At 35.9% G+C, this 144,179-nt stretch overlaps 1 pseudogene; it reads right to left on the reverse strand.

The window, feature by feature from the left end:
• Positions 1-18,323: 18,323 nt before the first annotated feature.
• Positions 18,324-22,476, reverse strand: LOC101555321 (heat shock protein HSP 90-beta-like; annotated as a pseudogene).
• Between the last annotated feature and the right edge of the window lie 121,703 nt (positions 22,477-144,179).

The raw sequence follows: 144,179 nt of genomic DNA on the forward strand, positions 1-144,179 counted from the left end.
CCAAAAACAGTAACAACAACTCTCACAATGGAAACGTTACTGGTGCCCGCTCGAGCAAATTGATGAGCAATGGGATGACAGTGACAGTGACAGATATATACGTTCCTTTCTGGTTTCAGTGGAGTAGCTGGGAAGTTTTATTTGTCCTTGTTCCATTTTATACATTACTTCCTTATATTTTACAGTGAGAACATTAATTCCCAATAGTATCAAAATATTAAAGCACCCCTGAATATATAAATGAAACAATTTTCAACTTGCTGAATTATTGTCACTAACAATACACTTAAGCATCATAGGAGATTTCTTTGGCTTGAAATTGCTTTCTATGGGTCGGAACTATGACCAAATTATTCACAATTCTTTCCAATTAAACTTATTTATAGATGACTTTATCAAAATAATTTCTTTGAAAAAATAGTTGATCACTATCACTGTATCACCCATAATGTCTCTATTCCTCCCAGCCCTGAGATTTTCACAGCCTCTCTTTACTCATCTTTCCCAACAATGGGAGGCTCTTTCAGGGTCAGGGGAATGAGACCTATCTTTACTGTTTTTGGCATATCAAATACGCCATGAGCAGCTTGCCAGGCTCTGTCCTTGCGGCGGGATATTCTCGGTAGCTTGCCAGGCTCTCTGAGAGGGACAGATAATCACAAGTTTAATTATAATAAGATATAAGTGAGGAAGAAATCAATATAAATTTAAATCAATATTGTAAGGCACCTTTCCTTACTATTGTGAATTATCACAATGAAAAACAATTTGATTGAAAGAATTTCTCCTTTTTTGTTATTTGTTTATTTTTTTTTTTTTGGATTTGAGCTATATCTAACGGTGCCACATCCAATGGTGTCCCTAGTTCTGTGATAAATAAACACTCATGGCAGTATTCACTGTCCCTGTGTGTTGCCAGGGAGATAACCAGGATCAACTGTGCAAGGCAAGTGCCTTAACCCCTGTACTATCTCTGGCCCTTTGAAAGAATTTCTTTGAAGTTAAATACTACTGGCAGTTTGCAAAGTAATAAAGTACTGGCAGTTCACAGTGTGAAAAAAAAAATTCCCTCCCAAGTTTATTAAAATGTCACCCTAGTATTAGGTCTTATATGTAGGTAGAAAAAGGATGGCTAGGGCTCATTAAAAATAATAATGTTCACTTTGAATGGTTTTGAGAGATATATTTTTAGGGAAAAAGCCACCTGTGTTCTCAAAGGTCTGGATAAAAAGGGATGAGCCCATTTAACAGGCTTCGTGTCACATTCTGTTTCTTTATTATTTCAAAATGACATCTTTGCAGTTTAGCAGGACCAGTAGGTACTGTTATAACTAAACCTGAATAAAATTCCAAGCTATGTCAAAGACATTGTTTGAATTCACTTAAAAGTGTTTTATGTCACTGTTCACCAACTCCCCTTCTCTAGTCCTGATCTGCCTGTGGCAAACTGTTTCTCTCTGGGACTGAAAAGATTACTCCCACTGATACTCCTCTGACAGTGTGAATATTGACTTGCACTTATAAAGGTCAGACAGTTCCACTAGTTAATAGGAGTGAGAAGAGCAGTTCCAACAACTCTTCTTTGAAAGGAATTTAACCTTCAAATTGCAAAGCGTGCTGTGGAGCCAATTTTGGCACTAACAAAATACATGCTTCTCTGTCTTCCAAAAATACCAATAAGAGCCTGAAAGTTAACATTCTGAAAGGCAAATAGGCTGGAATGTAGCAGACAAACTTCCATGGAAACATCTTCCAGAGTATGTTTTTTTATTTTTATTTGATTTTTTAAAAAGACTTGGATACTGTGGAGTAATTCTTTGCACCTTTAACTTTACTCAATGCCTTTTCAACTTTTTAAAAGCCATGTGCTGTAAGATGATAAGACACCACATGTATTTTTCTCAGCATCGTTCTGACAGAAGATCAAGAAAAAGGATTATTCCCAGTGGAGCATGCCGTCTCCTCACCTATCCTTTGAAAAGTCCATTGCCTTTTGTTATTGTCTCATGACTGAGAGTTCCAATAAGAATGACATAATTTAAGGTCTCTTGGACGGTGGCCTATCTGTTAACAACAGTGACTTGAAGTATAATACAAGAAGGATGGGAATGGAAAACAGGACTGCAAATGAGAATGAGATTTCACATTTCCCCCTGATGGAAAGTAAAACCAATATCTTTAATTTTTAATAAAACACATTTATATTGTGGCAATAACAGTAAAAAAAAACGTGCTGCATATAAATGAAGATGATTTCCTAGTTTGTCTTCAGCGGCGGATGGCAGGAGACATAATGATGAAGAGAGCCTTCCCTAAGTAATCAGTTGGAACAAGAATAAGTCCTGGGTATCTCAGAAAACAGAGATTTCGTGACATGAGTGCGTATTTTAGAACTGGCATGTGGCTTTCACTGCTTTGAGTTTGGCATTGGCAAGATTTTAGATTGTGCAAAATTCATGCTTAATGTCCTTTCTGCCTCATCAGTGGGCACCATTCAGGTAACAAAGTACCAATCAGGGACTCATGTTCCTCTTTAGCTTAGAGATATTACTGTAGAGATTTCTGTGGAAGCATGAGCTCTCTGCTTGAGATGCCCTTTATTATGACTGTAGTTAAAGGTCTGCTGACTTAGCCATTATAAACTCCTAATGTTCTCCGCTACAAAGTTTGTTCTAAAATAAAGCTTAGCATATTAAGTTGGAGCCTGGGAGTGGGGGTTGGGGGCACGGAGAAAGGAAGGATTGATTTTGATGAATTTGAAGGGAACAAAATAATCATTTGAGTTTAGAAAAAAAGGTAACAAGTATATAAATATCAAAGCTGTGTGAGTTATGTGTGTCCCTGCTCTGGTTTCTCAAAAAATAGCATCATTAATTAAAATGAAGTTGGAAAGTAATTAGTTCATAATGTGCACTAATAATCATTTTTGTAAGTTTGAAATACAGAAATGTAATTAAGAAGAAGAAAAATGGTCTACAGTCAGAATTGTCTTCTTGAAAACTTCGTGAATTTTTAATTCAAATATTTTCTGAAAATATGGGACCGATGTTGCTCTCCTAGTCTTTGCAGTTTTCCAGTCAATGACAGTCACACCCTCCTAGTGCTTAATCCACTCCATGTAAATCCCTTCACCAACTTTAAGAGCTTGATCAATTGAAATGAGGCAGAAATATAAGCTGCATAAAATGTAACTGTAGCCTAAGGTAGCACTATAGAGAAAGTAAGGGAAATTTGATCAATATTTTTATTATGAAGACTATTACTATTTTTAATGCCTTGTTTTTATTTTTTTCTAAGAAAGCACCTATAATATGGCACAATTTTCTTGATATTTTTTAAAAATTTAAAAGTCAAACATTTAAAAGTTAAATTATGTTAATAACACACATTCAGGATACTAGAACTTCTGCATAGTTTTGTCAACTTTCGACAGAGTTAAACAAAAAAAAGCAAATAAAATCTGCCTTTAGGCTCTGGAGAGTGAAAAATGTGTGCCCTCAACAGAATGAGTTTGCCTTAATGCAGGAATTATTCAGGAATAAACAAGGTGTAAATGTTAAAGAATAGTGTCTCCTTAAAATAGTTTGTCCAGGAAAGGCTATTCTGATATTAATATTGGAGCTAAGAAGTAATGGATAGGAACCAGACAACAAATAGAATATCTGGCAGTAAATATTAAGGTGGAAAACAATTGCAAAGGTATTTGGACAAGGCTTTGTATAGAAATAGGAAGCTTCAGTTTTCCCTTGCCAGCTGCTCCAAGCAGATCCATTTTGGCTGTCCCCATAATTTTAAACATTCTTTTAAAAAAAAAATATTGAATCACCGTTACAAGCGTTCATGTTTTGGTTACAATCACATAATGATCAAACACCCATCCCTCCATCAGTACACATTCCCCACCACCAATATCTCGGTATACCACCCCCCCCTTTTTCCTACCCGTCCCCTGCCTCCATGGCAGACAATATTCTCCATACTCTCTCTCTACTTTTGGGCATTATGGCTTGCAACAAGACACTGAGAGGTCATCATGTTTGGTCCATTATCTACTTTGGGCATGCATCTCCCATCCCAACTGGTTCCTGCAGCCATCATTTTCTTAGTGATCCCTTCTCTGTCCCATCTGCCTTCTCCCCTCCGCTCATGAAGCAGTCTTCCAGCTATGGGGCAATACTCCTGGCCCTTGTATCTTACAAATTTCTGGATTCTCTGACTGAGAAATTTAGTTTCCCAAGGCTATTCAATTCTTCTCCATACCTTGGGCTCACAGGAAACTGAGATGGTGGGAGATACCTGAGGAAATGGTCAAATATATAAATTAAAATAAATAAAGCAGATAGTCTCCACCAGTTTAAGTGGGAATGCAAATGTCACTCTTATCTTAGAGATATGAATGGGCTGTAAATAAACAAGACATCTTTTAAAAAAAAGAAGTAGGAATGCTATTTTTGGGTAGTTTGAATTAAAAGAATCACAAAGACCCAATTTTCCTATTTAAGAAAACCACAAAATGAGCCCTGCATAACTTAATCCTTTACTCGTTTTTCCCAAGCTGGGCAGTTCCTTTCTTTTACATTTTCCAATAACCTTTTTAATCTTTCTAATTCTGAACATGGACCAACATAGAGACCTGCCATTACTGCTCCTGCGTCAATGTTTCAGAATTTGACCTATTATATTTAAATATATATGTGTGTAGACATTAATACATACATATTTATGCATTATACATGTAAAAATGCAACATTATATACGCATACATTGCATTTATACCTTTTTGAACAAAATTGATTTTAACCTTTTTGAGTAAAATTGAGTAGTCTCAGCAACAATTATTAGTAATAGGAGTAGGAATTGTCCATATTGTTTTCCAAAAGGGCTGAACCAGTCAGCATTCCCACCAGCAGTGAAGGAGAGTCTCTTTCTCCCCACATCCATGCCAACACCGGTTGCTTTTGTGGACAATTCACAAAAAATTATAAATTGAGCTCCCATTTGACCCACCAATACCACTCCTAGGAATATATCCTGGAGAGCCAAAAAGGTATAGTAGAAATGATATCTGCATTTCTATGTTCATTGCAGCGCTGTTTACAATATCTAAAATCTGGAATAAACCGTAGTGCCCAAAAACAGATGACTGGTTAAAGAAACTTTGGTACATCTATACAATGGAATACTATGCAGCTGTTAGAAAAGTTGAAGTCATAAAATTTGTGTTAAGTGGATCAACATGGAAAGTATCATGTTAAATGAAATGAGTCAGAAAGAGAGAGAGACAGACATAGGAAGATTGCACTCATCTGTGGAATATAAAATAACAGAGTGGGAGACTAACACCCAAGAGTTGTAGAGATAAGGACCAGGAGGTCTTCCCCACAGCTTGGATACTGGCCTCACATGCTGGGGGAAAAGGCAGCTCAGATAGAGAAGGGAACACCAAGTAGAGGATGTTAGGAGGACCCATTTCGGGTTAGAAGATGCGAACTGAAAGTAGACTATAGACCGAACATGAAGGCCACTCAATACCTCTATTGCAAACTACAACACCCAAAAGGAGAGAGAACAAAAGGGAATGCCCTGCCACAGAGGCAGGGTGGGGTTGTGGGGGATGGGGTGGGGGTGATGAGAGGGATACTGGGATCATTGGTGGAGGTGAATGGGCACTGGTGGAGGGATGGGTAAAAGATCACTTTATGAGTGAAATGCAAGCACACAAGTTCATAAATTTGTAACTGTACATCACAGTGATTCTCTAATAAAAAATTAAAAGAAATAAACTTGGTCACAGAGATTAAGGTGACAATAAGAGATTAAGAAAAATTAAGTTTTAGGGAAGAAGATAAACTACCACCATTAAGGTTCATGCTTGGTTCTAAAGCAATTTTTCTTGGACTGCTAGTTCATAAACTTTTTACCCTTTGTTGTTTTGATCATTCTCTCTTTTCCACAACTGTATGAAAAGCTTTCTTAACTTTATTACATTTTATAAAAATTATTCTTCCTTTATTCCAGCATCTCTAGCTACCTACTACATTGCTTCCTTCCTTTCTTTCATAGTCAGTTCTTAGGAAGTAATAAGCTCTCCTCCCAAGACACTAATCCACTTTCATTCATCTTTCAGCAATTGAGATTTGCTGTCCATTCCTATCACTTCATTATTTTTCCTGGGAATCTTTTCCTCTAAGTGTGTCAATGACACACTATTACTAAAATATCTATCTTTTTTGTCCTCATTGTACTTGTCAGGCATGGGTGCGGGCGCATTGGGTCCCACTGCGGGAGCCTCTTACAGTCTATTTCTCAATATTGGAGAACCTGGCAAGCTACTGAGGGTAGCATGGCAGAGCCTGGCAAGCTCCCCATGGCATATTTGATATCCCAAAAACAGTAACAATGATGGGTCTCATTCCCTTGACCCTAAATGAGCCCCCAATGAGGCACTGTTGAGAAGGACGAGCAAAGAGAGGCTGCTAAAATCTCAGGGCTAGGACAGATGAAGACATTACTGGTGCCTGCTCGAGCAAATCGATGAACAATGGGATGACAATGACAGTGATGTACTTGTGATTTGTAACTTTTGCCTCTACTAGCCACAGTATTTGCTCGAGTGGACACCAGTAACGTCTCCATTGTGAGACTTGTTGTTACTGTTTTGGGCATATTGAATATGCCATGGGTAGCTTGTCAGACTCTGCAGAAAGGCAGAGGGCAGGAAAGTCTTGGTAGCTTGCTGGGCTCTCTGAGAGGAACGGAAGAATCGAACCTGGATCGGCCACATGCAATGCAAATGACCTACCTGCTCTGCTACAGGATATAATTTAAAATTAGCCACAGTATATAATTTAAAATTAGTTTGTAATTTCTTATCATGAAAGTTTCTCCTCATTCTCTTCTTAATCTTTTTCTTTCCAGTGTCAGTGATCAAACTCAAACCACATTCATTCAGGGAATGTTGTCCTGCTGAACTACATATCCAGCTCTCTTCTTAGTTTTTTTTTATGATCATTAATTAAATAATGTTTCCATTGATGAGTTTATAGGCATTGTATCAATTCATCTCATCTTTGCTCTATTTAAATGTTTGGCAATATTACAAACTTTGAAAATGTTTAACTACTACGTATCTTTTGAGAAGTCATTAAAATACAGGAGAGAAAGAAAGCAAGAGAGAGCACCTGTCAATATTCCTGAAGCTAAGAAGTATATAATATGGTTTTGAAAGGAGTTTGTTGTTTGGGGGCCATATCTGGCAGTACTCAGGGTCTACTCTTTGCCCATTGCTTGGAAGTCAATCTGGTTGGTGCTTGGGGAATAATGTGGTTCTGGACAAACTGCCAGTTTTAATCTGCTGCTAACAAAATTGAAGTGAAGCTTACAGGGCTAAATAATTTAAGAAAGTATAAGGTGCTGGTGATAACTATATACACAAATGTTGTGGATATAATAGCTGTTACCCCAATAACATACTGGATATTAAGTATATAATTTTTGTGTGTGATTTATTTTATTTATTTATTATTGGATCACCTTGAGATACAATTACAAAGCTTTTATGATTGAGTTTCAGTCATACAATGATCAAATGTCCATCCCTCCACCATGTCCATTTCCAACCAATAATGTCCCCAGTATCTCTCCTGATATCTCCACCCCACTTCACCCCACCCCTTGCTTCTGTGGCAGAGAGTTTAATCCTTTCTCTCTTTGGGGAATTTGCAATACTGATACTGCGGGACTATCATGTTTGGTTCTTTATCTATTTTCATCACACATCTCCCATCACGAGAATTTCCTTCAACCATCATTGATTTAGTGATTGCTTCTCTATCCCAGCTGCCATCTCCCCCAGCTCAGGAGGCAGGCTTCCAACTGTGGAGCAATCTTCCTGACCCTTGTCTCTAAGTATGTAATTTTTTAAAGAGTTCTCCGGTATCAAAAAAATAAATTTTACTTCTCTGGCAGAGGGAGCATAACATGATGCTCGCCATAAACATGCTGCTAGACCCCACACTAGGCTGTTTCACGCGGGGCGCCCCAGAGGGGGGCAGGTGAGAGCCCTCTCTGCCCTAGGGACCCAGCCTCAGCAGCTGAAAACCTCTAGAACTCAAAAGCTGCCATGCTCGTGGCTGCTCTCCACAGGCTCAGGCTGAGCCTCACCTATGAATGAACCTATTTCTGGACCACACAACACTTCATGGGACATACCCTACCCATACTCCAAGAGTACTGCACCACATTTGGTGGAGTTCAAAGTAGTAGACGACCACTCTTAGGGGAAAATATACATATATGTATATATATATTTACAGGTATATATACATATGTATACACATATATAAATAAAGGCGCACAAGGCTCAACCTTTACCAACATGTTAGTGATCTCTTACAGAAGAGATGGCTCCTGTTGAAATAGAACAATCTTCACATTCTTTCATCTAAAGGATATTTTTTTGTAGCAGTTTCAGCTATTTTTTCATAACAAACAATACAAAATATACTATTTCAGTCCTGCTTTGGGACAGGGGTTGGGGTTGGGGATGGAAACATCAGAAATATGGAGGTGGGAAGGTGTAATGGTGATGGAATTGGTGTTTGAATATTAAATGCAATCAAATATTGTGAACTACCTTATAAAATAAAAAAATCAATAAAAATAGATTTATAGATTTTGGTGGTCATTAATTTATTAATGTTTGTGGCGGTCATTAATACCCAAGAACAAGTACTAATTATTATACTCTTGTATCTGCCAAGGTTCTTGTCCCAATATATATACATCCGCTGTATTCTGAAAAACTGAACTAAAATACACACCAACCAACTATAAAGAAAGCATTTTCAGCCTATTTAGGTTGAAAATATTAAGGTTTTCAAGTTGATAATCTATAATTTAGGATTTGTTTGTCTCTGACAGTTTTTTCCCTTTGATCCTGTAACTTTGAAATTTAATGATCACAAATAACTCTAGTTGAATAATTATATTTGAAATAAATTTGATTTGAAAAAAATAACATTGGTTAAGCTCTATTTTTTACTAGTGAAATATGTATTTAGACTGTCAGAGCAAACTAATAATTTTCCTTCAAATTCCTATTAATTTCTCACAGCAGAACAAGAGCAGTAATCTTTGTTTATAGAAGTTCTTTTGTGTTGGTGGGATGATTCATATAAAATTCAGTTGCTGTCAGTTGTGTCACTATAATGGAGGACTTCATAGTTCTTTTTGTTAAATTATAACATTATTATGAGTGGTGATGTTTTAAGTTTTCTTAATGACAATATAACTTTGTGAAACATTATTTCTATTAAGAGAATAGATCTATGCATTAGCAAGTTCATGACACATTTTGAAAACATAGATGTTATTATGACACATATACTCTAGTTTAATCTCCAGTTTGGAGTTGCTGTTAAATGTATTCAAAAAATATATGAAATTCTGATCCCACAGTCTAAAGTTGGAAGGATAATATGGAGCGGCAAAGGCAGCTCATATCTCATTATCACATTGAGATGATAATAGAAATTTCATTTTAAAGGAAATTTTTTTATAATTTTATAAATGAAGAAACTGTCGCTTAAATGATCTGTCCAGAGTGATATTATTAATGATGCAAGAAAATGTTAAGAAAGCATTAAAGTGTAACCTAGACATGGAATTTTCACCACCAACTATGATTGATAACTATTATATGTCTTCTTACTTTAAAAAATCAGAAAAATTGGGGGAAAAATCATGAGTCACTTGATTTTAGGCATCAAATAGCATCAGTACTACTAATAGGGATGTGGGTTCTCAGAGCTTGCATTTATCTTATTGCTTCTCAGCCTTTTGTGGGGTGGGGGAATGAGACTTACATCCAGTGCAGACTTTATTTAAAAAAAATAACTAGGTATAACACTGGAGCCATAAAAATCCATATGCAGAGGTCTGCAATCCATATGCACCTGGGAGTTCTCAGTTGTGGGCTGGGCTGGAACACACAGTAAAAGCTCAGTATAATGCATCTGCTGCACTCAACAGAGTTAAGACCAGAAACAGTTACAAAATAGTAAGCTTTGTTAGGGCACTTTAAACTTCTGATTCAGAATAAGTAGAGAGACTTCGATAATCACTTGCTTGGGCATAAGGGTATGCTTATATTTAGTTTTAAATATTGAGATTTTTTGTGTTAAAAATAACATGAAGTTCTGTAAACCCTTCATTAATCTCAGCGTAAGTTGAACTAGTACAATATGATAATCAAAGAATTGATATGGTTATGATCAACATGTATTATTTATAGACTTGTGTGTGTGTGCACGTGTGTGTGCTTAGCAGTATGCAATTTTGTCACCTGTGACAGGTGACAAAATTGTTTTTTTTTCCCCACCATTCACTTTGAAAATCAGTCCTCTGCCACTTGTCATGTGTGCACAATGGATAGCCAAGCAGTCCTCTGCCAGGCTTATTTAGTCCCATTGCTGTCACATGTCTAGAAGTTTAGGTCATTGTAGGACCCTGTTAATAATACTTTGATACATAAATTGGAAAGCAAGATGTTTCCTCAGAACTTAGCTCTCTGCTGAGACCTAAAAACACTATACTAGCAAAAAAAAATTAGAAATAATTTCCTCTTTCCTCTTCTAGGTGTGACTGGAAAACAGTCTCCATGCTTGTTCTCAAAACAATATGCTACCTGAGTTCTGGTCTTTTGTGCACCACAACTGGTGGTCTGAGTTGTTATGAAGAATTACTGGGCTTCTGGTTGCCCAACAAAGAGTAACCCCATTTCTTCAATATTTCCTTCTTAAGACTATAAAGCCAAAAATACACTGACATAAAAGAGCAAGTAAACACAAGAATACTTAGATGAAAGAACAAAACATACTTCATGTGATATAGTGGTGAAAATTTCTCTGAGTTTTCTTGGTATTGCTCATACATTATGGGAACAGGCTCAGGACATGGACCTGAAACTTCCTATAGGATAAAACAAAACAGTCCAAGGAGAGACTCTTTCCCTAGCCAAAGGGACAAAGGTATCCTAAAAACAAACCACCTTTTGGCAATACCTATTGTATTCCAGTCAAATATCAAATAATATGTAAAAAGCCTTCACAAAATTGTGCTAAATTAAATGAAGACTATATTATTTTCTTTTATTTAGGCAAGTTGCTAATTTTGTGAATGCTGAATGGATTTCTATAGCCAGGAATATGAGTTCTATCTTAAGTGAGCAGCATTATCTTTGAATGCTACACACTCTCTGACACAGCATCCTCTGCCAAAGTTGAGGCAGGCTATGAAATAGTTTAAGTTTCAATGCCTAATACTCAGATAAGTTTAGATTCTTAGTTTTCTTACTGTGCACAAGAAGCATACAGATCCAAAGATACAAAAATAAGGTCAAAATGTCTGAGTGGTTTGAGAAGATTATGTATATGTACTTTCTATAGAGATGTCACTTCATTCACAGACTACTTGAAATAACTATCTTATCCTTATGAAGAGCTCTTGCTTTTTTAATAACTTTGGTGTTATTTTCTATTTTTGACATAATATTAGGCTTTAAACTCACCAGTAATGTGTTTAATAATGGCAATATATAATTTTAGTTTTTTTATGGATTAAAAATAATTTACAGGTCTATCTCTTGTAATCCAAACTTTTTGAGATCCATTGTCTCATTCATTTACTAATTCTAATTAAAATTTTTTATTCGATAGTCATTCTTATGTCTTGATCTGAAGAGTAAGAAATTCTATATTTATGTTCTTTTATCCATTATAATATTTTCTTTCCCATTCATGTGGAAAAGCTTTTACTAATTTTGTTATTGTGCCCATATTACCAAATATGTTTTATATTCAAAAATTAATGCTTGATTTTTAGCACAATTGTCTGAATTTATCATTAAACATTTTGAAACTTTATCTTCCTATGAATGTTACCTGAAAACACTATTGAAAATACTTACTTTTTAAAATTTAAAAATGTATGTATTATTTGAAGCATTGTGGTTTAGAAAGGGTTTCATGCACATATTGTTCCAACACCATACCCATCACCAGAGGCCCCAAAGTACTATTTCAAAAAGTCATTTTTGCTCCTTTATTCACTATGGCACTATTCACTATTTCCATGATCAGAAAAAAAAAAGAAATGAAAAGAAAGAAAGACCTTGAGTGTTCAAAAACAGAAGACTGGATAAAGAAACTTTGGTATATGAACGCAACACTGTCTCTTTTATTGGATCCACATCCTAGGCAATATTTTAATATTCTCTGATATTTATCTCTCCATACTCCCTGGATAATTTCATAAGATTGTTTCTACAGGAGTGAGCAGCTATTCCAACCAGCGGAACAATTACCTTGCATGAAGCTGAGCTGGTTTTGATCCCCCACACGACATATGGTCCCTCAGCAGTTCTAGGAATGATCCCAAGAGGAGAGCCAAGAGTAAGTCCTTAAGCTCATTCTCATCATATAAACTCAGTTCTGTGGCTCAAATCTCAAATTCTGTTGTCTCTAGTCATTTGCTGTTCCCTTACTATTCATCTTTATTCTCACATATAATAGGTATCATTTTGTATCTGTCCCTTTCCTTCTGACATCACTCAACATAATAACCCTCTTGTTCCATCCACTTAGTGGCAGATTATATGATTTCATCTTTTCTTATAACTGTACAGTATTACATTATGTTGAGCATGTGGGATGTTTATAATTTGGTTAATTATCTCTACTACTTCTTTTGTGGTACCAATGATGCTCAGGACCACACCTGCCTCTGAGCTCTGGTACCACACCTGACAGTGCTAGGACTCAAACCATTATTTCTGCCACAGCCACATGCAAGGCCAGTGCCTTAACATCTATTCTATATCCACAGCTCCTTTATACCACTGTTTATACCACAAGATTTCTAAGAGCAGGTCTCCTTACCTTTAAAATGCAGATGCCTGCCCTAATTAATCTTTATTACAAATTAATTCTATAGACAGACATAGCACAGTTTTAGATAACCCACACAATTTTCTGCCCCTTGTCTTTCCCCATAGAACTATGTTTGCTTCCATACATAAAATTTTAACTTAAGTGATTCTAAATATGTTTATGCATTTTTCACAGAAGAAACACATTTAAGAAGAAAATCATTTAAATTATGGTCATTTTCATCTGCATAGTTCTGATAGTCAAATATATATTTCACATTCTCAGTAAATTTAAATATTTCATTGTTACAATATTTTAAAGCTAAAAGAAACAAAATACAAACAAAAATATGAAAATTATTTTTGTCTTCACTGAAATGAGTTAAAGTCATTGCTTTGTATGCACAGTAATTCTAGTTTATAAATTCTAAATCTGTGTTTGGAAAGATATCAACAAAATATTAAATTTTATGTTATATTCTATGCCACTCCTTCAGATTAATTTCTTTAGACCTTCATTAGCTACTTAAATTAACTAGCTCACAGAAGACATTGCTTGTGTTTCAAAATTGTGAAGTGTATATATATTTAGGCAGCGAATTGTTGCCATCCAGATAAGCAAGCAAGGAATTCAAAGTTTTCGATTTCCTCTTTATCACTATCATGTTCTACTTTGGAATGAGTTCCTCATCAATGGTACCTCTATTTCTTCATGAGGTAATGAGTTTCAAAAACTATGTTTTTTGTTTTCTACAAAGGTTGCTGTTACATAAAAACATATTAAATATGGAAGTAAGAAATTTCTTCAATAAAAAATTACCATTTTTAAAATATTATTTTTCATTTTGATATAAGATTTATTTTTGCATTTTCCGCTTTTTATAGATATCCTATATATTAAAAGACAGAACTGGAGAAAATTATTCATATTTTCCTCTGCTTTCAAAAATTTGAACTATTCTTTACAGTTCTTTTAATGCCATTTTTTTAAGGAGGGGAGAAGGAAGTAGCATAGGCAGATGAAGGCTTACCATAGGTTTTTGTTTTTTCAAAATCCATTTAATTGATTACCACTTTTATTGTATTCCAACTCATACTCAAGAGAACAGTAAAAGTGAAGAATAATCTTATTCTGAAATCCTGTTTTTTTCAAAGGGAAAAATACATGCACAGAGCAATAAACAAACCCTAAAACAAAGTTGTAAAATAGGGAATTAACTTTTTTGTTTGTTTGTTTGTTTTTTGGGTCACATTCGTCAATGCATAGGGGTTACTCCTGACTCTGCACTCAGAAACTACCCCTGGCGGTGCTCAGGAGCCATATAGGATTCTGGGAATTGAAGCTGGGTCAGCCGCATACAAGGCAAATGCCCTACCCGTTGTGCTATCACTCCAGCCCCGATAGGAAATTATCTTGAGATAATTCTCATAACTATCAAATATACAAGCTCTTATCTCATCTCTTGCCAATTATTAAAACAGATATTAAAGAAGAAGAAAAGTATTATCTGGGCCAAACTAAAAAAGATATAAAATAATTTCACATGAGCAATAAGTATTAAGACACATTTGCTTCTCTTTGCCTTAAGTTGAATTATGGACATAGTGGTTGATCTTGATAAACATGTTTTGTCCTGTGGAGAAATCGATTGGGATGGGAGATGTAGGCTGAAAATAGAACAAGGACTAAATATGATGGCCTCTCAGTGTCTGTATTTCAAACCATAATGCCCAAAAGTAGAGAGAGTAAGAAGGAAAGTATCTGCCATAGAGGCAGGGTGTGGCGTAGGGTGTGGGTTGTGGGAGGGATACTGGGGTCATTGGTTGTGGAAAATGTACACTGGTGGAGGGATGGGTGTTTAATCATTCTGTGACTGAAACTCAATCACAAAATTTTTGTAACTGTATCTTACGGTGATTCAATAAACAAAAATTTAAAAAACTTAAAAATAAAAAATAACATGCTTTTCATAATTATTGTGCTAGTGCAAAAGGTTCAAAATAAAAACATAATAATTTATCTCTTTAAAGTGTTCATATTTCTGTTAGATAGCAGTTGAAATATTTAAACATATAAATCCTATTCATTGAATATCTTGGTAAACATTGCACGGAATCAACAAATACCTAAGTCAAAGAAAAAAAAGAAGACCTTCACCTTTTTATCTTTCATTTCCTTCCTCAATTGAGGAGATAGTGGTGACATACATAAATGAAGATGGCAGGGAAGTAAATTTTTTAAACTATATTTTAAATATCCAAATATTGGAGTCAATGCAATAGTACAGCAGGGGGTGTGCTTCCCTTGCATGTGCCAGCAAAGATTCTATCTCCTCCACCCCATGTAGTGCCCAGATCCCTGCCAAGGGTGATCACTGAGCACAAAGTTAGGTGTAAATCTGAGCACCACCAGGTGTGACTGAAAAAAAAATCTAACTTATTTGTACCCAAAGAGGAACCTGTGAAACAGTGTCTCCTACCATAAAATTATTATGATGTTCATTGGGACACATATATGCATGAACTTTAGCAATGAACCCAAAGGAAGAACATTTATAGAAATCTCCATGAATCCCTGGAAGCTTATGACACTGTTAATATCCTTATCTGACCTACTCCATCGTTGTGGCTAATCCATCTATGGATATGAGTTACAGAACTTTGTATACAAGAATTGTTATTTACTGCAGCACATTTACCACTGTATAGATTAGCTTGGAAGTGTATTTTTTTATTTTAATTTTTAAAAAGTTGTTCACAATAGTTCATTACAGATAATATTCAAACAAAAATCCTGCCACTGCACTTTTCCACCACCATAAGAGAAAAGTGTGTGAAGATCATCATATTTCATCCTGGAGTCATTTAAACCCTTATATGAGAGATTATAAGCATGTATGTTAATCCCAAACAAATGTGTGCTTCTTTCGGTACATTAGTGGCCTAGAGTGGTCATGAGAGTCGCATGCTCCAGGACGTTCTTTGTTGCTGTTGATGAGGTTATATGACACTAGGAGCAGTTGGTGGGTGTGACTGCCAAACTAACTGAAAACTAGGAAGCTGAGGGTAGGAAGCCCAATCCCATTCCCAGAGTTTGGAGATCTCAGTCATGAGTCCCGTATACCTGGGTTTTTCTGCAGGTTCTCTCATAGGTGAGGTTCACTGGAGCCTGTGGAGAGTGGCCTTGAGCATGGATGTGGAGTTGGGTTCTGGAGGTTTTTGGACTGTTGGAGTTCTGCTAGGGTGAGGAGAGTAATTCAACCCATGCCTCTCGAGTTGCCCCAGTGAAGACAGCCTGAAACACGGCCAGAACGTTCTGTGTGGCTCTTTTCTGAGAGCTTTGTTCCATATTCTCTCAACTTGGAAGTATTGTTGCTGCATGTGAACTGCATGTATTCTCTGGAGTGCTATGTCATTTCTCATTATAATAATATCTTGCATTATCTCAGTTTGTTTCTTTGACAATACCTCTTAAAATTGCCATAATATTATATATTTCTTCTAACATTTTATATTAAAATTACATTATTTTTATAATATTTTGTTTATATATTTTATTATTTAGTTGCTATCTTCTTCAAAGTTAGTAATGTAGCTTACCTTACATATTTTAAAATAAAACTCAAAACATATAATAGTTTTGATAGATAAATTTTTAGAACCCTTTCTTTTGGTGCTTTGAATATATGAATGTGTTGTATTTAGATGCTTTCACACATATAATTATAGTACTTTTATTACAAGTACATTCAAATGTGTCAAAAAATATGATAACTGGGACATTTTCATGAGGTTAGATATTCTAATTATGGTCCTACTCTTGTATTCTTGCACTCATAAACAAGGTCCCAAAGAGTCAGGGTATGTGAGAAGGGTTTGAGGTGTCAAATGAAGAAGCTACAAATTTAATTTCCAATGTTTGAGTGATAGCAATCTTATAAATAAATTTTTTCTCCTGAGTTATATTTCAATTCAAAATAATAATGCAGAACATTCTTGATGCTAGCTACAAATCATAAAACTAGACCCTAAATTTAGCTGCATTTTCCCAGAGCAAAGAAACATTTTTTTTCAGTCTACTAGTAAACTCTTTTATCAATATCAGGATAGATCTGAACATGTAACTGGAAGATTTCTTTCCCTAAATTTTGGTTTGCACAAACAGATCAGTGTGTGCATGTGTATGTGTGTGTGTGTATATGTTAACCCCAAATAAATGTGTTTGTATGCAAATACTCAAAAAAGTTAGCCATACTGAAATAGATCGTAGTTCTATTTTTCAATCACTTAATCTTCTGACAATTTAAAGAACTGTAGACATAGTTGTCTGGGCAACCTTGACAAAGTCCCAAAAGTTTCCTGAATCCACTTCCTCACCTTTTAAATAGAAATTTTAAAGTCTTACCAATTACTGCTCATTTTTAAAATGAAGTGCCAAGGTAGATCACACTCTATAAGCCAGTAATAGGACACCATTTTAAACTCATCATTAACATTTGTCTTTAGGGTGAGCATCTTAGGAACTAGCAGCCCTTAATTAGACTGTATTAGACTGAGGCAATCCAGGACTTCCTCACAGTGAGAAGAAATTTATTTTTCATGGAATTAAAACCATGGAAAAGGTCAGAGGGCAAAGTAACATTTTATGGCTCATGGAATAGAAGTGATTCTTTTTCTTGTTATGATATCATCAACATGTTTTCACAATTTACTGATTAGAATCACATAATCAGCAACTAGTTGGGTGGCCTACAAGAACTCTTGATACTTATTGAATATGTGTAAAGTATACAAACACACACACACACACCAAAACCCATAAATATGAGCCTTCAAAGTAAGATATTTATGCATTTGTATGGATAACCAAATGTGTGTAGTGCTTCTCTGACCAATAATTAAAACCATAAAGTTAATTATAAATGTTAAAAATGCATTCAAATTTTATTTATGCATTCTGAAAGAATATAGGAGTATAGGAAAAAATGTTGCTTGAAATTTTGTGGCATCTAATTTAGTGTATGAGACTGAAATTAATAAGCAGTCAACTTGAAAAATATTTAACTTTATGTTAGTGAATAAATATCATCGTAAGATAAGAACACAAAGGCAAATATACATTAAAAGATGTGATTCAACTTGTTTCATACACCTTTTGTTTGTAGAAAACACATCATCTTTATTTTGCATACTTTAATTTCAGGTCAAAATAGACAAACAAAATACACAATATCCAAACACCCAGTCAAATTTGAAGGGGGTGGCTTGAGACCCTACCCCTATCCTGCCTTAAGATAGAAAACATAGGAATAGAAAAAAATAAAAGAACACTAGACCCAGGTAGATAAGACCACTCAGGACACTAGACTGAGAGCAAATCTGCAGGTAGAAACTTCTAGTTTACTTCTTCCATGCAAGATGCATCCTCATCACCCTCGAGCGGGTATCTCATCAGAAACAGCAGCACTGAGCTCCTCAGAGGTCACTTCATCTTCAGCAACGCCCAGACCTAGCTTGATCATGCAGTAGGTATGGCTGGAGTGGGTCTGGGCATCCTCAAGTGAGAAGTTGGAGGAGAGCAGGGCAGTTTCAAGCAACAGGACCACGAGGTCCATGACAACCTTGTTATTTTTGTCTGCCTCTGCCTTCTGTCACAGCATTGTGCAAACACACAATGGGGTGGTGAGGGTTGATCTCCAGGTGCTTCTTGATCATCATGTAGCCCATTGTAGAGGCATCCCAAAAGACCTGGGCTTTTATGATCCGCTCTATGTTGGCTGTCCAGCCATAGTTGCTGGTCACAATGCAGCAGGGTGAAGACACAAGCCTATTGGGTATTGTGACCTTCTCAAACTTTTTATCCAAGATTTCCTTCCTAAGTTTGCACAAGTTCTCAAACTTGGCCTTGCTCTCCTCCATTTTCTTTTTCTCCTCTTCATCCTCAGGCAGCTCCAAGCCTTCCTTTGTAACTGAGACCAGGGTCTTCCTATTGAACTCCTGAAGTTGCTGCATGCAGTATTCAAGAATGGACTCGGTCGGGTACACTACCTCAAAGCCCTGCTTTCGCACTTGCTCCACAAAAGCAGAGTTAGCAACCTGTTCTTTGCTCTCACCAGTGATATGATAAATGGATTTCTGAGTTTCCTTCATGCAAGAGACATACTCTGAGAGAGAAGTCATCTCATCCCCAGACAGAGAATTGTGATAGTGCAGCAACTCTGAAAGGCATTACCAACTAGTGGAGTCCTTATGGTTTCCAAGCTTTAGGTTTTTAGAGAATTTCTTGTAGTTCTCCTTGTCTTCTGGAAGTTCAGAGAAGAGCTTAAGACACTTCTTAGCAATGTTTTTGCGAATGATCTTCAAGATTTTGCTCTGCTGGTGCATTTCTCAAGAAATATTCAGGGACAAATCTTCAGAGTCAACCATACCATGAGTAAAGTTCAGATATTCTGGTATCAGTTCATTCATGATGAACACACAGTGGACATAGAGTTTGATGTTCCTCTTCTTGTTCTCTAAGAGGTCAAATGGAGCTCGGCAGGGGATGACCTTCTACAGAGAAGTGTTTGACTACCGAGTGGTCTTCCCAGTCATTGGTTAGACTCATAAAACTCACCATATTCCTCCTGGGTGATGTCATCAGGAACTCTGGTCCAAATGGGCTTTGCCTTATTTAGTTCATCCTGATCAATGTATTTCTCCTTAATCTTCTTGGTTTTCTTTTTCCTTACCACTATCATCCTCCTCATCTGAGCCAACATCTTCAATCCTGGGCTTCTCCTCATCATGTTTATCCTCTCTTTTCCTCTTTTCTCTTCTGCCTCATCATCACTGATTACTTTCTCTCTCTATTTCTCCAAATATGATAGGATACCAAATAAACTGTGAATGTTTATTTACTACTTCTTTCTCTTTCCTTTCTTCTTAAGTACTCTGTCTATTCTTCTTTAAGATGGAGGATCACTTTGGTACCCCAGCCAATAGATTCACCATGATCAACACGGAAGTGAAGAAGCCCCCACCAGAAGACTCCCAGGCATACTTCGCAACATCATCATTGTGCTTTATAATCACAACCACTTTCTCTCCTACCAGGTAAGCAGAATAAAAGCCAACACCAAACTGCCCAGTCATGGAGATGTCTACAGCAGCCTGAAGAGCTTCCATAAATGCTTTAGAGTCAGACTTGGTAATGCTTCCCAAATTATCTATAAGATCAGCTTTGATCATGCCAATGCCTATGTCCTCCAGAGGCAGGGTGGGGTGCGTTCCTGGGGATTTGAGATGATGTTAATTTTCAACTCTTTACCACTGTCCAGCTTGGAAGGGTCTTTCAGGCTCTCACAGAGACTCTTGTCCAAGGCATCAATAGTATTACTGATCAATTCCCGAAGAAATATTTCCTTGTTGGAATAAAAGGTATTGATGATGAGAGGCATCAATTGGGCAATTTCTGCCTGGATGGCAAAAGTCTCCACCTCCTCCTCTCCATGGTGAACTTCCTCAGGTATCTTGAAGGAGAAAAGCCGTGAACACTAAGGAGTAGGGCGGGTTCAGACCGCAAGGGGGTGGCTCAAGAGTGTACCTTCACTTTTATCTGGAACATGTTCACTAGTTCATAGGAATGTCATAGATAAAGATATTTTTAAATATAATTAAAAACAATGACTAAATGTTTTAATGTTGCCAATTTTCCCCATCCATAAATTGTAAACTTCTATCATAATGTCTATTTTGACTTATTTTTATTTATTTATTTATTTATTTATTTATTTATTTGTTTATTTATTTATTTATTTAATTGAATCACCGGGAGAACAGTTACAAAGCTTTCAGGTTTAAGTCTCAGTCATACAATGATCAAACACCCATCCCTTCACCAGTGCACATGTTCCACCACCTGTTTTAATGTTGCCTATTTACCCCAGTCATAAATTGTAAACTTCTATCATAATGTCTATAACTTCTATTTTTAAACCTTTCTATTTGCTGTCTCTGAGAGCTCCTGTTCACATCTGTACCTGATTGTCCACGGTGATCAAAATTACACTGTTGCAAGTCAGATGGGGGCCTGGCCTCAAACTCTCATGTTACTTCTTGTCCATTTATTTTTCACAATCCCCTCGTGGTATTCAGGGGCTTGAAGGCCGATCCAGGAGCTCTCAGCTAACTATGCGATAGGTCTAATCAAGGGCTCTTGGAACACAGTACTGCTTAGGCCAGACAGTGAGTGCTGGCCTAGTTTGTTAAGTATAACTGGAGAGCTCTGATTCTTCTGAGCACTGGTTGATATACACCACTACAACCAAAAGAAAAGACAAAAAGAAATATTTCAGAGCACAGATCTTAATTTTACCTGGCCATATTACTATATATAACTCACTATCTAGAATTATTGAATACTTTATAAACAATCTTATCTTTGATCAGTTGTGTTTGAAAGTATTTTTACTATTTTAAGTGTCACATTTTACCATAAGCATCAAGTAAATAAGAGGACATCTTTAGCACTTGATCTTAAAAGCTCCATAGTCAAAGCTCCATTTTATTATTTGTGACTTCCCAGATTTTTATAAGAATTGGTCTTTCTTAACCTGTCTCTTCATATACTTCTTTTTCTCTAGGTTCTAATGAGGTATCAATAAATTTTACTCGCAGCCTCACAGACAGCATTATAAATTGTTACCAGTATTCTACACAAAGTTTCAAAACTCTTTTCTACTATTTTTTAAAAGCCTACAGTTTCTTCTATTTCCTATTTCTAAAAATTTTACATCCTTTTCATGGAAACATAGTGAATCACTTCCAGGTGGTAAAATTTATATTAATTTTTACCTGGCCTTGTAAGTTATATTCTGTAATTGCCACTATATTCCATTTTTGAAAAGAGACTCATAAAGTATAACCCATACTCAAGGAGAGGGCATCGATACTCACTCTGGAGGGCAGGGTGTCAAAGCATTTGATTTGTGGCAACATTATAAAACATAACTGGAAAATATGAATAAGACATTTCCTTTTACTTCAAGGCTTTCATTACTAGTAAAAGAAGTAAAGACATAAATAAGGATGATACAATATAAAATATACTCTAAAGATTTATGAGAAATATGTTTTATGTACAGAGGAAGGAATCATATATTAATGTGGTTTGAGTTTGTAAACTTTAAAGATGAGTAACAATTCACAATTCAAAGAAGTTGCAGAGAGGATAGGATAAAGAATTCAGAGATGCATGAAGAATGTGAGCAGTTTGAGGAATAGTTCTTGAGAGAAATATTCATAAGAATGTAAGCGCAGAAGAGTTCCAAGATTTGCTGCTAGCATGTGTCTGATTATTTAGATATTTATATATTTACTATGATGAGTTTGAAAATCCAAAGATTAATTCTAAGAACATGACTTTTTTTAGGTATCATATCATTAAGATTTATATGACATTTTATGCTTATCCATCAGTATTTCTGTTTAAAAAAGTTTACCCCACCTTTCAGTGCAATTGTTTTTCCCAAGTGGAGTTCAACTTTCTGTTCACACACCATTTGCATGGGGTAGAGTAGTCTTTGGTCAATATACTCAAATAATGTTTCTTGAGGAGTAGTTAGCAATGAGGAAACTCAATAAGACGTTTCTAAGAGGGCATCACTCATAATAAATCTGTGATTGAGAAAGTTAACTCTAGAAATAATGAAGACTAGAGTCTATGTTTGGGGAGATTTGATGGAACATATTGAATATTATTGCAAAAGATGGCTGATGTTTAAACTAAAGGTCCATGTAATTTGAGAGAAAGAACAACTTTGAGAGAGTTTATAGGATTATAAACTACATCCTAGAATAAAGAGAATTATTTATATTCCAAACATATGCTTGTTCTGAGCTGGTTCACATATTAAATGTGTTTCCCTCAGGGAGTCACATTAACTTCTTATTGTATCTAGTAACAATTGCCATTGGAGAGGACTGTTGGAAATAATGCAGTTAGAGAGTTTTCTCAGAGTCTGACTTCATTTTTCAGTAATTACTAGCTCTTTCCATAGTGAATCTGAAAGAAGTCTAATTGAATGATCTAATCTTTGTTTTAAATATTTATTTCCTAAACTAAGGAAACTAATTTCTATTCTTAAAATTGTGTATAAGAGGCTACAAACTAGAAAATATTCCTAAGCTGCAAAACTCTTAATAGTCTAGAAAATTTTCATAGAAATGGAATAAAAAGGCTTTGCTACTAGTTTGTTTTAAAATGTATATATAACATTTTACATATAAAATCAAAATATGTTACATTAAAAAATTGTCCCAGACCAGAGCAATAGTATAGCAGACAGGGTACTTGGCCTTGCTTACAGCCAACTTAGGGTAGATGCCTGGCCCCAGATATAGTCCAGAGAGCACCACCAAGAATGAGCCCTGAGTGCAGAGGCAGGAGTAAGCCCTGAGCACAGGCAGGTGTGGCTCTAAACCAAAACAGAAAAAGTGTACATACATCTATACCTATATTTTCAATGTTAGCAATTGACAACTGGCCTGAAAGAATTGAAAGATGGAAACTCTGTGTCTCTAATACTCCACCGAGCCTTTTCTGACATGACAAGGAAAACAAGGCAACTGGTGCTTGGATACTGTTTTACAAGAGAGTAACATAAATCATGTATGCAAGATGTGGATGTTTAAATGCTTTCCTTATCTCCCATTAGCATTCAATTAGCCTAAGGAGGAAACTTTTAATAGTAGGTGTGGAAGGATTAGTCACATTCACCACTAAAATAGTCCATGTTAAGATGCATAAGAGACCTCTTGAAACTGAGTAATAACTGAGTTAATCAGGTGCAATTCTATATGTTGAAAATAGAGAGAAGGAGAAAAAAAAGGTTATCAGTCCCCAAAGAATTTATTAAGGAGGAAGAAATAAACATCTTAAAACATAAAGTGAAACCATGCAGAGGATGGTTTTCTATAATAGTCATCACTTAAAATCATAATAAGAAAAAACTTTTAATGTTCATAGGATAATATATTGTATCCTTGAATGAACAGGATTATTTATACTTTTGTTTTCCAAAGGTATTTTTTTGGAAAAAAATGTGGACATTTTCTTACAGGACCCTGTATTTCCACTGCCTGGTATCTTCTTCAAGGTTCCCAAAACTCTATTTAGAGAGTACATTTGTACTCTTATGTTCATTATTGCTCACAATAGTCAAAATCTGGAAACCCATGTCCAAGAACAGATGACTGAAAAAGGAAACTATTGTAATTGTGCACAATGGAATACTAAGCTATAATACTCTTGTGTTTTTTGCTGCACCAATCACAACAGACAAATCTGAGAACACCCCAAGTGTCTTAGAATGATAGAATGGTAAATGGATTTAAAATGACCTATAATATATATATGTTTATATATATACATATATATATATATATATATATATATAGAGAGAGAGAGAGAGAGCACTGTAGCACTGTCATCCTGTTGTTTATCGATTTGCTCGAGAGGGCACCAGTAACATTTCCATTGTGAGACTTGTTGTTACTGTTTTTGGCATATTGTATGTGCCCTGGGTAGCTTGCCAGGCTCTGCTGTGAGGGCACGATACTCTCAGTAGCTTGCTGGGCTCTCCCAGAGGGATGGAGGAATGAAACCCAGTTGGCCACATGCAAGGCAAATGCCCTACTTGCTGTGTTATTGCTCCAGCCCATATACATATATATATATATATACATATATATATGTAAGTTTTAAATCCATTTTTATATATTTATAGATATATATATAAAATCTATTTATATGTGTATATAACATATATCTAGTATATGTGCAATTGTATGCAGCAAGGACTGAAGCGATAGCATAGTGGATAGGGCGTTTGCCTTGCATGCAGCCAACCCGGGTTTGACTAAACCAATGATGGTTGGAGGGATTGTTCTGGATGGGAGATGTGTGCTGAAAGATAAAACAACAAATGTGATAACCTCTCAATATTTTTGTTGCAAACCATAACGTTGTCCCAAAGTAGAGAGAGAGTATGGGAGAAATTTTCTGCCATAGAGGCAGGGGGAGGATTGGGTTGGGGTTGGGTGGGGTACTGGGGACATAGGTGGTTTAAAATGTGCACCAATGGAGGGATGGTTGTTTGCTCATTGTATGACTGAAACTCAAACATAAAAGTTTGGTAACTGTATCTCATGGTGATTCAATTAAAAAATGATCTCTCATGTGGAATATAAAGAGACATAGTAAGAAAATAAAATTGTCAAAGGAAACAGTGTCTTAGGATTGTATACAGAACTCAAGTTGTCATGGAGCAGGATGTATGGTTGAGGAGAGAAGACATTCTGGTAAAAGGTGTACTGCTGAATTTTGTATGCATAAAACCTCTCAATGATAGCATTGAGGATGTGTTCTTAAAAAAATTTTGTAAAACTCAAATAATGATTAGAGAAAGGAAGCATTTTTAGAAGCATTATAGAAACATAGAGTTTTATTCATTTTAAGGAAGATATATAAGTAAACACATTGGAAATTTCCCTGATAATTTAATTTTGACACAATTTATATGCACCATTTAAATCAGGAGAGGAAAAAGAATTAGTGTTTTACTGAGATTATTAATTGAACTTTTCACAAATGACAGGCTTCCCCAAATACAACAGACCTGAGGTTCTAGAATTGATATATTTTATATTATTTTTGTAAACTGACATTATCCTCTAGCTCCTAAAGAGCTAGAACATCAACAGCACATCCTTCAGGATACATAGTATCTGAAACACATTACTGATAATTAAAAATATTATCATTGCAAAATTTTATGTGCTAACATAATTTATATTATTTAAATATTTATATTTTCACTTTTCTGTGATACATACCCATGACAATAATTGATGAGTTTAGGTGCAGCCAATTTTCTACTTTAAAAGAAACTACAAAACTATTTTTCAGAATAACTATACCGTTTTATAATTCCAAGAGCAGTGTTTGAATGACCCAGTTTGTCCACATCCTTACTTGCCTTGATGTTATGTCCTTATTTAAATTTTAGTTTCTGGACAGGTGCATTTTTCCAACTTAGTAAAGCTTTATTCCTTTTTTTTAAAACTTAGTGATACTGAGAAATATTTTCTTGGGCTTATTTGTTATTTCTCTAACCTTTTGGTGAAATGCTAATGCTTTTGGCTATGTTCTAATTGGGTTATTAGATTTCTTATAATTATTAACTTTTGATAGTTATTTATATATTCTGATGGATGTCTGTTGGGTATGTAACTTATTAATATTTTTATATAATTTGCATTTCATTCCCTTAACAGAATCATTAGTAGAGCAAATATTTCTATATTTTATGAGGCAAAAAATCATTGCCTTTAATGATATGTTTTTGATCATGTTTGATAAGTATCCAATCTTAGTGCGTGTGAATTCCCCTTTTTATATAAAATATTATCTTTCTATTTTGAATTTAATGCTGTTTATCTTTTTGTGTCAAAATTTTGGTCAAGTTGTAACACTTTGAGGTGGTTTCATAATGCCTTTTTATATAAAACAACTCAAATAGTTTCTCTATTCATTGGATTCTTTTTTTTTTAATTTTATTGAATCACTTTGAGATAGTTACAAGCGTTCATGTTTGGGTTACAATCACAAAATGATCAAACACCCATCCCTCCACCAGTGCACATTCCCCACCAACAATATCCCCAGTATATCCCCCCCTTTCCACCCTCCCCCTTCCTCCATGGCAGACAATATTCCCCATACTCTCTCTCTACTTTTGGGCATTGCAACACAGACACTGAAAGGACATCATGATAATGGTCATCATCCATTATCTACTTTTGGCACACATCTCCCATCCCGACTGATTCCTCCAGCCATCATTTTCTTAATGATCCCTTCTCTATTTCATCTGACTTCTCACCTCCGCTCAAGAGGCAGTCTTCCAGATATGGGGAAATCCTTCTGGCCCTTGTATCTACTGTCCTTGGGTGTCAGCCTCATGTGATGCTACCCTACACTCCACAAATGAGTGCAGTCCCTGTATGTCTGTCCCTCTCTTTCTGACTCATTTCACTTAGCATGATACTCTCCATGTCTATCCATTTATAAGCAGATTTCATTACTTCATCTCTCCTAAGAGCTGTGTAGCATTCCATTGTGTAGACGTACCAAAGTTTCTTTAACCAGTCATCTCTTCTAGGGCACTTGGGTTGTTTCCAGATTTGGCTATTGTGAACAGTGCTGCAATGAACATATAGATGTCACTTCCACTGTGCTTTTTTGCATCCTCGGGATATATTCCCAGAAGTGGTATTGTGGGGTCATATGGAAGCTCAATTTCTAGTTTTTGAAGCACTGTCCTTATTATTTTCCAGAAAGCCTAGACAAGTTGGCATTCCCACCAACAGTGAAAGAGCGTCCCTTTTTGTCCACATCCATGCCAGCACTGGTTGCTTTTGTTCTTTTGAATATGTGCCAGTCTCTGTGGTGTGAGATGATATCTCATTGTTGTTTTGATTTGCACCTCCCTGAAGACTATTGATGTGGAGCATTTGTTCATGTGCCTTTTGGCCATTTGTATTTCTTTTTTGAGGAAACTTCTGTTCATTTCCTCTCCCCAATTTTTGATGGAGTTGGAGGTTATTTTCTTATACAATTCTACTAGTGTCTTGTATAACCTGGATATTAATCCCTTATCAGATGGGTCACTGTCACTGTCATGCCATTGCTCATCGATTTGTTCGAGTGGACACCAGTAACATCTCTCATTGAGAGACTGATTGTTACTGTTTTTGGCATTGGGTAAATATTCTTTCCCATTCTGTGGGCTCTTTCTGTATTTTGGTCATTGTTTCTTTTGAAGTGCAGAAGCTTCTTAGTTTGATGTAGTCCCATTTGTTTATGTTTGCTTCCACTAGCATGGTCAGTGCTGTTTCATCCTTCAAGATGCTTTTAGCTTCAATGTCATGGAGAGTTCTGCCTACATTTTCCTCTATCTTCATTGAAATCTCTCTGTAAATTTGTCAAAGTTAACTGGGTGCCTCTACTTCTGGTTACCTCTCAACTATATTAATTTATTTAACTTTCTTTTTAGGTATGACAATGCATAATTTTTAACTACGTGAAATTCTTAACTCTAGAAACAGTGATTTAATCCAATTTATTCTTTTTCTTAATTGCTTTGAGTATTCTCTTGCACACACAGCTGGCTGTCTTTCCTGGGGCTCTTCAGAGGGGATGGGCTCCAGCTTCCCTCCCTGCCCCTAGCAGAGCTCCCAGTGGCCGAAGAGACCTCCGGAGCCTAGCCACAGCCATGCTCAAGGCCCCTCTCCACACCTTCAGATGAGCCTCACGCATGAAGGTACCGGCAGAGGAACCCAAGTGTGTGGGACCCGGGGCTGAGACCTCCAAGCCTGCTCGGATTGGGACTGGGCCTCTTCCGCCCAGATTTCCCATTTTCTAGTATGTAGGCCGTCATACCCAGGGACTGCCCCAGCACGTGTAATCCCACCAACGGCCCACATTCAAAAAACAGAAAGAAAGAAATCTTAAGCTTAGAAGCATCTCTCTTTAGCACCCTTATCTAGAGCTTTCTCGAACTTTGTGCTGTATTCAATCACCAACATTTTGTATCAATTTTCACACCTCGCAATGAAGATTTAAAAAAAATTAAAGAGTAGATCTTTTTTACAAAATGTCAAATATCTACAATGTATGAACACTAAGATAAATTTACTTATCTTTAAGAAGACTGTGAGAACAAGTCATACAATGACATCAAGATGACATCAAGAAAACAATAATAGAATTAAAATTATAGACGCAGTTTACTGAAACTAAATTTGAATCTTTAGCAGAATTTCCAGGTGATTTCTGTGCACATTAACAAATAGGATAGAAGTCTAACTTGGGTCAAAGAAGTAATAAATGAATATATACATGTATAAATGTATATATATAAATGTATGTGTATGCAAATGAATATATATATATATTTATACATATTTAAAGACAACTACTCTATTCCTTTCTGCTTAAGTTTTGGAAACAGTGGCTCTATCTGTTAGAAAAAAACTATCTGCTTAGTTGCAAATAGAAAGAAAATGAAAAACTAAGCTGATAAACTTACTGCTTAGCTTTTCAAAGTTTTTTTAAAAAATATTTATGATATTCATTATTGTCAAAATAAAGAGTATGCATGCCTTAAAAGTTAAGCACACTGATAGCTTCTCAATTTCAATCTTAAAAGGTTATTGAATTACTTGGCAAAAATAATTCTTATCTTTAAATATGTGAACAAAAGGAATTTAGTTAAGTCATTATGAGCTTATGGGAAATATATATCATTGAAGGACATGGACATTTAACAATTTTTAATATGTGCCCCATTTAGGATCACTATTATTTTAATGAATGAAGCCTAACAAGGAGAGCTAAAAAAGTATTTGTTGTTGGAAAGCTGTAAAGAGAAGTATAACAGTGAAAATATTGGCATATTAAGTCAAAGCATTCAAAAATAATAATCCAAAACTTTTTCCCTTTAAATATATAGAATTAAGTTAATTCAGTAATTCTGGCATGCTTGATAAAGAAATTGAAATTCAAATGTATAAACTTAAAAAGTGACATTCTTAGAGTGAATTTCATTGTTTCTTTAGATTTTCTCTTTCAAATATAAACTTGTCTAGTTAAAGTGGTAGTATTGTTCAGATATTTTCCAAACTTTCATTTATTTTCACCTAATCTTATGTGGTCACTCTTAGAAATAAGAATTAAGATAATAAAAATTTTTGTAACCTTTTAAGGCAGAATCTCTATCGAATAAATTGACTAAATTTTTGGAGGGCTAAACAGCTGACATAATTCACGTCTTTGTGGGAAAGATATTTAGTTAGTGTCTGTTCTTTAACAGTAACCTTGAAATAGAACTAGACCTCTTCAAACTTAACTATTTTGCAAATTCATTTTTAATTCGGCAAGTCAAGTGTGTAGTTCTGACTCTCCCCTCTTCTGTAAATGACCCTGAACATATTTGTATGTCACTATCACTTAGCATTTTCAACCACATCTTCAGTACCATGCTGGGTGTTGATGGATTTTTTAATACTAATGATACCAACCTTTCCATACTGTAGGGAATCAAAATTATACTTCTAACATCCTTTCTCTTGGCAGATTTTTCTTTTAACTAAAACAAGTAATGTGTTCATGTCCCAAAAGATTTCCACTTAGAAAACTGTATTCTTATAAGAAAATCTAAGAATTGAAAATCCTAGCTTAGCCTAATTTATGTGAATTTCTTAAAATTCATAACTTGCAGTAACATCAAAATATGACAGCAACATATCATTGTTAGATAAATGCAGAAAAAATATATATCCATGTATATCCTGCCTGCACGGCAAGCTACCCATGATGTATTTGATATGCCAAAAACAGTAACAATAGGTCTCATTCCCCTGACCCTGAAAGAGCCTGCAATCATTGGGAAAGATGAGTAAGGAGAGGCTGCTAAAATCTCAGGGCTAAGTGTAATGGAGACGTTACTGTGTTCGCTCGAGTAAATCAATGAATAACAGGATGACAGTGATATATATGCCGGGTGTGGTGTAGGGTTTGGGCAACACCCAGCAGTGCTCAGGGCTTACTCGTGGCCTTGAGTCCAGATCACTCCTTGTGAAGTCAGGAGACCACATAGAATGCGAGGGATTGAACCCAGGTTGACCACTTGTGAGGCAAATGCCCTACCTGCTGTACTATTGTTTTGGCCCCTAGAATAATATTTAAATTTTAGTGTGCTATTTTTTCCCCTTTATCTTATTTATTCCCTTCACTGCTGTTGCAACAACTAAGGCTCACACCCAGGCCTGGTTGTGCTACTTACATATTATTTTTTGAGTTGTTGTGCTCACTGAGGGCATATATTGTGGTGCTTACACATAGTCCCAGGGTGCTTGCTCTCACTTGCAATGCTTGCACACGTACTCACTGTGGGTCACTGTGGTAGTCACATACACATTGACCAAGGATCTTATCTCTTGACCAAGGTTCTTGCACATCTCTTAATTGCAGTGTTTGCTGGGGGTCATACTTCTTTATTCCTGGTGCTCACAACGCTGGCAATAAGGTGGTTAAAAATCACCTGTGGCTTGTGGAATCACAGGACAAGTTGGTCAACGGTCCTACAGTGCACTCAGTGCATGCGGCAGCCCTAGGGATTGATGTTTACAACACAAGTGTTTTTAGTCACTGCATCATCCCCCAAGAAGTTTGTACGGCTTGCGATTTCTTATGACTTATTTGTATTTGAAACTAATATACTTACATTTACTATATTCCCCATTACCCCATTTTGTCATTATTTTTTTTTAGCTAGACATGAATTAACATTCTTAAAACAATTAAAGTATCTTTGTGATCTCTTATTTCATATTTTATCCAAACTAAGAATAATATAATTATATAGGCTTGGAAATGATAATGATGTCATATTTTAGGAAGCTCAGCTAGCATCTTCCACACCAATTAATAACCAAACCTGTTTGGTAAAAAATAGGTGATATTCAAGTCTCTCGAGCATCCCAGCATATTTAGCATCTCCAGTAACTAGAAAGCATTTTCTTTATATAAGCCTTCTTGTTCCTTTGGCTACTAGATGCTCAACTTTTAAGCCAAAGAGAAAAGTGCAATGCTGCTTCTGGACTACAAATCCTAAAGTATTTAAAACTTTTCTAAATGCCTACTTCTGAATTATAATAACTTATTATCCAGTTTATCATCAGTGGAGAAAGTTTTTGGCACGTAATAAAAACTATCAAATATTTCTTAGACAAATGACAATTTCATCTGATGTGACCTGGATCAAGAAGAGTAGACATAAAATGATTTTCCTGTGCTTTATATGCTTATATTTTGTTAATGTGAGTTTGGGTCATCTGATTGATGTGGAATTTTTTTTGGTTGAACTGTACTCCAGTTAATATAAATTTATTCAAATAAAAATCAATTTTTGGTATATTAACATGTTTCCTGCACTGTGTCATAGTTACATTTTATAGCCACGTTTTCTATTGCTTCATTGAAATCCTGATTAATATTTAAAATACCCAATTTAGAACAATAAGACAACATATCTAATAGTTTCTCAATAGTACTTTTCAAAAGGGTCACAATCTGAATAAACTTTTCTGTTTCCTTTATCAATTATTTTTAAGTTTTGTCCCCTTATATATTATGAAGAAATCGTTTTTCTTCTTAAAAGTCAGAAATGCAGTCCATGTAAATATGGCATTAGTTCTGCAAGGTTAAAGATCTATGAATTAGTGATGATTTCTAGTTTCCTTGTATTTAAGATAACTCTAGCTAATGTTTAAGAGTCTACTTTATAATTTTTCTAGGTTGTAATTAGTTTATAATTACTATAATCCAAATATTGAGTCAGTGAGATCTTAGCCTATCTTAATTTTTGTTTTATACTCTCCATGATTATTTAGTTTTTCCATTGTATGAGAGATGTGCTGAGCTGATAGAATAACTATTTCTTACACTATCAGTTCATTTCTACAGACCTGACTTTCTTGATGACTTTCAATGTTTAAAGTAATTTTAAGTGGTCTTTTTTCTACTGTTTTATATATTTATTCATTTTTCCCATTAATGGAAGGTACTACTGATTTTCAATTTCAAGAAATTCTTCTTTGATACAGCAAAATTAAACTGAATTCTATTTAACTGTTTTCTGTTAATGCTTACTTAATTGTGAATCACTTCTCTTATGATAAAAACTAAATTTTAAAATGTTATGTTTCTGTTAGATTTGGCTCACTTCTCAATAGAGTCTTGTCAGTATTCTCATATTCTTCACTTTTCACATGCTCAATGCCTTCATTTTCACTGAAATTTTATTATGTTAGAGTCTTATATGTGAAAAACAATAACAATTGTTTTTCACAAAAATTTTATAAATATTGGAAAGCTACAAGTATAAAAGACAATGAACAAATCAAATTTAAAAATAAAAACATTCAGGGAAAATTACTACATATGAAAAAAGTAAGCATAAAAATAAAATAAACCAGTAAGGTAGGATATAGGAATTACAAAAAAAGAGAGTAAATCCTTGGGGAAGAAATACTTTATGAATTTAAGAAAATTCTGAGTATTGATATTTTAGTACTGATACCAAAAAAATATGGCATATTCATATCCCAAATACATACTTCTCAGTGAGCCCGGCAAGCTACTGAGAGTATCCTGCCCGCACAGCAGAACCTAGAAAACTACCCATGGGATATTCAATATGCCAAAAATAGTAATGATAGGTCTCATTCCCCTGATTCTGAAAGAGCCTCCAATTGTTGGGAAACATGGATAAGGAGAGGCTACTAAAATCTCAGGGCTGAATGTAATAGAGACATTACTGGTGCCTGCACGAGTGAATCAACGAACAACAGTATGACAGTGATACCTACAGTGATACCAAAAAAAAATAAAGAGAAAGAAAGAGAGAAAGAAAGAGAGAAAGAAAGAAAGAAAGAAAGAAAGAAAGAAAGAAGGAAGGAAGGAAGGAAGGAAGGAAGGAAGGAAGGAAGGAAGGAAGGAAGGAAGGAAGGAAGGAAGGAAGGAAGGAAGGAAGGAAGGAAGGAAGGTAGGAAGGAGAGAGAAAGAGAGAAAGAAAGAAAGAGGAAGAAAGAGAAAAAGAAAGAAAGAAAGAAAGAAAGAAAGAAAGAAAGAAAGAAAGAAAGAAAGAAAGAAAGAAAGAAAGAAAGAGAGAAAGAGAGAAAGAGAAAGAGCGAGAAAGAGAGAAAGAGAGTAAGAGAAAGAGAGAGAGAAAGAAAGAAAGAAAGAAAGAAAGAAAGAAAGAAAGAAAGAAAGAAAGAAAGAAAGAAAGAAAGAAAGAAAGAAGGAAGGAAGGAAGGAAGGAAGGAAGGAAGGAAGGAAGGAAGGAAGGAAGGAAGGAAGGAAGGAAAGAGAGAGAGAGAAAGAAAGAAAGAAAGAAAGAAAGAAAGAAAGAAAGAAAGAAAGAAAGAAAGAAAGAAAGAAAGAAAGAAAGAAAGAAAGAAAGAAAAAAGAAAGAAAGAAAGAAAGAAAGAAAGAAAGAAAGAAAGAAAGAAAGAAAGAAAGAAAGAAAGAAAGAAAGAAAGAAAGAAAGAAAGAAAGAAAGAAAGAAAGAAAGAAAGAAAAGCACAGCAGAGATGAGCAAGCTACCCATGACGTCTTTGATATGCCAAAAACAATAACAACAATGTGTTCTTCATGTTCCTGGAGCGAGCAGACACCATTGGGCTACACTAGCACTCAACAGGGATGAATGGAGATGTTACTGGCACCCACTCAAGCAATCGATGACAGTGATACAGTGATACCCCCCAAAAAAAGGTTCAAACTTCAATATTAAGTATAGAAAGAAAAAGCTACAGGTTATCTGTAAATATTACTGCAAATAAACAAGAATATGAATAATAAAACACCATGGAGAAAAATATGAGTCTTTTTCTAAAGTACCCAAGTAACATCCAGTAATTAAAAATAATTGTACTATAGAAAGAAAAGCAAAAATATTAAAGAATTCACTACTACTATGCATTATAAAATTTTTCCCGGGTGAGTGATATAATACAGATTTTAAGGCATTTGTCTTGCATGTGGTCAACCCCGACTCAATCCCCAACACCCCATTTGTGCCGGAGCATAACAAGAAATGAGCCCTGAGCGCAGAGACAGGAGTAAACCCCGACCATAACAGGTTTGGCCCCCAAACCAAACATATTCTCAGTCTGACTAACACTTAAGGTCCAGATTGAAAGTTTTTACCAATATTTGTTCTCAAGAAAACAGATCCTTAGCAAAGTGCATCATGATGCAATTTCTGAAAAATTGGGATAAACAGAAGCTTCTAAATGAATCCAGAGAGGATAATGGGTCTATTAATATGATTCAAGGATACAATGCCTGCCTTGCTTGCGTAAAGCCATGCATTCAATGCCTGTCACCGACCCACCTCAACTAGTGCTATCTTCTGTGCTTTTATTATGTTCCCAGGCCCACAAGAGGTGTGTGACCACCAGTGAAAATCAAAGCCAAGCGTGCTGTGCAACCACATGGGCAATCCCACAGGCACCAATAACCAGCAGAGAGACAAAGTACGCAAGCAATGCAACCAAGTGCACAAACAACCCCAAAAACCACCATAATTAAGTGTAACCTACAAATGTGAGAATCAAGAAAGGGAAGAGGGGAAAACGTTTTAAAAGATTCCAGTGAAAGAAAGTCATACGGAAAAGACTAAAAATGAAAGTCGCAGTGCCCTTCTACAGCACCAAAAATGATCCTAAAAGAAAGTATTTCTAACCTAGAATTCTATTATTAGAATTAAATTGTTTCAACTGAGCAATTAAAACTGCCTGTAGAATAAAGAGATTTTAATATGCAAAATTTTAAGTTATCTCTAAGTACTCATGTTCAGAAAGAGTCCGAAAACTACACAGGAAATTCATCAATTGCTAAAACAATTTATCAGAATTGTTACTTAGGAAAACAGGAAATTGTTAAGACATTCATCTGCAATACATGTTTACATCTATATTTTGGTATCTTGCTTTATATTTCTAAGGCTTTGAATATAAGGAGAATTAATATTACCTTTTTGTATGGTGTTTCTTTTCCTATTTATTTTACTGGCAATTCTCTTTACTTCAGTAAATATATTTAAATTAAACTATCTTATAAAATCAATGTTATCTTCAAATCTCAAAATTTAAATTAAAACTTAGGAACATTCACCATGCTTTTTTGTCATGAATCATACTTAATGGACCTCAAAACTTCTGAAAGTTTCACTTCAGTGTCTCCCAAATACTATCTAGCCAGAGAAGAAATCAGTTACAATAGAAAGTAAAGAAATTCTTTTAGAGTTTTTAAATTGTTTTTAGAAGGTTCTCAATACAATAAAATGTCTTATTCTCCACCAAATGACATAACTTTTCTCTCACTAAAAATACTATCTTGTAAAAATGACACTGAGGCCCATGAGAACAATCATTTTTGTTTCCATTTCTTCCCACTTTTTAGCATATTACTAGAACATTGAACAACGCTTGACAGATTGATGTTCAATTAACACTTAAATATGTATGGATGAAACATCAGGAAAAAATGGGAGACGAGACTCAGGAGAGTGGGCTAATATGGAGGAGATTCCTGAATGACAGTTGCACTTATGCAGGGTCAGTCGGCCCAAATTTTAATAGGTGACATGATTCTAAAAGACATTTTGTATGTATTCTCATAAATATTAAGTCTATAGAGATTAAACATAAACCTAGTTTCTTGAGAGTTGACAAAGACAATGGGCAATAGGATAAAGTTGGGATAGAAAAAAGATGTAAGTTTTATTTCCTATAGTTGGAAGTCAAAATGCAATGCTTCCAAACTAAATATAAACAATGAGTTTTAGTTAAAGATGCAAGTAAAAAAACCAAGTTGATTTTCTAAATAATCATCTGGAAGAAGGAAACAGAAATAATTGCTGCTGAAAAAGAACTGTAGCAGATAGCTGGTTTCAAAAATAAACCTGTACAATTGACTTTTATTTCACATGTGAGAATATAATTGATAAAAGTAAAAACTGATGAATGAATTTAAAAAGATTGCTATCTAGAGTGTCCCTATTTCCTAAAAAATTGACTCCTTTCTTTTCTCTATATCCACTCCTTACCATTTTATAGCAGACGCTTTGAAATCTGGTCTTGAGAGAAACTTTGGTATTCAAGGTATCAATTAGGGGGAGCAATTTATCTGATTTTTAAAAAAATTTTAAAAAATCTGTGGTAAATATGGCCACACAATGCTCAGTGGACAAAAAGATAAGTCCCAGTGACAGCTGTAGAGCCAATGATTTACCTCAGTGCTGCTTGATCCTTTGTGCTTAGTGATTGAAGACCATGGGGTGCTCAAAGAACCACGCAATGCCTGAGATCACACTCCAAGCCTTTTTATAACAAGCAGGTGCTCCCATTTTTGAGTCATCTTTTGATTGCTACATTTATTCTTTAGGAAATAGAACAGTAATAATTTTCATGATATAACAAGAGCAAAACGAAGTAAAACAGAAAAAGTGTGAGATATAAATTTAACGGTATACTCTAGCTTTGTAGGATATTTGTATTATGTTCCTTTATCAAGCTTTGGTGAATGTGACTAAGATTTTATTCACCTTAACTATGACATGACATCAATTTTTACATTATATACATATTTTTATTGTCTTCACTTTAAGAAAACTTTTCTGAAATTGCACTGAGTCAGGAGACTCCAGATTGTTGTTCAGCAGGTATTGTGGCTGCTTGTCCAATCATGGTAGCTGTTCAGTGTAAGGCCCTGAGGATCTAGTGTTGCTAAGGCCCTGGGTGCCATGGATGATTTGGAACACCTGGTGGTACTCTGTCTTCAAGGCCACACCAGGAACTGAACCAAGATTGGGAGCACACCGGCATACATGTAACCCCCATACTGTCTTTCCAGACCCACACAAATGACATTTATTTTAATAGTAAATTACCTTCATAGATATTTTCAAATATCCTTACACTAATTTTAAAAACAGTTGCATTTCTGTAGATTAGGCTTTAAAATGAATTCTGTCAAACAAATTAGATCTCTACATTGAATCCTAATTTAATTCCTGGATGTGCTCTACCTTGCTGTTGATAACGTTCAATGGAAGGCACAAAAACTGTCACTTTAGCTATCATCAGCACAAATCAGGAAGAGTCAGTGAAGCAAACGTACTCTTCACATAAGATTTCCTTTTTTCTTTCTAAGAAGCAACAGATGTGAACAGCAGGAAACAACTTTTGTGTTTCTAGCAGGATTTCTTTAATTTGCATCTTCAGCGACTACATTCCAAGTTTGTCATTGATTTTCAAATTCTATTTTAGCAAGTACTGAAAGTGTGTAGTGCCAAAAAATAGGGGTACAGAGGTGTATGTTACACTAAAATTTTATATAGCGTGGAAAGTTTTATCTTTCGATTCCTCCATAGTAAGGAATCAATTGTGACACAGGCAAATGAACATTTATGAAATATGATATCATACTACATATTAGTTTTATTTTAATTTCAGTTGTAGCTAGGAAGAAAACTTGTCTTAACTCAGTCTAGCAGTGCATTTTCATTTTAATTATCACTTGAAAGCAAAGAATGCAAGAAAGCACATACTCTAAACCTGTTCATGTAAATGTCAATTTAGCTTAACTTTTCTCTTAGTTCGGGATTTTTAATTGAACTTGGTTCATCCTTCCAAAAATATTAATGGAAAAGGCTACAATTGGAATAACAAAATGGTGTTTGATGGATCTGTAACCTTTAGAAGTCCCTAAAATATTTTAAGCTACATAAAGCAGAAATACTAAATATTCTGTCAGCACACAAGCATATGAACCTCCACAGTACCTCAAATCATAGAAAATATTTCAGTTTAGCCCCCACAATTTCAGTTAATGCATGTAATAGAAATGGATATTAGAAATCTATTCTCATTTATTGCCATATGAATGCAAGTGAAGAAAACAGTAAAAATCTGCAGTGTCTGCACATTTACTAGCACTGGTTCATGTGAGAGTAGAAATTATTTATGGGCATTCTGACACTGCTCTAATATTTAAAGGGCTACAAACCTCTCTCCCTCAAGAACTGCAAGTCTTAACATGTCTTATAGAAATTTCCATGTGGTAACCTTCTTAAAAATAAAGGGAGAAGTCTTTTTTTATACAGATTAAAATGAATTTAGATGTATGATGTTGGCATGCCTTTTGCTATGCATTTGTTCATAATAATTTATCATATGATATTACTAAAAAGAAAGAGATAGTTATCTTTAGTAGGAAATATTAGAGATGAAAATGCTATATTTTTTCAGAATCTCTGAGACCTTGTGTTTCTGCCACTAATTGTATGTTGTTTGCAATCCACATACAAAGGAAAGTATTTCAAGGTTTTTAAAAAGCTATCTTAACTTTAAAAAAACATTCTGTAAATGGAAGCATTTATATGCTTCTAATTAAGAAATATTTTTCTGATCTAACAGAATAAAAGGTAGTTAAGTATATATTCTCTTTTTTCTCTGATTATTAACTAGGTCTATTTCCATATTTTAATTCCAATTACTAGTAGTGACTTTTCTTTTTTTCATATTGAACTCAAGATTGTATAATACTATGTAAAATGAATCTGTACAATCACCTGGGCTCGGGAACAGAGTCATATGTCTTTATTAAAGAAAAATGAAAAAGACCTGAGCAAACTGGTCAGCCTTTCCACTTCAATTCATATAGTTGGTTATTTGCATCCCTATAATTTTCATGGAGAAATATCAAGAAAGTTCTGTATAAAGGAATATGGTACTCAAAAGTATGCAGCTGAATAGAATCAACAACTTTGATAAAGAATATTCTCTATGTTTTTCTTCACATTTTGTTTTATTTTTTATTGAAGTGGACATTAATTTACAACACTGTATATTTTATTGCTGGTTCACACCTCTTTAAATGTGTATTATTACACTACATCAACTAACAAGGTAGTAAAATAGTCTCCATAGCCCATTGATCTCTGCCCATCTTAGCTGCTGCTCTCTCCTCCTTTGTAGTAATTTCGATACTGCACTCAGAATCCAGGGTTTGTTTGGTTTTGGTTTTCTCTATTCTTTTGCTCTGCTTTTCAATTGTCTACATATAGATAAATTATCAGGTGAATGTACAATTCCTTCTCACTTATTTGATTTAACTCAATCCCTTTCAGTTCCTTCTATGTTGCAAATGTCAAGACTTAATTTTTTTAAAGATTAGTAATATTCCATTGCATGTATATTCAAATAATCCATTATTGGGCATATTCCTCACTTTGACTGTTATAAACTGCATTGTAATGTACACATAAGTGCATGTAGGTCTATTAATATTAATCAGATATAGCTAGGAATAGAAATACTGCATCATGTAGTATATACATTATAAATACTTTGAAATACCTTCACACATTTTCCATAGTAGTTATGAAAGTTTATTTTTCTACCAACATGGTACAAACATAACTTTTTCTCCACTTCACAAACTTTTATACTTTAGTTATAGTATATAAAAATATACTATATAGTATATTTATATAATATATAAATATACTATAAACCCATTCTCACAGCTGAGACATATGTAGTTTTGATTTACCTTTTCCAATAAGTGGTGATGAGCACCACTGCTTGTCCTCTGTATGTTTTCTTGGAGAAGGACTGATCCTGTTGTGCTAATTTTGTATTCATTTATTCATTTTTAATTGTTTTTGTTTTACTTTTTGAGCCACATCTGGTGATTCTCAGGGGGTACTCTAAATCTGCACTGAGGGATCACTCCTGGCAGTGCTCTGGGGACCATATGGAGTGCCAGAGACTGAACCAGACCAGCTAATGCTGTAGAATATATTGCCATGTTGCCTATTGTTTATAGTTTGCTACTAGAATTTACGTTTGTATTTTTTATGTTTTATTTTTATTTTTTGGGGTCACAAAAAATTTTATTTTGGGAGGGGTCATATTTTTGGATATGCACAGGGGTTACTCCTGGCTCTGCACTCAGGAATCATCCTTGGCAGTACTCAGGGGACCATATGGGATGCTGGGAATCAAACCCGGGTCAGCCACATGCAAGGCAAATGCCCTACCCGCTGTGTTACTGCTCCAGCCCCACATTTGTATTTTTAAATCATTTATTTTTTCAGGTGATAGCTCTCCTACACTATTTAAAAAAATATTTTCTGTAGCAGTCATCACATTGTTCATCAATTTGCTCAAGTAGGCACCAGTAACATCTCCATTGTGAAACTTGTTACTGTTTTTGGTATATTGAATATGCCATGGGTAGATTTCCAGACTCTGCCCTCTGGGCGGGATACTCTCAGTAGCTTGCTGGGCTCTCCAAGAGGGACGGAGGAATCAAACCCAGGTCAGCAGCGTGTAAGGAAAATGCCCTATCTGCTGTGCTATCACTTCAGGTCCAAAGTTAGATGTGTGTCCCTGGTTGGGTTCGAACCACCAACTTTTCGGTTAACAGCCGAACGCTCTAACCGATTGCACCACAGAGACAATGCTTTTTAATAAATTAAATGGGCAAATATATGTGGTATTATTTCTGAGATTTCCATTATGTTATAGCAACCTATGGGTCTGTTTTTATTTCAATACCATAGTATTTTGCTATTAGAATATCTAGAAGTAAAGGGGTATACTTCCATCCTTCTTTTCTTTTCTTCTAGCTTTAGCTGCTCACTGTCTTTTGTTTTCAAAAAACACAAAAGTGTCTTTCCATTCATCTGTGCTTTCTATTTTGTTAAGCATCATATATAGATTTTTGTGTATGTCTTTAATAGGAAACGCTTATCTAGATGATAAAAATCCCCTACTGTGTGCCAGTACCTGTACTAGTTCTCTAAATGGGAAATTAGGAGATTTTCATGTTTCCATAACATTAACATGTTTTCCATGGAACTTTATATTGATAATTATATGCTCTGTAACAATAGAACTTTAGGAGAAAGAAGTTTTATGATATGGTATTAGAATTAAAGTGAGAATTTTTATTTATATCATTTTACTTGCATGCATTTAGTAGTATATAGCATATGTTTTTTGTTTGGTATATAATATAGTCATAAAACAAATAATCAATGCATAAGTTATATTAATCACTGTCATTGTATCACTGTCATCCCATTGCTCATCGATTTGTTCGAGCGGGCACCAGTAATATCTCTCATTGAGAGACTTATTGTTACTGTTTTTTGGCATATCCAATATGCACGAGTAGCTTGCCAGGCTCTGCCGCTCGGGCTCGATAGTCTCGGTAGCTTGCCGGGCTCTCCGAGAGGGGTGGAGGAATCAAACTCGGATCGGCTGCGTGAAAGGCGAATGCCCGACCACTGTGCTATCGCTTCAGAGCAAATTATATTAATATATGTATTAATTAATTCATAATTCTTTCAAGCTACAGTCTGAGGAGTGAAGAGTGATATTTGAAAAACTAGCAAAGCTACAATCCAAAGTACTTTGGTACTTTTACTTACTAATTTATTTTATCCCTTTTCATAACTTAACCCAGTAAGTAAATACTGTGTGAAAATGTACGATAGTCGTTCCAAATCTTACTTCTTCCATATAGTCAGTTAATCAGCTATCTCTGCTTTAAAGAGAAAAGTTATGTCTACTGTCTGTCATTCCCCACATATATGCTCATGTGCATATTTAACATGGACAATGGAAATATAAAGAGATTTGCTTTAATGTAGATAAATAAATACATTATAAAGATATGTGTGATATGATTTTGAAACAAAATAATAATGACATTTTCAAGACATATTTGTATTTTAACTTATAAAATTGATCACAAATAGATAAGCTATTTATTTCTAAAATGAAAACTGTGGATTTGATAGTCTATAGTAAAATTTTTATATATATTTACTTTTTATAATGCTCCTATTAAATTTTATTTTTTTTATATTTTGCCTCTTTTCTCTCATTTTATTAGACAACATTGAATCTTTTTATAAATCAAATATAAAAGTTAAGCTATTAAAAATGGGATCACAAGATGGGATCCATAGGAAAATAAGACAACCACAGAGAAATCAAAGACAAGAGAATACTGTGGAAAATAAAGCCTATTCACAAACAAGAGACTATTTTCTGAAATCTTTCATCATAGTATTGCAATCAATAATTAATACTCTATATAAAGGATAGAATTGGACCCATAAATGTTTGAAATATACCTTATTCATTTACGATCCACAATAACACACATGCATTCAGATAACAAATACATTATTGTTCATGAAAAAAACCCAAATTAAAGGGTGAATCCCAGTCCAAGTAAATGCAGAAAAGCTGCCAAAACTGTCTGATTCTCAATGATCTCACTTGTTTTCATCAAATAATATTGAGTTTTTTCAAATTAGATTAATCTTCTGTCCAACTGCTGGCTAGATTAGTTAAAATGTATACCCATTCTTAGCATAAAACATTCTTTATTTTTTTAATTAATTTAGTTATTTTTAATTCGTGAATCACCCTGAGGGCACATTTACAGATTTATACACTTTTGTGCTTATGCTTCCCTCATACAAAGTTCGGGAACCCATCCCTTCACCAGTGCCCATTCTCCACCACCAGTAAACCCAGCATCCCTCCCACCCTCCCCGATCCCATCTCCCCCCACCCCACCCTGCCACTGTGGCAGGGCATTCCCTTCTGTTCTCTCTCTCTAATTAGCTGTTGTGGTTTGCAATAAAGGTGTTGAGTGGCCACTGTGCTCAGTCTCTAGCCCTCATTCAGCCCGCAACTCCCTTCCCCCATATGGCCTTCGACTACATTATAGTTGGTGATCCCTTCTCTGAGTTGCCCTTTCCCGAGAATGTGAGGCCAGCCTCCAAGCCATGGAGTCAACCTCCTAGTACTTATTTCTACAATTTTTGGGTGTTAGTCTCCCACTCTGTTATTCTATATACCCTAGATGAGTGCAATCTTTCTATGTCTGTCTCTCTCTTTCTGACTCATTTCACTCAGCATGAACATTGGTTGAACTCTACAAGAAGAAAACATCCAACCCCATCCAAAAATGGGGCAAAGAAATGAACAGAAACTTTACCAAGGAAGAGATACGAATGGCCAAAAGGCACATGAAAAAGTGCTCTACATCACTAATCATCAGAGAGATGCAGATCAAAACAACCACGAGATACCACCTCACACCACAGAGACTAGCACACATCCAAAAGAACAAAAGCAACCGCTGTTGGAGAGGATGTGGGGAGAAAGGGACCCTTCTACACTGCTGGTGGGAATGCCGACTGGTTCAGCCCTTCTGGAAAACAATATGGACGACTCTCAAAAAATTAGAGGTTGAGCTCCCATTTGACCCAGCAATACCACTGCTGGGAATATATCCCAGAGAGGCAAAAAAGTATAATCGAAACAACATCTGCACATGTATGTTCATCGCAGCACTATTTACAATAGCCAGAATCTGGAAAAAACCCGAATGCCCTAGAACGGATGACTGGCTGAGGAAACTTTGGTACATCTATACAATGGAATACTATGCAGCTGTCAGAAAAAAGGAGGTCACGAATTTTGTATTTAAGTGGATGGGCATGAAAAGCTCCTATTAAATTTTAAAAATAAATCTATAGCTTCGCCCCTCTCGGAGAGCCTGTCAAGCTACTGAGAGTATCTTGCCTGCCCGGTAGAGCCTGGCAAGATACCCGTGGCATGTTCAATATGCCAAAAACAGTAACAAGTCTCACAATGGAGATGTTACTGGTGCCCGCTCGAGCAAATCGATGAGCAACAGGACGATAGTGACAGTGACAAAAATCTATAAGTTTTGCAACTGTGTATCTCACAGTGATTCAGTTTTTTAAAAAATTTAAAAATTAAAATAAATCTGTAAGTGAAGAATATCACCATAACATACTGTGAATTCAAACGTTAAAATATATATTTCACAGTTGGCTATCTTAGGTGCTTACTCAATATATACTATTATTTTTAGTCATTTCTAGGCCCCAAGGACTGGAGTGATAGCACAGCTGGTAGTGTGTTCGCCTTGCAGGCAGCCAACCCGAGTTTTATTCCTTCTTTCCTCTCAGGGAGCCCGGCAAGCTACCGAGAGTATCCCGCCCACACGGCAGAGCCTACAAGCTACACGTGGCATATTCAAAATGTCAAAAACAGTAAGAAGTCTCACAATGGAGATGTTACTGGTGCCCACTTGAGCAAGTCGATGAACAATGGGAAGACAGTGCTAATAGTGCTAACAGTGCTAGTCCCAAAATTGATCTGTACTAAGCAACAGTTCTTTTCTCAACTGCCCACCAGAGCCTCAAACTTTTGCCCCATGAAAATGTGAAAACCCAAGAAAGCTTTTGCTATAGTAAGGGTAAATTACCTCATTAGTTATCTACTCCATCTTCAACTATTCTAATAGCTCTCTTTGCAGGAATTAGCTGAAGTACAAACCCAAGGCCATTGTCTTCTCCTGACATACAAAATAGCTGTGGGCTGGAGCGATAGCACAGCAGGTAGGGCATTTGCCTTGTGTGCGGCCAACCTGGGTTCGATTCCCAGCATTCCATACGGTCCCCTGAGTGATGCCAGGAGTAATTCCTGAGTGCAGAGCCAGGAGTAACCTCTGTGCATTGCCGACCGTGACTGTGACCCAAAAACAAAAACAAACAAAAAAAAGCTGCGTGTGTGACTATGTGTGTATGTGTGTGTGTGTGGATATATATTCTAAACAAACAAACAAAAATCTCAAAAAAATAAAATAAACACAATTTTCTGGCCCAATCTCTGTTTCAAAATAAGTTTCTTCTGGGGCTGGATTGATGGTACAGCGGCTGACCCAGGTTCGATTCCCAGCATCCCATATAGTCCCTTGAGCACTGCCAGGAGTAATTACTAAGTGCAGAGCCAGGAATAACCCCTGTGCATAGCCAGATCTGACCCAAAAATAAAAATATATAAATAGATAAGATTCTCCAGATAAATCTATAATCCAAATCCTCTGTGAAAGTACCTTTTTTGATTATGTTACCACAAAATTAGTCATTTGTACTACATAATATTTCTTCCAGTTTTACCACTTTCCAAAGAGTTGTAACAATTTCTTAAGATCTCTGACAAACATTTCTAATAGACTAATATCTGCCATGCTTCTAAATATTTGCTAAAACTAGTGACATTACCTGAAAATGTGTTCATTCTGAGAAGAAGGATAGAAATATCTCTGAGATGTGACATTACCAAATAGAACAATCCGAGAAATCTAAATGTCATCTTATTAACTTATTCTCGTTCTCTTTCTACCACTCCTTCCTTTATGGTAAATAAAATAAAAGCTTTCTACATATAGTCCTAATAGAGCAACTATCCTCAAATAGTACACATCTCCATTGTTGTCCTATAAAGCATACTTCTTCAAATTTCCATCCCGCCTGTATACAAGCAGTTACATTTGATAGACTCCTCTAAAATATTGTACCATGCTAAATTTTGGAGACAAATAAATCAACAAGAATAGTTTGAAGTCAAAGAGTTTGCAGGAGGAATCTAATATGCCCCAAGTGAAACTAGAATGCATATATATGAGATAGTCATCAGTCTTTCTTTTTAGCTCAGTCCCTGACAAATGCAGATAGTATAGTATGAACACATTTATTTTCCATGTGACCTGGTCAGATACTTGGTAATGGCAGTGGCTGACATTTCTTAGGGAAAAATCTAACAACTTAACTTTAATTGAGTGCACTGCAAGATAGCTACCAACATGATTTTATTTTTCAAAGATTTCCCAGGATGGGAGAAATGTTCATAGACCTGACAAGCATAGTGATTGCTTTTCCTCTGGGTAATAAAACCAGCTACATTTCTCTCGCTTTTGCCTGTAGTTTCTAAATGCAAAAGAAAAGCAATTATCACATGAAATATATGCCTAAGGTATTCTTCCTGCATTAGTCAGTAGGCATCTATTTCCCTTTCAATTCAGGATATTTTAAAAGGAATGAAAAATTCTGGGTTGTTATAAGATATGTTCCCCAAATAAAATATTTGAGTTAGAGGGTTTCTTTTTAATCTGTTTTATTGACTCTAATGTAAACAGAAGTCTATTATTTTTCCTTTAAGTATAGCAAGAGAGTCCCTAGGCATATTATTTTAAAGAGAAAATGTTTAGAAAAAAGAGAACACCTCATACTTAGTCACCTGATAGTCTTTTTTATTAAAATTATATATAACAAGCATATGAGACAAATAACTTATTTGAATTTTATACACAAATCTTTATTACATGTAAAAGTTGCATTGTTTACAGATTTTTTCATAGATGTTTGATCTTTTTTTCAAGCACAGTTTACCTTAATATACCTCTGTTTCTTTAAGAAATATCCATATGTGATAAAAAGAAAGTGAAAAGAAACTTACTAACCAAATTTTATTTATTTTTTTGTTTTAGGACCACACCTGGTAGTGCTCAGGGCATTCTCCTGGCTCTTTGCTTAGAGATTACTCCTGGTAGGTTTCAGGGGACCATATGAGGTGCCAAGGATCAAACCTAGGCAGGCCACTTGCAGGGTAAACACCCTACCCACTGTACTGTAACTCTAAATCAACTAATGAGATTTTGGTATTATATACTAAATTCCAGATTGACATTTTAAAACCAAATAATTTTAGTGAGAGTAATATATTTTATCATATACTATAATATGCAGTTTTAACTTGGTAATAAATTATTAATAACTATTTCTCACTCATTTGTGTAGCCTCCTGTTTGGAATATTTTTTCATATATCCTTGCATTCTTAAATCCACATTGGTTCACATTTCAGGAACTAAGCTAAATTTAGAGAACCCAAATGGAGTGCATAGATATCTTAGCTATTAGAATTTCATATTTGAAGAGTAAATATTTTTGAAAAATAATAACAACTTTAGGTAGCCTATCAGTAATAAATGGGGGTAAGGACATGATTGCAGTTAGAGAAAGTATCAGAAATATCAGAACAAAAAATATAGCAAGCCATTATATGAACTAACAGGAAGAAATATCAGGACAAAAAAAATAGCAAACCATTATATGAACTAGCAGGAAGAAGAGATGTAAAAAAGTAATAAAGATAAGAAATATTTTCTAGTACTGAAACATTCTTTTTCTGGAGTTATTATTACTCAGTAATATTTTTATTATAAAAAAGTAATGAGGAGACAATGAAAAACTCAGAGGAGGAAAAGAGGAAAATATTCTGGCCTTCACAATTAAAATATATTAAATTCTGAAAATTAAGATGAATAGATTTTACATGGATCGTCCAATATATACAACACATTTCCAGATATATTGGATTTCACTTACAGGGGAAAACAAATCTATTACTAGTAATTAGCTTCATTAATAACAAATGTAGTTAGAATTAGCCAATTTTCTACATTGGCTCTGTCACAAAATTTGAAAATTTCTTTCACAGAATCTTCAAGATCTTGAAATACCATTATGTACAATGGAGGAAATGTGTTAGTGAGTAAAAAAGCTATGGAACTCTATAACTGATGATTGATACTGAGGCCAAAGAAATTGTTTTTTAGTAAAATGTGGTACAAATGTACATAGCTGACCCAGGTTCTATCCCTGGCACAACATGATTCCCTCCAACTCAGGAGTGAGCCCTGAACAAGAAGCCAGGAGTAAGCCCTAGACACCTACAGGTGTTAACCCAAAGCAAACAAAAAATGCACTAAAACTTCCATTATTGGTTGAAGCGATTGCTTGGGATTGGAGATGTGTGTTGAAAGTACATACAAGACCAAACACGATGGCTCTCAGTATCTGTATTACAAACCATAATGCCCTGAAGTAGAGGGAGAGTAAGAAGGAAATTATCTGCCACAGAGGTAGGGGGTGCGAAATGGTGGGGGTGGCGGGAGGGATACTGGGGACATTGATGGTGGAAAATGTACAGTGATGGAGGTATTGGCATTCAACCATTGTATGACTGAAATTCAATCACCTAAAACTTTGCAACTGTATCTGACAGTGATTCGTTAATTTTATTTTTTTAAATAATGTAGTATATAAGAAATTCAGATAGCAACATAGACATTATTGATCTTGTATTTGTTATCTTTGAAAGGAAATAGAACACACTAAATTTGGATGATTTTCTTATTAAGAGGTAAGGAAATAATTTCCTTACTAATATCCTTCCTGTAATTTTTGTTTTTCCTCACTTCCCTTCGATATTTTCTATGAGCAGGTTTGCGCACAGGCTACTGGGTTCACTGGCGGTCTCACATATGATATATGCCTGAGCTTATGTGCCATGTTGTGATCTACAGTGTCTTGGGCAGGAGAGATAGTACAGAGGTTAAGGAGATTTCCTTACCTTCAGTTGACCCAGGTTTGAATCCCTCCTAGCCCTGAGATTTTAGCAGGCTCTCTTTACTCATCCTTCCCAACAATGCCACACTGGAGGCTCTTTCAAGATCAGGGGAATGAGATCCATCATTGTTATTGTTTTGGGCATATCGAATATGCCACGGGAAGCAGACTCTGCCAGACTCAACTTTGCCAGACTCTTCTATGTAGGCAGGATACTCTTGGTAGCTTCCCGGGTTCTCCAAATGAGAGAACTAGACAATAATAGGAGCTTCCGGGAGTTTTGCTTTATAGTCTCTCTATGTTGGTTGTTGATGGGATTACATGGCGTCGGGAGCAGTTTTTGGGTGTGACTGCCTAGCTACTGGAAAAAGGGGGATCTGGGTGGAGGAGGCCCAGTCCCAATCTGAGCAGGCTTGGAGATCCCAGCCCCGGGTCCCGCGCACCTGGGTTCCTCTGCCCGTTTCTTCATGCATGAGGCTTGTCTGAGTGTGTGGAGAGTGGCCTTGAGCATGGCTGTGGCTAGGTTCCAGAGGTCTTCGGCTGCCAAGGTTCTGCTTGGGGTGGGGAGGGTAACTCAACCCGTCCCTCTCAGAGGGGCCCTGGTGAAGACAGCCAGGCACAGGGGCAGGAGACTCTGCCACAACATATATCACTGTATCACTGTCATCCCGTTGTTCGTCGATTTACTCGAGTGGGCACCAGTAATATCTCTATTACGCTCAGCCCTGAGATTTTAGCAGCCTCTCCTTACTCATCTTTCCCAACAATTGGAGGCTCATTTAGGGTCAGGGGAATGAGACTTATAGTTACTGTTTCTGGCATATCTAATATGCCATGGGTAACTTGCCAGGCTCTGCCATGCAGGCATGATACTCTCGGTAGCTTGCCAGGCTTTCCGAGAGGTATGCATATATTATACATACATACATATAATATATATCGATCTATCTCTCTATAGAGAAATATATATAGAGAGAGAGATGTCACAAGCATTTAGTTAGAATAAGATAAAGAGAAGAATCAAATAAATTCAGAAACAACAGAAGAAAATGAGGGGACATTAAGTATGGTGAGATAGTACAGTGAACAGAGCTTTTGCCTTGCATGCAGTTTACCCGCCGTTAGAATTCCCAGCATAGTGTATGGTTGTCCAAGAATGGCCAGGAGTGAGCCCTGGGCATAAAGCCAGGAATAAGCCCTGAATATCACTGGATATAGCCCCCAAAAGTAAAGAAACAAAAACAATGTGCAGTGCCACTTGCGTCACTCAAATAATGTCAGAAATGAGGGACACCCAGGATGAAGTCAGGGTTTAGCTAGGAACAAGATCCTTAGCCTTATGAATCAGTTGCAAGCCAGGTGATCTATTATTGAGCTAATCCCAGACCCCTGCTTATGATTCCAGTTTTATTATTGTGTGTCATGTCGAATACTATAATTTTTTTCTTACATGTAACATTCTTTTGAACACTTGAAGAAAACTATATTTACATTCTGCATTCTCCCAGGTTAATCAATCCTTATCTTTTAATTTTTATTCTTATTCCTGGCTATCATGGTTAAGATTTTCTACACTCATTCCAATTGTTTACATTCAACTCATGTCAAAGTTGCTACAGGTTACCTATGGAGATGCATAGCCCTGTGTGAAGTAGATGGTACTAGAACTATATGATGACTTGAATCTCAATGAAAAGAAGAATCTCATTCATTGACTCTGTGATGAAGGCCTTAATTATGTCAAACATAATGCTTCAAAAATGTTTAAATGAACATAAAGATAATATAATTATATTATGTAGGGGCTATTTAATGTTTTATCAATAACTATAAATATATGCCATTCTGAATCCACAAAAGTAGAAAATACTAGTAGAAGAAAATCAGATTAAACAAATGCATAAAATTCAACTTAGTCTGATATAGTATTACTTTTCTCACTGAGGTTCTTTTAATGTTGTTCTGTAAAGCACTTACCTTTGTAGTAGAGCTATGGCTTGAGTTAATATTTATTAAGATATGTACATTGATTTAATAACCAGAGTAAGTGCACCAGGTTTATGGATATGGCAGGACAATTTCAAAAGTAAAAACTGTCCAGTTATTTCTAGGTAAGAAGAAATAACAGCTTTAGTGGGGCATTATAAAAATTGCAAATGTGACAACTTTAACATATTCAAAATTATGTTAAAACAGAATATATAAATTATATATAGGAACAGTATTTAATGAGTTGGGTCTCATTTGCTTTTTGCCTTGATTTTCTCATCTTTATATTTTGACTCCATTGTCATCTTCAAGTATAATTTTACAATTATAACTTTTCATTCATTGGTGAAAGAATACAGTATGAATAACAAAAAGAATATATAAATAAATAAGTGCCTGAATGAAAGCTATATTTATGAGCTATATTAGGTTCTGTGAGCAATGAAGTTTAAAAAACACTGAGACCTAGAATTTTATCAACCAATTCTGACAAATTAGATATAGGTAAAATCAATTCATGTATTTGTCAAAAAAACACTCTTAGAATCGCAAATTAAGATATTAGTACAAGAGGAAGTAAAAAATTAGAATGCAGGGCAGATTGTTCCTCAGCACAGATTGATACATATTTTTAGAATTAAAGATTTTAAGATTTAAGAAATCATAACAAAAATAAGGGCATATTAGAATAATCATATTAAGCTGTACAAAAGGACTTTGTACTGTGGGTATCTCAGAAGTATTTTGCGTTATTTTAAAAGCAAGCTGATTAAAATATTGTCCTCATCATAACAATAATTTGTTAAAAGCTTGATTTAAAGCACTGTGAATTTGAAAGTCAAATATATTATTATTTTTACATAAATAATTGATTTTACTCATACAAGCACTATAAGCTAGAAACCTTTATATTTTTTTTTAGGAATAAATGTTGCTAACTTGTTATCAAAGAGAATTAACTGCATATCATTGTTTCTATTTTGTTTTCAGAGATATTTTATTGTTGTTTAAAAAGCTGTCTCAGACCAAAGATCCATGTTCTGATCTGAACTATAGAAAATTAGACAATTAGATTTATCTAGACAAGATAAATTTCACTTAAATTTCAATAGACACTGATTATCAAACAACAAAATTACCACAGATTATGTGATTTTTGATATCTCAGATTCTTTTAGTGTATCCCATCCATTTATTTTCATTTGTGAGATTAGCTCTAAATCTTCGAACATCAAGGTTTGTGGATATAATCTTACCCCATCACAGATCAAACACATTAATGTGCATTCTTGAGATGTTTAAATTTAATAAGCATGATATCAAAAAAAGGGTTAAAAATGTAAATGAATATAAATGGCTTTCTTCAGACTCTAGGGATCTGGAATAAGTAAAACAGAACATTTGGTGAGTTGAACACTACTAAATAAATATGGCAGCTGAGGGTTTTTCTGTTTTTAAATTTCAGAAAGCTACATGATCTTCTTGTTTATCCCTGTTATCAAAGATAGCACTATAGGAAGTAAGAAAATTGTATAATTATCAAAAAGCAAGGTGAAGTCATTGTGGCTAGTAAATTAAGAAAGATAAGAAAGCAAAGTTAGCACACAAATAGAAACTGATAAAAGAAAGCAATCACCTTCCCTAAAGATTGGTCACTAACAAAGAGAGTAAAAGAAAAGCATTAAAGATCAGTGTAGATTTCAGATTTCAGTTGTACTTACCAGGCACTCTATCTCTGTTGCTGTTAAGCTCTTAGAGTTTGACCTTAAGAACTACCTTTTTGATGTAATAACAATACTTTAAATGCACTTAAAAACAGGGGAAAAAAATTCCTGAGAGTTTCACACAAGTTGTTTGCATTCATAGAAAATTAAAGCTCATTCCAAATATAATTCTATCAGGAAAAGTTCACAAATTGTATAGACGTTGATAAAGTAGACCTCTACAGAGGTACTCAGAATCTGAACATGCACAGTATTTCCCCACATGAACACTAATACACACATATAGACACCTAGTTTAGTCATTAAATTTCCCATGTGATTCTAAATATATAGTCACAAGTTAGCATGCTTATACAATTTATATACATATGCATACATATGTATCAATTTAATTTAGCTATATTTTAAAAACTGAAGTGTGCTTGCTATTAAGCTATTCCTAACTATGCTCTGAGCACACAATAAAATAAAATAATAACCTGTTGCCCACTTGGCAGTGCCTGGCAAGCTACCCGTGGCGTATTCAATCTGCCAAAAACAGTAACAAGTCTGACAATTACTGGTGCCCACTCAAGCAAATCGATGAACAATGGGAACAACAGTGCTACAGTGCAACAGTGCCATAACCTGTTGAAGTCTCAAATTCTGAAGTCTGGGTATCTGATTTTATAAATTATCAAATTCAATTCTCATGGAGATGAAGTAAACTCAACAGTCAAAAATAATTTTTTCACCACGCTATCTTTTCTTTATTGTTGCCCAGCTATAAGTAATAATGCCACAAATATTCTTAATTCTCTAAGACTCTGAGTGTCACTTGCTGTGGTACTATTGATGACATTCTTTTTACTTCATAACTAATGGCCTAAAGAATAATTTATTTCCTAACCTCATGCTTTTACAATACCAAAACAAGATTTTCTTCTCAAATTTTATGAAAACTATGTTGTTTTAAAAGAGGCCACAATGGGGCTGGAGCAATAGCACAGCGGGTAGGGTGTTTGCCTTGCACGCGGCCGACCCGGGTTCGATTCCCAGCATCACGTATGGTCCCCTGAGTACCACTAGGAGTGATTCCTGAGTGCAGAGCCAGGACTAACCCCTGTGCAGAGCCAGGTGTGACCCAAAAAGCAAAAAAAAAAAAAAAAAATTACAAAAAAATTAATAAAAAAATTAAAAGAGGCCACAACTTGGGGCCAGAACAATAATGCAACGGGTAGGGCATTTTCCTCAAATGCAGCCCAGTCAGGTTTGATCCCTGGAACCATATATGCTCCCCCAAATCCCTCCAGGAGTGATCCTTGAGTGCAAAGCTAGGAATAAGCCTGGAGGTGTGACCCAAAACAGACAAACAAAGAAGATGACACAATTAAAATTTTGATGTATATAAATGATGAGCTTCCATATTCTAAAACATACATATTAACTAATAAGCATTATTGTTATTTTTAACAATAATTTTCATAATAATTATAATAAGAATCTTTAACCAATTAGGCCTGCTACAGAAACTGATAAAATCTCTCTAGCAGTTGTGTTAGAAAAGATAAAGTCATAAAATTTGCATATAGGTGGATCAACATGGAAAGTATGATGTTAAGTGAAATGAGTCAGAAAGAGAGGGACAGACATAGAAAGATTTGTGGCACTCATTTGTGGGATATAAATTAACAGAATGGGAGACTAACACTCAAGAACAGTAGAGATAAGTACCAGGAGGATTACTCCACAGCTTAGAAGCTGACCTTGCATGCTGGGGGAAGAAAGTAGCTCAGATAGAGAAGGGACCACCAAGTAAAGGGTGCTAGGAGGGCCCATTCAAGATGGGAGATGCGGGCTGAAAGTAGACTATAGACCAAAAATGATGGCCACTTAATACCTCTACAGCAAACCACAACATCCAAAAGGAGTGAGAGAGAGCACAAGGGAATGCCCTGCCACAGAGGCAGGGTGGGGTGGAAGAGGACAGGGTGATGGTGGTGGGAGGGATGCTGGGACCATTGGTGGTGGAAAATAGGCACTGGTGGAGGGAAGGGCACTCGACCACTGTATAATTGAAATGCAAGCATGAAAGTTTGTAAGTCTGTAACTGTACCTCACGGTGATTCACTAATAAAAAAAATTTTAAAGAAAAAAGAAACCTCTCTAGCAGTTGTGCCTCCTCATATCCCAGTGACCATGGAAGTATCAGATTGCCATCTCTATAAAGGATGAACACTATCTCCAGGATTGCTACCATCTCCCCTAGTATACTGTACCAGGAACTTTTCACCCAGTAGAGCCAGACAGATGTTTTTCCTCGGATCCAAGTTCAAATATCATACTAAGTATGTGACATTATATGTAATCTTTTAAGAGTCATCCTAAATCCAGTACAAACATGAAAATTGAAGTGGAAAGAATGTGAGAGCAAGGAAAAGATATTCAGGGCCACGTGATGCAGAGCAGGTTTATGCTAGCACTGCCTTCGACTCCAGCTCGTTCCAATTCAATAAGAGCAGAAACATGCATCAAAAAATTAAGAGGACTGAATGGAAAAAACATATACTAAACTTACATAATACAAAGCCCATAAAGCTGTAAGTGCCTATAAATGCTTCCTTTAGAATGGAAGTAATTCCACTTTCTCCAAAGTACTTCTTTTCAAATGGCTAGTGTAGCCCATTTGTTATTTTCGATACTACTTCATTTCTCATATGCAGTCTAACAGCTGTCAGATACTTTAGAAATAGTGGTAATATGGGCAAACACTAGAAAATCTTTAAAGCTTAACAAGAGGAAAACTTTATAGAGTGTGAAAAAATCCTATTGCATTCATATCTTCATTTTTCCCTTGGTAATTTTTATGTTAGAACAACTGCTGTGAACTTAATACTAACACAATCCATTCATCCAAACCTAGGAGATAAAGTGATAGATAAAATGATTAGAATTTTAAAGTAGTTTATAAGATTCTCTATTGAAATATTTTTGATTAATATTTAGGTTCATCTAGTGTACTTTCCAAAGAAAGGTTTTTATACTCTTAATTATTCCATTGTTCTTTAAGGGCAGAATTATAAACAAATATTTTCATATTTTTGAACTATTCTTTCATCCAATTTTTGGCCGCTAGGGTTGATTTCTTTTATTATTATTATTATTTACTTTCTAAAGATTTGGGGACACCCCCGACTCAGGGGGTACTCATAGCTCTGCACTCAGGAACCACTCCTGGCAGTTCTGAGGGAAACATATCCGATACTGGGGATAAAACCCAGATTGAGTGGATGCAGGGCTATCACCCTACCCACTGTACTATATCTCTGGCTCTGGTTAATTTCTTTTAAATATCAAAATTACTACCTCACAAAATTCTTGTTCCTTGCGCTAAATTGGAGAGAGAATATTATGAGGCATACATGTTGTTTATTCAATTCTCTTCTGAATACTTCAGAGTAACATCTCCAATTAAGAAGTATGCTTAAGGACAAGTTTTAAAGATGTAAATTTAGAAAATAATATTTTAATCATTGACCACTGAGCAAATAAAAATGAAATTGATGTATCTCCTGGACGCTAAGTTGTTTTCATGCTTTGGCTATTCTGGATAGTGCTGAATAAAGAAGCCCTAGTACAATAACACAGTGGAATATGACTCAGCCATAAAGAACATAAAGTCATGAAACTTCTGCCACATGAAAGGATCTGGAAGGTATCATGCTGAGTGAAGTTAGTCAGAGGGAGAAGACCAACACAGAGAAGTCGCTCTCATATGTGAGATACAAAGAAACATGGTGGAATAACAAATACTAAATACAATGGAAACAAAGAACATGAAAACTGAAAACTGGTATTCAATAGAAAACACGCCACTTGAGAGAGCCCAAGGATAGGACAGGGGAGTGGCAACATCTGTCCTGGAGGGAAGCATTCAACCAGGCAGAGGAGGTTGTGCCTAATGTAGTAGCATTCTATGTGAAGCCCTAGCAGCAATAGTACTGTAAACCACAGTGCAAAAATTTATGTATAACTTATATAGTTTATATGAAACTTATATAAATGTGTATATATGGGTGTATATATATATATGGATACACACACATATATATATCACACAGATATATACATAAATATACAATACCTCTCTTAGAAGCAGACTGGTGGGTTGGTGAGTGAGAAATAAATGGGAGTAAGGGGGGGCATCTGTGGAAAGAAGTGGACACTGGAAAAAGGGTCGGTGTTGAAAAATTGTATGTATGTATATGACTAAAATCCAATCGTGAATAACTTTATAAACAAAAAAGAATGTCTGTGTCACTGTATCACTGTCATCCCGTTGTTCATTGATTTGCTCGAGAAGGCGCCAGTAATTTCTCCATTCGTCCCTGTTGCAGTTCTGGCAGTTCTGTAGCCCAATGACATATTGGGGGCTCTTTCAGGATCAGGGGAATAAGGACCATTGTTGTTACTGGTTTTGGCATATCCAGTATGCCACAGGTAGCTTGTCAGGCTCTGCCGTGAGGGCGGGATACTCTTGGTAGCTTGTCAGGCCCTCTGAAAGTGACGGAGGCTTTTGGGACAGCCTCTAATCGCCTTTATAGGTAGTAAACAAAAAATGCATACGAACAAATTAAAAGAAATAGAACGCGCAAAAATTTGATGTGTCTCTGTATTGAGATGTATGAAAAAAAAGTACATTTTTGAGTACCACTGTGGTATTCAGTGGTGTTTAAAGAAAGAATATTGGTGAATATTGAAACTTGCCTCTGACTTACAGGAATGCATAAAAATTTAGCATAATTTCAGCTACTAATGAGTATTTTCTATTTATAACCTATATAATTTCAAATATATGTAACTAAAGATATTCTAACAATCTTAAATATTTATAATAACATTTAACACAACTGAACAAAATTCCATAGAAATAAAAAGTTTATTGAAGAAGAAAGAAAATTTTTTACAGAAATTCAATAGCCTCCCCTCCTTAGAAATGGAGAGAAATGCTTAACATACGAAAAGGACAATATTAACAACAAAAAAAATACTTTATTCAGAGAGAATAGTAAACGTATGCACTGTAGCACTGTCATCCCGTTGTTCATCCATTTGTTCGAGCGGGCACCAGTAATGTCTCCAGTGTGAGACTTGTTGTTACTGTTTGGGGAATATTGAATACGCCGCAGTAGCTTGCTAGGCTCTACCGTGTAGGCAGAATACACTCTGTAGCTTGCCGGGCTCCCGGAGAGGGACAGAGGATTTGTACCCGGGTCCACCACGTGCAAGGAAAACGCCATACCCACTGTGCTATTGTTCCAGACCAAACTCAAAAAAGAAATAGGAGAAATTCCAAAGTGCATAGACACAATATAAGTCATTGGAATTAGTAGGGGGGAAAGGATGAATAATACATTTATCAGTTTATTGTTATTTGCAGTTACCTACAGTAGAATTAACTTCAGTGACTTAAGTGAACATTTCATTTTTCCAGGAAAACAAAGAAACTGGAGATCAAATGTTCAGAGATGGTAGCTCTCAGATACCACACTAGATTCTGGACCTCTTCTATTTCAGTTCTAGATTTTGATTTCTGGTTCTAACGTAGTTCCTTCTTTGAAAGCAAAGTTAACTCTTTTCTAAGAGGCTAGAGGACAAAAAGAGAACAACATCACTCCTGAAAGTTGACACCAAATGGACTCTTCTAGGTAGAAAAGAACTAACTGGAAAAAGAATGCTTCCTTTTTTTCTTTTTAAATACTTATATTAGCATATGTATTCATCAAAGAAGATGAAATAAAAGGAAAATTTACACTCAGGAAACAACTTGCAGGATCAGCTTAATGTATTTTTGATTTTTGTATATGAATATATAGTTTTTTTGTTTGTTTTTAAGAGACAATGTGATAGGTAGTATGAATCAATGCAATTTCTTCAAAAATTTTATTTGTCAGAGAAGGAAGCTGAAGAAATTGAGTTTGATAGCAGTAAAAAAAAAAATTTTTAAGGCTATCATTGTACGAGGAAAAAAATCTGTAGTAATAAAGTAGGCTAATATAAAATGAAACGAGGCCTATATTCCTGTACTGGTAGCAGAAATGGATATTTCCTTATCTGAGATAATTCCATGTCTCACAGTATAGCACTTTAAAGAGGAAATAAAGAGATGAAAATTTAAAGATTATGCATTTTCCAGTCTATGAGAGTTTTAGAAATATCGGTATGTGATACCAGTTTCCTGATTTGAAAGCTACCACACACAAAGGTCAACGATGTGGTCAAGGTCACAGAGCATTGGAGATACAGCTCTGCTAAATTCACTTTATAATATTTAATTCACTACCATATCTTTTTTGTATATCATTCCCAAAATATTTTATTGTACTACAGATGCATATCTATAAAGTTACTTTTGTAGTAATTTATATTTTATGACACAATAAATTCTATAGCATTGCATAAAGATTAGGAACCTAGAATCTAGAAAATTTTAGATGAGTTCATTATAACAAAACTAGCAAATTTCCTATATTACAAAATAAAGTGTACTGCTGCTACCACATTATAGTAATATTGCTGGAGATTATATTTCTAGCCTATAGTAAGATAGTTAGGCTATTTTACAAGATATGTTTCTTATAAAAGATTACAAACAAAATTATTCTATACTGATACTGATTAAGAATATCTATTTGCATATTTTTCACAGAAAAGTTGTTAACGATATGAGATTATTTTATTGGTCCTTTGTTAAGAACAAATTACTGTTGTGTTTTGACTTAAAATTTATTTTAATTAAAATTTGTTGATTTACTATTGGTTTAAAAATGAGTTCTATAATTTTTTGTTTGGAGGACACATTTGGCAATGCTCAGCGGTTACTTCTGACTCTGCATTCTGGGCTCTGGGAACCTGTGGGATGCTAGGATTAGAATTCAGGTTGGTCTCATGCAAGATAAGCACCTTATCCACTGTACTATAATTTTAATTTTAGCATAGACTTGTAACTTTTATGTATATAGGGCTCATTCTATCAATCATCAAAATTTTCATGATATTCCTACTGTCACATTGGTCTTCTCAGATCTCTCCTCTAATCCCCTAGCCCTCAACTTCTTGCATAAATGTGATTCAAAGTCTAAGTACTGTTGTTATGACTTTTTGTTCATGTGATTTGACGATATATGTTTAACATGAAAAGCATACATATGGCAGTTGTCTTTAACTTTATATTGCTTAACACAATGACTTCAAAATTCCATGTTTCTGTAAACAGTTAAATTCCATATTTCTAAATAACTGTGTAGTATTCCATTTAATATAAATAATGCAAATTTTTTACCTACCCATCCATGGATGAACACAGAAGTTAGTTTCATGGCTTGGTTACTATGAATAATGCTGCTCTGAACCTGGAATTCAAATGTCTTTTTGAATTAATGTTTTCATAGTCTTCCAAAAAGTTCCAAGAATGGTATTGCTGGGTCATGTAATTTTTCTTTTCTCTCTTTCTCTCTTTCTTTCTTGTTAAGTAAAAGAACATTTTATTTGAGGGTTTTTAAGAAGAGGAAGGAGAGAGATAGGGTGAGAGATAGAGCAATGCGCACTCAAGAGAAAATGCAGGCATCTCCAACGAGAGAGCTTCTCCACACACCACAGCATTAGATATGGAAGCATGAAAGTACACATCTCCAGAGGGGAGATGCAGGTAATACGTGTACTCGGGCACCACATGTGCTCAACCATGTGCTATTTCTAGTTTTAGTTGTTTTATTTTAAGGAACTCTCATACTCTCATACCCCTCTCCAGAGACTGTGCCAACTTACTTAGAAACACTGCATGATTTTCTTTCTTTCTTTCTTTCTTTCTTTCTTTCTTTCTTTCTTTCTTTCTTTCTTTCTTTCTTTCTTTCTTTCTTTCTTTCTTTCTTTCTTTCTTTCTTTCTTTCTTTCTTTCTTTCTTTCTTTCTTTCTTTCTTTCTTTCTTTCTTTCTTTCTTTCTTTCTTTCCTTTCTTTCTTTCCTTCCTTCCTTCCTTTCTTTCTTTCTTTCTTTCTTTCTTTCTTTCTTTCTTTCTTTCTTTCTTTCTTTCTTTCTTTCTTTCTTTCTTTCTTTCTTTCTTTCTTCCTTCCTTCCTTTCTTTGTGGCTCACACCTGATGATGCACAGGGGTTACTCCTGGCAGTGCTTGGAGGACCATATGGGATGCTGGGAACCGAACCCAGGTTGACCGCATGCAAGGCAAATGCCCTACCCATTGTGCTTTTGCTCCAGCCCCCGATTGTTTCTATTTCTATACACTTCAAAGGTACATGCTACTTCTAGTAATTGTGGTACATGCTATTCTCTCAGGTACAAGGCAATATTTATGGTGATTTTTATTTGTATTTTCTTAATATCAAGAAAAAATGAGCTAATTATATGCATTCTTCACAAATGTGTCTACTTGAATCTTCTGTTCATCTATATCCTATTTATTTTGCTGCATAAGTAATTATATATTTTGTATATTTACTACTTTTCTGATATGATATGCATGTGTTTTCTTGTGGTAAGTTTCCTTTATGTCCCTGTTGTGGTTTCTTTCACTGTATAGAAATGAGTTCTGTTTAAGGTCTCATTTTCTTCTTTTTAGCTTTTGTTTTCTTTGCTGTTGGAGTCAAGACTTTCAAAGATATCTTTGTAGTTACACTCTATGAATGTATCATCTATTATCTTTTCTATATATTATGATTTCTTCTCTTGTATTAAAGTTCTCAGTCCATCTTAATTTTTGCTCTTCAATGTTAAAAAAATATATAGAGTCTAACACCACTTAGCAGGCTTTATTTTCTCAATTGTAAATCTTGTTCTTTTTTCTTATTTACTCTGTGTTTGTGTGTGTGTGTGTGTGTGTGTGTGTGTGTGTGTGTGTGTGTGTGTGTGTGTGATTAGTCTGTGTATCTGTATTCAATCCAATACTGGTTTGTTTGTTTGGGAGCCATAAGTGGTGTTGAGGGTTAACTTCTGGCTCAGAAATCTCTCATGGCAATGCTCAAAGGACTACTTGAAATGTTAAAGATTGAATCGGAGTCAGCTGGATGCAAAACAAACTCATGACCTCCTGTACTATCTCTCGGCCCACCTACTGATTAAATTGTTATTGGTTAATATATAGCTGAAAGTACAGGGACAAAATACCACCACTTCTCTGCTAGTTTTGGACAGAATTGTGTTGAATTTAAATATTGCCTGAGAAATTAGTTCATTTAAATTGCTTGTTTTGCCAATTCTGAACACAAGATAACTTACCATTTCTTTGTGTCTTCTATTTCTTTTGTATCTTCTATTTCTTTTGCATAAACTATTTTTAAATTATATTTTGTCATTTCAATGTATGTATATCACCTCCCATCAGTTTGCTCACAGATATTTTATCCTTCTTGATGGAACTACAAATGGAATTACAAGATTCATTGTGTATAGAAAATCAACATATTTTAATTTATTGCTGATTTTTTGTCCTACCTCTTTACAAAATTAATGTTATTCCTAGTACTTTTCAGTGGAAATTGAAGTTTCATATGTATGTTTTTTATGACATAAGCAAATAACAATAGATTTTTTTCTTATTATTTAATTTGGGTGACTTTTATATCTTTTTGTTGACAATTTGCTTTAGCTAGGACAGCCAAAACTTATATTCAATTGGGTATTCTTGTATTCTTGTTTTATAAATTGTGTCAAAGGGAAAGTTTCAAATATTTTATCATGGAGTATACTGTGACTGGTCAGACATGGTCCTTATTGTGTTCATATGTGATCTTTCAATTTCCATTTTCTTAACTTATCATAAGTGGGTATTGAATCTTGTCAAGTGTTTTCTTAACACCTATTTCTATCATTGTGTATTTATATCATGATGATGTATTATCTGATTTGCATAATTTAACCACACATAGTTTAACATACTTACATTTCTAAAATAAATGAATGACAATGAATAGTAATGACCATCATGCTTCAAATATATTATTGGATTCAGTTTGCCGAGATTTTGTAGAGGATTTTTGCATCTGTACTAATCAGTAATATCAATCTATAGTTTTATTTTTTGTGCTTTCATTTCTATCTGATTTTGAGATCAGGGTAATGTTGGCCCCATAAGAAGTGTTTAAGAGTCTACCCCAACTTTGGATTTTTAGAAGTATTTGGAGGCATATATTAAGTCTTTTTGAAAACTTTGTTAGAATTTATTAGTGAACCATCTTAGTTTGTGTTCTGTTTTGACTTTTTATTGCAGTTTCAATTTATGTACTTGGATTTGTTCTGTTCAAACTTTCTATTTTTTCCTGATTCAGTCTTGGAATGTTGTCTATAAAATTTATTGATTTCTTCTATTCATCCATTTGTTTGCATATAATTTTTTTAGAATTCTTTATATGTTGATTTCAAGAAAATAGACAAATACACTGTCTTCAGGGAGCTTAAAGTGTTCTACAAGAATACATGTCAACAATATAATGAAATATAATATTTCACATGATGGCATATTCTATAAATATAAAGCAGTCTGCTATGTTAATAATTGTGGAGACATTGGGAAAGTAGAATACAGAGAAAGATTTACTCATAAATGTTTTTGACTTTAACATAAGTATGCAATTTTTGATAACTTCTACCTATGTACAAAACTGGTCTTTTATACTTTATACCATGGGATTAAATATAAAGTTATTCAGTGATGTGAAAATCTTATATTTTAAGCTAAATATCACAACCTCTAACTTTATTCTAAATTCTGTATGAATTAAAATTTGTGGAATTGTTTAAGAGGAAAAAATAGAAGTAGGAAGTTTTCTTTAAATCCATGCTTTAAAAATGTATTCTAGAATTGATAAAGCATATTTTAAGTCACAATTTAGAATACATCTGAAGAATAAACTCTGGAAAGCACAATTTCTCCCCTTAGTCCTCAGTGATTTTTTTCTATTACTTTTATAAGCCTATGTCTTATTAAAGTTCCCAACTTTAAGTGAGGTTGAAGAAGTAACTAGGGGCTGTTCACAAACCACACAAATGCTTAAGCAGTTGACAAATAAGTCTTTTGTGGAATGTAAGATTGAAGGAACCGAAATAACTTAGCTCGCAGAGAGGGAAGTTAGTGATAATATATTAGTAGTCTTCAAATCTATAAAGAAATAGTAAGGAGGACATGGTAACTAGATGCTCTTGATATTTATAGTGGAAAGAACCAGATTCAATCAGTTTAAAGTGAACCCAAAGAGATCAAGGGTAGACATAACTTTCAGAAGATAAAGGAAAACAATGTAGCAGCAGATCACTGAAAAAAAATCAGGCATCTGACATCTACCCAGTACAGTTCAGATACTGATCTCTTTGAATATCCCTTCTGCTTTATATCTCTCTGATTATTTGCATACAACATTGAAGACTAGATTGTTTGGGAGGAGTTAAACTGAAAACCAGACTAGAAGTAGTACTTAAGCAGTCAAAAGAGGGGAAAAAAACAGATTTCAAAAAAAAATTATTCAATATGGTTTTTTATTATTATTATAACCATGTGGTGTATCAAGTTGTTCACAATACAGTAGTTTTGCTAAATGTCCCAACATTAATCCTGCCACCAGTGTGACCTTCCCTCCTCTAATGTTCCCAGTTTCATATCCACCACCCCAGCCTGCCCCCTTGGAACCAGAGGTTTATTTCATATTGTTTGTTACAACACAAAGGCAAAGATCAATTAAGATCAATTATCAGAGATCAATTAAGAGTCAATTTGCAGTAATTATTCCATCTCACAATGCTGTTACTGAACTCATTGTCTGAGGATCTACTTGTGCTGGTTTGTGCTAGATGAGCCTGTTGTGTTTAGGCTCATTGAGGTTGCTGGGCTTCTGTGCAACTTTCCAGTCAGATTTGCCGTAATATTACTGGGCTGACAGTTGTATGAAATTTTGAGATGTGGCAGCTGCATTGTCCAGGAGCTACAGAACTAAACAATGTGGTGGCTGGCCATTTGATAAGGTTCATTTGTGGAGATGGACCTTCTTTTTTTATGCCTGAGGGTATAGAGCACACCAGCAGCTAGCTGTCCCTCCAGGCAGAAAGAGAAATCTGCCCACTCCCATTCCAAGGCCCAGAGTTCTCAGCCCTGACCAGTGGACCTGGGAAGATTCAGCCATTCCATGTATTTGGAGATGTGAAAATGGGACATTTTTCTGCGGACAAGGTGGTGGATGTGGTGAGTGCTCGAGAATAGATAACTGTGTAAAGAAACTTTGATACATCTACACAATGGAATGCTATGCAGCTGGTGATGAAGTCATGAAATTTGCTTATAAGTGGATGGACATAGAGAGTATCATGCTAAGTGAAATAAGTCAGAAAGAGAGGAACAGGCATGCATATGCTGCCTGATCCCATGTGCTGCTTGCACCACGTGGCCGAGCACATGCGGTGCCTGAGCACATGTGTCGCCTGCATCTCCCTTCTTGAGATGTGTACTCTCATGCTTTTGTGTCTAGTGCTAGGATGTGTGTAGAGCTCTCTCCACCCTTGGAGAAGCCCATGTTCTCTCTTCCGCGCGTTAGTCTTACTGTTCTCTTTTCCACTAATCCCTTCCTCCTTCCCTCAAAAACCTCTAAATAAAATCTGTTAAATTGAAAAAAAAAAGAGGTACAGACACAGAATAACTGCACTCATTTGTGGAATATAAAATATCAATAATAAGAGACTGACACCCAAGGACAGTAGAGACAAGGGCTAGGAAGATTGCTCCACAGTTGGAAGCCCACCTGATGAGCTGGGAGAGAAGGCAGCTGGGATAGAGAAGGGATCACTAAGTCAATGATAGTTGGAGGAATCACTGGGAAGGAGCAATGTGTGTTGAAAGTAGATGAAAGACCAAACATTATGGCCTCTCATTATCTCCTATAGTCCAAAAGGAGAGAAAGAGTAAGAGGGAAATCGTGTGCCATAGAGGCAGGGGGAGTGGTAGGACAGGGTGGGGAGGGGGACACGGAGGGATACTGGGGACACGGTGGTGGAAAATATACACTGGAGGAGGGATGAGTGTTCAATCATTGTATGACTGAAACTCAAACATGAAAGCTTTGTAACCGTAGTTCAAGGTGATTCAATTACTGTCACTGTCACTGTCATCCCGTTGTTTATCGATTTGCTCAAGTGGGCACCAGTAATGTCTCCATTGTGAGACTTGTTACTGTTCTTGGCATATCAAATACACCACGGGTAGCTTGCCAGGTTCTGCTGTGTGGGAGAGATACTCTCCGTAGCTTGCCGGGCTCTCCGAGAGGGGCAGAGGAATCGAACATTGGTCGGCCTTGTGAAAGGCAAACGCCCTACCACTGTGCTATTGCTCCAGCCCTAAGTGATTCAATTAAAAAAAAAAAGATGGGTGTGGGCAGGGATTACTGGGTTTTCCAGTGATGGGGGTCTGTTTGGGGGGGAAGCGGGGGATGAGTATGGGGCTGGGTGACATACTCCCATTCAGAGAATACCCTAGAGCTTTCAGCATTCAATGTTTGTTTGGTGGTCACACCCAGTGATGCTCAGGGCTTACTTCTGGCTTTGAACACAGGAATTAATCTCGGTATTGCTTTGGGGACCTTATGAGATGATGAGGATGAAAGTTAGGTTAGCCAAGTACAAGAGAAATGCCCTATTGGTTGTACTATCACTCCAGCACCAGAATTCAATATTTTCTCCTTATTAAATATAATATGACATCAATCCAAAATGAAATGATGTCATGTCTTAAATCTCAACTTCTTTACCATGGTATCTAAGGTTACTTGGAGGTTAAATAATTCTTCCCTGGATACCTATATGGAAAAATTTAACTCATAAACTCTAGATATCTAAATAATTATTCAACAGATTTGAATCCTGGCAACACTTAATATGCACTTTAAGTTAAGACAATCAGAGCTAGCATTACAACACAAAACTATTTTATTTCTTTGTGCTTTATAGATTGTTGGCTAAGAATTGAAGTAAATGGAGCAAGATAGAAGTATGAACATTTCAGGCAAAACAAATGAATTTTCGTTGGGTGTTAGTAATTCCTGACCTTAAGATAAAGAAACTAAATTTGACCAGGGTCACAAATCACTAAATGACAGCAATTTAAGTTGAACACATGTTCTTTTCTTTCCCAAGTACAAATTCTCAACTACTTGGACTGGAAATACAATGTGGAGGTAATGAACTTGTCTTGCATAGAGCTGACCTTGGTACACGGCATTGCATTTGTGGGCTCTGCATACAGTCCCCCAAGCACTGGCAGTACTGATCCCGAGGGACAGAGTCTGGGATAATCCCTGAGTATAGTTGGGTCTGGAAGAAAAAAAAAAAAAGCAAGCATATGAAATTCTCGACCACTGTGAAACACGTTTCCTGACACCCAAGTAGAAAAACTTTCCAGAAAAAAATAGTTCCTGCAGTTATTTTCATCCAGGAACTAGAAATAAAGTAATTGGAAGAGCGTAAAGTTTCCATAGTTCAAGTATAATTTCTTTGATGAACATGTGTTCTAAATTGTGAGAAACCTTACTATTCAATCAATAAGGGTATTGTTTGCAACTTATCTTTAAAACTCTTATGGAATTTGAGGGGAGAATTTAAATTTTTTAATAAACAACAGGAGAGAGATATGGTGAGAGTATAGGAAAGATTAAAAAAAACTTCTTAAAACATTTTGTTTTACTATACTATACTTTAGGCAATGGGATTACAATAGTGCCAAGTTTATATGCTACGTGCAAAGTTACTGCACATGATCACCACAGAAGTGAACCCCGGACTCTGTCCCTTTGTCACCTTTCAGACATACATTCCCTAGTTTTCCACTTATCCTCCGTGATATTTGTTGATAGACAATTGAGGTTTGGGGTATATTGTGAGCAACTAGCTTTTGAATTATAAGCTTTAGTACAAGAAATTTAATTTGTAAAACAATTTTTACCACAGTTACAGTACTCAGGAATTACTCCTGTCAAGGCTCCGAGTACATTATGTGGTGCTAGAGTTCAAGCCCGGCTCTAGTGCACACAACACATGTGTCTTACCTGAGGCAAGAAATTTTAAATTTTTTAATGAAATAAAGACTAATTTGACATAAAAAACCTTCATTTTTTGTAAAATAAAAACTATTTTATAACTTTAAAATATATTTATAATATAGCTCATAACTTCATTGTAATCATTATCTTTAAAGGAATTTTTGCCTTATTTTGTTAGGTTTTCGCATGTGTGATACAGGGAATTAAAAACATGATCTTACATGAACCACAAATACTCTATTGTTTACCTACATCCCATCTCTTTATTTTACCTAAACATATATATGTTGATAAAATGGAGTATATATTTGTTTCCATAGCTGCATTGTTTAGTCTTATTCGTATGCATATTTTAATGCAATTTTCTTTAAACCAGTTCAAAACTTAGAGCATTGCTTAAAATGACCTGATTATTCCCTATTACTGCTCTAAAACATTATTTTAATTGCCCAACTTAATGACATCAGTTTTATTTTCTTTATTTGAGCACATTTTCTATTCTAGGGACCACAGTAAGCACATTTTATATTTCATCTCCCTATTTTCAGAAGTATTTTGGACTATATATTATCATAATGTTATAAGTAAAATATGAAGACCTAGCAATGTTTCTGTAGATTACTCAAACCATTCATTTGATGGAGTAGATTGATAGTACAGTGGGTAGGAAGCTTATCTTGAATGTAACTGGCCCAGGTTCAATCCCTGACATCCCATACGACCCCTCAAGTATTACCAGGAGTGATCCCTTAGTACATTACCAGGAGTAAATCCTGAACACAGATGGGTGCAGTCCAAAAGCAAAACAAACATGATAAATAAATAAGTAAATAAATAAATAAATAAATAAAAATCAGAGCTTGTATTCACAAGACCACTTTGCTCTACTCATACCAGAATAAACTTCAGTCTTTTTCTTCTGGCATTGTTAGATATGGCATCTTCTCAAAACTTAAGCCATATACCGTATCCCTGTTTCCTATACACCCTTCAAACTGCATGTCTTCAGTGCACTGCTTCTCAAGTGTAACCTTGTTTGTTACTCCAACAAGGTAATGAACGTTTATCTGGACAATCATAGTGCTGTTGCATATTTAGGGGGAACACACCAGCAACACTTGGGAACCCTACAGTCGCACCCAGAGGCATTGCCAAGCAACGTTAGGACTGATGGTTAGGGGCTTTAGCCTGATAAACTCTGATGGTTAGGAATTTTGGCCTGAGCCTGGCAGTTAGTAGCAGACACTAGGGCCATACCTGGTAACGCTCAGGGGTCCATATAGTTCTGAGGCCCCATTCAGTCAATACTTTGAGCAAGCACCTGACCTCTGTGAACTTTTAAAATAATTTTTATGGTCCCTAGGTAATTACTAATATTGTTTGTTTACTAAATTTATTTTAGAAAGCAAAAGTATTTTATAACTAGAATATAAACATATAACTCAAGTATTCATGTTTTGTAGATTTTAGCTCTGTGGCTTGTTTAAAATATTTTATTTGCTCTGAATGAATGAATAAAATGGACTATGTCTTATCAGTTCTTTGAAAATACTGACAAAAAGATGTGAGAGTTATTGAATCTTTACTTAACAAATGAAGGAAATTTCTTTGAGGATCAAAATAAAAATAATTTTTTGTTTGTTTTACACCACATTGGTCAGTGCTCAGGGGTCACAGATGGTGGAATTTGAGGACCACTGGGATGCTGAGGATAGAATCCTGGTCACCAGCATGCAAGGGAAGTTTACTGGCTGTTTCATCTCCCTAGTTCCAAACAGCTAAACATTTATTATCATCTGGAAATTTAGAAATTATTCTAAGGAATGAGATAGAAGTTGAAACTATGCAAAGCTGCTTTCCAATGAAAGCATTAACACATAAACAAATGAAGTAATTTAGGTGATTGGAATTAATGGAGAAGAAAATTTAGAAGACGTGAAACTGCTTAGAACATAATCTCAGTATTTTGTGCAGGGGGAGTGTTGGTGATGAGTAATATAAGAGGTTCAGTGGATTTAAAGAAGTTTCAAAAGTCTGGTTATGGGTTATTCACTCATTTAAATCTTCAGGCATAAATTTGATGTTCCATAAAAATTTTATATTCATATTTGAGTTTGGAAAGAAAAGATGGGTAGAAAACTTCTCATGTCATCTTATCATTTCCTCTTTGTATTCAAGGCAGAAATATAATGGTATGAAATATAGGACATACGAAATAGAGTAACTATGTTAATATCAGTTGTAAAAATCTAAAATCATTGAAATGCAAGCGGAAACTATGAGAAAGGCAAGACTTATTTCACTGAAACTGTTTAACCTATAGACTGCTTGCCTCTTTCTTCACAGAGATATATTGCTGAGAGTGCAGTGCTGAATGATGATGAAGTAATACTAAATGCAAACCTCTGCTGGGTTCCCGATAGGAAAACATGCCGCAGTCCCAAGTAATAAAGTAAATACAGAAGCTACAACAATCCATCACCAGAGGAAAACAATAATTTAAATGAGTGATAAAAAAGGCATTTCATCTATGCATGATAAGAAACCACTGAACAAAGCAAATTATAAACCACATTGAAATGGCTCAATGCCCAACGAGGTTCAAACAACTTACAGTGAGAGAGAACAGAAAGCTACAGAGAGTTAGAAATGAAGAAATAATGTCCCTTATATAAAGAATGCAAATGTTCTACTCTTGATATTCTACTCATTTTGCAGCATGTACACAAGGTGCATTTGGTCATTAGAGACGAATATTTCAGATAATATTTTGCAAGTTGATTTTAGCATAGAGGATGCATAATTTTCCATATCTAGATGCAGATTTGCAAAGTATCACTGACACTAACTATATTCATATTTTCAAGTTACTATTTCTGAATTCATATAACCATACAAGTCTTTATTATTTTGAACAATATTTTTACTATCATCATGGACTTTTGCAGCTATTTTATGCCTGTCATATTATAAGAGGAGAAGAAAATTGTGACTTTTTATGCTATGCCATAAGTTAATGCTTCTTCAAGTCCTTTTCAGCATTTTTTATGTTTTCAGTATTAATTCTCTATACATATGAAGTAATGTCTTTTCATTTTGGTGTTGATCAATTATTACTGGTGCCAAGGATTTTTTCAGACATGTGTTGACCACTTATATATCTTTATTAGAGAAATAGCTAGACTCTTGATCTAGTATCAAATTATTTAGTTTATTTTTTGCTATTAAATTTTATGAGCTCCTTAATATTTTTGATATTAACTCCTTGTCAGATATACAATTTGCAATATTTCCTCTAGTTCTATACACTGTCTATTTTTATTGTTGATTGCTTACTATGAAGAAGTTTTTCAATTTAGTATAATCCCATTTCCTTATTTTAGATTTTGTTGCCTTTGCTTTGGGGACATAGCTAAATATTCATTGCCAAATGTAATATTGAGGACATTTTTCCTATATTTCCTTCTATGAGCTCATAATTTCAGATTTTACATTTAAGTCTGAATACATTTAGAGTTACTTTCTATGAAGATATATAACTCTAGCCCAATTTCATTCTTTTGTAAATTGATGTCTTTTCCCAATAAGTATTAAAGCAACTATCCTCACACATAACACTCTTGGTTTGTAGAAATTGCTGATATTGTTGACATTATACATCTGAATTTATTCCTGTGCTATGGGTTTTATTCTATTGATATTTGTGTCCATTTTATGAAAGTAACATACTTTTACCATTATCATTATTATATAGTATTATATAATTTCTGAATATTAGTATTCCAATCTTGGGGGAATTTTTTTTTTTTCCTTTTTTTGGGTCATACCCGGCAATGCACACTCCTCCCTCTCAGAGAGCCCAACAAGCTACGGAGAGTATCTTGCCCGCACTGCAGAGCCTGGCAAGCTACCCAAATATCGAATTTGGCATATTCGATATGCCAAAAACCGTAACAACAAGTCTCACAATGGAGATGTTATCGGTGCCCGCTTGAGCAAATCGATGAACAATGGGATGACAATGATGACAGTGACAGTGACAGTGAATATTAGTATCAATTTAGAATATAATTTAAAGTCAATGTTTGATGCTTTCTTGCTGTTCAAGATTTCTTTGTGTATACAGATTCTTTCGAATTCACATAATTTTAAGATCTTTCTCAACTGTGAATAAAGATAACAGAGTTCTATAGAGATTACATAGAATTTGCAATCACTTTTAGTATTATGGACATTAAATCAGTACTAATAATTTGTATTTTGAACATGAATATCTTTCTACATATTTATGTGTTTATATATTTTTTATTTTTAAAAAGAAAATCTTTTATTTCCTTGGATAATTTATTTCATGTATATTTTTCTTTATGATGCTATATTAAATAGATTGTTTTCTAGATATATTTTTGGCTAGTTCATTCTAAGTATATAGAAATACAATAACTTTTGATTTGTTGATTATATCCTGCCCCTTCATTTAGTTACTCGAAATTCAGCATTTTAGTGTATTATTTAGGATTTTATGACCATATAAACTGCAAAAAAGGGAAATTTTTAATAAATTACAAAAAATTCTTTTTTACAAATAACAAAAGATCTATTTAATAGCATATCACAGCAAATAATAGAAATTACTATATGCATACTGAGTAAAGGGTGTGACTCAGCTTGTAAAGTACACAAGTTGCATGTGTAAGCCTTGGGCTAAATCCCCAGCACCTCAGAGAGCTGTGAGCCCTGCTAATTCTGACCCTTGTGATCCCTGACAATACCAATTAAGCCTCTGCAATAGTAAAATCAATCTTAAGAGGGTAGATAGCATGATAAAAGTTATTTGCACAAAAATAATGTTGGTAATAATAATAATAAAATAAAGGTAGATCTATCTTATACATATTTTGTATATGTGTGTACATGTATATAGTGAATTCCACTTTACAATATATCTTGTAAAATGGATTTTGCAAGTATATAGATACCCTAAAATTATTGAATGATATGCTTAATTTTTAAAGATTTTCATGTTGAAAATAAATTAATTTCTTTTAAAAACAACTAGAAAGCAGGAGAGAAAAATTTGTGTCAGAAACAAAAGTAAAGCAAACTAACAAATAAGGAATGGGAAAGCAAATAATTCAAGCAGTTAATTCAAGACAAAGGGAGGAAGTGAGGACTAAAAAAAAATCCTGGAAGTTGTGTCATAGATTATGAGGACTTAACATCAACAAAACCTATTATAGATGAAAAGGATATTGTAATCATAATTAACAATCCCTCTCAGAGCCTGGCAAGCTACCTGTGGTGTATTCGATATGCCAAAAACAGTAACAACAAGCCTCACAATGAAGATGTTACTGGTGTCCATTTGAGCAAATGGATGAACAATGGGATGACACTGCTACAGTGCTACAATACTACTTTACAATATTGTAATGAAAAGGCTTTAAAAATTAGAAATCTGTAATGATTAGAAAACTAGGACATATAGTCGAATCTGAAAGTCCAAAGCACTTGATATGTAAAAACAAACTTTCATAAGGGAAATGCAAAGAGCTAGTTGAAAGTCTAGAATTTGAAAATCTCTTATGAGGTACTTTTCTGAATGCTGTATCTAAGTATTGGCAACAGAAATATTTGTACTAATGAAAACAGTGATTTGCATTGGCAAGACTGGAAAAGCAATGATATCTCATGTCCCTAAATCAAAATTTTGGCATATATATTACATCTCAAAATTACTCATGACCTACTGGAACAAATTTTGAGAAAACAAAAGTGTATCACACACTAGCTAGTGAAAAACTACTCAAAACAAAGATGAATGTGCTGCTAAAGTTTTTAAAAATATTTGTTAGTAGACAATTTGAAAATTCAACTATCATAAGTACTAATAAAGCTCTTAAAAACCAAAAACAAAAATTTAAAGAAATACTAATATATTTGTGGGTTAAGAACATCAAATTCATCATACTTCAGTTTCAAAAATAAAATTACACAAATCATTTGCATGCAAATACAGCTGAGAGATTAATAACTTAGGATGCTTAAATGGTAGCTTCTGGGAAGATAAAATAGAAAAAAACAAAATGATTAATACAAACTTTTTTAGTGATTAAGATTATAAATAAATAAAAGTAATTGAGAACCATTCAGAAATTATTTATTTAATCTATGAAGTACAAAGGTGACAAGGAAGAAAATAGTGGTAATCATATCAGATATTTAAAAAATAAAGAACGGGAAAAACTATTTTTACTCAACACATCAAGTAAAGGGTTACTTATTTAATTGCTTACAAAGAACAATAACAACAACAAAATCAAACTCGCTACTAATAAATAGGGAGAAAATATGAACATACACTTATCTGAATAATACAGATGAATTGGCAATAGGTACATGAAAGAGTGTTCATTTAGTGCTAGTATATAGTTGAGTGGGTAGAGTATTTGCCGATACCAGTAAGGGTGGCACATAAAAAAAAAAAAAAACAAGAAACACTCAAATTATCATTGTCATTGGGGATGTGGTTTTAAAAAACAAAATTCCTCACTGCTTCTGAAAATGTTGTCAGGGTCCAACCCCTAGGAATAAGCGTGAAGATTTCTTTTTAAAAGTGGTAAAAGTGGTAATTGAGTTATCACATGATCAAGGAATTCCAGTTTTTGGTATCTAGTCCCAGGACACAAAAACATTCATTCAAAAAAACATGTATACTTTATTTTTCATTGAAGCAAATCAAGTCTAGCACATTAGCTACTCTATGGAATAAACCTGGAGTTCCAATGGCAAAGTAGTTGAAGGTGTATTCTATACACACAGTGGTATACTATGCAGATCTAAAGATCAATGAAATTTTGAAATTCATATAAATTTTGCAATTCTCACATGAAGCCAGTGGATGTCATGTTCAATGAAGGAAATCAGAAGAACAAACACAGGAAGATATCATCTATCTATGGTATTCAAAACAACAGGATGAGAAACTACATGGTATCAAAGTGGAGATACCCAGAACTACCTTTGACCCAACTGTATAGAATTAAGGACAGGGAAGGAAAGACATCTATCTAGGTGATAAGTAAGAACAGGTGGATAGAATGTAAGAGGGTAAGAGTCAGGGGCCTCAGACACATGGTGGTGTGGAAGTGTGGTATATCTATATATCTAAGGTACAGAGTCAACAAAAATGAAGGTATAAGATCTCAACTGCAACAATCAAGCTTAGAAATGTTCCTGTCAAGGATGTAGGCTGCAGGGTGGGAGAAAACCTTGGGACAATGAGGCAGTGAAGTTGATATTGGTGATGTGATTGCTGCTGTAATATTGTATGCCTGATAGTCAACTATAAATAACTTTATAAATCATGGTCCTTTAATAAAAAGGCTCCTGATTTATAAAACAAAGACAGGGAGAGAGGATACATGCAATTTTAGAACACTCAGAAAAAAACAAAATTAAAATGTAGATACTTAAAAATGCTTTAAAAATTTAAACTAAATATTTAGGTGAAATAGATGTTTGGTACTATCTTAAAATAGAGATAATACATTTTGTTATAAATTTGATTACATTTTTGGTCATAATATTAAAATATAAACCAACAGATTAAAAAGATTGTAAGAAAGATGGAAAATAGAATAAGTATCAAAGCAACTATTAAAGAAAAATACAAATATATCAAAAAAATTTTGTATAATAGCAAAATTTTCATATTGAAGTAGATTATGAATTGAAGTAGAACATAGATTCTTAGATTTGGAAAGTAGACACATAAATGGAATGGATACTATCCAGATAATAATAAAATTTCAGAAGCAAAAAAATGAAAAACTTAGAAAGCAGCGTAGAGGAAAAGACAAACGAATGAAAATCTACAGAGAAAATGATATTTAACACAAGGGATTATGAATGTCTTTAGACTTAATTTTTATTGACCTTAATGTAAAAGAAGATACCATAAATGTTTATAATATTGAAATTTAGTAAAGAAAAATTTGAGAGTACAACTAATATCACATGATACAGTTATAAAAAGAAAACCTGGACTAATATTTTTGCACTTATGGATATTCACAAATGTAAATAAGGTGATTATAATAGATACGTCTAAAAAATGTATGAAATAGTATATCCAAGAGAATTAAGCCTGAAAGCAAGCTAGGGTTGTGAAATATTCAGACAAAAAGCATGAGTTAGTCTGTTTTCCTCCAGCATTACCCAGGGGAGGTGGGTGCTAAGCAGCAAAAGAAATTTTTGATCAACTAAACAGACTCCACCCAACAAGGACTACAAAACTAAATGGCTTCAGCACTCTTTGGCCTTAGGTATTAAGGTCACTCAATGAACACTCCTTACAACTGAATTTAAATGGAATAAGAAATAAAATTAAATCAAAATGAGATAATAATGAGTGTTGAGGATTTTCATATCATGTGTTTAGAGTGTCACAGGCAAAGATACTACCTAGAAGAAAAAGTTACTTAATGGATGGGGAAAGGGACCTGAGGAAAAGCAACATCTTAAATATACAATATAAATAAATCAAAGGAAGCAAATATTCCTTTAAAAGTTGCAAAACAAGAAAAAACAATAGGAGATAAAAAATTAAAATGTCACTGATATTAGTAGCCATAACTATAGTGTTATTATTCCATATCTTTAAGAAGTATAAGAAAATAATCAGTTATTTTGAAAAACAGGGGGTGTCATTATGAGAAAAACAATAATATTCAGTGCCACTGAGAATAAGGAAAAAAAGTAGAAGCAAAACCAAAAACAGTTGAGGAATGCTGACAGACTGACTGAAGTTAATATAATACATTTTAATTATTTTATGTAGCACTGTAGTACTGTCGTCATCCTATTGCTCATCGATTTGCTCAAGCAGGCACCAGTAACGTCTCCATTGTGAGACTTGTTACTGTTTTTGGCATATCAAATAAGCCACAGGTAGCTTGTCAGGCTCTATCATGTGAGTAGGATACTCTCAGTAGCTTGCTGGGCTTTCCAAGAGGGACAGAGGAATCAAACCCAGGTCGGCCACATGCAAGGCAAATAACCCTACCTGCTGTGCTATGGCTTCAGCCCACTTATTTTATAATAATAGACTGCTAATATTTTATATTTGCAGTGATGATATGCCATGCCTATTATCAGACATTCAAGACTCCTCCCCCCCCATCATTATCCGAAGGTCCTTCACTCACCTAGCATCCTCATCACAGTTTCTTGTCAATAATTAACAAACACAGCGGGTAGGGCGTTTGCCTTGCATGCCGACAACCCGGGTTTGATTCCTCCACCCCTCTCGGAGAGGCCAGCAAGCTACCGAGAGTATCTTGCCTGCACAGCAGAGCCTGGCAAGGTACCCATAGCTATTGGATATGCCAAAAACATATCCAATACAGATACGTAGTAACAAGTCTCACAATGGAGACATTACTGGTTCCTGCTCGAGCAAATCGATGAGCAAGGGAATGACAGTGACAGACAGTGAATATATTAAAACTGTCTCCATACATCTCCATACAGTATGATTTTTCTCTTGAAAGAACACTTTAAGACCTTCTTTGAATATGAGCAGAACAAGGGAAAAGAAAAATATATATATGGGAAAACAGAAGACCTAGTGTTGACATATTAAATTACAGAAACTCTATTATGTAAGACAAATTTCAAAAAAATTCTCCTTAATTAAGATTTCATAGATTATATATATGCATATATATGTATACACATACATATACATATATATATATATATATCTTAGTACGGGTGATGAATTGGATGAAAGGGATTACAAAATCCAGAAGCCTTCACCTGAGATAATTACATGAGAAACATTAATAGCAGAGTTGGGTAAAGTATCTTAATTTTGGAGGGTGATAGGGAGAGCTTAAAAAGAGTGTTAAGGAGACCCTGGGGCCAAGCCCAGTATTACCCAGTTGTAAAGTTTAATGTTTTGGCTGACAATGTAGTGATACTTTGTCTCAGTGATAATGGGAGTGAACAGGCTACAGCAGGCAGTACTTGGGAACCGTGAAGTGTTAGGGATCAAAGTTAGGCACTTAAGCCCTTTGAGTTATCCCCCCTGGCCCAAGTGTAACACCTTTAAAAGACTTGCTGTATCCATTTATCAGTAGACCTCTGGAATAAATTTAAAACAATGTATTTTGTATTGGTAACATAATCTATCAGCAGCTGGACTCTACAAATCATTGTGGGACCTCATTTTCTCATTCCTAGAGAGGAATAAATTTTTTATGAGGATAAAAGTAGATATTAATACATAGAGGTCTTGTTTATAGCATGTAAGAAAATTCATTACTTATTGGGTACTTTCAACTGCTCCTCAACTCACTATGATGTAATCTATATCCCCCTTTCTATGCAAAGATATTATTTTAGTAAAATAGTAAAGATGCCCAGTAAAGTCCATAGTTTATCAGCCTTTAAGCTAAGCATCTGCTGAGCATTAATTATGTCTCTCTTTGTATTTGTCAGAAGAATCAATGCACCATGACAATAATAATGATAGATTCAATTAATTGTGCATTATATATGAATATGAATTATAAATTGCAGAGTCCAGAAGGTACTACTGTCAGTGTAAATGTTTAGTAATAAGTTTATGAAACATGTCTAAGGAGGTAAATCTTTAAACTCTGATGTAGTTCATCATGTATAGAATATGGTATGGTCTCATTGCTTTCTTTCCCAACATACTTGCAGCCATTTTATACAAAGGGATAAATTTCAGAATCCTAAAACCAATTACTGAAGTAGTAATTGTAAGAAAGGACACATACTAGGATGAATACCAGCATAAAATTATGATAGAAAAATGCATAGTTCATTTTTTAAATTTTGTATCGCTTGTTATGAATAATCCACTAAAAATAAGACAAAAGGGTTTCTGAGAGGAAAGTATGAAGATTGTTATATTTCACCCAGGAGCTATTAAGCCCTTCTATAAGAGATTAGTAGCATGTTGTTAAAGTTTGAGACTTGCATGCTTATATGTATATATATGCATATATGTGTGTATGTATATATATATACATATATACATATATGTATATATGTATATATGTATATATATATATATATAGGCTCCCAGCTGGCCTATATGGGGATAGAACCCACGACCTTGGCGTTATTAGAACCACACTATAACCAACCGAGCTAACCTGTCAAAAGCTCTGTAGCACTGTCATCCCATTGCACATTGATTTGCTCAAGTGGGTACCAGTATCGTCTCCATTGTGAGACTTGTTGTTACTGTTTTTGACATATTGAATATGCCACATATGCCACAGGGAGCTTGCCAGGCTCTGCCTTGTGGTTGGATACTCTCGGTAGCTTGCTGGGCTCTCCAAGAGGGGCAGGGTAATCAAACCTAGTTCAACCGTGTACAAAGCGAACGGCCTATTTACTGTGCTATCGCTCCAGCCCTCAGTGATTCAATAAAATTAAAAAGTAAAAACATAAGAACATGATGGGTGTGGGCAGGGACTGCTGGGATTTCCAGTGATGGGGGTCTGGGTGTAGCAGGGGCTGAGGGGGTATGTGTAGGAGGCTGTATGATTTTCCCCCTAAGATTGGTTGCCTTCTACTATAAACCCCATCAAATGTGAACTGCTAATCTTGTTATATTGGTGGTATGTTGGAGATGTCCAGGAATATTTCACTCATGGATGAGACTTGGCTTAAGCATGTGGAGAGCTACTAACCATGAGCATGGTGGCAGCTGAGTTCTGGAGGTTTTTGGTTCTGGGTCCCTTGGGGCGGGGAGAGGCCTCACCTGCCCCGCTCCGGGTTACCTGGAATGAAACAGCCTGTGGGAGGGGTCTGGCATCATGGCTATGGTGTATTGTGCATACTGTTCTTTAAACCTTCCTCTTTAAAATGATGACTTAGAAAAGCCGAAGCACTTAAACAACCACCTAAAACATGTTTAAGTTGCTTTTTGTTACCTTTTATGGCCAATGACAGATTAAGTATTAATCAATTCTGTGTGGTAAAAGAATACATGCAAGGGCATTCACACTTTTGGATAAGTAACTTTTTAGTCTGTGTTTCAAAGCATGATTTGGATCTGTCACTGTCACTGTCATCCCGTTGCTCATTGATTTGTTCGAGCGAGCACCAGTAACGTCTCTCATTGAGAGACTTATTGTTGCTGTTTTTGGCATATCCAATACACACGGGTAGCTTGCCAGGCCCTGCCGTGAGGGCTCAATACTCTCAGAAGCTTGCCGGGCTCTCCGAGAGGAGCAAAGGAATCGAACTCAGGTTGGCCTCGTGAAAGTCGAAAATCAAAAATAAAAAGAGTACAAAAACTATTCAACTTGATTATTGGACATTCACCTATTCCTTACTCAATCTCCTTGGTTAGATTTTTATAACCTTAGCACTAAAGTTTAAAAGTTTTTTTAAAAAATGTGCATCCGCATTTATAGATGTATGTACACAACTAAGCAGATATGCTGACAGGAAGAAAGACATAATTTGACAGAGGAATGTTTATATGTGATAAAAACACGTTATGAAAGAAGACAGTTTTAACATAAAATAATATAACACAGGCTTATTATTTCTACAAAGGAATATACTCCATAGTAGTGCAGGTAAAAGTCTGATAATCATTTTTTGATGACACATTCTTTTATTGCACCATTTTGCTCCCCAATTTTTCACCCTTTCTGGGCCTCATAGGTATTCTATATTCAAACACGTTAATACATTTAAATAGAATTGAAAAGTCAAGTGATCATAAGAGCACTTTGAAATACATGAAGATTGTACATATGCACAAATGATACAAAATACAAGATGCTATTACTTCATACCTTTTACTTGGCATAATGCAAAAGAAAAACACTTTTGTTTCATCCAAACTGAGACACAACTCAAACTTTTTTCTATAATTTTTATAAGAACTGTTTTGTCAAGTAAATTATTGAGTGTATCTTTGCCTGAAATTACAATGTCAAAGAATCACCTTTTTATAGTCTATTTAGTGTGCCTTTAGCTGAAAATCATCATACTGGAGCAAAATAAGATTGTGTCAAAAACAGTAAAAATATTCAAGAGCTATTATGGTAAACAGTTGTTAACTGAGCACGCATTATATTTGGTAGGTCTGTTTTTCTTACCAATTTACTATTAGCTCTATATTTTTTTTTGAAAAGGGAACTTTTCAAATCATTAAAGACATTAATAAAATATCTACAGTATTTGGGGAAGTAATGTAGATTTCAAAGTATCTTTTTCTTTGAAGAGTTCCTAGTAGCTTCTTTTATCAGAAATACACATCTAATTACTAATTACTAGTCTATTTATGAAAAAAAATCAAGTATCCATCTCATGTTTCTTTCTGTAGACATAAAATTGTAGAAGTGAAAGAATCACTTTGTTTTAATGAAGGATTCAGAAATTCATTTAATTTGAACACCACTACTGGCCAAGGTGCAATTGCTATTCACAAATTTATCTCAACTAGTGTATGTGTTATCCTACATTGTGATGTGATATGTTTTATCATAATAACTATAGACCAAGGATCAGTTTTTCTTCATCAATTTATATCAAGAGCAAAAGGATGATATGAGAGCTTTTAGCCAATCACATCTTGAAGACACAGTTACACTATGTTGTTACAGGCAGAATGTAGTTAAGTCCACTGACCTATGAGTTGAACATGCTGTTTTTCCTGGACCAGAATACTTTCATCCCTGTTAATAGAGCACAGAAATCTGCGTGTCAAATTAATTTGTGCTTTCTTCACCTCACGTTGATTAACACAAATTAAGTTTCACACTCATAACCTAGAATAGCTAACAAGTAGTACTATCAAACGCCAGGACTTTGGCTCACTATAATTCTTTAAATGAATCTTTCCACAATTTAATTTTAATAGAATCCTGCAGTATTCATTTCAAAGAAATCACCGTCACAGCATATCTCAGATTTTCTCAGAGTTGGAATATAGAGTTTGAGGATACTTATACTACTTAATAACCTGGTTTTAAAAGATGGGCCCAATAATATTTTAAATGACAAATATGAGCTAAGATACCATAGATATTCTAGACTTATGTCAAAAAAATCTAAATGCAAATCATCAAAGCCTGGATTGTGACAATTTACATGAAAAACAAATATAAGGTATCATGCCAAGGTAGTGTCTGATATTAAAAAAAAGTGAGGTATTGAACTCAGCTTAAAATATTATGATATACATTTTCTCAAAAGGGAGTTATTAGTTATTTTTTCTTCTAAGCCTTACTCTCTCTTTTTTTTAAATTTATTTTCTTGAATCACCATATGGAAAGTTACAAAGTTCTCAGGCTTATGTCTCAGTTATACAATGCTCAAACACCCGTCCTTTCACCAGTGTCCATATTCCACCACCAAAAAAAACCCCCAAAACCCAGTATACTTCCCACCCCCCTACTCCCCAACCCCCCACCTCCACCTGCATAACTGATAAATTTCACTTCATTTTCTCTTTACCTTGATTACATTCCATACTTCAACACAAAACTCACTATTGTTGTTGGAGTTTAAACACAGAACTCACTATTCTTGTTTGAGTTTATCCCCCCAAAATATGGCCCTATTAACAAGGAAACATTTGATAATTAGTTTTCCACTGATAACAGTGAAGAGATATAAAGTCCCGCAGCCATGGTAGCATTTAGGATTTCTGTATTTTAGTAAGTCCAGGGAGATTTAAGTTGGAAATTGCATCATTTCCCTTCCTGGGGCAACATGGAGCAAAACCTTAGTTCACAGTCTGGAGACATGGCTGCAAGCACTTGCTGGGACCAGAAGTAATGTAGCTGGCTCTGGATCTTGGTCATTCAGCAGCAAAGAGGCCGTGCAAACGCATGGCCTCCCGGGTCGAATCTCGGCAGATCGCGAGCCGGTATCGGCCCTGGCCCGAGACTCCTTACTCTCTCTTGAACATGCATTTCTTTCTTTTGTTTTTTCCCCTCGAAGAAGTCTGTCTCTCTTAAACATATTGTCTTCTTTTCCCCCCCCTCTCATCTTCTCTGTCAAGATATGTTTCAATAAAAACGGTTTTGCTTCACAGAAAGAAAATAGAGTGAAAAAATATCAGCTGAATTTATATACTAAGTGTTTTTATGGAAACTTCCTTTATAATAAAGCTTCAAGGATAAACATAAAAGCATGCCTATATAGCTTGAGAGACCTGTTCAATAGCACTGTAGCACTGTAGTCCAGTTGTTCATCAATTTGCTTAAGCAGGCACCAGTAACGTCTCCATTGTGAGACTTGTTACTGTTTTTGGCATATCAAATATGCTGTGTGGGTCGGATACTCTCAGTAGCTTGTGGGGCTCTCTGAAAGGGATGGAGGAATTGAACCTGGGTTGGCCCCATGCAAGGCAAATGCCCTACCCGCTGTGCTAATGCTCCAGCCCATCTGTTCAATAACAAAAGAAATTATTTTAGTAATGCACAAATAAGCTTTTTGTAAGATATCATTGTATTCAGAAATATTTGATGGCATAATGAGTAGTCAAATTAAACAATCTTGTGAGATAAGTAAAAAAAAAATAAATTAAACCTACAAAAGGGGCCAGAGAGATTTTACAATGGTTAAGGAAATGCATATGATTGACCATCCATGTTTCTCTTCCAAGCATGAATTCCCCTGAGCGCCACCAGGAGTGATCCTTGAGCAGAGAGGCAGGAGTAAATCCTGAGCACTGTCAAGGGTAGTCCAGAATTAACTTATCTAAGTTAACTTAGATAAAACCTTATTAACTTATCATTAAAACTACCTACAAGTAGGTAGGTTGATATTTGGGAAATACTTGATATTTGGGAAGTACTTTAATTCATTTTGAAGAATGTCTCTTTTTAATTTTTAATCAAGGGGAGGGACACATCCATCAGTGCTCAGGGTTTACTCCTTACTCTGGACTCAGTGCTCAATCCTGGCTAGGATCGAGGAGATATAAATGTACCATGGATATAACACTGGCCAGTTGAGTGCAAGGCAAGGGCCTTACTACTGTAAAATTGCTCGATCCCTGAAGAATATATTTTTTAAGTTAAGATTTGTTTTAAGATATAGTATGCATGGGGACAGAGATATATGCCTTGCATATGGAGGAACTGGTTAAATTACCACCACTTCATATAGTCCCTTCAAGACTGCCAGGAGTGATTCCTGAGCACAGAGCCAGGAGTAAATCTTGAGCAAGACCAGGCATAGAGCAATATCAAACAGCCCATGGAATATTCTAATTCTGATATCATATTCTCTTTGGTACTAGTAAACAGATGCAATATCAAGGAACATTTGTCCAATTTGTTTAAATAAACAGAATCTCACATCTTAAATTAACATGTTTAAAAAATCAAACGGGCTGAAAAGATAGTACAGGGGTAAAGGCGCATGCCTTATTTGCTACCAACTCCAGTTTGATCACTGCCTTGCATGGTTCCCACAATTATTGGTAAGTGCATCACTGAAGGACCCCAAATGTTCCTGAGTATTGTTCTGGAAATCCTGGATCACCTCAGGGAAATCTTCAACACAACAGGATCTTGATTACAGGCTATCACTAAGAGGCCTCCTGGGCATGACGTGGAAATGTCCCCCCAGATATTTATCAAACAAAACAAAAACACAAGTGCGGTGGGGAAGTTGCTCAAGCAATAGAGCAATTGCTCAAGTATGAGTGCATCTCTGAGTTTAATCTCCAGGACCCTGGTTGTAACCCTGAACTTTGCTAGGGGCACACCCCTCTCTAGTACTGCCAGCTTAGTTTGACCTTTATGTTTGTTTTGTTCTTTTTTTTTTTTTCAATTTTAGGGATAAAACAGGGCCCTTGCACAAGTAAGAAATGTTTTTCCCACTGAATCATGCCCCAGGCCCTTGTTTGACCTTTATAAAGAAAAAAAATAGAGTTAGAAAATAAATACACAAAAGATGGAAAAAAATAGTGAGACTCTGTGTTATCAAATATGTATTAATCTACACAGATGAATACTTTAAATCTGGGAAAATGAATCTTCCAAACTTCCACAGCAAAAGATACAAGTGGTTGAGATGGAATTCATGTTTTCTTAGCAAGAAACCCTAAATGGGGCAATGAGGAACAACCAGGTCGCTTTGTCAGAAGGTCTAAAATTTTCCCCTGAGGAAAAGGACAAAGTTGTACCTGATGCAGTACACCTGTAGTATAATACAGCAACCTTAGAGGGGACTGTGGGGCAGGGGGATGGAAAAAGGAAAACTGAAGGAAAGAAAGCAAAAATAAGATTAGGAACAAATCACTGACAAGACAAGGAACAAAACCATTTGCCCTGGGATCTAAAGCAGTAAACTTTGCATCAGACCTTCTGAAAAAGCAATCCTATTGACCACAATGTTAGCATTTGCTTGGGAGGAATGTAATTTTCAAAAGACTGACTAAAGTGGAGATTCTTGGTAATCTTACTGATAACAGCTAATGGGAACAACATCAGAACCCAGACTTAAAACTATTGTACCCTAGAAGCAAATCCCAAAAGAGAGCTTTACTCATCCTTGAAAATTGGCCTACCTTGCTAGGAGAAAAATAACAAAACCAACGAAAAACTCTTACCAAGGTTGTCATGACTGTCAGAAGAGGCTCTCTGTTCCTGCTGACAATCAGCTTACCCATAAAAACCGGGAATACCCACATACCGACAAAGAGTTCTCAAAGCATGGTCTTCTGGAAAGTAGTTTCTGATTCCTGCATTTCTCTGCAGTTCCAAGACCAGGGGTAATGCCTCTGCTTCTTAGAACCCTGTGAGTCCCACCATCTCAATGCCCAGGTGATTAGTGGCCCAGTCTGTTAGACCCTCTCTACAACTAAAGCCACCATCCACTGCAAGGTTTGCTATGTCTTCAAGCCTCTCCATTAGAGTCTGAGTCTATGGCAAAACTTGCTATGCCTGTGGCCCTAACTATGTGTGAGGAAACCTTTACACCTGTTGTCCCAGCCTGCTGAAAGACTTGCCTTTCCAGTCACCAGCAAGACCCATACCGCCATCCTGGTTCAGAAATCTCCCAGCAACTTGGTGTCTGCAAGACATTTTTTTTTGCCTGCAGTCCCCAAACTCTAACCATTGGCAAGGTTCCCTGGCCCCAGCCTTATTCAGCCTTCCACAACTATGGCCAATGGGCCTATATTGCCAGCACTGTGCTAGCTAAAAGCTAAAGGGTGATGTAGGCAGGTAGACAGGGAAGGCCCCCTCCCAAGGCAATGGCAAAAGCAAGTCTTGCAGAAAACAGGAAAAATAGAAACTAAGGCCTGATAAGACCCTCCCCTAGCTCCAGCAACAGACCCAAAGAAGCTCCTACAGGAACAAAAAGCGAGAAAAGGAATTTCAAAGAAGACCATCACTACTCCGAACACCTCCTCTCCCTCCCCCCCAACATCTTTAGCAATGGACTTTCACATAGGAAGAAGCCCCATGTGGGAGCAGGTTGGAGAAACCCTATAAAGACCACCTTGAACAAAGGAAGGGCACGTATATGCTGCCTGAGCCCATGTGCTTCTTGCGCCCATGTGTCCGAGCACATGTGTTGCCTGAGCACATGTGTCTCCCGCATCTACCCTCTTAAGAGGTGTACTTTCATGCTTTTGTGTCTTGTTCTGGGATGTGTGTAGGGGTTTTCTCTGCCCTTGGAGAAGCCCTTGTTCTCTCTTTCTTTTTAATTTTTTAATTTTATTGAATCATCATGAGATAGTTACAAGCTTTCATGTTTGGGTTACAATCTCACAATGATCAAACACCCATCCCTCCAGCAGTGCACATTCCCCACCACCAATACCTTGGGTATACTCCCACTTTCCCACCACCCCCCTGCCTCCATGGCAGACAATAGTCCCCATATTCTCTCTCTACTTTTGGGCATTATGGCTTGCAACACAGACGCTGAGAGGTCATCATATTTGGTTCATTATCTACTTTTGGCACGCATCTCCCATCCCAACTAGTTCCTCCAGCCATCATTTTCTTAGTGATCCCTTCTCTATTCCATTTGCCTTCTCCCCTCTGCTCATGAAGCAGTCTTCCAGCTATGGGGCAATCAATCCCCCTGGCCCTTGTATCTACTGTCCTTGGGTGTCAGCCTCATGTGATGTTATTCTATACTCCACAAAGGAGTGCAGTCCTTCTATGTCTGTCCCCCTCTTTCTGACTCATTTTACGTAGCATGATACTCTCCATGTCTATTCATTTATAAGCAAATTTCATGACTTCCTCTCTCCTAACAACTGCATAGTATTCTATTGTGTAGATGTACCTAAGTTTCTTTAACCAGTCATCTGTTCCAGGGCACTCGGGTTGTTTCCAGATTTTGCTATTGTGAACAGTGCTGCAATGAATATATAGGTACAGATGTAATTTCTACTGTGATTTTTCGTGTTCTCTCTTGAGCACATTACCCTCTCTTTCACAGTCTCTCCCCCTCCACACCTTCAAAAAACCCTCTTGTTGGGGTTTCCTCCAGGCCTCTGTTCAGCGTGCCCACTCGTCCAGCAGGGTCTGAGGACAGGACAGAGCTTCCCTCCAGCAAAGGGGAGGGGTCCAAAGGAAAAGAGCAAAGCTTGCCATCGCCTCCTCCAAGGAAAGAGAAAAAAGCACATGAGCATGGCAGGGTTCCTATAAAGCAGAATCCACTTTATTGAGGGACATCAAGCCTTTATGTAGGTTGAGGAGGGTGGTGGTACAGTACATGGGGTGATCAAAACAAACATGTTTCCTTCATCGCACACTTGCCAGAAACATCCTGTCCCCAGATGGCATTGAACTGTGGTATACATTGTAACAGGCTTCCGTACAAAGCAGACCAAAAGGTGTTACTCTCCCAGTGACTGCCCATTGAGCCCAGGGATTAGTGTCATACTACAAAGCAGACCAAAAGGGGCCTTTCTCCCAACATTTCCTCCTTTTTGTTTTACACAAGGTAGGAACACAAGGCTGTGGATGACCCATCCAAAGAGCAGGGGTCGAGCCAGTCTTAGGTTGCCCCCCTAGTAAAGCTCTGGCTTCCAATGCCCTGGTTAGACTAGTGACAACATTGATTCCCAAAGATAGGCTGATTAGTTTACAGTCAGTAAAACAAGTTTTATCTGAATTACCCAGAGGGGATACCTTTCAAACCAAGATTAGAATACATTTGTCCAATAACCTCTGTAGAATTAGAATCTGATTCTTACAAAAAACAAATTACAGAAACATGGTTACAAAAACATGGTTTTCTCTCTATCTTTATTTAAAATTGCCAGGTGACTTAACAAACCTTGCTCATTCATTTGCACAAACACAGCAAAATTGGAGAACTCTCCATTACTGAGAAGTCCTAGGGCTTGGTTAAAGATAAAAAAACAGACCAATAGTGGCATTAATTTTTATCTGGCACATCAGAGTTACCCAGGCCTGGCCATAAGATGAGAAGAGTAGTTCCCACAATGAACTGGAGATGGCCTTTGAGCCTTCAGGTTGAACTGGATATGGCCTTGGACCTCATTTTCTATAGAGGTGTCCTGGCACAAAGGAGTCCATCTCATCCATTCTTCAGGGCTAGGAGAGATCCTGGTTCCCAGGTTTTTTTGTTTGTCTATTTTTTTTTTTAACGCTGAAAATAGGACCCAGATTGAGTCAGTCATTGCAGATTTCCAGGTTTCTCCTTTTCCACAAGAAGATGATTTCCAGTCTTCCCTTGATCTGACCTGCCTTTAGGGTCCCCCTGAAGTTTGTAGGGTTCTTGAAAAAGTATCTGTTAAAAATAAACATTTCACATTACTCACAATGAGATACAATACACCCTCTAAATAAAATCTATTTGCCTCACTGCTTGTCTACTCCTGAAATTCCTTTCGGTGAGGCGAGACAATAACCCAGTAATCCTGGGTCTCGAGTGGCAGAGTGGATGGGGAGAAATTGATCGTCTTTCTCCTCCCTGCTTCACACGAGCCACACTTGGGGCCCACTGACTTCAAAGGGATAATGGTCCTGGAAAACAACTGCATTTTCCTTACCTTTGACTTATGCACATTCCAGGTTCTTAAAAAATTCATTTAAATTTATTTAAATTTTGCCTGTAGTAATAACAGTCAAAAATACTAAAATATCCAGAGACTATAAAAGTAAAGCTCCCGGAATCACAAGGCTGCATTTGTGGCCGTGCGACATCTAATAGCCTATTTCTCCCTCTGGGAGGACCTGACAAGGTACTGAGAGTTTCCTGCCTGCAGAGAAGAGCCTGGCAAGCGCCCTGTGGTCTTTTTATATGCCAAAAGTAACAATGATGGGTCTTGTTCCCCGTCCCTGAAGAGCCTCGATGTGGCACCATTGGGAAGGCCAAGTAAAGATAGGCTGCTAAAATTTCAGGGCTGGGATGAATGGAGATGTTTCTGGGCCCACTCAAGCAGATCGATGATCAATGGAATGACAAGTGATACAGATAAATCATAGTATCTTAGTGTTATGAACAGAAGGTCAGTGCACCCTTAAATGATAGGCTTCTGACAGCTTCTGTCAGATTCAGGGGAATTCCTGAATCTCCTGTCTCCAATGTAACTGGGACTTGGTGTGAACCCCTGAATCTCTGCCTTGTTCCCAATGTGCCAGAGACTTGTATGGTATCTGTCTGACTTGTCTCCAATCTGCCTGAGGGACAACAGCACTGATGACAACTGCCCCTCTGCCAACCTCATGTTGGATGGACCTGACAACCCAGAGCTATGACTGGGGAGCTCACCAGATGCCTAAGGCATGTCACATTAAGAGCATCTGGGTTGTTTAGTTCTGTGTCATCTTTGAAGATACCTTTATCTTCAATGTCGTAGAGGGTTTTGCCGACCTTGTCTTCAATGTACCTTATGGTTTGTGGTCTGATGTTGAGTCTTTAATCCATTTTGATCTGACTTTTGTGCATGGTGTCAGGTCGAGTTCTAAGCCCATTTTTTTGCATGTGGTTGTCCAGTTGTGCCAGCACCATTTGTTAAAGAGACATTCCTTGCTCCACTTCACATCTCTTGCTCCTTTATCAAAGATTAGATGATCATACATTTGAGGTTGTGTGTGGGGATATTCCACCCTGTTCCATTGGTCTGCAGCTCTGCCTTTGTTCCAGTACCATGCTGTTTTAATTGTTACCACTTTGTAGTACAGTTCAAGGTTGGGGAGGGTGATGCCTCCCATCATCTTTTTCCCAAGAATTGTTTTAGCTATCCGTGACAATCTAGTAAAAACAGAAATCAACAAATGATACTACATTAAACTAAAAAGCTTCTGCACCGCAAAAGATAGTGACCAGAATACAAAGACTATCTACAGAATGGGAAAGGATATTTACACAATGCCCATCAGATAAGGGGTTAATATCAATGGTATATAAAGCACTGGTTGAACTCTACAAGAAGAAAACATCCAATCCCATCAAAAAAATGGGGCGAAGAAATGAACAGAAACTTTACCAAGGAAGAGATACGAATGGCCAAAAGGCACATGAAAAAGTGCTATACATCACTAATCGTCAGAGAGATGCAGATCAAAACAACCATGAGATACCACCTCACACCACAGAGACTAGCACACATCCAAAAGAACAAAAGCAACTGCTGTTGGAGAGGATGTGGGGAGAAAGGGACCCTTCTACACTGCTGGTGGGAATGCCGGCTAGTTCAGCCCTTTTGGAAAACAGTATGGACGATTCTCAAAAAACTAGAGGTTGAGCTCCCATTTGACCCAGCAATACCACTGCTGGGAATATATCCCAGAAAAGCCAAAAAGTATAATCGAAGTGACATATGCACTTATATGTTCACCACAGCACTGTTTACAATAGCCAGAATCTGGAAAAAACCCGAGTGCCCTAGAACAGATGACTGGTTGAAGAAACTTTGGTACATCTATACAATGGAATACTATGCAGCTGTTAGAAAAAATGAGGTCATGACGTTTGCATATAAGTGGATCAACATGGAAAGTATCATGCTAAGTGAAATGAATCAGAAAGAGAGAGACAGACATAGAAAGATTGCACTCATCTGTGGAATATAGAATAATAGACTATAAGACTAACGTCCAAGAATAGTGGAAATAAGTACCAGGAGATTGTCTCCATGGCTTGGAGGCTGGTCTCTCATTCTGGGTAACTCAGGGAAGGGACCACCAAGTAAAATGTGGTTGGAGGTCATGTGGGGGAAGGGTGATGCGGGCCGAATACAGATTAGAGACTGAACACAATGGCCACTCAACACCTTTATTGCAAACCACAACACCTAATTAGAGAGAGAGAACAAAAGGGAATTCCCTGCCATAGTGGCAGGGTGGGGTGGGGGGAGATGGGACTGGGGAGGGGGGGAGGGATGTTGGGTTTACTGGTGGTGGAGAATGGGCACTGGTGAAGGGATGTGTTATCGAACTTTGTATGGGGGAAACATGAGCACAAAGATGTATGGATCTGTAACTGTACCCTCATGATGACTCTCTAATTAAACATAAACTAATAAAAAAAAAGCATCTGGGTGGGGGCTTCATTCAGCTAGAGGTGAGGACATGATTTGGATTATTGTACTAGATATATATATATATATATATATTCTTAGTTGCATTTGCTTACACACATACACACATGATTTTAGTGATGTATTGATGTGAAAATTGTTCTTCAGTAAAGTAGAAGTGTTTAAGCCTATCCAACTGGCCTCTATCAAGTTTGTGACAGTAAAAATAGGGGATGATAGATTTCAAAGAAAACACAGATGCAAACAGTAACAAGCATATTTATTTCAGGGATCTCTCTAAATGTCAACAACCTCAACTCACTAAGCAAAAGGCACAGATTAGCTGGAAGAATAAGACATGCTTCCATCTTCATATCTCTATAGTAAATGCATATGATATCCAAAGACACAAAGACTCAAAATAAAAAGACTAGAAAACAATCCTACAAGCAAATGATAGTCAAAAAATAGTCAAGAGCAGGTGTCATACAGTTATCAGATGAAATAGACTTCAAGTCTAAAGGGTAACAAAAGTTGTCATCATAAAATGATCACAGAATCAGTATATTAAGGAAGCTTAATACTTATTAGTATATAAGCACCAAATAAAAGGGCATTAAAATATACAAAGGACTTTTTAGTAGCCCTACAAGAACTACATTGACAGCATTAAAACATTAGTTGTGAACTGCACTACTTGACTCTAACTTAATTAAAAAGTTAACCAGATTTTAAAAAATCAGCAGACAAAAGAGTCTAAATAAGTAATTAGAGAAGCTTCATATGTATCTATAGTCTCTTCATCCCACAAATATCTGAGTGTACATTCTTCTTGAGCATACATGGAATAAGTCAATTCTGAGGATATACCATTAGTTGGAACATAAGGCAAGCGTTGTTAGATTTACAAAAATCAAATTTATATCAAGACTTAGGATCACAATGGTATAAACTATAAATTATGCACTGAAAGAAAATTGGAAAACCTTCAAACATGAAGATTAAGCATCATGCTACTGTGTAACTTTGCCTCAATTAGATCAAAGAAGAATTTTAAAAATACCAAAAGGAAATTAAAATACAGACACAAGATGTTGTAATTTATATTATAAATTATATAACCTCAAATAAAACAAATGATAACACTTCATATCTAAGGAATTCTCAGTAAGATTTGGAGCTTACTACATGAGAAAATGTGGAGACCAAAACGCAGTGGGATTTCATACTCAAAATACTGAAACAGTCTGTCAACCCAAAATTGTACATCCAGTTACCAAGAAAAACTATTTTTTATATATTATTGAAATTAAGTTGGCATTGATCAAGATTGTTTTAAGTTATGACATGCAATTCTCAGTGCAGCAACTTTAAAAGATGACTCAAAAACCCATTAAGTAAACAGCAGGATATTGAAAGAATACATTAGAAAAAGTCTGCTTAGCGCAAAAGATAATAATGGAGTAATATAGGACAAGATTACATAGACATGTGGGGGTAAAAAACAGGATGGAAGATTAAAACTGTATCTTGTAATTATATTAAACAAAAATGAATTAGATATTCAAAAATGTTAGGAATTAGCAAAATAAACCTTTTAAGACTAAATTTAAGTAAAACAGTTTAGAAATATACTTTTTAAAATTTACTTTGTTCTATCTGTGAGCTACACTTTATATACAAAGAAACTGGGGGAGAAAAAGGAAAACTATCATTTGGAAACAACAGTCAAAGTAGATATGAATAGATTTTAAAGCATAAATTGTTACAGAAGGAAAACAAGTAACATTTTACAATGAAAAGGGGGCAAATTTAATGGCTTGGAGCTGTACCTTGTAATCTTACAGCACAAAATTCAATCCCTGGGGCCACCACTTTCAGGAAGCATGGTTTCTATAGCTCTTCTGTTTCTATCTGGCACTTGCTCTCTAGTAACTACTATTTCAGATGCCACAAGCAATTTCAGGCTACCCTACCATCTGCCAGCTGTATGTAACCTCTAGTGAGCACCAAAGCTAAGATATAAGCAAGCACAATGGTCAGGAATTTATATTTCTGCCTTTTGCCTTTCACATGTGGGCACACCACCACTGCAGTCCTGACAAGTAGAAGCAGTGTAGGGTAGGGAAAGTGATATACACACACACACACACATATATATACATATATGCATATGTATAGGTATATGTATATATACATATATATGCACACATATACATAAATACATATATGTACATATATGTATACTATATACACGTATATATGTGTGTAAGTATGTGTATGCATATATGTGTGTATTTGTGTGTGTGTGTATATATATGTATATATACATATATATCCCAAACATTTACAGAAGATTTAAGAAGAAATAAGATTAAATAAATGGGGGATAATCTTGTATATTATTGTTCACAGTACCATTATTCAAAATGATAAAAAATGAAGACAACCCACTTTCTATTAATTAATGTATAAACAAAATCTATCATATCTCAAATTCATATATTACCCATAAAATAATTGAAATATTACATATATACACATACATATATACCCCAATATGAGTGAATCTTGGAAACACCCAAGTAAGTTAATTCATCACAAAAGATTAGAAATCATATTTTTTCAACCTAAGTAGAATTTCCTAAACAAGAAAGTTCAGAGGCATTCAGTTAATTGGTGCTAGAGGCTGAGAAAGAGATATAAAGAATGGTTACTAATAAATATAACCCTTATCTTTGGAATAACAAAATATTCTAACATTAATAGTGAGAATAACAGTCCATATATAGAGAGAAACATTATGAGTTGTATGCATTAAAACACATTTTTGAATAAACTTTTTACTTCACTAAAATAAATTAAAGGTTAGTTTTATGGCATATACATTCTAGTTAGTTACCTATTTAAAATATTAATTTAAGATAGGAGAGATGCAACTACATAAGGTCCTCTGATGTTTCAGGTTACATCCACATGTGATCAATAGCTATATCAGTAACAGCCACTACCTTCTTTAGCTTTTGGTAATGTGCAGCCATCAAACTGCACACTAACAGCAAACACAATATACTCTATATACTGGAAGAACATGTCCCTAACATTAACTGTGTATCAGTTTATAGAAATAAGAATAAAATACATACATTGCATAAGAATAACACAAGCTAACTAAATATAAGTCAAAAGTAACTTTAGAATAAGAAATACTACATTAGGGTACAAAATGAAAACTTACTACATTAGGGTATAAAATAAAACTGTCAATGGCCAAGTGTGATGGATCAAGAATAGAGAAAGAAAGTGGAAGTGCTTACCTCCATTTTACAATTTTCAGTAATAACTTTAAACACTTCTCAGTGTTTAGATATCACGACGTATGACAGAATTCATTTCTATGTGATTGAATATTGAAAGTCCTGATATTATTTGTTGGAAAGTGCATTAAAGTCCCAAAGACCTTCATCTGTTCCTTGCCATCTGCCCCTTCCAACATGGCTAGTTCTAACTTCAAAGTCATTGATTAACAGTCACAAGATGAGTTATGAATCTTTTTGGTCTGAATCTCAGCAATATAACAGAGACTATGTTTTGGAAGAAAACAGATATTTACAGAGATTTCATTTGTGTCAGTCACTCTGCTAAAAACTATAATAAAATGAATGTATTTCTTATGACTTCCCTCTAAAATATGTATTCCTATTCTGTTCTGTCATGAGGCCTCAGAGTTATTTTCTGGTGTGACAGAAATAACAAATGTTAGAGCATAAGTTTCAACTAAAAATATCCCTTAATCAAAGCTTTCCCTTGTCTCATTTCATGGGCTGGAGCAATAGCACAGTGGGTAGGGCGTTTTCCTTGCACGGGGCCGACCCGGGCTCGATTCCTCCGTCCGTCTTGGAGAGCCCAGCAAGCTACCAAGAGTATCCTGACCGCCCAGCAGAGCCTGGCAAGCTTCCCATGGCATATTCTATATGCTAAAAACAGTAACAACAAGAGTCACAATGGAGATGTTAGTGATGTCCACTCCAGCAAATCGATGAGCAACGGAATGTCAGTGCTACTGCTTGCCATAGTAGATATTGGAAAACTTCCATTTGTTCCCCAGTTTGAATGAAATCAACTCGTAAAATGGGCAAAAGTAAAGTGATAGAAAGGAAATAAAAATGTACATATGCATTATTAAATCGACTTACATAAGATTTCTCTGGAGTTACTCCGAGTTTTATATTTATAAGTGTACATATACAGGTTCAACACTTAAGAAAATTCTTAGAGGGGGGTCGGAGCGATAACACAGCGGGTAGGGCGTTTGCCTTGCACGAGGCCGACCTGGGTTCGATCCCGGTTATCCCATATGGTCCCCCAAGCACTGCCAGGAGCAATTCCTGAGTGCAAAGCCAGGAGTAACCCCTGAGCATCGCTGGGTGTGACCCAAAAAAAGCAAAATAAAATAAAATAAAATAAAAATTCTTAGAAATTAGTCTTCTATCTAGCTCACCTTACATGGGCACATATCAAAACTGCTTTGTTTAAGGAACAGGAACAGAGATCTTACAGATTTTTCAGAGGGACCATTTTTGGCCATTTAGTAGTTCAGAAGTTCACTTGGAACTTCTGATTTACTTCAATAACAAGAAACAGTAGATTGTACATTTTCTATAATTGCAAAGAGTTTTCATTTTTCATAGGTAGAAACATAAACTTCAATAGAATACTCATTACTGGCCATATTAGTTCAGACTTCTTTTATTATAATGGCAAAGTATTATTTAGATAATTTGTTGATTCCAAATCCATTTTCTGAATTTATGTAAAATACTTAAGGTAGAAAAGGAACAATATAGTTTGTTTAAAATATGAGTAAAAGTCACAATCACACAACACAATATCCTGTTAATCACCGATTTCTCAGGCAGACTCAGTAACATCTCATTTCGTCCTTTCCCTGAGATCTTAGAAGTCTATTTCGACTGGGCCCTCCTAACGATGTTGCACTGGGGGCTCTTCAGGGTCAGGGGAATGAGATCCAGCTTGTTACTGGGTTTTGCATATGAATACACCATGAGAAGCTTGCAAGGCTGTCCAATGTGGGCAGGAAACTCTCAGAAGATTGCCAGTTTCTCCCACAGGAAGAAGTAGGCTAAAGATATCTTCTGGGAGCTTGCTTTTAAGTCTCTGGATGTTGGCCGTTGATGGGATCACACACACCTGGGTTCCTCTGTTGGTACCTTCATGCACGAGGCCTGTTCGAACGTGTAGAGAGGAGCCTCCAGCATGGCTGCAGCTAGGTTCCGGTGGTCTTCGGCCACCGGGAGCTCTGCTCGGGGTTGGGAGGGAAGCTGGAGCCCATCCCCTCCGAGGGGCCCCGGGGAAGACAGCCAGGCATGCGGGCAAGAGACTCTCTGCCATGAGTAAAAGTATGTTAAGTAAATGCAAAGTTATAATTTTTCTTTATTTTTGAGGTGCCCTTATAAAATTTAACCATGATGAGGGCTAGAGAGATTATGAAGTGTGTAAGGTGAGTGGCTTCCATACAGCCTTTCTAGGTTTAATTTCTAGAATATTATATGGTTACCTGAGGCCCTTGTTACTGTAAGAACAAATCTCACAATGGAGATGTTACTGGTGCCCGCTGGAGCAAATCAATGAGCAAAGGAATAACAGTGATACCTGAGGTCCAACTGGAGTGATACATAAACACAGAGTCAGAAGTAAGCTCTGAGTACAGGTTGATGTGGTCTGAACAAAACAAACAAAAAGAATTACAAATGAATGAAAACAAGGTCATAACATTAAAAGCTAAAATTAATACTTGCAATATTATTTGATAGAATCAACTTCCAAAAATTCAAAATGGAATAATTTTTAATACAGGCATTCAAAAAAGTCTATATTTTGAAGACTTGTATATTTCTTTGATTCTCAACAGTTGACAAAGAAAAGTATCCACATTCTTTTTCTGAAGCCTGCCAAAATATTCAATCAATTTTAAGCTTATTTTTACATTCATTTGAAATAAGTGTATTATTTTTACACTCTTAGGTATAATATTTAAATTATAATTACTTAAATTTTAAAAAAAGAAAGACTTCAGTCGCAGTTAACCTTATGTTAATGTTCAATTAAAAATATATTTTACCTTAAAGTGTCTCTATAGTTGTTCCCACATTTCTGTTTTTAATCTTCCACCTTCCTTCATCCTTTTGTGTAAAATTTGATCTTGAAAATTCACTGTTCTCTTGAGAAATGGCATGCTTCAGAGGAAGTCTATTGGATTTCAAAACAAGGTATTTTGACATATTTGCCTATTTTTAGGTGCTATGCTTCATGTTTCAAAGGCAAGTAGTTGTTCAACATTCAAATATCTGCCTTTAATAACTTATCTCCTAGGATATGTTCCAAAACAAAGAGGTAGATTGTTGACAAAAATTTGAATGTAATAATCAGGCAATTAACCAAGGGTATTTGCAACACTATATAAAAGACAAATTAAGAAGACTACCATGGTATCCAGAAGCCATCTGTTAACCAATGTCAAATTGATGATAAAGAAAATTGAGTTCCCTTGGCAGTTGGTTTTTCTCCAGCTGCATGCAGCTATAAAAGAGCCATCAAAGACAAATCTGCATTTGTTGTTAATTCAGAAATGCAGTAGATAGACATTGAGAAACTTCTAGTGATACTTTCAATTCTAAAAGTTGATGCTAAGGTTACTGGGGAAGTTAGAAATCTTGCATTTTGGAACACTTAGGACCATGTTTACAAGGCAAAAAGCAAGATAATGCAATTCTCCTATGTGTATACATACACACAAATACAATAAAAATCCCTAAAGTACACATATAAATGCATTCTGAAGTAATCAACCATACAAATGTTAGTTGATTGCTAATATATTCACTCCAAACATTTACTATTCCACATATTCATTCTAATGTGATTCTCAGCTGAAAAAAGATCTTGGGACAGGGGAGAAATAAGACAGCAGGTAAGGTGTCCACTTTGTATGGAACAGAACCAGATTTAATTCATAACATTGTATATTGTCATTGTCATTAGTTGCTCATTGCTTTGCTCGAGCGGGCACCAGTAACGTCTCCATTGTGAGACTTGTTACTGTTTTTGGCATATTGAATACACCACGGGTAGCTTGCCAGGCTCTGCCATGTGGGAGAGATACTCTCGGTAGCTTGCCAGGCTCTCTGAGAGGAGAACAGTGTATATAGTTTTCAAGATACCACCAGTAGTGATCCTTGTGTAGGGAGCCATGAGTAAATGTGAGCACAGCTGGGTATGACCCTACCCTCCAAAGGAAAAGAAAAGCCTCATGATGGAGCATTCTATAAAAAAATAATCATTTAGATGAACTTTACTACCAAATTCTGATAAAAATTTTCAAAGACTTAGCCTTGGTATCCTTCAAACAGTTATAAAACTAATGCTTATGGGAAACTTAAAATTAACATAATGCTATGAACAAGTTTAGGATCTGGAGTGAAGCAAAAGTGAGTCAGGCAAAAAGTCAGGTTTCAAATTCACACCTGATTTCTCATTAGCTGTATGACCTTGGGCATATTGCTTAAACTGCTATAGTATGTAAAAATGAAATTATAACCTTGCAGGAATGCTTAAAGGATAAAGTGAATTAATGGGTGTCAAAACTTATTTTTGTCAAGTATAACATTAAGTGCCTTATCAATGTATTATAAAGTAATACTAATTGCTAAGGACTTTGTTTATTGTGGAAAACTCACTGGGCTGAGGATGAGGAAATCTAGATTGTCCTTTCATCTCTGACACAATTTAGCTCTGTGACTTGTACATATCATTTAAGTTCTCTGGACCATTTTTCCTTTTTTTTTGTAAAATGACATGAAATTTAAAATACACAAATGTTTCCAAAATATTATCATTATAATTACTTGAATTCAATATAAAATTAAGTGCTGATTATAAATTACAAATTGGTTCAAATATAATGTTCAATTCATTGCAATCTCTTGTTTGTTTATTTGATTTTTTTCTGCATTTATTGCTGGTTTTGGAAAAAAAGAAAGTAGAGCATGACAAATCAGCTTTTATACTTTACTTCATGATTAAATTTTTCATGTATGTGTTTATTATGATGCATTAAACTTTAAATATTTAACTGAAGAACCATGTTGAACCATATTAGCCAACGACTATGTTTAGAGTTTTTTGTACTAGTTATTAGAACTTTAGAGCTGAAGAAAACCAAAAATAACTACTTATTAATTTGTAACTTTATGGTTGGTTATACAAAACATAAAAAATACATAGATTTGCAAAAGAGAATTGATTCTACAGCCAAATCTCCTGACTCCCAGACCAATTTTTCTCACATTACTTTTCAGTATTCTGTAGTCCTCTCTTTATTTTTAACAACCTTGAAAATATATGCTATCTTCCTCACGTTTTCACTTCCTGATATATATATATATATATATATATATATATATATATATATTAAATTTTAGGGCCAAACCCAGTGGCACTCAGGGCTTACTGCTAGTTCAACCCTGAAGAATTTACTCCTGGCAGGATTTAAGTATGATATTGTGCGCCTTGGACGGAACCTGGATTGGTGGCCTGCATGGCGAGTGCCCAGCCCTGTGATCTCTCCAGTCCCTAAAATATGATTTTCAATTCAAAAATAGTATTCAGTACTTTAAAGGAGTTATCACTATCTCAATCGACATTCAAAATGTCTTATTTTAGACATGGTTGGCATTTCCATACACTTCTCCTTTATTCACACTCGCCTGCCCCACTCCCTCCTGGGAGAGCACAAAAGCAGTCCCTCACTATTACAAATTCTGCAGGGGTCAGCACATCTTGATGCAATGGGTAAGCCTCACCCTGGGAAAACCAGCTTTCACCTGCCGGTTTGGGTTTCCTTCTATTAGCTACTGTGCTGATCCTAAATTAAATGACCAGCAAATTTTGGCAAGAAGGTAAAAGATCAGAACTGTTTCTATTTGTTCCTAATTCAACAGCAATTAGTAAATAAATTTGAAATATAGTTTACAATTTTGGACATAAATAACAAATAGAATGCAACAAAGTATTGATATTTCACAGAGCAAAGAAAATATAACAGAGGGAAAGTTTCTTCAATAAATGGTAACTGGAATAAAATCTCTCCATATCCCTAAAAGTGAATTTAAACATAGATCTTAATACCTTTCAGAACATAAAATAAATGTAAATTTTAAAACCTACAAAGCTCCTAGAAAATAAAATAGGAAAAAATGATCTGGGGTTTGAGAATGACATTTTTAAAAAGTTTACAGCATGATCATAAAATAAATTTGACTTAAAATAAGAAACTAATGCTCTTTCAAAGACATTGTAGAGAAAATGAGAAGAAAAGGTATAGACAGGGAGAAAATATTTGCCAAAAAAAAATGTTTCTGATAGGGGCTGGAGAAATAGAACCTGACTTGCATGTGGCATATCTGGGTTCCATCTCTGGCACCACATGTGGTCCCCTGAGCAGCTTCAGGTGTGATCCCTGAGCATACAGCCAGGAATAAGCCATACTAAGCACTGCAGGATGAAAGCCATATCTGATAAGGGATCATTAACCATTTATCAAAATGTGCAAAGAACATTTAAAATTCAATAATAAGGAAATAAGATGAAGGAAAAGCTTTAACAAATACTTCAACAAAGAAAATAAATAAATGATAAGCATGGGAAAAATATGTTGAACATAGCATGCTGCCAGGGAAATACAAATTAAAGTAATAATGGAAAACCACTACATAAATTGTAGCATGGTGAAAGTACAAAACCCTGACAATACCACATGCTGGATATTATATAGAACAATTTGAGCTTTAATTTGTTTATGGTAAGAATGCAAAATCATAAAACTATTTTTAAAGATAGTTTAGTTCTTATTAACTAAATATTCTTTCATTGCATGATCCAGAAATCATTCTTGATATTTACCCAAATTACTTCAAAATGTCAATGCACAAAATAGTGTATACAGTGATGTTTGCATTGACTTTGTTTCCAATTACCCTAAATTGGGATTCCTTAGAATATCCTTCAAAAATTCATGGATAAATTATGTTATTTAGAAAATGGAATAGTATTCAGAATTTAATGTAATAGTGTGATAAAAGTACATGAAAAAAGCGGAAATGTTTATTACTAAGTGAAAGTCAACCTGATAAACCATATATATGAAATATTTATACATATATGTACATACACATATGCATATATATGTATGCACATGCACACACATATATACATATATATGTACAATTACAAATATTCAGGAAAAAGTAGAATTATGGAGACAGTAAAAATGTCACTAGTTTCAAGTGTTAGATGAATGGGTCAAGAACATAACTTAGGGCCCCCTAAGCTAAAATGGGTAGACAGGGGGTATGGTGGCAACAGCAGATCAACTTGTACTATGGGGTGAGTGCATCAGCAGCCTGATAGTGCCTTCAGACTTCCAGATACCCCAAAATTGCTGCTGTGACTTTGGCCAGACCCCAATAACTTAGGGCCATCTTTATCAAGAAATTAAATGGCCAAAAGTTAGGTATGTGGGAAACACACCCACAAACCACCTCTGGGTCCGCTATATAAGCTCATTTGTTGGCCTTATTTTAGAGACTCATAAATCTTGAAAGGAAAGAGAACAAAAGATGCACTTAGGGCCTGTAGCATGGGGGTAGGCAGGAACCCATGACTGACATCTCCAGACCCGCTTGGATTAGTACTGGGCCTCCTCCCTGCAAGTCCCCAGCTTTCCAGTAGCTTGTCAGTCACACCCACAAACTGCCCCTGGTGCCATTTAATCTCATCAATGGCCAAGACCCAGGATTATAAACTAAAACTCCCGGAAGAGAGCGCCGCAGAATGTTCTGACCCTGCACCAGGCTGTCTTCACTTAGATACCTCAGAGGGGGGGCGGGTTGAGTCTCCTTCCCACTGCAAACAAAACCCCTGCAGCCGAAAGTCTCCAGAACCCAACCACTATCATGCTCAAGGCCACTCTCCACATGCTCGGACAAGCCTCACCCATAGGGAACGAGCCTCACCCAAGATGGGATGAACCTCACCAGAGAGCAGACTGGTAGGAAACCTCAGCTACATGGGAGCCCGTGACTGAGATCTCTAAGTTCACTCAGATTTGTTCTGGGGCCTTTACTCTCATGACCTCTATGTGTGGACCCAAAACAAAGGGTTGCAAGAAGGTTAGATAAATAGGTAAAGAATTAAGAGGTTTTAGGATACAGTAACTGTTTTGTATGATAATCTTTCTGGAGAACACATATCACTATACAACTATTAATACCTATAAAATATATACTCCCAAGAGTGAATCCTGATGAAAATGGTGGACTTTGAATACTAATAATGTTTGCTGTAGTTGATTAGATGTAATAAGAGTAAATGCTGATAGGGAACTGTGATAATAAAGGAGTTTGGTATGAGTGGGAGACAGAGGCTGGAAGCATATAGGAATTTTTTAATACCTCCAGACCAAGTTTTATGCGAATATAAAAATCCCTAAAAATAGTGTTTTTAAAATGTAAGGCATATACCTTACATATCAAAAAGTTTATAAGATAGATTCTTGAACATTTTTTAAGATTATTACATAGCTTTAGACACATTCAATTTAAGATAAGAATATGTTTTAGATGCATTTTTAATGTTTTTTTTTTCTATTTGGGTCATACCTGGCCATGCATAGAATTACTTATGGATCGTGCACTCGGGAGTTACTCCTGGTGGTGCTGGACCATATGGGATGATGAGAATCAAACCTGGGTTGGCCGCATGCAAGGCAAATGCCATGCCCGCTGTGCTATCACTCTAGCCCCAGATCTTTAAAAAATTTTTGAGTCACCATGAGTTACAAAGCTGATCAGGTTTCAGTCATACAATGTTCCAACAGCAATCTCTCCACCAGTATATATTTCCTACCACCAGTGTCCCTATTTCCTGCTCACTTCTCTTCCCCCAGTCTACGGCAGGTACTTTTCTACTTTCTTGTTCTCTCTGTCTCTGCCTGCTTGAGTTTCTGCCTGCCTGTCTGTCTGTCTCTATCTCTGTCTCTGTCTCTCTGTCTTTGTCTCTGTCTCTGCCTCTCTCTCCTTTACCTTTTGGGCATTCGTCATCATCATCATCATCATCATCATCATCATCATCATCATCATCATCATCATCATCATCCCATTGATCCTTGAATTTCTCGAATGGTCTCAGAAACGTCTCCATTCGTCCTAACCCTGAGATTTTAGAAGCCTCTCTTTACTCATCCTTCCCAATGATTCTGCTTTGGAGGCTCTTTCAATCAGGGTCAGGAGAATGAGACCCAGTTTGTTACTGGTTTTGGCATATTAATACACTATGGGGACCTTGCGAGGTTCTCCCATGTGGGCAGGAAACTCCTGGTCATTTGCCAGGTTCTCTATCCGATAGGAGAAGCAGGGTACAAGATATCTGGGATAAGCTTCCGGGAGCTTGCTTTTAAGTCTCTGGATGCTGCTGTTGACAGGATTACACGACACTGGGGGCAGTCCCTGGGTATGACCACCTAGCCACTGGGAAATGGGGAATCTGGTTGGAAGAGGCCCAGTCCCCATCCGAGCTGGCTTAGAGGTCTCAGTACCAGGTCCCACACACCTGGGTTCCTCTGCCGGTACCTTCATGAGTGAGGCTTGTCCGAACGTGTGGAGAGGGGCCTTGAGCATGGCTATGGTTAGGTTCTGGAGGTCTTCAGCTGCCGAGAGCACTACTTGGGGTGGGGAGGGAAGCTGGAGCCCATCCCCTCCGAGGGCATTATGGTTTGCAATACCCGTAATGAAAGGGTATCATGTTTCTTCCTTTACCTGTTCTCAACACTCAATTTTTATCCAGAGTGAACATTTCCAAGTATTTTTGTCATGCTGGGCTCCTCTCTATCCCAACTGCATTCTTCTCCAGCATTTGAGGTAGGCTTCTAACCATGGACCAATCCTCCTAGTCCTTGTTTCTAATATCCCTGGATATTGGTAGATGCATGGCCTACTATGAAGTGAATTATACTAGATGTAAACTCATTAACTGGCCATTGTCCAGAGATTCATAAATAAATCTCAAAAGAGTTCCAACCCTGTGCAGGCTGAGTCATCGGGGATACCCCGGGGATATCAAAAGAGACCCAGCAGCCAAAAAGTTCCACTTTCCAATCACTGCCATGCTTCCAACCTGACTCTGCTACTCGAGAGGAGCCTCATACAGAATTTAATCTGTTGAACAACAGGTATTCAGGTTATGTGACTGAAATCTCCAAGCGTTCAGGGAGTCAGGGTAGACTACCTTCTCCCATTTCCCTGTACTTTAGGGAACTATAGCATTCACTCCCACGAATCACAAACAGTGCCATGTAAACTGGCAGTCAGGCACACACCCCAAAATGCCACCCATTAAAAAATTTAACTCCTGGGGCCTGGAGTGATAGCACAGTGGGTAGGGCATTTGCCTTGCATGCAGCTGACCTGGGTTCGATTCCCAGCATCCCATATGGTCCCCTGAGCACCACCAGGAGTAATTCCTGAGTGCAGAGCCAGGAATAACCCCTGAGTAACTCAGAGTGTGACCCCAAAAGAAAAAAGAATAACTCTAGCTGTATCACCCAGTTAAAAAATTTGAACTTCCTGTAGCAACATCTCAAACTCTACAACACTGATAAACCAGGCATAACATACCAGATTGGATGAGATGTAATGTAGAAGGTATCCAATCTCAATTAACAAAATGTTGACGGGAGGCATAACCTGCAACAACATTTTAGTAATCTCTTATACAAGGGCTTAATAACTCCATGGTGAGATACACAATCTTCACTCACTTTCTACTGAGGAAACATTGTTTGATCTTTTTTAAAAATTATAACAAGCAATACAAAATAAATTATTGAGGGTCTGCTATAAGGGGAAGTTTAATGGGTGTTTGGAAAAATTGGAGATAATTGTGGTGGCAAGGTGCAACGGTTGTGGGACTGGCGTTGGTGTACTGAATGTAACAAAGTATCCTGGATAATTTTGAAAACCACAATGTTTATATAAAGGTGTAAGGGGAAGACAGTTTTTTTTTAAAGGCAAATTATACTTTAAAAAAGGAGTTAAAGCAAAATCAAAGATAACATGTTGATTGTAACAAAAGAAAGTAAATCAAACTCTGGGCTTTTAATCACTAAAAATAAATAAATCACTTACTAAAATACATGGTTACATCAAGATCACTCAAGTAAATATATTTATAAATTATTAAACTATTTATAAATATATTTCATTTTCTATAACTGAATTATATAGGACTTCATAGTTGTAAAACACACATGGACTAAGTAGAAAAAGTTCTAAGAAGTTACCTTAAATGATTACAAGTAAAGTATGTTACAAGAAAATCCATGAAGATTCAACATTAGAATATTCATGCTCAGTTTAGTTTGAAAAAACACATCCAATCTGTAAGAACCACTATAAACAGCCAATTAACGAGGCACTGTGAAATAAAAAAATATAGACACTTCCATTTGTCAATATACACTTTCATAATAGAATTTACCATAATATGCTCAATGACTTTATTTGAATACAGATATCACCGTCTATGGCAGGGATTTGTATATAAACACCTGGCACTATGGCTAGCATGCGGTAGGTTCTCAAGTATATGAATAAATAATTGAATACCCAGAAACATATTGACTCTAGAGTAAAGTATACAATTCAGTATTTTCTAATACTTTATCCAGTCACTGAGTATTCTGGACATCTTTTTCTGACTATTTCAATTATGTGTTTCATAAGTATTACTATTTCTGAAACAAATAAAAGCACTTTAACTTTTGTTTGACCACATAATTCAAAAATGTCACAAACAAGTTACATTCAAATACATCTAGCTAATGGATTTACACTTCCATTATATACCTATATAAGAATTGAATAATTTCACTAAATTCTTTGGCAGAATAAAGAACTTAAGGATAAGAAATATTGAGAGGCACGAACAAAGTAATATATACTGAACCTCACTCAACCCAGTAATCATTTGACACAAAGACATAATTATAGTTGGATTTTTTTTTTTTTAGTTTCACCTGTGGTCCATCGTCTCTCTGTGCAACAGTCAGCACACCAGCAATTTAAAACCACTGAAACTCAAAGCATTATATAGATTCAATTCAATACCTATAGAAACTAAATGATAAGGCAGTTTTCTTGTTGTGGAGTTCAACCAGTGCATTGTATATCCTTGATATCAACCCTTTATCAGATAGGTACTGCGTAAATATCCTTTCCCATTCTGTAGATTGTCTTTGTGTTTTGGTCACTGTTTCTTTTGAGGTGCAGAAGCTTCTTACTTTGAGATAGTCCCATTTATTTATCTCTGTTTTCACTTGCTTGGCCAGTGGCATGTCAGCTTTGAAGATATCGCTGGCTTCAATGTCTTGGAGGGTTTTGCCGGCTTTGTCTTCAATGTACCTTAGGGATTCTGGTCTGATGTTGAGGTCTTTAATCCATTTTGATCTGACTCTTGTACATGGTGATAGGTGGAGATCTAAGCCCATTTTTTTGCATGTAGCTGTCCAGTTTTGCCAGCATAATTTGTTAAACATGCTTTCCTTGCTCCACTTCACATTTCTTGCTCCCTTATCAAATATTAGATGATCATATATTTGGGGGTGTGTGTCAGAGTATTCAACCCTGTTCCATTAGTCTGCAGCTCCGCCTTTGTTCCAGTACCATGCTATTTTAATGACTACCACTTTGTAGTAGAGTTTGAAGTTGAAGAGGTTGATTCCTCCCATTTTCTTTTTCCCAAAAATTGCTTTTTCTATTCATGAGGGCTTATTGTTCCATATGAATTTCAGGAGCACTTGATCCATTTCTTTGAAGAATGTCAAGGGTAAAAAATGGGGTGATGAGATGAACTGAAACTTTCCCAAAGAAGAAATCCGAATGGCTCAGAGGCATATGAGAAAATGTTCAACATCACTAATCATCAGGGAGATGCAGATCAAAACAACAATGAGATATCATCTCACACCACAGAGACTGCCCCACATCCCAAAATACAAAAGCAACTGGCGTTGGCGTGGATGTGGGGAGAAAGGGACTCTCCTTCACTACAGGTGGGAATGCCGACTGGCTCAGCCCTTTTGGAAAACACTATGGATGATTCTCAAAAAATTAGAAAGTGAGCTTCCATTTATCCCAGCAATACCACTTCTGAGAATATGTCCCAGAGACACAAAAAGGTATAGTAGAAATGACATCTGCATTTCTATGTTCATTGCAGCACTGTTACAATAGCCACAATCTGGAAAAAAACAGAGTGCCCAAAAACAGATGACTGGTTAAAGAAATCTTGGTACATCTACACAATGGAATATGATGCAGCTGTTAGAAAAGATGAAGTCATGAAATTTGCATATAAGTGGATCAACATGGAAAGTATCATGTTGAGTGAAATGAGTCAGAACGAAAGAGACAGACGTAGAAAGAACACACTCTTATGTGGAATATAAAGTAGCAGGTACGAGCTTGCAATTATGCAATTTCTGGCAGAAATTTCTTTAGACTTAGTTACTAAAATTCTAAAATACAGAAATCCAAAACTGTGTGGCCACTAGTACAGCTGCTTGACCTCATATCTCTTCATTCTCAGCAATGGAAAACAAATGATCAAATGCTTCCTTTTCAGCAGGTCCGACTTTGGGGGGAGAAACTCGAAACAATAATAGTGAGTTTTTGTTGAAATATTGAATGTAATCAAAGAAAAGTGAAAGTAAAGTGAAATTTATCAGTTACACAGACAGGGTGAAGGGCTGGGGAGATGGGGGATGGGGGGAGGTATACTGTGATTCTTGTGGTGGAATATGTGCACTAGTGAAGGGATGGGTGTTCAAGCATAGTATAACTGAGACTTAAACCTTAAAGCTTTGTAACTTTCCACATGGTGATTCAATAAAAGGATAAATTAAAAAAATTTAAAAAAAGAAACTACAATGGTATACTCTAAATACATACAACAAATATACAACAAACATACAGCAAACATTATTAAATTTGTATGGTATCATAAATCTCCTGAAATAGCCAAGGTAATTTTGAAAAAAAATAAAAGTAAGGTAACTTCACACTCCCTGACTTTAAACTATACCATGATGCTTTAGTTTAAAAAAAATGTGATGCTGGAACGAAAACAGACCCTCAAACCAATGTAATCTAGTTGAAAATAAAGAAGTTAATTCTCATTATATTGACAGTTAATCTGTGACAAATGAGTTAAATATTGTAAACTAAGGAACTTCTTCAATAAATGGTACTGGGAAAACTTACTGGGCAAGTGAAAAAAAAACTAATGAAATTGGACCCCTATTTTATACCATATAAAAATGTTAATTAAAAATGAATTAAAGACCTCAAAATTAGAGAAGGATCCAAGAAAAAACTAAACATAACTTTCATTAATATTAAGATTTCATTAATATCTTCATGATTTGCCTATATTGATAAAGACACAAAAACAAAAGTAAACAAATGGAACTACATCAAACTAAACAGTTTCTACACAAAGAAATAAATGACAATAAAAATTTTATGATATTCTACTGAATTGGAGAATATATTTTCACACCATACATCTGACAAAGGGATAAAAAGATACATAAGGCTCACATAAAACTCAGCAACAAAAACATAAGCAGTACCACAGTAACTCTGATTTTTCTAAGTAAAATCAGAGTTTAATAAGCATTCACATATTTTAATTTAATAATATTTGACTTGAATTACAATAATAAAAAGACTTTATATTTCCACCCTATTCAACTGGCCAAACATTTTGGTATTTGCTCATATCAATTTCTAATTTTTGAGAAGATAATTAAATAAGATCCTGGTGAAAAACATCATCACACTTCAACCTTTGGAGACAATTTCAGAGTATACATTATTACAAAAGAGATAAGAGCAACTTAGCTATTATCATAAACAAGAAATATCCAGTAAACAAAACAAAGCATATGACATCATTGTCTTCTAACTTTAAAAGGAAAATACATAATACATGTTTGATCTTTATTAAGCTGTTTAAATAATATCTATTAATCTGTGACAGTAATAAAGAATATACCCTTCACATCTTATTGCATATTAAGTTGTAACAAAGAAAACACTAGAAAGATCATCTTTGAATAATAAAAGCTAGGGATTTATAAAAGAGTACTCTTGTTCATGCTTATGTATCAGCCTGACCTGGACTCTATCTGCAGTACCTCATGGTCTAAGTATCCCTTGAGGGTGTAGCCCAAGAGTCCATAAAGTACAACCAACTCTTAACTTGGATGTCCCTGATCGCTGTCGTGGACCAGAAATGCCCAAGCACAACAGGGCTTGGGCAGTATCACATCTTTAGGTCCTTGTATTGAATTGCCAGCCTGGTTGTCCAAGAATCAACAAAATGAAAACTATAAAACCCAGGTATTTCAAAACTGAAGAATACAATCCAGGTATATTCAAGGTAGTGATACAATGTTATTTCACCTCAATGTAGCCAGTATCAGAACTCCTAAGACAATCAATTCTCAAGAATCATTTCTTAAGACTAAATATGTGGTGCTGGTGTTAAGGCACTTGTCTTGTGTGCAGCTGCCCAGATTGATTCACCAGATATGGCTCCTGAGTACAATCAAGAGTAACCTAGAGCACATACTCAGGAGTGAGCTGTAATTGCTTCAGAGACTCAAACTGAAAAAAGGATGTTTCTTGCTTATTGTGGCTCAAAACCAATCAAACAAACATTAAATAAATAAAAGTATAAAGCACAACTTGCATAATGACTCAGGACAACTTATTAACTTGGCTACCAAATAAGTATCTTCCTTTGATTATGTTGAGTAATTGAAATATTACAATTATGAGACAAAAATGTATTTTCAGCATCTGAGCAGGGTAAAACCAATCTATACAGCTGAGATTTAAAGGAAGTTTGTGAAGGAGAGTGCTGTTCATTAGTAATTAACTCAAAGTAGGTCCTCTTTATGTCACCATAGTTTCAAAATGAAGACATTCTGGCTATCATCTTGAACTCTTTGGCTCATAAGCCAGCCAGGCTGTCAACATCTGAAACTCAGTGTATCAGTGTTGCTACTACTGGGAAGATTATTTAACAGAGGTATCTCCACAGTCATCCTTGGCACACCTGGTCGCATCATTTACACAGCTGCACAGCCAAGTTTGTGTTGAGAAAGATTTTAGTAGATGAGGCATAAAATTTAAAAGAAAACCACCGTGCAACCAGTGAATGTTATGAATATTTTGAAAACCCTCTACTCAATAAATTCCAATCTTCTTCAGACTTTGTTCATAAACATTTCTAGATCACATTCTAAAAGTATAGAATAGGATGCCAGAAAATAAAGATGAGTGGAGTAAATAATTGGTGAACATTTAGATGTTTTGTTATATGCAGCAGAAATTAATAGATTGGTCAGGATAACCTTGTAAAATAAAAGACACAAAAATGAAGCTATGAAAATCTATCAGGGACAGTTTAGAAAAGATAAAATTTTCCACACCTATCTTAATCAGAATGGACTGGAGTAAGGCGTTTGCACGCGGCCAACCTGGGTTTGATTACTCCGTCCCTCTTGAGGTAGAGACCAGAAAGCTACAGAGGGTATCCCACCCCCCACGGCAGAGCCTGGCATGTTATTCGTGGCATATTCTATATGCCAAAAACAGTACCAACAAGTCTCACAATGGAGATGTTACTGGTGTCCACTCAAGCAAATCAATGAACAATGGGACAATAGTGCTACTGTGCTATCTTACTCAGAATGCAAAGTGGAACTGAGAAATGTAACAAGTAAGGATATTTGAAAGATTCTTCTGACTGTGGTTGTCTTTGGGCTGAAAAATTGTAAAAAATCTCTTTCTATTAAAATGGGGGAAGGAGGAATATAAATCATCAAATTGATATATATCTTTTGGATGTGTTCTATGCCCAATTCTATTCAGTTAAATTTCAATTACAAAACTGCATTATCTCTCCTGAAAGATTAATCAATTAAAACTTATGTATATACCATAAACTAATTTTATAGTTTGTTATGCATAAACCAGTTTCTTTTTAAATATTACTTAGTTAATAGTATCACTTTTTCCCAATCATTGTCATCTGAGTAAAAAACATTATGGGATGCATCTATTTTGAGTCTCTTGCCCTGTGTCTGGCTGTCTTCACCAGCAGCCCTTGAAGGGGGTTGGGTTGAGTTTCCCTCCCCTCCCCGAGCAAGGCCCACATCTGAAGATCTCCAGAACTCAGCCACAACTATGCTCAAGGCCATTCTCCACAGGCTTGGACAAGCCTCAAGCATGAAGGAATGGGCAGAAGAACCTAGGTGTGCAGGACCCAAGGCTGAAATCTCTAACCCTGCTCAGATGGGGACTGAACCTCCTCCACCAAATCCCTCATTTTCCAGTAGTTAGGCAGTCACACCCACAAACTGTCTCCGGTGTGTGTAATCCCATCACAGAACAAGATCCAGAGACAATAAAACAAAACTCCTGGAAGTGTGCATCCACATTTGCGATCAAAGGACCTCTTGTAGTCTAGTTCTCCCTCTCAGGGAACTTGGCAAGCTACCGAGAATATCCTGCCCGTACAGCAGAGGCTGGCAAACTCCTATGGTATATTCAATATGCCAAAAAACAGTAATGATGATGGGTCTCATTCCCCTGGCCCTGAAAGAGCCTCCAATTTGGCACTGTTGGGAAGGGCAAGTAGAGAGGCTGCTAAAATCTTATTGTAGGATGAATGAAGATGTTACTGTGCCCGCTTGAGCGAATCAATGAACAACGGGATGATAGTGATACAGTGATATTTTGAAATGTCATTTTACCAACCTACTACTAATTGTATATATATGCACATCACTAATTCTCATATCTTTATTACTGTATGCTATCTTAACAAAAGTATGCGACAGCCTTAGAATATTATTTTAGAACAGAAGTAAAAGACCACTATAGAGTATCTTCCAAGGTTATGCTATTCGTCTAGGTGTCTATATCACCTCTTCTAAGAGGTTTAGTTTTTGGTAGAGTTTGGTATCTTATGGTTGTAGAAATGATGTTCCTATTTCATTGACTAATTGCTAACTTTACAATTAAACAAATACACAAAATACACACAAATAAGTTCTCAATGTGTTTTTTAAAATCCCTTTATACCTTGTCATTTGGTTTCATGGGATCATGTGATATTACTGGGTACTTCAGGGAAATTTTCTTGCTTAAATCTATAAAATTTTTAAATTCCTTTTAAAATGTAAGAGAAGATTCACATTTTTGGTATCAGGGCCCAGAATCTTTTGGTCATAAATTATGCGCAATACCCATCTTAATCAAAGTGTCAAATTCCAACAATAGCTATTTAAATATAAAAATATATGTAGAAGAATATTTATTAAGATGAAAATACATTACATTAGTCACATCTCAGTGTGAATTAGTTTGGTCAGAATTTTAATTTTTTTTTTTTTTTTTGCTTTTCGGATCATACCCAGCAATTTTCAGGGGGTTCTCCTGGCTTTGCTCTCAGGAATTACTCCTGGCAGTGCTTGGGGGACCATATGGGATGCCTGGAATTGAACCAGGGTTGGCCGCATGCAAGGCAAACACCCTACCTACTGTGGTACAGCCCTCAGAATTTTAAATTTCAAAATTAAATTTACAGTATTGAGTAAAGCATAAGAGAACCATTAATGAATTGAATCTATAGGCATTTTCAATAACTCAAGGCTATTGGAAAAGCTAAATAAATAAATATAATTCATTAAATTAAGAAGCTTCTGAATTGCAAAAGAAACCACAAAAGAAGCTTCTGAACTTCAAAGAAACAGCAAATGGTATAACAGACATCCCACAGCCTGGGAGAAAACATTTTTCACCAGTTATAGTTATAAGAAGCACTTGTCAATCTTCACAACAAAAATCAATCAGCCTCACCCAGAAAAATAAAAGGGGGGGGGGTGAGGAGAACAGAACAGACACATCCTTAAAGAAATATACAAATAGGCTTATTAGTATAAGAAAAAATACTTCTAATCCCTTAGTATTGGGGAAATAAAAATTAAAATGAGTTTGAAATATCACCTCAACAAATTAGATTGGCACACATCAAAACAAACAAAAACTATCAATGGTTGTGTGGATGTGGGGAAAAAAAAGGGAATCCTCATTTACTGTTAGTGGTAATGTTAACTTGTTAAATCTCTATGGAAAACAATCATCATCATCATCATCATCATCATCATCATCATCATCATCATCATCATCCCATTGATCGTCAAATTTGTTGAGCAGTCTCAGTAATGTCTCCATTCATCCAAGCCCTGAGATTTTAGAAGCCTTTCTCTACTCGTCCTTCCAACGATGCCGTACTTAATATGGCAAAACCAGTAACAAGCTGGGTCTCATTCCCCTGACCCTGAGAGAGCCTCCAGTATGGCATAGAAAACAATATGAACACATTAAAAAAAAGTTTTATAATTAAGCTCCCATATGACCCAGCAATTCCAATTATTGTACTTTACACCAAGGTCCTGAACTATTTCAAAAGGACAGCTGTGTGCATGTTCAGTGCAGAACTACTTATAATAGAAGTATCTGAGAGCAATACAAGTGTCCAGGAACAAGTGAGTACATAAAGAAAATGTGGTATATATCACATATATATCACACATATATTTAATAAAATACTTGGCCAAAAGATGAGATCATAAAAATATGAAATATCACTTTGTAGATGTAACTAGATGTTATCATGCTAAGTGAATTCAGTCAGAAGAAAGGAACAAATACAGAATCATTTCTTTCATATGCCAGATATAAAAATAATATAGTCAGGGAATAAAAGTTAGCGAAGGCACCAAAACAGAAGAACTTGTCTGTGGAATAGAGTGTTCCAAGGGTGGGAGAGAGAAGGTATAGGTGTGAGGGGACCTTGGGACTCTGGTGGGTGATGGGTGCAGTATTTGGAAGATTTTTTGCTTGGAACTATCATGAACCTCAATAAAAATTAGGAGAGTGGTGAATTTTATATGTGATTAAAATTTTAGATATATGCAATGTAAGATAATGGTTATATTACAGCATGGATATATATTTGCTAGGAGAATACTAAAGTGTGATATAGGTGGAAAACTAAAGTATTATATTCTGAATAGGGATTCTAGCAAGTATAAGAAAGTGCACATTTGAGGCAATGAAAACTATGCAGTAGACTTCTCTTTGGACTGTGACTTAGAGTACTGAATTAGTAATCTAAATCTTAGATAATATTTTTCCTTTTCCAATTACACAGACAGACACACACAAACACCCCCACCACACACACACACACACACACACGCACACACACACACACAATGCTTACATGAAATCTTAGTAAACATTCTAATAAGATTCTGGATTTGAGAAACCCGTTTGTCTCCTTTGGAGCACTGAATAGTGTTTTCATAAAATAACAATCCAGCTAAGGTTGACATGAAGGGCACTTAGAGTAGAAGGAAAGATACAATGTATGACTATTTCCAATGGGTTCAAAATAAGCTTTCACTTCCAGGAATAACCTTGTCTATTCAAATATGGGTCTGTAAATTTAAAGAAAGGAATCATTTTCTTTTGGAACAAATATTAAGTTCACAGTAATCCAATCATAGCCTTAACAGGGAGAAAAAACAATCTCTGCTTCACTCCACTGCACAATAGCATTTAATCTTTTTCTATTGATACTTAGTGCATGCAATTTTCATTAGACGAATTTGAAACATCAGAGGTAGCATTTGGAAGTGGTAGCAGATTCACAGCAGCTCTTTAATATTTGGTCACTTCATAATTAGATTATAACTTTGTGAGAAAACACATACAAGGCTCTAGGTTTTGAAATGACTTAGGAAGCAGTTTTATTTTACTACCAAACATTTTGTAATTCCTTTTCCAAAGACAAATGTGTTTAACTTGATTTGTTAGTCTTTGCATTTAATCATGTTTGCAACACTATTCTGAATTTACAATTAATCCTCTTTACATTTATGCAACACTATTCTAAAAATTTTATCACTAAAATTATTTCAGTGGCTTCCTGCTTCTTATATTTTTACAATGTTATAATTATTATATATGCATAGTGTTTTGAGCATTATGACAGAAGGTATTTTATAATTTTACTATTTTATTGCTCAAACATTTGCAATTTACATAAAGTTTAAAACATGTAAATGTAGCAAGAATTCTAATACTGTTCAGAAAAACATGAGATCTGGAATATTTTATATAATTATGAACTGGCATTTTATCTACTACTTTGTATGCTGAATGTTTTTATATTCAAAACTTTAGTTAATTACCTTAATCAACATATAATACTACAGCTGGTAGATATATTTAAATTTGAATGGTGATTCAGGAGTGATGATGGTTGGTCTCTATGTTCGTCCACAGTTACAAGTATTTTCAAGAATGAGTATACTGAGCATATATTAAATGCTCAACTCAGAGTTAGAAAATAGAAAAGTTTATTGGAAAGTAGTAGAAGAGAAAGAAACTCCTCAGCTAGGAAGGAATTTAGCATATGACAAAGTATGGTGTGTTTTTGTAGGTTTTAATAGGGAAACTGAATCTTCGTATGACTTGTGGAAATATCAGCGTTTTGTTAATTATAGACTAGTTTATATTGCTAAGATAAAGTTAATATCTCACATTCCCACTTAGGTTGATGGGGACTGTTTATTTTAGACTTTTTATGTTATATATTTTACCATATGCCTAGCTTTTTTTTTGAGATTTGTTAGCTTTTTTTTTTAACTTTCTTTTCTTTCTTTTTTCATTAGAAAATCACTGTGATGTACAGTTACAAACTTATGAGCTTTTGTGCTTGCATTTCACTCATACAGTGCTTGTTTACCCATCCCTCCATCAGTGCCCATGTACCTCCACCAATGATCCCTCTCATATGCCTAGCTCTTGACTTCATTATCTCTTGGTCTCCTGTGAGCCGAAGAGCGAGGGTAGAATTTATGGTCTTGGTAAAGTGTAAACTACAAGAGTCCAGGAACTTGTAAGAATGTCTAAAATGTAGAATTGTTAGTTCAAAGGGAGTCACAAACAATAGCAGGTAAGGGGAAAACTGAAACTTCTTTCTTTTTTTTTTATATTTAATTTTATTTTAATTTATTAAATCACCGTGTGGAAGATTACAATGCTTTCGGGCTTAGGTCTCAGTTATACAATGCTGAAACAACCATCCCTTCACCAGTGCCCATATACCACCACCAAAAAAAAAAAAAAAAAAACCACACAGTACACCTCCCATCCCGCCCCCCCCACCCCCTACCTTGTAACTGATAAGTTTCATTTTACATTCTGTTTACTTTGGTTACATTCAATATTTCAACACAAACCTCACTATTGTTGTTAGGAGTACCCCACTAGATTCAGACCTACTGTGAAGACAAATAAGGTCCACGGCCGCGCGGTTTTGAATTTCTGTACTTTAACAAGAAGTCCAGGGAGATTTCTTCCAGATATTAGATAATTGCAGGCTTGAAAACCCAATCTGTGGTCGTCTTAATATGGCGGCCACCGCGCCCTTCATCCCCGGAGAGAAAGAGGCGAGAGAGAGAAATACCTTTCCCCTCCCGGTCGGGCACGGGGCCGAGGCTTAGTTCTCAGGCTGGAGACATTCTGCGAGGAGTTGCCCACGCCGAAAGAGACTGAAACTTCTTTCAATGGGCTGTTTGAACTGTTTGGGGTGGTCGTATTATTCTAAAAAAAGATAAAGAAAACCTGTAAAAAACAATATGAAAAAAACCAAAATGCGCAAACCAGTGGATATGAGAATAAGGAATAGTGGGCTAGAGAAATAAATAGTACATTGGTTAACCTAGCTTGCCTTGATTTCAGCGGACACTGTTCTATCCTGGCCACCATATTCAGTTCCCTGAGCACCACCGGGAGTGTTCCTTGAGCACAGACACAAGAGTAAATCCTGAGTACCTTTGGATGTAGCCCAAAACATAAACAACAATATATGAGACATAGACCTATTATTGCTTAGGAAGATTTTGTTTAGGGCATGTGGAAAAGGTGATGCCTGAGATAAAATCATTTCATGGTGCTTGGAATTTCAGAAAATATAGGAGTCTCTGAATGTAATGGTTCTGGATGATTTCTTCCTGTGCATAGCTAGTGTTAGCTATTATTACCTCTGTCTTAAAACAATTGTAAAAGACAACTTAGCACATAATACATTTCTTCAAAAAAGTCCAAATTATTTTTCAAAAATGATGCCAGAGTGATAGTACAGTGGATAGCTTGTTTGCCTTACATGCCTCTGATCAAGGTTCAATCCTGGATCCATACAGTCGCACAAGCCTTCCAAGAATGATCTCTGAGCACAAAGCCCTATGCACTGCTGGTTGTGGCCCCTTATCACTCCCCCAAATAAAAATATTGTAAAATAATTAAGAATGCAAGCTTAAAATCTTTCTTCCTGAAGTAACTACTAAAGACTATAGTCAATAGCACTTTCCATATAAGGAAGAATATCTGGGATAATTGATTAAAAATTTGTTTCAAAATGAAAAAATTAGTGAGTAATAGCTTAAAAGAAAAAAAAAACATTAAACATTTATGCATTAATTTAATGTAAAAAACTAAGGCACACCGAGGGGCAAGTGCACTCTCAGGCTCTCCGGGCATCTCTGTCTCACCGCCCGTGTTCGGTGCTCTGGAACCTCTGTGTATGGGCTGGATTGGGATGGTGTTGGTCAAGGGCAGGCAATGAAAGGACGAGGACCAAACTTGTTGCTGATTAGATACCATTTATTCAATCTTCCATCTTTCTCATCTCCTGAACTCCCTGCTCCATCCTCTCTCTGGATCTACTGCAGCCTCTCTCTTTCTCTCTCCCCCTTGCCCCTAGGCTACACACAGCCAGGTAGCAAAATTATCATAAGAAAGCCTTTCCTGAGGGCTGGGCATTTCAAAGCCCTTCCTGACTCTTAAGGTGTTTTTCTCCTTTCCTTAGTTCAAAGACTCATTAACATCTTAATCCTAGCTATTTTTGTATGGATATAGCAAGAGATACATTGAGGCTTCCAAGGCAGCTCTCCTGGGAATATCTTGCCAGACTCAACTACAGCACTCATGCCAGATTAATCATTCCTCACCTTAGCAGGGTCAAAATCTAGTTATCACTGTTTGGATCATGATATTTGTCCATGACCAAGCTCTTAACTTATAGTTAAGCATTAGGCACTTTGGCCAGGCCCATCTGGATGCCAGGGTAGCACACAACTCACCACTTGCCCTGGGTCCGTCCCACCCCTCGTCAGGACCCTGCTTTTGGGGGTGCTAAGAAGTAAGGGCAGCTGAGGCTTAGGTCAAGAGAACAGATGCCCAGGAGGAAAATATCATGTAGAGTCAAATGACTCACAGGTTACAAAAGCATAGCATTTGCGAAGTTTTCCTGTGTCCATACAAAAAGGACATGACTCTGAATAAACTATGCAAAGGACTCAAGGAGAAGAGAAAAACAATATTTACAAGTCAACAGAACATTAAGAAAGAAGTTACAAATAAGCACAGAGGAATGGGAGCACTGTAACAGGAGTAACCCAATAAACCTAAACTACCTGAGGCTATGTAATCCTACAATTTAATGCAATTTTTATTATTCAAAAATCTTGATAGTAAAAGGAGCAAAAACAACATACTAGTTCTGTCATATAGATAAACAAAAAAGAAGCATATTGGGGCCGGAGCAATAGCACAGCGGGTAGGGCGTTTGCCTTGCACGCGGCCGACCCGGGTTCGATCCCCGGCATCCCATATGGTCCCCCAAGCACCACCAGGAGTAATTCCTGAGTGCAAAGCCAGGAGTAACCCCTGAGCATCGCTGGGTGTGACCCAAAAAGCAAAAAAAAAAAAAAAAAGAAGCATATTATTTTTTTTCATTTATACACAGAAAAAAAAGCAAATTAATAGAAATTTTAGAAAATTTCACCCACCAGAAATGATTCATTTGCAAATTTAAACTAAGAATTTTTATCAATTTCTATTTATGATCATAGGTCCATACATAAATTCAAAACAGTCATCTTACTGGATATGAATGGTTAATAATAATACGAAAATATTATTAGTCATTAGGGCTAATTAACTACAAATTATAATCATAGAGTTACCACTGAACTTTCATAAGATTGGCAAAAACATTGTAACAGCCTGATAAAGCCACCTGTGCTGGCAAGTTTGCTGAATAACTATAAATTTAATGCATTGCTGGTAGCAATGCAAGCATAACATTGCCAAAGTTTGATATTCACTTAGAAAATTAGGTATGTACTTAGTGTGTGACCCCACAATTTCCTTCTTAGGCATCTTTCCAAGAAAAACAAAATTTCTGCTAATAAAAAATATGTAAATGTACATTTACATTAGCTTTATTCACATTTGTTTCACAAACTGGAAACAACCTAAGGGCCTATTTGTTGTTGGGTGGGGGGCTGTTATTTTATGTTTAGGGGCCACATCCAGCAATACTCAAAAGTTACTCTCATTTGGCGCTTGTGAGTTTCTCACAGAAAAGCTCTTGGGATTGTGGAGACATAACCTGGACCTCCTGCATGGAATACATATGTAATATTCCCTTTATCTCTCTACCTTCTCTCCATCCTCTCCAATCACCTTCCCCTGTCCCCCACCTTTTGGTTTTGGGTCACACCTGGCTCTGCTATAGGCTTACTTCTGGTATACAGGGGTCACTTCTGGCCACACCTGTGAAATTGTGTAGGGAACCAGGGATGAAACTCAGGTCTGTGTACAAAGCAAATCACGTTACTTTCTGTACAAACTTTGGTCCCAGATTTTAAGGATGACAGAAGGGTTGAGCCTTGAGCATTATGTAGTAGTACCAAGAAAATATTCAGGGTGACTAATTCACTCTAAACCTTTCATTGTGGTAGTTACATAGAGCTCTGCATTTATCAAAGCTTAAAAAACAAGCAAACCTATATGCCATAAAGAATTAATTTTACTGTATATACGTTTAAGTGTCTAAATCAAAATTAATAGACATATTTTAAATATAGTACTTAAATTACTAGCTATCAATGGAAAAGTTTAAATAAATTTTTTTACAAAAATAATATAGATCTGCGCTCATCTGTGGAATATAAAATAAAACAGAATAAGAGACTAACACCCAAGAATAGTAGAGATAAGTATCAGAAGGTTGGCTCCAAGGCTTGGAAGCTGGCCCCACACACTGGAGGAAAGGACAGCTAGCATAGAAAAGGGAACACCAGGTAAAGTGTGGTTTGAGGACCAACACGGGATGGGAAATGCACGCTGAAAATAGAATATAAACCAAACACGATGGCCACGCAGTGCCTCTGTTGCAAAGCACAACACCCAAAAGGAGAGAGAGAACAAAAGTTCCCTGCCACAGAGGTGGGGTGGGGTAAGGGGACGGGGTGGGAGTGTGGGAGGGATACTGGGAACATTGGTGGAGGTGACTGGGCACTGGTGGAGGGATATAAACAAAATGCAAACATGAAAGTTAATAAGTTTGTAACTGTAACTCATGGTGATTCACTAACAAAAAAATAAATAAATAAAATTAAAATAATATAGATCATCACATTTTTAATTTAATTTAGGAAGATAGTAAAATATTGAAATAATAAAGAAAATTAAAAGAAAAAACAATCATTCCTAAAGTATTATCATCAAAGATGATATACCTGATCCACTAATCACAATTAAGTTTATGTATCATATGTGTATCATTGTACATCTATCACTGTATCACTGTCATCCTGTTATTCATCAATTTGCTTGAGCAGGCACCAGTAACATCTCCATTCGTCCCAGCCCTGAGCTTTTAGAAGCCTCTCCTTACTTATTTTTCCCAACGATTGGAGGTTCTTTCTGGGTCAGAGGAATGAGACTTGTTATTGTTACTGTATTTGGCATATCGAATACGCCACAGGGAGCTTGCCAGGCTCTTCAGTGTGTGCGGGATACTCTCAGCAGCCTGCCGGGCTCTCCAAGAGGGATAGATAATGTATATTAGAGAATACAAGCAAGTATGTTAAAACCAAACATATATGTGCTGATTTAGGCACATCAGTGCTAGACTATAAGAGGTTGTGTGGCCGCTTCGTAGGAGCATGTGGAGAGTGGCTTTGAGCATGACTATGGCTGCGTTCCTGAGTTTTTCAGCTGCCAGGGCTCTGTTTGGGGTGGGGAGGGAAACTCAAACTGCCCCACTTCGAGGGGCCTGGTAAAGAAAGCCTGGCACGGGCGTAGGAGATTCTGCATTGCTCTCCTCCCGGAGCTTTGTTTTATATAGTCTCTGGATCTTGGCCTTTGATGGGATTACATGGGGGGGGGGGGGGCGGAGTATTTTGACTGCTGGCGCTCTGCTTGGGGCAGGGAGGGAAACTCAACTATCTATCTATATTTTAATAAAATTACTACATAGTATTTATATTTTGTAGATATGTTATATAAGATGCTTATATATCTAGCATTTTTTAATAAGTTTAATGATAGTCACATAAACTCTGGCAACTTTATAATATTTAATAGTAAAATAGGTATTATTTTTTGCTAAAGTAAATTTCTAAATCTATTGGTCACCTAAATCATAATTACTTATGACTTTTACACATAAGAAAAAGCAGCACTTCAAGCAAAACTCTTTTTTGGGGGGAGGGTCACTCAGCGATGTTCAGGGATTACTCCTGGTTCTGCACTCAGGAATTACTCCTGGCGTGGCTGGGGCAACCATATGGGATGCCGGGATCAAAACCAGGTTGGCTGCATGCAAAGCAAACACCCCCCATGATCCCGATCCCACGATGTACTATCACTCCGGCCCCTTCAAGCAAATCTTAATCAGACCATTTCTTATTCTTATTTCGGTTATTTTTCATTGAATACTCTTTAAAGTCTGTGAAGTTGTGCATGGTGAAATTTTTAACCAACAGTAATTAACCTATTAAAATGATGTAGGCAGGTAGGTAGGGAAAGGCCCCTGGCAATAAAACTTAGATCATCAAAGTCTCCGGGGAGGAGAATCCTGAGACACCCCCCCCCCCCCCCCCCCCCCCGTGAAACCGCACCTGATAAGACCTTCAACAGACTCTGAGGATAATAGACCCCTCCCCAGGAGGTTCCCCAAAGAAGGCTATCACCACTCCCAACCTCCCTGGTATACTTGAAAAGAAACCGCATGTGGGTGGGGGCAGGCTGTAAAGAACCTATAAAAAACAGCCCAATAGTCCATTCAAGGCTCTCTCTCTCTCCATCTTTGGAGGAGCCCGCGTTCTTTCTTGAGCGCGTTACTCCTACTGCTTTTTCCTTTTCCACTTATCTCTTCCTCCTTCCCTAAGACCTTCTAAATAAAGTCTGTTACTTCACTGCTTGTCTACTCCTGAAATTCTTTTCCGCTAGCGAGACAAGAACCCAGTAACCCTGGGTCCCCGGTGTTTGAGGCGGTTGGAGAGAAAGTGACCGTCTTTCTCCTCCCCGCTTCACGAAAGTCACCCGTGGGGCCCACCGACGTCAAAAAGACTGTCTCAAAGACATTGTATGTGGTATATGTACAATTTAACAAAACATGGATCCTTCCAATCAGGTCATGAATATTAAAGTAGGCTGCTAAAATAAGCTGCCCTTTAAAAGTATAGGATATATCTTCATCCAGTTTTCAGTCCATTTATTTCTCAAAAATTCCTACCAAATGTTATTCTCACCTTGAAAAATATTTACTTATACTTTCTAGATGTAATGCCATTTCTCATAAAAAATACAGTTTACATCATACAGATTATTAAATAATATAACATATTCATGGCAATTGCTTACAGAACTGACCTTATGTGAAGGGGATTTATTTTACATATCCAAACCTCATAAAATCAATTGTCTCTTCTTAAGTGTTATGTTTGGATTCCAAGGATAACCTATTGATTCTAAAAGAACAAAACAAACAATTTTTTTTTAAAAATAACAGCATGAACAACTAAAACATGAGTTGTGAAATTTGATATTTAACCCCTTTATAAAAGTTTCAATTCTATTTTGGGGAAAAATCTTTTTCTTAAATTTATTATGGATTTTCTACACTGAGTTTCTGCGTGTATTTTTAAAATTCAATTAATTTTATGATAAGACTAAACGAAGTTCCAAAGTGTGGTATTTAAAAATGTAACATTTGTTGTTAAATGCACGGAAATACACAGAGCCAGTTACCACACTTAGTATAGAATAGGCTTTCTGATTAATATATCAATATTCTGAACCTGCCTTTTTAGCTTGAACAACACTGCAAAAAAAAACTAGAGATGGAAAGCTTATTGAGGGAGGGGGAGGAATTAGATTACAACGAAGAAGTAGATTTCATTTTAAGTACCCAGGGGGTTATTTTATAAGAAAGTATAAAAATATTAAAAAAAAACAGCTTGGCAGTGGCCTTTATGTTTAGAATATTGCTTTTTCAATATAACCCCCATTGAGGCAAAAGTAATATTAACAAATGATAAAGTTTTGCTGTAATTCTTAGTATTTTAATAAACATAGTTATAACATGCCAAGTAAATTAAACTCCTTAATCTTTTCCCCCTATTTTATTCTAACATTGTATTGCTGTACTTGGAAAATGATCATTCCACAAAATCTCTAATCATACAAGACCGATTAAAAAGAAAAAGTTTTCTTGATTCCTTGTGACCTCTAAGTAGAAGCCTTTGAGTAGGAGATTAAAGCTTAATTATTTTGATGTGACGGTGCAGGCTTATCAATCTGGCCTTTTGCTTCTGTGAAAGCACAAATTGTTTGTGTAAAACAGGTGAATGCTTTTTCCATTCCTTTTTAAAGAATTCACATTTTCGATTTCTAGATGAAAAATAATACCTTGACTAAATGCTAATCATACTTTCTGCTGACAAAGATAGAATAAATCAGGAGATTATATAAAATACCAAGGGGATAGCAGTATGCATAAATCAATACTGTTTCTACCTATCTTACTAATCTTCTTTTCAACATGAACAGTTCTTTTTAATGTGGACAATGTTGAGATAAGTTTAAAGTGCTCTCTCAATTTAAGATAGTTTCTTCATTTTGTTTACAATATCAAGTTAAACTATTTTGTTTCAAAGATAGAAAAGTCATTGGCCCATCACTGTAACCTACTTAGTACCGCACCACACGTGAAACTACATCAGTTTCAGGTAAGAAGTTCCAGAAATCATCTACACTACACAAATATTTTATACAAGCTTGGATTGAAAATCATGTCTTATAATTTTGTTTGTTTGGGGGCTACACCCAGAGATGTTCAAGAGTTACTCTTGGGTTTGCACTTAGGAATTATTCCTGGCAGTGCTTGGGGAATCATTTGAAATGCGATGGATTAAATCCGGCTTGGCATGTGCAAGACAAAACCTGGACCCAAACATGTGGACCCACACCCACATAATATATGTAAATTATTTTCTTGAAAAAAAATTACATATGTTAATCCATGAAAACAGGGAGAGAGAGAGAGAGAGGATAGCAATTGTATCATGTGAGTGTTCTGTAATTGTCAGTTAAGGTGAGTGCAGATATAGCTAAATTCGATACTAACCTATTTCAACTTCTTAACAGCATTTCTTAGTTCCTACCTTACTGTCATTCTCAAGAGAGGTTGTCTGAGTTTGAATTTTGTCTTTACCAGTTTTTCACCATGTAAATTTTATGAAAATTATTGAACTCATTAAGTGTCAGTTTGTAGTAATATAAAATGACATAATAATTCCTTATAACTCCCCAAGTTTTATATAATTAAATTCAAGAAACATAGTTAGACTAGTTATTGGGATATTTTAAGTGCTTTATAAATAAATAAGGTGAACACTGTTGCTGCTAATTCCAGAAACTTTTTGACACAAGAAATGCAGTCATTGCTAAATACCAAGTTTTAAATACACCTTCCAAATCTGTATCAAAAGTCTTTCCCTCATCCAAATCAATCCACAGAATGGATTTATTTCACTACTGCTCCTGTGTAAGTTGGAATTTCACTAATATCTGCATAGCTACAATAAACACATGGATTTTGTCACTCCAGGGTGTTGCTAAAAAAATGATTATACACCTTCTCTGTCTTAAAGGAAGGAAGTCTCCAGTAACTTTTAAATTGCTGGACTGGCGCTATAGCACAGTAGTAGGCGTTTACATTGCACGTGGCCAACCCGGGTTAGATTTCTCCGTCCCTCTTGGAGAGCCCGACAAGCTACAGAGAGTATCTCGCCCACACGGCAGAGCCTGGCAAGCTGCTCATGGTGTATTCAATGTGCCAAAAACAGTAACAACAAGTCTCACGATGGAGATGTTACTGGTGCCCGCTCGAGCAAATCAATGAGCAACAGGATGACAGTGACAGTGACAATAAACCAAACTCCAAGAAAACCCCATCTTTATTAAAAAATCACCTTACCTCTATCAAATGGTTTATTTGTCTGACTTGCACTGATACAACTTACATATCCAACAGTTAATACTTCTTCTCCTCTTGCACAGTGAATTCAGCTGCATTGTTTAAGTGATATATATAACCCCAGGACTCAGATATCTAAACTGCATTTTTCTTGTATGTAATTGCTCTGTAAGTAAGTGAATTGTGTAAGTGTCATACGGATGGAGCTATGCTCAACCTTCTTTTCTGTGTGTATCTAACTTGGGTGGGATAAGGATAAAATAGAATTCAAGTCTCTTGTTCTCCTAGCATACTTGGACCCTATGTTTTACAGTATATTATTTATTTCCATAATACCCATGTCTAAGGTGGCTATTATTATTGCCAAACTATATTTTAAAAAGGAACTGAAGCTTAAAAGGTAAAGGATAATTCTTCTGAGTCACAAAAGTATTGACAGAGCAAGTACAATGCTGGAGTACAGGTTTCATTGACTGCAAGGTCTATGTTTTTCTACCACATTACATTGATTGTTATGAATAACTGAAGCAGTTCTGTAAAAAAAGAAAACTGATTAAATTCTCTTAGGGTCTTAACTGAACCAGAGTTCTATTTTATTCTCCACAAGAAAAAACTTCACATGCATGCAAACTAAATACTTTCATCTGTTGAACTGTACATAGAAATGTGAAACAAAATCATTGGAATGTTTTCAAAGATATTTTAAGAAAAGTCCAAAGGTGGACTGGAAAACACTTGAGGATGTCCTTAGAGTGTTAACAAAGATGGAAATACAAGATAAAATAGTGTCGGTGACAAATTAGTGCATGAAAACCCAGTAGACTTCTAAAGTCTTGCTATTGATTTTTTTCCTCAAAATAGTTGTATATTTTGTTTATAAAATCATGCAGTTTTAAATTATCATTTTATCTGCAATATAGAGGAAGCACATACTCTGACCTATTATTCACCAGTGAGAAACACCATTGGCTATTGAACAAAATTTTTACATGAAGAAGTTAAAAATTTAAATTTGCCCTCACTAGAACTTCATTTCAAATCATAGCTTCCAATCTATAATATAATATTAACAATAGCAATTTATAGATTCAAATTGCCTTCAAATTTGTTTATTCAGTTATTACAAAAACCTTTTTTTTTCCAAATTGACAAAATAAATACCACTATTCCACTTTTTGAGACAACAGTTAATGAATTTGTCCAAAGATTTCTTTTTTCATTTGTGAGGAAAGACACAATTTTCTTATCCTTAGTCTAATATTCTATGGATTACAACAATGATGGTAGCAATGACATTATAGAAATACCAATAATGACAACAGTAATAATAGTAGCCTTTTGTTTTCACAGACACAAAAAATTTCTATGTGTTAGATTTAATAATGATATATTACCATACTGAATTCTCATAACAATGCGTATAATAAAGTCAAAAACCTGAAGCTGGGAGAAATTTAAAATAATAGCCATAGATCACGTAGTTAATAATAGCTACAGGAAAAAAAGTGCATATACTTCTTAGGGTAACACTGCTTATCAGACTTATGTACAATTTAAAATATTAAAAATTACTAATATAATTTAAAAATTACTAATGAACTAGAGGGTATCATATTAAACAAAATCCATCAAAAATAGGGAGATACAGTGATTCCTGTCATATGTAGAATATAAGCAAACACAGCGAAAGAACAACAAGTGGGCAAAAGCAACAGAAGTGGAGAGTTGTACAGAAATGAGTATATCTGAAGTGGAGAGCACCAGAAGGGTTTTTAGGTCTTCTGTGGAATAAAGTAGGTCAGTCTAATGGTGGGCACAGTGTTGGAATAATAAAAATATGAAACATCATTAACAATATGGTAAATCACAGTATTTCTACAAAACTGAGCTGGGGAAAACTGTAAAAAATGATTGTTCAGGTACTAATTCTCTTTAGTTTTACTATATAAATTTAGTAATATTTGAGTTCTAATTATGACATTAATTATTTCATAATTTTCTAATTATAACACCTTGTCATTTTCTCCAAATTGCCTAATTTTTTTTACTTTTATTAGAATAAGGGTTATGAGGGGTATTTTGAGTAATTGTTTTATCTTGGTAACATGATTTTTATAAAACTGGGTAAGAAAATTTTATTTTTCACATACATAAGTTCTATTCACTCTGAATTTCTCTTCTTATTCTCCTACATCTTGCCTACTTTTTCTCTTCTCATAATCTGTTAGAATACAAGAGATATAGTCAGTTGTGTTGCTCACTTTTACTAAGGCTTATTCAAAAAGTGGTTGTTGAAAATCTAAACTACTAGAGCACTTTGCCAAGTAACATAAATGCAGCAATGAATTAAATGCATTTGTCATATTTTATTATAGGTTAAAGGCATTTATATAAAGAGTAATATTAATAAAATGAATTAATAATTGAATAATGATAAGAGAAGATAGAAAAGAAAAATGATGCAAGATGATATGATTTCTAATAAGAGAGATTTATCTAACCAATAAACTCAAGTAAATTCTCTCCATGAGGGGCTGGAGAGATAGCACAGCGGGTAGGGCGTTTGCCTTGCACGCGGCCGACCCAGGTTCGAATCCCAGCATCCCATATGGTCCCCTGAGCACAGCCAGGGGTAATTCCTGAGTGCAGAGCCAGGAGTAACCCCTGTGCATCGCCAGGTGTGACCCAAAAAGCCAAAAAAAAAAAAAAAAAAAAAAAAAAAAAAAAATTCTCTCCATGAAGTAATTTTAACTTAAATTTAAAACCTAATAGGATATAAACATTTCATGTAACTATAGGCAACTTTTTAAAATGTCCCAGGGCAAAAAAGTACAGAATGAAGCGACTAGAGTTAAGGTCAGTAAGGATCAATGAGCATTCTTTCAGCTATAAAGGTAATTAAAAACTATATATATCTTATTTATGACACACCGATTCTATAATAGAGTAATTGAAGTATTATAAATTTTATAATTGAAGTATTATAAATTATAAAGTATTATAAATTATAAATTTTATATAAATATAAAATTTTTTGCTTAAAACTTTAAGCAAATATACTTTCATATTTATGATACTTAAAAATCATTAAATAAAACCCCACTAAATAGGAGAAAGTTTACCCAAAAATAATGTATAAGGATCTCATTATGCAAAAGTTACAGAATTTCGTGCAAGAAATATTGGTCATTAAAACTAAAATTGTACATGTTGGAAAGTTAGTACAGGAGTGTTAGGTGATTGCTTTGCATATAGTCTTCATCAGTTCAATTCCTGTCACCACATATGGTCTTCTGAGCATTAATAAGAGTGATTTTGAGCACAAAACCAGAAGTATGATCTAAGCACAGCTAGGTGTAACTCACAAAACAAAACAAAAGCAAAAATATAATTACTAGCCTCTAAATGAAAAAACAATTAGCACTTATTGTAATCATAATAGATTGATGATATGTTCAAATTTTAGAATACTATACAGCAAGTATACTATACCAAAGGAAAATGAAGTGTTTAAATAACAAATATGAGTGAAAACAAAATACCTTAGTTCCAATGTGGGCTGATGCAAAACTTTTTTTTTTTTTTTTTGCTTTGTGGGTAACACCAGGCCATGCTCAGAGCCATGCTGGCTCTGAACTCAGGAATTATTCCCGGCAGTGCTTGGGGGATCATATGGGATGCCAAAAATCAAATCCAGTCAATTGCATGCAAGGAAAACACCCTACCTGCTGTATTATTGCTCTGGCCCCAGCAAGACATATTTAAGGAAATTGATTGCTGTAAAGTTCCAAGTAGTGGTTGCTATTGCCAAAAGAAAAGAAAGGTATGTGATAACCCATAGGGACATTCAAGATCATATGATAATGCTCCCTTCCTTAAATTAGAAAGTAGATATATGTATATTGTACATATATATACATACATATACTAGCTTTCAAAAAGCTGTGTATTTAAAATTCATGTACTTTTCAAATAATTATTTTAACAATATAAAATTTTTAATTGATTTTAAAATTTTGATAAATTGTTAATTCATCTATAGTGGTAGGAAATAATATAAAAGACCTATGTACCATTTACCCATATCACACACTATGTCCAAATACCTGATCTCTGGAAAGAACAACACTACAGAGAAAATAAAAACCAGTGATTTCCAGGGGTTGAGGAAGGGCCAAAATGATGAACAGGTAAAACTCAGAATTTGTGGGGAAGTCAAATTATCATATAATTCTATAATAATAGTGTATGTCATTTACACATTGGCCAAAATCGTTAAATATGTAACAGAGAGTGTAAAAATTTATATTATAAATTTCCGTCTACTAAAAAGAATAATGTCAAGTCCTGTGAGTATTTTATATTATTTTGTACTTGCAATTGAAGAACATTGCTGCTAAAACTGCAGCAAATGATCTTCACTGGCTATTTTTTAAATTTATATTTCACATAAAATTTTGTAACTCAACTAATCCAAATGCTATCTCCAAAAATAAAATACATGTTCAGAATTGCTTTAAATTTACATCACATTACTAAATCTTGTTGTTTAATCACTGATAATATGTATATTATTCTCCTATTAGAAGTCAGAACTTATTTTCACATACCATATCATAATATGTAGTATTATGACTTCTCAACAAATTAAAATTTATATCACTGTGATTAATAAAAGAATAATATACTCTAACATTAAAAATAGTTTTTAAAATATATTTGTGAATTCAAACTGTTAATATTGTGTTTTGATTACTTCATATTACTCTCAGCAGATTTATCTAAAATCAAGTATGTATTTACTCAAACAGTATCAATATGTCTATAACTTAGGTAGAAATTTTCATCATGTGGCCCTACATTGTTAATGAATTCATTGTTTTCTGAGAACATAAATACACAGGTTATCTGTCAAAATAAAAAAAATGCAAGAGTACAAATTTATAACACAACAGACATACATCAGCCTACTGTGAATAGGCTGAAAACGTTCAGTTTTATTCTCAAGGCATATTTTGTACATATTGATTAACATTGAGTGTTCATAAAACAAAACAATGAATCAAATCCTAGAAAGAAAAAGTAAAACCTACATTTAAAATGTTCAACTTAAATTAAAAACTACAACTAACGTATCATAACCCAGAAAAATGAAATAGAATGGCAGCTAAAAAACTAAAATTATGGTAAGAGAGATAATTAAAAGTTTTTCATCTTTGGGGCTGGAGCAATAGCACAGTGGGTAGGGCATTTGCCTTGAATGCGGCCGACCCGGGTTCAATTCCCAGCATCCCATATAGTCCCCCTAGCACCACCAGGAATAATTCCTGAGTGCATGAGCCAGGAGTAATCCCTGTGCATAACTGGGTGTGACCCACCCCCCCCAAATAATAATAATTATAATAAATAAAGAAAAGAAAATAAAAGTTTTTTGTCTTTTAAAAACTTTGTGAAAATATTATTATAGTTTTATGCACTAAAAATGAAATCTCAAGAAAAATAATGAAGAAATCGACTTCAATTTTTGTTAAAAAGTAAGTAATATGTTTAAGAAATAATAAATAAATTTAACCAGGAATAAATTTGGAATAAATTTAAATAAGAAGATGAAAGACTTAGACACTTATAAACTATAGGGCAATGATAAATGAAATTGAGGAAACAAAGAAATGGAAAATAAAAACCCTCTGTTCATGAATTGGAAGAAATAAAATTATTGAAATGTTCCTATTACCAAAGCAATCTACAAATTTAATGTTGTCTTCTTTGAAATTTTAAAAGCATTTTCACTGGAATACAGCAAACAATTCTAAAATTTGTATGGAACAAAAAAATATCCTAAATAGTGAAGACAATCCCGAGAAAATAATAAAGCTAGAGGAATTTACACTCCCTAGCTATACTACAAATGTATAGCAAATTGTATTGGCATTAAAAAAAAAAAGTGGGCATAGATGCGTGGAACAGAATCGAGGGCCCAGAAATAAACTCAATTTTAAAAGGTCTTTAACTTAAAATAAAGATAACAGAATAAGTAACAGAAAAGGACAACCTCATCAATATATGACAATTGGAAAAATACATTACTTCCTTAGATCATACACAAAAGTGAATTAAAATTTGAATGTAAAACTGGAAATCATAAAACATCGGGGGGGGAAGAATACATAGGAGGTAAGCTCTTTGATATCACTTTTTGAGATGTTTTCAATTTTTTGTTTTGATCTGACTCCAAAGGCAAGGGAAACAAAACCAAAAATAAATAGGCACCAGAGATATGAGTCAAAGTGATTAAACCATGAACAAGGCCCTGGAATTCATTTCCCCATGCTGCATGACCCCTGAGCACTTCTGGCTATAATCCCTGTAAGCCCCAGAACTGCCAGAGCCATCAGCCCACACAAACAGCCTTGAGCATTGCAGGGAGTGGCCCCACTTTCCTTAAGCATTTCTAGGTGTAGCTATCATAAAACCTTTTTTTTTTCAATTAAAAAAATTAATAAGTGAGATTATATCAAACCAAAAATCCTCTGCATCAAATCAACAAAATCAAAAGATGGTCTGCTTTTGTAAGAAGTATTCATCAATCACCTATCACAGAGTTAATATGCAAATACATAAAGGACTCATAGACCTCAATAACAGCAAAAGCAATCCAATTAAAAAATTGGCAGAGGCCCTAAATGGACTTTTTCCAAAGGAGATATACAGATGGCCAGCAGAAATGTGAAAAGATGCTAAATGGCACTAACCATCAGTAAAACAGATATCAAAACCACAATGAGATAGCTTCACTTAGCTAGAATGACAACTTCAAAACCAAAAGTAACAAGAATTGGACATAGAAAGAGGAAAACCTTGTGTACTGTTGAAATTTGATCCAGCTAATACAGAAAACACTATGGAGAGCCCTAAAATAGTGCTATCTTATGCCCAAAATCACACTTCTGGTTACTTACCTGAAGATCATCATCATCATCATCATCATCATCATCATCATCATCATCATCATCATCCCTTTGATCGTTGATTTTCTTGAGCGGTCTCAGTAAAGTCTCCATTTGTCCTAGCCCTGAGATTTTAGAAGCCTCTCTACTCATCCTTCCCAACAGTGCCGTATTGGAGGCTCTTTCAGGGTCAGGGGAATGAGACCCATCATTGTTACTGGTTTGAGCATATAAATATGCCACATTGAGTTTGCCAGGCTCTCCCATATGGGTAAGAAACTCTTGGTAGCTTGCCAGGTTCTTCGAGAGGGAGAACTAGGTTATAAGATGTCGCTTCCGGGAGCTTGGTTTTATAGTCTCTGGATGTTGGCTGTTTATGGGATTACACAGCACCAGGGGCAGTTTCTGGGTGTAACCGCCTAGTTACTGGAAAATTTGGTATCTGGGTGGAAGAGGCCCAGTCCTGATCCGAGCAGGCTTGGAGATCTCACCCCCAGGTCCCACACACCTGGGTTTGAGGCTCATGTGAACATGTGGAGAGGGGCTCTGAGCATGGCTGTGGCTAGGCTCCAGAGGTCTTCAGCTGAGGATAATGAAAACATTTATATATATGTATATATGTGTATATATACATATATATGTATAAATGCACACCCCCAAAAAATCCCATGTAAATAAAATATTAATTGCATTTGAAGGAAGACTAACTTTATGTGAGTAATTCAAGGAGATAACTTACTCCAGATCATGCTTTTCTCTATACAAATTTACAGATATATTACTGAAGTTAGTGACCAAGTCAATGATATCTACTAATAAAAAACTATTCAAAATAATTAAATTATCACATCAAGATAAAATGCATTAAAATGCTCTCAGATGTTTCTCCAATGTGAAAAAATAGAAAAGAAAGAAAATATATGGAGAAATATAAATTAGAAAACACTTGTCCTACTTGCATGCCTTCTTTGAAGATAAAATATATATAGATAGAATGCACAGAAATACATAGAAAGGTAAATTGCAGTTTCCACAGATGCAATCTTGAATTTGTACATTTGTAAGAAATACATAATGGCAGCATTTAGAAAATATATTTTTTCCTCCTTTGCAAATCTGAAAAGTGAATTCAGGAAGCCAGCAACTACAATGAGAGTAGGAGAATCATAAATGGAAAAGAGCCAGAGATAAAAAGATAAAAATTGGACCACTTCTTCACACCAGTGTTGTCCTAAATGCTAACTCAGACTGGATTAAAGACCTTGATTGAAGAACTGAATTCATAATATACAAAAAAAAAAAAAACAGGAGAAAAACCACTTCAAAATATTGACTTGAGAGGGGTCCTCAAAAATTCAATTTCATTGTCAAGGAGAATTGAAACAAAAATAAATGAATGGGGCTACATCATACTAGAAAGGTTTTGCAACAGTGGTGTGAGAACAATTATGGGTCCTGGAGTTCTACTCCTTGGAACCTACCACCAGGATACAACTGTAATTAAAAAAATATAAACATGTTATTTTCACTGCAACATTGTTTACAATAACCAATATTTGGAAAAAACTCAAGTTCCCAATCTAATAGATTAGTGTGTGTGTTTGTGCATGTGTATGTGTATGTGTGTGTGTATATATGTATATATAGGTGTATATATATATGCGCTAATGGAATAACATGTGTGTTAATGGAATAACACATATAGGAATGTAGGTATGTGTGTATACACCGCACACACAAATATAAACACACACGCAAACATATATACATATATATAAACACTACTTATCTATAAGAATATGGAAACTTGCATTTTGTTCCATAGAATGTAATGCTTCATGAAAGGTCAGAAGGAAGGTGAGAACTGCTGAACAATTACATGTGTACATGCTTTGTAAAGAAAGAAACAAAGCAAGAGTCTAAAGGAACTGAAAAAAAAACCAAAAACCTTAGATAACGTTTACGGAACTGAGATTACCAAGGAAGTAGGTTGGTAAAGAGGGTCTGGTAAACTATGGTAGAATGATAATGAGATTTAGCTTGTGTCTGTGGTGCTGTAAAATTATACTTCAAAGGGCTGGGGAGATAATATAATGCATATGGTACTTGCCTTGTATTAGCTGACCCAGGTTCAGTCCTGGCACCACATGTGGTTCCTTGAACCTCACCAAGGGTAATCCCTGAGCAGAGTGCCAGTATAAACAGGGTGTGTTCCAATAAATAAAACAAACAAAAAAAGACCCCAATATACTCTTGAAACTTAAATGCAAGAGTATTTATAGACTTTTGTAAACTTTCATAAATTTATAACCCTTCGTTACTTTTATTTAAAATATCTTTTTTTTTTTATAAAAAGGAAAGTCTTAAGCTTTCTATTTTCTTTTGTAAGTGGTACCCAAGTATGGAATGGATTTTAGGCTTAAACTAGGGGCCAGAGAGATAGTACAGCTGGAAATGGGCCTGCCTTGCATGCTGCTGATCCAGATTTAAATCCCTGGCACACGTGATGTCCACTCAAGCCCGCCAGGAGTGAACCTTGAGCATAGAACTAGCAGTAAGCCCTGAACATCTGTGGGTGTCTCCCTTAACCCCACCCCCCAAAAAGAATATTAACTAAAAAAAAAGGTATGAACTAAAAGCAAACATATTCCTCAAGAAACAAAATTTAAAATCAAGTCAGTTGAAAAATTCTACCTAAAGAAAGTAGTCTATTGTTATACTAGAAAAATAAAATAATAATTATAGCAAATTTGTGGAGTGTATTTTTGTACTGGCAAAAATAAAATCTAAAAGCTCTAGCATACAAATGACTGAGATATAGAACACTGTCAGAAAACAGAAATAATTCGAGTCCAAAGTTAAGAAAAACCAGATCTTAATACTAGCAGACAAGATATAGTTAAAAATTTTATTCAATATTCTAAAAGGCATGCATGCATTCAGTGAAGGAAAATTTCACTCAAGAAAAAGTCTTAGGGCTGGAGTGATAGCACAGCAGGTAGGGCGTTTGCCTTGCACGCAGACGACCCGGGTTTGATTTCCAGCATCCCATATTGTCCTCTGAGCACCGCTATGGGTGATTCCTGAGTGCAGAGCCAGGAGTAACTCCTGTGCATTGCCAGGTGTGACACAAGAAGAAAAAAAAAGAAAAAGAAAGTCTTAGATAAAAATAGAAACAATTGAGAGAACCAAATGCCAATTCTAGAAATGACAAATAAAAATGAAAGAAACATGAGAGAAATTCATTTTGATCCTGTAGGATAGCATTTCTAAGAACAAAAAGATGTACAACTAATACAAAGATAAAAATAAGAATTTGGAATTTAATTTGTAGTGTAATTCAAAACAGATCATTTAAATAATAAAAAATAAAAGTCACAAACTAGGAGAAAATATTTATATGACAAAATATTTACGTGTACTGCATGCACTGTTATCCCATTGTTCATTGATTTGCTCGAGCAGGCACCAGTAACGTCTCTATTGTGAGACTTGTTGTTACTGTTTTTGGCATATTGAATATGTCATGGTAGCTTGCCAGGCTCTGCCGTGCGGGTGGGATGCTCTCAGTAGTTTGTTGGGCTCTCTGAGAGGGACAGAAGAATTGAACCTGAGTCAGCAGAGGTATTAAGCACAATAGTATTCAGATTACATAAACACTATTTCATGTAAATAATGGGATTTTTCAACAAAATAGCATGACAAATGACTGTTATGGCAAATGTTTATTTCAATATGTAATTCAAAAAATAAAATATGAATAAATCATCAATATAGAAGATGTCAAAATGCTCAAAAGTTTTAAATCAGAGAAATACACATTAAAATAATTATGAGAATCTTTTATGTTCTCACTAGAATATCTGGAATTACAATTTATAATAATCAGTATGTTATATAATAGTAGTTATTAAATAAATATAAATAAATATAATATTAAATTGAAATTTCAAAATATTGCTTGACAATTTGACTCCTGCTTATAGCCCCAAGAAAAAGGAAAATATACATTATCTAAAGGCATACATAAATGTACTAAAAATATCAGTAATTATTGCCTCCATATGATAGATAAAGAAATATTCGTAGGCAGGAAAAATGATAAGCAGACTGTGATATAGGCATATAATGCCTTGATATTTAACAACAAAAAATTGTGCATAGATTAAAAAAAATAATGGAAAACCCAAAGCATTATATGCAGTAACAAAGGATTATAAATTGCCTGGTTCAGTTTACAAAACAGGAGAAGTGAAATTGATCTATTATGAGATGAATCTGCCCGGGCTCTCCACTGGGCAAGGGCTGACTGTGAGGGAGCAAAGAGCTAAGAACTTGGAGATACTATAAACACTCAGAACTTGATTGGTGGTCTAATTTTAAGGCTTCAATACAATTGAAAATTTCACTGAACTGTTCACTTAAAGTAGATGCATATTATTCCATGCATATTTCTCATAACAAAATCTATTAGAATATAACTTTGAAGGCGGATTCAAGACTATGTATTTTACCACATGAACAAAATAAGAAAGGAAGATCACATAATCATCTTAATAGTTTAAACATTTAACTTGAAATGTATTTTAAATGCAAACATTATATATATGTTAGCTCTTATAACATTTTATGTTAGTAAAATTTGTTATCATTGAAATTTGAGCAATATTAAATTAGCGTGGATTATAGTAAGAATATTTCATGAAAATGAAAAAGAACAACTTGTCAGGTAATTTTATTTTGGATGGTATTTCAGACACAATTTCAATAGTATCATCTACAATGTCTATGCTATAGTGCATGTGTGTATGTGTGTGTGTGTGTGTGTGTGTTTGTGTAAAATTTGATCCTGTCCTAAGGATAACTAAGAAGTATAAGGTGATAATGAGGTGGAGAAATTTTAAAATGAGACGAAAATTTGAAACCTATTAAGCACTGAGGAACAGATATAAGAGACCTACAGAATCCAGCAAATTGATTACAAAACAAATACAGCACTGATTTATCATTGCCAAAAAGTATCATGAAAGTTTCTATGCCATATATTTTATATTTGTATTCCAAATTTACAAAAGGCTAACATAATGATTACTTAGATACCAACTATTGCTGAAATATTCATGTAGTTCATGTATTTTAGATAAAGATCCTATTTCAATTTCAACATTTATTGATTACTTAGATGACTATGATTTATATTCTATGATCATCTTTTCACAAATATTTAAGACAAAAACATATCCTAGAAGAATATATTATTGCTTCTTTAAAAAGTATTTCAACAAAAAAATCTATAGAAAACAAGTGAGACTACATTCAACTAAAATGTTTCTGTATATCCAAAGAAGTCATCAACAAAATAAAAAAAGACAACCTACCAATGAAAGAAAATTTTTGCACAGTATAAATCATCATATTGACCAAGACCATCCATGGTAACTTGCAGTTCCAGAGACCGAATCTAAACGTTGGACAGGGAGTCTCCCAATGGGCAGTTTCACAATGAAATTGACCACATCATATTCAATCGAAGGTTTTGCCTGACCGATGTCACCATTGTCCCAAAATTCCAAACGAGATCAGACCACTGTCTCCTTCATGTGAATTGCTACTTCACAGACTGGGGGAAGAAAGTGCTGATAAGTTTAAGAGAACTCCCAGAACGAATACTGCCAACTAGGAGCAATTTTGCACTACTGAAGCAATATGGGAAGATGTCATCCTGAAAACATCGACAAGGAATACTGTTGATGGTTACTGACATGATGGAATACGGACTGGTTCAGCATCTCCATGATTATTTGAGGACTGCCGAGACAGAAAGCCACAAAAAGACGTCTGTTTTCAGAAATTCTCGAGCTCATTCACCAATTTTATTTGGCAAGAGCCTCAGGCAATTAAAAGCTAATGCCCAAGCTGGCAAAGCTGTGCAGAGAAGCAATAAAGGAAGACCTCAAAGAGAGAAGAGCAGCAGGGTTGGCCGATGTGGCAGAAGCCAGGAAAAGTATTCACAATGCCCACCTGTCCTTCATCAACTATAAGGCCAAGATGACTACCCTCTGATGTCCTGATGGATCTATCACATCTTCCAAAAGGGCAGTGGAGAAGGTGACTTCTTCTCGGATCTCTTTGATAGTCATGTCCCCCTGCCCACATACTAAATTCCACAAGATGGATGTGTTGTTCCCAGCATTCTCCCTTCAGAAATCCAACAAGCCATTTCATCGGTAAAGAAGTTTACAGCACCAGGTCCAGACAAGACCCAAACACCTGAAGAATCTGCCACCAGTACTCATCAATACACGGCTTGGCTCTTCACACACTATCTTTCTGGATGCAAGGTTCCATCCCAATGGAAAACCAGCAGGACCAAGAAGGTAGTACAAGAAGGGAGATATCCATGACATCGGCAACTATCACCCAACCTGCCTGTTGTCTGTTGTCTACAAGTTGTTCACTTGAGTCATCCTGAATTGGATTGGCAGGACACTAGATGAAGGACAACCATGTGAGCAAACTGTGTTCCAAAAAGGATTCAACATGATCGACCACATCCACAAGATGACCAAGCTCATTGAAGTTTCACAAGAGTTCAAGATGCCTCTCTGTCTAATGTTCAATGATTTAAAGAAGGCCTTTGATTCTGTTAAGACTGAAGTGGTCATCGAAGCCCTGGCCAAACAAGGCATTCAAGCTCAATACATCAGGATCCTCCATGAGCTGTATTATGGATTCACCACCAGGCTATCACTATCCTACAAGGAAGTGATCATCGATGTAAAGAGCGGGATTCTGCATTTGGCAAGGCGATACCATTTCACTGAAACTCTTCATTGCTACACTCAGGAATATCATGCAACAACTGGAATGGGACGGAATGAGAGTGAGGATAGACAGTTGGCAACTACACCATCTCAACTTTGCTGTTGACATCATTCTAATTACACCAAACATTAGCTAAATGGCACAAATGCTGGCCAACTTTGACCATGAGTCTGGAAATGTTGGACTACAGCTGAATCTCACGAAGAAAATGTTTATGAAAAATGAACTAGTTCTTGATGTTCCATTTGCCCTTAATGGAACGAACATCTCCAGATGCAGCAGTTATGTGTACCTAGGTCAAGAACTCAACATGAGGAATGACATGGCACCTGTGCTGCACAGGAGGAAGAGAGCAGCATGGAACACCTCCAACAGCATCGAAGAAGTTGTTAAGAAGACAAAGAACCTCTGGCTCTGGGCATATCTTTCTGTCTCCATCATTCTTCCTGCACCAACATAAACCCCAGAGACCTGGGCCCTATGTGTAGAATATCGTTGGTTTGTCCTTTCTCCCTTGCCACAGAGTTTGGATTAATCTGGTAATAATCTCTAAATAATTCTAGACTACATTGGTACGTCCTGCTCCCCTTGCCACTAGGAGCTTAGGTATATTAGTCACGCCCATCAAGGTGCTCCTGAGTCACTCCCACTCCTTTGTCTATATGTAATCACTTCTATGCTCCCTTCCCCAACTAGTTAATCAGCTTTTCTCCTAATCAGACTCTGTTAATTTGTAAGGTCAGACCTTGCAAGGACAGTGAACTTGTATTATAAGTTAATATTGCCTTTCTCCTCTCCTTATGTCTTTTGAATAGTTTACTTTAAAACAATGTCCTTTTTTGTATGGACAAAGAAAGACAGTTGTTAATATGCTTTGGTAACATGGGATTTAATCGGCTTTGAATATTATTCACTCTTGGGCATCTGCTTTCTCGACTTAAGCCTCAGCTGCCCTTACTTCCTAGCACCCCCTAAAGCAGGGTCCCGACGAGGGACAGGATGGACCCAGGGCAAGTGGTGAGTTATGTGCTACCCTGGCATTGTGATAGGCCTAGACAACTTTCCTAATTCTTAACTATATGTTAAGAGCTTGGTCATGGACATGTCATGTCATGATCCAAAAGCAATGACAAGACTAAGACCCTGCTAGGGATAGGAAAGACTAATCTGGACTGAGCACTGTAGTCTGAGATTGAGATGACCCCAGGAGAGCAATTATATAAGCTTACTGCATCTCTTGTTATGTCCATACAAAATGATTAATATTATGAATACTTATATGTTAGTTGGACAAGGAGAGGAGAAACACAGCCATGGGATTCCACTTGGGTGGGTGTCCTGCTGAAAGAGAATCTGTCCTAGAAGAAGCATCCCCTGAGGGAAAGAATTTTACCCCTATTGATTGAGACCACACCTATGTGGTAAGTTAAATCTCCAATCCCTCATTCTTGGGGATTTAACTAGACTGAAAGAGTGGGCTGGGGGCCAGACCCAGTGCCAGATCTGGAGAAGCCAGATCGAGATCCAGATCCAGAGCGAGAAGGAGAATGAAGTAGCATGGGGGAGAAAGAAGCAGGAGGAGAACTGAAAGGAGAATGGAGATGGGAATGGAATAAACTGCAACTGAGACCAACCAGCCTGGCCCTCGTTCCTTCGACTGCCTCATCATCGCCATAAACCTCCCCAGGGTGGGGGAAGTGGCTGAAGACTACTGAATTGGGGCAGTGGGAAGACAGAGTGCCGCTACCCAGTGCCCGCGGTGTGGTGCCCTGCGTGCCCTCCTCTCTCCCTTTCTTTCTTTTTTGTGTATATACACACTATGGAAACAGGATAAGAACATTATTTGGGTCTCTTGAAGAGGAATCCAAACAGCTATGTTTGGAGTATCACATTTCACTCAAGTGAGAGAAGGAATCCAAAGTTTTGACCTCCATGCTCAAGAATCAGAGATGCTGTCTTGTTTGCTAAGGTGTTAAATATCAGTTGAGCCAGACATGTAATTTGGAGATGGCCGCTAGATTAGAGCTGTTAATGGTTAACGAATGAATTCCTTGGGATATCAGAAGAACGCCTGGATGCCCACCTATGAGATGGTTATACTTCTTCGTCAAGACCCTGAATGAATTCTTTTAAGCTCTTTGTGTTCCTGGAGCAAGCAGACATCACAGGGCTACACTAGCATGTGACAGGGAGGAATGGAAACATTACTGGAGCCCTCTCGAGCAAATCGATGAGCGATGGGATAATAAGTGAAGTTATACAAGTGATAAATCAAATGTGAGGTAGTATATACCAACTTATTGTGCTATTTATTTTGTAATATACGCATATATCAATTACATTTTCCAGATTAAACTTATATAATGCTACATATCAATTATATCACAATAAATCTGGAAAATAAAGTATAGACTAAATTTATTATGGAAAGAAATAGTATCTATCACTCCTTCAATAGGTGTGTGATCTCTTTGCTGGACCCAGATACCTCCTTTCCCCGCCAACCCGCCAACCCTGGCCCCCTACTTGAACATAACCACCTGCCTCCAGCATCTTGCCAGGAACCGCCTTCCCTTGCCGGCCACAGATCCCGGAACACTGAACCCACCCACTCCTCCAATAGGTGTGTTGATCCTCCTGGCTGTGCCCAGCCCCCAACCTCAACCCTGGCCCCGCACCCTAAATGGAGCACTTGTCCCCAGCATCTCGTCAGAACCACCCTCCCCTGATAGTCATCACCCACAGAGTGCCAAACTCACCCTCTCCTCCAACAGGTATGTGGGCCCCTAGCATAGCATTCCTGTGTCTACCCATCACCGCACACCTTAAAAATATCTAACCAACCACAAAAGTTGCTGTGTCTATACCTCACATATTAGGCACTATTTAACCCAGGCCCCACATATCTTTACCTATCAATAAGCCATGCTAACAAACATAAGAAAAGCCCCGTTGCAACAACCAAAACTTATGACAATATGGGAAAAAACTCCAAAATGCAAAGGTCATAATGGTAAAACTATGCGGAAACACACCAGGTTTAATGATTGAAGTTGCTAGCCCAGACGAATCTAACAGTAATTAATAATGAACTATATAACCTCTTAGATAAGGAATTTAAAATGGAGCTTTTAAGGATGTGTAGCACTATAGCACTGTTTTCCCATTGTTCATCAATTTGCTCAAGCTGGCACCAGTAATGTCTCCATTGTGAAACTTGTTGTTATTGTTTTTGGCATATTGAATATGCCATGGGTAGTTGGCCAGGCTCTGCTGTGCAGGCAGGATGCTCTCAGTAGCTAGCCAGGCTGTCTGAGAGGGATGGGAGATCTGAATCTGGGTTGGCTGCATGCAAAGCAAACGCCCTACCTGCAGTGCTATCGTTTGATGAGGAGAATAAACAAAAAAAATTTCTAATGTTAAAAAAACAAGAAAGAAAGATAGAAACATCCAACTATGATGAAGAAAAATTTGAGAAGTTCGATATGGAACTGGAGAGGTACTATAAAGAAGACCATACCTTCTAAAAGATCATTGTTGGTGATTTTAATGCCAAGATATGACTGAGAAGGTCACCCAAAGAACTTCACATTGGGACCCATGGCCTAGAATGGAATGATCAGGGTGAGAAACTGTCTGAGTTCATCATGTCGACCAAGACCATCCATGGTAACTCACAGTTCCAGAAGGTTGAATCTAAACACTGGACATAGGACTCTCCCAGTGGACAGTTCCACAATGAAATTGACCACATCATATTCAATTGACAGTTTTGCCTGACTGATTTCGCTGTTGTACCAAAATTCCAAACGGGATCAGAACACCGTCTCCTTCGTACAAAATTCTACTTCACAGAGCAAGGAGAAAGATCTGCAAAGTTTAAGTTTAAGAAAAGAACTCCCAGAATGACCACCAACTGGAAACTCTTTGGCCTACTGCAGCAACGTGGGAAGATGCCGTCTTTGACAACAACAACAAGTAATATGATTGACTGGTTAAGCACCTCCTTGAATGCACGAAGATTGCTGAGAGTGAGAAAGCCACAAACAGATGTCTGTCTTTGGAAACTCTCGAGTTCATTCATCAACATGATTTGGTGGAGCCTCAGGCAACCACAATCTAACGTCTGAGCTCACAAAGCTGTGCAGAGAAGCGATAAAGGAAGACCTCAAAGAGAAGAGTAGCAGTGCTGGCAGATGCAGCAGAAACCAGGAAAAGTATTCGCAATGCTCGCCTGTCCTTCGCCAACTACAAGACCAAGATGATGGCACTCTGACGTCTGAATGGATCTATCACATCTCCCAGAGAGGATTATTCACAACTTCTACTCGGATCTCTTTGACAGCCATGTCCACCTGCCCACATACCAAAATCTGCAAAAGGGATATGTCGTTCCCAACATCCTCCCTTCCGAAATCCAACATGCCATTTCATTGGTAAAGACTCGTACAGCACCTGGTCCGGACAAGGTCAAACTTGAACACTGGGAGAATCTGCCACCAGTACTCATCTATACATTGGCTCAACTCTTCACACACTACCTGTCTGAATGCAAAGT

The sequence above is a fragment of the Sorex araneus genome, chromosome 3 (genome assembly GCF_027595985.1).
Source record: "Sorex araneus isolate mSorAra2 chromosome 3, mSorAra2.pri, whole genome shotgun sequence".
Taxonomy (NCBI): Eukaryota; Metazoa; Chordata; class Mammalia; order Eulipotyphla; family Soricidae; genus Sorex; species Sorex araneus.